Below are 144,179 nucleotides of genomic sequence, written 5' to 3'. Positions count from 1 at the left end.
AAATTAAAATAATTTTGGGTGAACACATGTAAAACGGAGTGATCCCAGATTGATGTCCTTTTTCCAATAAAGTGTAGGTTAAAAATATAAGTGATTACAGGTTATCACCTTTTTGCATTTGAACCACTATTTACCGACTCAAAATTATTGGCGGTTACTAGCCAATTAATTTAATATGTAGTTTAATTTTTGTGAAAATTTAAAAAAAAACGAGTAAGAGAGCTATATTCGGCTGTGTCGAATTCACCAAATTATACTATAAAATAAAATTTTAAATATTTTTAGGTAAACAAAATTTAAATGTTTTTCCAGTTGTTTTTTCGAAATTGTTTTTAAAATTTTAAAAAAATATTTTTTTTTTATTTAAAAAAAAAACATTTTTTTTTTTTTTTAATATTTATATATTTTTTTTAATTTTTTTGGTGAAAAAAAATCGGGTTAAAATTATTTTTTTTCGATTTTGACCCATTGTAGGTCCAACTTACTATGGTCTTATATACGTCATTATACAGGTCTTTGAAATATCTATCATTAGATATCCATATTGTCTATATTAATGATTTAGTAATCCAAATATGGGTCAAAATCGAGGTTGTCCTCGTTTTTCCTTATATTCTCGATTTTAAATAGCAACCGAGCTGGAAGAATTTCGGAGATATTGATGTATGAATCGTGTATGTAAGTTATTTGGGGGCTTCGGAAAGTTGATTTCAACACACAGACGGAAAGACGGACATGGCTATATCGACTTCGCTATCTATAATAATCCAAAATATATATACTTTGTGGGGTCGCTAATGAAAAATGTAGAAACTACAAACGGAATGACAAACTTATATACCCTTGCCACTCATGGGGATATTTGGGATATTTTTATTTTTGGTTGGGGACATAAAATGGACATAAATGCCCTGGCATACATTGCTATATAACTATTTTTGTCAAATTTCTTTTTTTGATTGAACCTATTTTGCCCATTATCAATACTAAATATTTCTAATCAACAGAGAATATTTGGATAACGTAAAATTTCAATCGCTTAGAGCTATTCGTCTTAGAATTTTATAAAGACCCACCCAGAATACCAGAATTTTGTGGGTCTGCCAACAATAATTTGATGTTAATTCGAATTTTTGGTGTTGTTTAACTATGACGACACTTGAGGTTTTGGAGATAGCAACAGGCCATACTGATAGAAAAACACGTAGAAGGAGACTTAATACATATGATACCTGCAGGTATTCTATTGGAGATCAAGCCTGTTTTTTTTTTTTACTTTTCATTTTGTATGTTTAGGTTATTACGTGCTAGTTTTAAATTTTACATGGCCATCATAAATTGTACATCTGTATTAAGGTTAGTTTTATTTTTTTAAACAAACTTTTTTTGAATTCCATGTAAATTGATTCACAGAATGCTATTTCAATTAAAAACAACAAAATTCGTATTCAAAAGTGGAAGTAAACCAATAAATCCTTAAAAAAATAAATAACAACTTAATTTTCTCTTCAAAATCTGCCAACGCATAACAAACTACTCGTACGTACATATTTCACATTTTGATATTCATACATTGTTGTTTATGGAAGATTTTTGAGTGCGAAACGTTTTAGTTTTGACGGATATTGATGAATGGTTGGCTGGCTTGCGGACTAGCTGGATGTGTGGCCAGCTAAGAGTGCTCTAAAAATAAAAAATAAACATACACCCACACCCATACCGCCGCACAGAAATCTATACCACAAATTCAAAAATTCGATTTAGATGTACATGAATTTTAGTTTAATTTGTTTTTTTTTTTTATTTGCAATTCTTCGCTGCAGTATTAGTTAACAACAAACATGATACGAGTAGTTTAGTGGGTCATAAGTGTTGGGCAGTAAAAACTGTCTGTAACAACAAACTTCACAAATTGTTGTACATAGAGAAAAATATGGAAATGGAAATAAAATAAAAAAAATAAAAAAATTATGTATAAAATTGTGTTAAATTCAATGTTGTTAGGAAACATGCTACTAAAATGTTTATTTTAGCTAAATGTGTAAATGTATATGTTTTTGTGTACATATGTATTTATTTGTATGTGTGTGTGGATTTATGTTTGTTTAAGTGCTGTGTTTAGATAACTGTATTTATATACATATTTACAATTGTGTGTTTTTGTATATATTTTAGCATATTTAAATATAAATGTTTATTTGTGTGTGTATGAATTAGTTACTACTACAACTACATCCACTACTATTACTACTCGTAAATAACAAGTGCAAGTAACAACAACTGTTTTCACACTTATTATGTGAAATGTTGCCTAACTTAAGGGACTAAAGGCTTTTTATATGTACGTTTTATTTTGACAATTAGAGTGACCAGTTTAACTGATTTTTCAAAGTGATACACTTCGACCCATCACACTGCTGGGTTCTTAAAAAATTGGTAAAATAACGACAATCTGTGGTCACTCAATCTGTGATCAGTTTACAACCAAAAATCGATTTTTTTTTATATGAAAATTGAGTGCAACATAAACGTAGCTGTAAGTCGGTAAATAGTGGTCCAATTGGAAAAGAACGACAATCTGTGATCACTTATAATTTAAAAACAAAATCGATTTCTCATATGAACATTAATTGGAATTAATTGCGTGGCTATACGTCGGTTAATAATGGTCCGCAAGGAAAGATGACAACAATCAAGCAAAATTCGATTTTTCACATGGAAATTAACTGAAAAATAAAAGAAGCTGTGAGTCGGTTCAAATGCAAAAACCATGATAACCTGTAATCATTTATATTTTTAACCTACAATTTATTTTTCACATGAAAATTAACTGCAAGACAAAAATGGCTTATGTTTTTAAACCAAAATAAAGAGTGAGCCGAAAAAAACTTATACTTGTATTAAGTTAAATAAAACGATCAACCTTCAGATCTTTTTTTGAAAGTCCATATTGAATTTTTTGTAAAGTTTTAAATTTGTTCACGTACTGTGTTTTCGGTGACCATTTTGACTGCAATAACAGTTGAAAATTAATGATTTTAAAAAGATAATATCTTAAATATTTTTAAAATCTAACGTGATTCAAAAAAATTATAATTTGTTGGACCAATGATAAGTTTTGGCTGGAATAGTGGGTAAAAGTTTTTTTGACTCACTCTTTAGATTTGTCATATGAAATTTATCTGAAACATAAAAGTGGCCAAAAGGATGGTACAATTTTAAATATCCTTAAATAATTGGCATTATAATTGTTGCCATTCTTTGTGTTCAAATAACGAAATTCCTAAAACGAGGAAAATGTGTTCCAAAAACTGAGTTTTTTAGTTATAGTAAAAAAACTTTGTATGTGTTTAAATAGCATATAGGGTTATACAAATATGGATCTTTTTCGGGGATAGGTGCTTTGCGTTTTTTGTATTTTTTACGCAAAACCATTTTTTTTTTAAATTACCCAAGTTTGGATAGATATGGGGGTACTATGTCTGCTTAAGTAAGCCAAATTTTACTTACACACTTTCTCATTAAGTTCTTCTTCCGGATCATATACAAATTGTATTTAGTCCCAAAGAAATTTTTTTTTATAAAAGATAAACCTTAGTTCAGGTAATCTTAGACAATTATATTTTAAATTTCAGCTCAATTGGATCATAAATTTAAAAAGAAAGGTGAGACCCGAGATGACCAACTTTGATGTAATCATCATTGGACTATCTTCAGTAGTTTCCGAGACACCGAATTATTTCCAAAAAAAACGTGTCTAAATCACTGTGCTTCGTCTGCCTGTCTTTTAATTTCTCCATTGTAAAAAGCGATTTATGCCTTTAACACCTAAGACCGTCTATAGATGGTATTCAAAAAATGCAATTTATTGTAAAATCGGATTTTTTAAACCATAACAACTAAAGAATTTTTATTCAGTACTAGTTGACATTTTAGCATTTACTAATGTTAGTTCGTCAAGTTTCTACAACCCAGCCTGTTCTTATTTATTTGCAAATAAAATATCTAAATTTGTACTGCATACTTTAGGGGCTTTTTTATTAAAGTTGACTGGACTCAAAAAAACCGGTTTTAGCCGTAATTTTTTAATTTTTTTTCTTTATCGAATAAAAAAAAATCAGCCAAATCGCTCCAGCCGTTCTCACGTGATGACATTACATACATAGACCATTTCATTTGTATATATATAGATAAAAACACCTATCAACCGGTACCAGTTTGAACGGGCTCAATAAATAAGTTTGGCAGAAATAACAGGTTCAATCTGAGTTTTAGTGAAAAGAGTCAAAAAAAAATATTTTTGATTTTTGTGAAAATTCAAATTTAAAAAAATATAGTTTTAATTTCCTCTATTGACTCGGGAATTTTTTTGGTAAATATTTGAAATGTAAACTTTCATATTTGGTTACTAATTTGATTTGTGACTGAACATGTGTCACCAAATTGTGGTTTTTGGAAACACCGTCTGTAGACGGTCTCAGACATTTAGTTAAACAAAATTAACTATTCTGTTTAGTCTTGTTTACTAAGTTAAAAAATGGCCTTAAAAATTAAGTTTTTATCATTGAGTGATTAAGAAACAGATTTGATGTAGTCAATTGAAAATTATGTTGATTTCAAAGATACTAATGAAGATTTCGATGACGATATTGAAGATCCATATTATCAATGTGATGAAAATATGCCAGAATATAGTGTAATTATAGCAGTAGCTAGTAGTTCCAGTTTAAACGAAATAAATGCAAAGCAAGAATCATCCACAAAATCGTGTAAATATTGTATAAAATCTGATATACATACGTTTTGAACTAAGTGTAATATCCACTTATGTTTTTGAAAATCAAAAAATTGCTTTAAAGAATATCATATCAAAGCTTAATATAACATATAGGCTATTAAAATTAAGATTTTTATCCTGTTTTAAGCAATAATTTTAAATAAAATTGATCATTTTTGAAATCAAATATAACAACTTTTTTATACTTTTTGTTACGTTAAACCACTGACACCGTCTATAGACGGTCTTTCTCTTTTTGCTTTCCAGGAACATTTTTTTGGCAAATAGACTTCAAATTCCTGCTTATCAGCCCAAAAATATACTAGAACCAAATTTATTTTAGCATTATTACATGTATTTCAATTTCAGGTATTTAAGGGTTAAGACATTTTAGAATTTCGAAGGCGTATGCTTAATATTTATTATTAATAAGTATTTATCACTCATACGTATTGGTACCAATACCATACCATATCATACAATTTAGCTAGTTAAAGATAACTATTTATAGAACCATAGAGTGAATAAACAATTTGTTTAATTTTTAAATATATATAACAAAAAATTAAGAATTATTTAATTTGAATTAACTAAGGGGAATACATTTTAGGATATACTAAGGACTTTAAAATACCACCACTTTCGACTAGGACAAATAAAAAAAAATAAATAAAAATATGGTGAAGTGACATACACAAATGCCTATGATATATTGTTTATGCTATTGCTGGAATAATTCCCCTTATAATTATTTTAAGAATGGTCACCCCGCTTTCATGTTTCATGTCAAAAACACTAGTCCAATTATTTGTATAACGACAGCAAATATTTAACATTACAACACATTTTTACAAGCTGTACACACAGCTACACATAGACTTACATACAAATATATTTTCAAAAGCGTAAATCAATATTTAAATAGTTAAATTTTAAAAACATTTCATTATAACAATTTATAGGCAGAACTACTTTGCACACATTTTACCACACTCCACCAAACTGTTTATGAAACCAAATTCTAAATTTGTATTAAAACAATTTTAACAATTCAGTAAATTCATTTTTTTTGCATATTTTTGGTTCATGTCATTAGTTTTTTTTTTTGAAAATTATTGCCATGATTTATTTATAAATATTTGATATTTAGATGTACAAATGTACATTTGTTTAACTATTTTATAGTCTAATGGGAAATTGTTTTAGTTGTTGTTCACAAAAAAAGGGGTAAAACATGTGGGGAAAAGAGATGAAAGTGTTGCATGTTATTACAAATATCAAATCAGGCATAAATTATAAAATTCAAATTCATTCAAATTAATTTGACATTGAATCGTTATACATTTTAAAATAAATTCACTACTAAAATACAGACATACACTATAATTTATATATGTATAGATGTATGTAGTTATGTTCAAAAACTCAAACGAGTAATGTACATTATTCTAAATGATAATGTTTAGCAATGACTAACAGTGGGAACGATTAGCATAGATTAGCTAAGGAACGAAACACAAGTGACTGGTTCTAGTTCTTACATTTTATATTTAAAAAGACCTGTCACTTTAACATGGCATTGTCAGAGACATCATACTGAATCAACAACATATAAAATTAACTATTTATCAATAACCACTTATACCAAAGAGCACGAACAAAGCTCGCAGCAGACTCAAAATTTCATTTAAATTCATGAAAGTGTTTCAAATAGTGGTCGGCACTCTGAGCCACTAGAGAGAGAAACTGATCGTTATTTATCTTTAAACAACACGAATATCAAGGAAGTTCATACATATTGTTACGAAATTGCACCATAAATTTGAATTTAAACTATTGCTTGCAACATTAAACATTTCCAGTTCTCGAAACTTCTACTTATCAAAAATGTTGATAATACGCTGTTATTAACATTAAAGCTGCTAAAAGCTCTAGAATTAGAACATTCAAGTTTTGTACGTTAGATAATTCATAAAACTGCTAGAAGATAACGCTATGTGTTAAATAGTAACAGCAAGTTAAAGTAAGGTAGTTAACATAAGTGTGTGTATTAAAAGAGAGTGGCTATTTAAATTGTTGTGTTAATTTAAATAGATAAATAGTTGTTACAATTTTCGCTTTTATTAGAAACTAGTTGACCGCCCCGGCTTCGCCCGGTAGCATTTACTAATGTTAGTTCGTCAAGTTTCTCCAACCCTGCCTGTTCTTATTTATTTGCAAAAAAAATATCGAAATTTGTACTGCATACTTTAGGGGCTTTTTTATTACAGTTGACTGGACTCAAAAAAGCCGGTTTTAGCCGTAATTTTTTAATTTTTTTTTCTTTATAAACCAAAATTTCTAATCGAATAAAAAGAAAGAAATCAGCCAAATCGCTCCAGCCGTTCTCACTTGATGACATTACATACATTGATCATTTCATTTTTATATATATAGATTAAATTAATCCGGTTTATTTAAAGGAAATAAACCACCGTTTTTAAAAGGTAAAAACATAACAAAATTATCATATGTGAAACAAAAATCACAATAAATAGCTGATCAGATTACAACATAGAAACAAAGTGAATAACGTGTTATAATAATCCATGTTCTCTTTATGTCCACCACTGATCTAAAATACCCTTTTCAATATATCATTTATTAAACAGTTACAATAAATAAAGTTGAGCCTGCATAAAACTATATTTTTGCCCACCGTTATTTCATTTAGCTGCCTGGCTGACTGGCTGTTAGTCTTTTCAAATGAGGTTTGCACTATTTTGTGAGTGAGGATAATAACCGAAAAAATCAATTATGTATGTTGATGTGATTTCAATCAAAATCAGCATGGAATTAGTCGTAATAGTGAAACCAGTAAAAATTAATTAAATAAGTATGTTCTTTTGCATTTTAATATACTATGTAGTTAGTGTGCATACATGGAATTGAAATTTCAAAATTTATTGAATTTTTCTTAATCCCAATGGGTGTTTAAAATTTATGTTGTTTTGCATATAAACAAGCTAAAGTGATTTTTCAACCAAAAAAAAAAAAATGTTGCAGATTTCAACATGGGACAATAATTGCAGAAAATAATTAAAAATATAAATAACAAGAGTATTGTTTTCTACTGTGACCTTAGCTGTAAATAATTGAACTTGATGAAAATAAATATTTGTATTCTTTACCTTGAAATATCAATCAGGGAATGATGTCTATATGTCTACATTTAAATTTATTTCGTAAACGAATTTAGTTATTCTAAAGGAGATTGGAAACAAATACTTACCCCCACAGGCATAAACAGTTTTTAAATTTATCAAAGGTTTATAAAACAAATATTATATGAACATTTTGGGGGTTAATTTATATTAAAAATTACATTCGATTTGTACAAACAAAGGGGTTTTCAGCTTTCAGAATTTTTGAGCATAATGAACATCCTGCTCTGTAAAAATCTAAAAAAAAATAATCAAAATGAAAAAATCTAAGCACACAAATTATAACAAAATGAATGTAGAAACAGACTCAGGTGCTAATAGGGTTCGTATTTGGGTTTTAAAGTTGAAACAAAATAACTACCTTTCGACTTTCTTCAATTTTTTGACTTCTACTTCTCCACCATTAGACTTTTATAACTTCTTGACTTTCAACTTTAGCTAATTTATTCGACTTATCCACTTTTATAACTTTATAACTGTTTCAACTTCTGATAATTTATTAAACTTTTTATCCTTTTCTAATGTAAAAATATATGGTTGCAAGATTTATTGATGAGAAAAATTTTTGCATTCTACATTTTGGAATAAAGTCGATTTCTGATACATTTTTTCTGAATAAAGTCGTTTTATAGAACACTAGTTTGTATGAGAATATCCTCCATTAAAATATTCAAAGCTCTGTCCAATATTCTTTAGCTGAAGTTACCTTCACGTTTTCTTAAAATAGCTCCAGCTTTATGCTTACAAAATATATAGGAGACGTCTACAATTTGTATAAAAAAGATTGAATAACAATTCATTTAGGGAAAAACCCTAAAAATGGGGGTAATCCACTTAAAGATAATAAATTAAAAATTAAAAAATAAACGCAAATTGAATTGCGTGAGGGCTTCAGGCAGTTTATTTAGGGTATGTGTTAATTCAATTTTAATTATTGGTTGTAACATAAACATATGGATTCTGAGCCAATAGAACTGCTCACCTTTTGAGGCGAAGAATGAATCAAGCCAATTTTTGATACTCTTTTCTGAAGTGAAGCCTATCTCAGAGAGAGTGTTCAGCATCGATGGAAAGAAATAGTAAACGAACGGGCACGGTCTAGACTATAAACCACTTATTGTAAATAATTTTTAACAGGTATTTCAATATGTGGCCGATCATTGTCATTATGGAATATTACAGTTTCATTTCTGGCCGCTTATTGTGGGCGTTTTCCAGCCAATGATCACTTTAAACGACTCAGTATCGTTCGGTACATGTTCCCAGTAATGGTTTGGTAGGATTTCAGCAGCTCATACTAGATAGGACCATTTTGCTCTCACCAAAAACTAATAATTACCTTAGCGCCATGGATATTTGCCTTTGGTGTAGATTCGACTGGTTGGCCGGGTTTCACATACGCTCTCTTACGCTTGGGGTAATCGTAATGGATGTTTTTGTCATCGCAAGTAATGATTCGGTAGAAAAATTATAATTTATAGCGTTCAAGCAGCAGTTCGGACATGCAAAATTGTCATTCATTATTCATATTTATACCCTACACCACCATAGTGGGGAGGGTATTATGCGTTTGTGCAGATGTTTGTAACGCCCAAAAATATTAGTCTAACACCCAACTTAAAGTATACCGATCGACTTAGAATCACTTTCTGAGTCGATCAAATTTGGTACATATTACTTTTTCGGCCCAAGGACCAAGCCTATTGAAACTGGCTGAAATCGGTCCATTATTTCACTTAGCCCCCATACAAATGTCCCCTTGAAATTGGACTTTATCGGTCATAAATGTTTAATTTATATATGTATCTCCACAAATTCCGCTCCAAATAAGTTTTATATACACAAAATTTATGTCACCAAATTTTGTTACGATCGGTCCATAATTAGTCATAGCTCCCATATAGACCCGCTTCCGAAAATCACTTTAACGTGCATAAATCGCTTAAAAATGTTGGTAAACACAAAAAATTCAACATAGTTAACTTTAATATAGACATAAATCACACGACCTAATTTCATGGTGATCGGTCCATAATTGGTCATAGCCCCCATATAACCCCACTTCCGAAAATCACTCAAAAATATAAATTATTGAAATTTTAAAAGAAAAATTGTTTTTGCTCTTAGTGTAGGGTATTATATGGTCGGGCTTAACCGACCATACTTTCTTACTTGTTTTATATCTTTGTTGTTCTCATCGAGAAGCAAAATTTAGCTTTAGCTTTAAGTAAACAAGTTTTTATACCCTACACCACCATAGTGGGGAGGGTATTAAGCGTTTATGCAGATGTTTGTAACGCCCAAAAATATTGGCCTAACACTCACCTTAAGGTATACCGATCGACTTAGAATCACTTTCTGAGTCGATGTCCGTCCGTCTGTCTGGCTGTCCATGTAAACCTTGTGCGCAGAGTACAGGTCGCAATTTTGGAGATATTTCGATAAAATTCGGTACATATAGCTTTTTTGGCTCAAGGACCATGCCTATTGAAACTGGCTGAAATCGGTCCATTATTTCACCTAGCCCCCATACAAATGTCCTCTCGAAATTGGACTTTATCGGTCATAAATGTTTGATGTATATATGTATGTATCTAAACAAATTTCCCTCCAAATAAGTTTTATATATACAAAATTCATGTCACCAAATTTTGTTACGATCGGTCCATAATTAGTCATAGCTCCCATATAGAGCCGTTTCCGAAAATCACTTTAACGTGCATTTAATCTCTTAAAAATGTCGGTATATACACCAAATTCAACATAAATAACTTTCATACAGACATAAATCACACGACCTAATTTCATGGTGATCGGTCCATAATTGGTCATAGCTCCCATATAAGGTCCTTTTCGAAAATCACTCACGAATATAAATTATTGATATTTTAAAAGAAAAATCTTTTTGCTCATTTACTTGGTGTATGGTATTATATGGTCGGGCTTGACCGACCATACTTTCTTACTTGTTTTTCTTATTCTTGTTGTTTGCCTTAATTATGCGATCAAATGTTTTTGGTGCTATTTTAAATGGAAGATTCGTATAAACGCAGACGTGAAATTTGTTTTTAAAAAAGTTACCAAAAATAAAATATTATCAATTTGGAGAAATTGAACGTAAAATCGATCGTTCGGAAAGTGTGGTGCGAAATTTCTTGAATAAAGGTAAAAATTATCCTACAAAGGGAAATACAAAAGTAACAAGAACACAACTTAATCTAATAAAACAAGAAGCAACCCGCAACAAATAGAATTCCACACAAATAAAGAATAAATTGAATTTTCCAGTGACTTCCAAACAAGTTCCACACATTTTACGAAACGATGAAAACATAAAATGGAAAAAGCCGAAATGTAAACCAATGCTAAAAAAGAAAATTCGCAAGAAAATATATGAAATGGACAGATGAGTGGAAAGAAGTAATTTTCTCTGACGAAAAAAAATTAATTTAGACGATCCTGACTCATACTCATGCTGTTGGCACGATTTGAGATCAAACGATGTTCGGATGTCAAAACGTAATTTCGGTGGTGGCAGTGTTATGGTTTGGGCAGCATTTTCTGCAGTTGGCAAGTCGAAAATATGTTTTGTTCCGACAAAAATGAATAGTGCGATTTATAACGAACTTTTGTGAGATGCTCTTCTCTCATTTATGGATGAAAAAATGGATGAAGATTGCATATTCCAACAAGATAATGCTGCAATCCATATTTCTAAGCAATCGAAATCTTTGTTTAATGAACATAGCATTCCTCTGTTGCACTGGCCGGCTTGTAGTCCAGACTTAAACCCAATTGAGAACTTGTGGGGATACATGGCCCGTAAAGTTTATGCAAATAATGCCCAGAATGAAAGCATAATGACTGTGACAGAGCTGAAACTAAGAATTAAACAAGTCTGGGAGAAAATTGATTCCGATCTGTTTAAAAAATTAGTGGAATCAATGCCAGACCGTATTTTTGAAACAATCCATGACAAAGGATCATCCACACATTATTAATAATGCTACAGTGGCCCATAAATTAAAGTGCGTTTATAGGAAAATACCCTTAAAAATGGCTGTTAATCTCGAAAATTAATTAAAAAAAATAAATAAAGTACAAATGAATGTTTTTTGTAAACAATATTTTAAGTGAACTCTTAACTAATATAATAAACAAATTTGTAGCCCCCTAAATGTTCTTGTTTAATTTTTAAAATTTTTTTAAAAAAAAGTAGTGTGCGTTCTGACGCACTTTGAAACCGATGGAACACATTCACCATATGCCTTGGTGACCAATCGCTTTACTTTTTCTATCACTGCAAAATTTCTATTGGTATCTGTACAAAGTTTTATTTAAATCACCTTCAATTTTATATGAAACATGATATGATATTCATTGTATGCTATACATTTCTTTAAACACAGTCTTAATTTCATAATATACTTAATAGTTTTATAATTAAACTTGATATTAATTACATAGTTATAACAATTAACATTTGTTTCAATTAACTAACCCACTAATAATTACACTAGTATTGATTATAAACTACATTTATAAATGTTTTTCCTACTACCCGAACATTACCATTTCCATTACAAATTAAAATCTAATAAACATTTTTTGTCATTCCATTTTAAGCCATATTAATGATAGCAGGCAGACATTTCCTTTTCCAACATTCCAATTACAATTCATTATTAACACCTTAATTTTAAACAAAAAAATAAATTGTCTATTTAAATAAAGTTTATCACATTTTAAACAATATTATCACCAATGCCATAATCAAACCCACCATCGCCAATGCCACCTTTGCTGGCTGCCTTTATCTGTTCAACATCAACATCACCATCAGCAAGCATCATCGTCAGCCTCATTACCCTAGAGATGTTGTTAGGCCTCTATTTTTTTTATGTCACTGAATAAAACAAGATGTTGTTTTCCTTCATTCTCTGCTGTATTCTATTTTATAAATGAAATAAAAATAAAGGAAAAAATGGGAAAACTTTGTTGCTGTGGCTTTTTATGAGTTTTAATGTCTTTTTGTGCCTGTAACTAACTTGTCTATATCTCCAAGTATACTCGTTCACAGGCACTGGCAAATGTGCATAAATGTGAGCGGAAAAAATGAAAGTCTTATTTAATAGCATATATTTACAACAAAATGACAAGGTCGTTGCTTTAAATAATTACCCTCATTGTCGTAAAAAAAGTATCTACATAAAATTTAACTTTTTACCAACTTAACGCTCAGCACAAGAATTCTGTACCTACTGTTTAAATTTGCTTTTTTTTTTGCCGTTTTTAATTTCTTTTGATACTACATATTTACTAGGAAAAAGTTAACAACTTTTTCTACAGTTAAAGGCCAAAAATATGTCTCTTTGAATCTTTTTTTAGTCGACATTGCTGTTGGTAAATTTGTTTGTGTATTGTTTGACTATTATAAGATTGTCTTTATTTCGGTATTTTCTTAATTTTTCTGTGCGTAAAATAAATATAAATAAACATTACAATAACAATAATCGCCAAAACCAACAAACATAAACCTAAATAAAAAAGAAGTTAACGATTTTGTGTGACCAGCAGTAACGAACAGCTGGACTCCCTTTAGAGAAAATAGTAATTCATAGCACATATCAGTGCAAACTACTGTCTAAAGATCTCTGGCCAATAAAATAATCAGTATCTCAGAATATTATATAACGATAGCTTCAACAAATTATTAGAATATTTCCAAAATAATTGTAAGAACATTTTGTTATGGATTGCTTTAGTAATGTTTAGATTTTATGATCTGACTTATAATAAAAGGAAGTAATCGGTTTGGAAGTATTTTTTATTCTTGACAAATCACATCATTTATTAAATGCACTTTGTTGATGGTAGCGTGCTTAAATGCCAACAAGTTAGTAAAAAGTCATTAAAGTCTGGCAAAATGTTGTTATTACTTTATCAACTTTTCTTGTAATTACAAGTGTTTTATTGAATTCAATAACATTTTATTAAAAAGTTAAAGCAAACACGGACATATTGTCTTTTTCGGGTATAATGCGAGTATAATCATTGATTAGAAGTTTTTTGTTTATCTAGGTATGAAGCTTTTTTGTAATAAAAATTGTGTTATTCTGTGTGTAATTCTGTTCTGTATGTAATGTTTGTAATCCTTGTAGAAGTTTTTTACATTATATATCAAATTTAATCTAGAATAAAGTGTATTTTCACTTTACAGCCAATAAGTAATCAAAAATGTAGTCAGTTTAATTTTTTTTTTATATTTGATCTTTAGGATTATGTTATTAGGGATTTTAGAGTTTTTTATAAGAAAAATCGATTTTTGGTTAGAAATATGAGTAATCACAGATCGAGCTCGTATTATTTCTCGATTATATGCTTATTTTTGGTAAGAAATATGAGTGATCACAGACCGAGCTACTTTTCTCGATTAAACGCGTATTTACAAAGTTAATAGAATTTTTAATTTTTTCATATGAAAAATCGATTTTTGGTTAGAAATATGAGTGATCACAAATCGAGCTCCTTTTTAAACGCGTATTTACAAAGTAAATAATGTTTTTAAATTTTTGATTTTTTCAATATGAAAATTCCATTTTTGATTAGAAATAAGAGTGATCACAGATCGAGTTCTCGAATAAAGGCTTATTTATGAAAAATCGATTTTTGGTTAGAAATATGAGTGATCAAAAATCGAGCTCCTTTTCTCGATTAAACGCGTATTTACAAAGTCAATAAAGATTTAAGATTTATTAGTTTTTTATATGAAAAATCGGTTTTTGATTAGAAATATGAGTGATCACAGATCGAGCTCCTTTTCTCGATTAAACGCGTATTTGCAAAGTTAATAAGGATTTTAGATTTTTGAATTTTTTCATATGAAAAATCGATTTTTGGTTAGAAATATGAGTAATCACAGATCGAGCTCGTTTTCTCGATTAAACGCGTATTTACAAAGTTATTAAAGATTTTAAATTTTTGAGTTTTTTCATATGAAAAATCGATATTTGGTTAGAAATAAAATTAATAAGGTTTTTAGAATTTTTAATTTTTTCATATGAAAAATCAATTTTTGGTTAGATCAAGTTCCTTTTCTCGAATAAAGGCTTATTTACAAAGTTAATAATGATTTTGGAATTTTGAATTTTTTCATATGAAAAATCGATTTTTGGTTAGAAATATGAGTGATTACAGATCAAACTCGTTTTCTCGATTAAACGCGTATTTACAAAGTTATTAAGGATTTTAGATTTTTAAGTTGTTTCATATCAAAAATTGATTTTTTTACCAGGATTATGAGTGATCACAGATCGAGCTCCTTTTCTCGATTAAACGCGTATTTACAAAGTTAATAAGGATTTAAAATTTTTGAGTTTTTTCATATGAAAAATCGGTTTTTGGTTAGAAATATGAGTGATCACAGATCGAGCTCCTTTTCTCGATTAAACATGTATTTAAAAAGTTAATAAGGATTTTAGAATTTTTAATTTTTTCATATGAAAAATCTATTTTTGGTTAGAAATATAAGTGATCACAGCTCCTTTTCTCGATTAAACGCGTATTTATAAAGTTAATAATGTTTTTAAATTTTTGATTTTTTCAATATGAAAAATCGATTTTTGGTTAGAAATGTGAGTGATCACAGATCGAACTCGATTAAACACTTATTTACAAAGTTAATAAGGATTGTAGAATGTTGAATTTTTTCATATGAAAAATCGATTTTTGGTTAGAAATAAGAGTGATCACAGATCGAGTTCCTTTTCTCGAATAAGGGCTTATTTACAAAGTTAATAAGGATTTTAGAATTTTTAATTTTTTCATATAAAAAATCGATTTTTGGTTAGAAATATGAGTGATCACAGATCGAGCTCCTTTTCTCGATTAAACGCGAATTTATAAAGTTAATAATGTTTTTAAATTTTAGATTTTTTCAATATTAAAAATCGATTTTTGGTTAGAAATGTGAGTGATCACATATCGAACTCCTTTTGTCGATTAAACACTTATTTACAAAGTTAATAAGGATTTTAGAATGTTGAATTTTTTCATATGAAAAATCGATTTTTATTTAGAAATATGAGTGATTACAGATCGAGCTCCTTTTTTCTATTAAACGCTTATTGACAAAGTTAAAATAGTGTACAATTTGTATGTAAACATCGATAAACTGGCAGTTACTCTTAGTCATTTCTCTATCAGCATGATGAAGGCTCTAAAGATTAAGGTGTTACCTCAACTACCATGTCAGTTGTAGTAATGATAGTTCTACAATTTCATTCATTGGTCATTAAAACAAAACAGTTAAATTTAACATAGTTTAGGGTTTTATATCCTTTACAAACTGGGTCACAAATTAAATCGATTTTCCACTAAATTTCCTTAATTATTTCTTTAAGTGCTGTCTTCTTAACTTCATATAAAAAACACAACATTACGAAAGAAATTGCCTAATGGACATTTGTTGAGATTTTCCATATTACTTGTCAAATGGAAGAATATAAGATGATTTAACAAATTTTTCAACTTAAAAAAGACATTCACTTAAAGGTTTCTTTTTTGCATAAAACTAACCAAACAACTGGAAACATCAATCCACAAAAACAAGCTTGCCACATTGATTACATTAAGGTTTAAATTAAATTTGTTGAAAAAAAGGTAAATAAAACTCAACACAACACATCAAAACAAAAACAGAACTTCTTGCAACAAACTTCTAATGAAACAAAATTAAAATGAAAAGTTTTCTGTGTGAGCGGGTGTGTGTGTTTTAAGAGCAACATACACATATATTTACACTCACACTAAAACTAACATCTAGACAAATGCTCAAACATGTGTACATTTGAATGGTTACCGAAATATGTACTCATAGTTACTCACATACATACATAGTTGTTGTCCTACATACATATATATGACGAAAACACTTAACTTGGTAATAGATATAAAACTAAAGCTGGAAATGTGAAAATACATTTAGAACGTGTAGAAATGTGTAGCTACACTTCATTCTAAAGTTTACACACAGACACAATCATGGCTTTAAAGGTAAATACGACTAGGAAAGTAAAGAGCCAGAGCCATACAACTTTAAACTGATGATATTTTGACACAATCTGTCTATCACTGTGTGTGTGTGTGTAAGAGAGTGAGTATGTGTTAGCTGGTAATCACATACTCATACAGTTTAAAAATATCAAACTGTACTAAACCGAACTGTTGTCATCACAAGTTTTCAAAGTGATATTTTTCTCTTAAACACATGAACACACACACACCCACAATTATTTGCCTGCATGTAAGTGTAAATCTACAGCTGAGAAGAAGTTCGCAGCAGTTCCTGGCGACTGGCCCGAAATATTTATTTTTATCAACAAACTAGCGAAAAATCACATTTTTAAATTTTTTAAATTCAAATGCATATAACTTTGGAGTCAGCCAGGATTTTTAAACAATTCTGTTGCTAGTCCAATAAAAGAAAAATTGTTGTCTAACTAAAAAGTACGACCTAATTTCAATTTTCAAACTCGGAAATTATTAGAGATAAATATCAAAAATATAAAAATCTTTGAAATCGGGTGGGAAACAAAAAATGCCACAAAAAATGATTTTTCCCGACTGTGCACTGTCTGCTGGTATTATATGTGCCGACCACTGAGCTGCACTCAGTTCACGTTTACACGAAGTGATTCGAATAATATACTAGTTGACCGCCCGGCTTCGCCCGGTAGCATTTACTAATGTTAGTTCTTCAAGTTTCTCCAACCCACATACACCTGCCTGTTCTTATTCATTTGCAAATAAAATATCTAAATTTGTACTGCATACTTTAGGGAGCTTTTTTATTACAGTTGACTGGACTTAAAAAAAATCGGAGTTTTTCCCGGAATTTTTGAATTTTTTTTTTCTTAAAATTTCGAATCGCATAAAAAAAATCAGCAAAATCGCTCCAGCCGTTCTCACGTGATGCCATTATATACATGGACCATTTCATTTTTATATATACAGATTAATATAAAATCTGTATAATATTCAAAAAGTTCAATATCAATTCCTATGCTATTCTAACAACGTTTCCACGGCTGTAAACTCTCAAAAACACGTGCGTCTGTCTGACTGTTTAGTACCATACTTACATACGCAACGACATGATTACAATTCGTTGTGAATGACAAACTTTTTACCTTTAATATTACATGCCAGATTTTTGTTTTGGTTTTTTCTTTCTCTCTCTTTACTTTTTCAAAACTTTTCATTTTATGCCATACTCTGTTGGTCCTAACTCACATTCACCAATATCCAACAAACAATAATCGTGTTAACAATGTTGTTGCTACTTTTACAAGCTAAAAATAGCTGTAGTAGGAGCAAAACAAAAAAAAAAGTGTCAAAAACATGAGTGTCTATGTTTTCATTTTAATATTTACAGTAAATGTATGTGTTTGCATGTGTGTACTTTAGATCCTAAATATACATATACACGCACTTACAAATACATATGTATATCTAGGTACAAAGAGACATTTATACAGTAAACCCCAGCGGCGAAAAGAAGTAGTAAGCAGGCCTTCTGGAAGGCCTTATTTATCAGACACAAGGCCTCATTGCTCCATTCCATACTCATATATTTTTTACACACGATGTCCTAGCCAGCCAAGGCCTTCTTCAACAGGCCTGATAGAAGGCCTTCTTCAACAGGCCTGGCAGCAGGCCTTCTTCACAGGCTTGTTTTCAGGCCTTTTGTAAATAAATTTTGTTAAATAAATTGTATCTTTGATTAAGCCTAAACTATGTTTAAAATTTAATAACTTACCCGGCCTAAGCGATATCTTATTTATTTTAATTTTTTTATAATAAAATCCAATAATGACCAAGTAAAAAATTCTCACAACCGCTTTGTTCAAGAATTAAAGCAAAACTATTTTAAGTTTACTTCTTTTTCTCTCTTCACTTTTTGCATTTTTTTGTATTTGTAGTTTTGTCTTTGGAATGTGAGTTTTTAACGGTATTTTCTGCTTGTACTACGTTTGTAGCAACAAAAAGAAGGGAGCGGGTAGGCCTTCCATAAGGTCTTCCTGAGAAGGCAAGCGAGCATGAGTACTGGATCTAAAAAAAGGTCCAGGAAGGTCTTACAGAAGGCCTTATAGCTGAAGGCCTCAAAAATTTCGCCGCTGGGACAGTGCTGTACTACTAGTGTAGTTGTAGTGTTAATGTAGTTGTTTTAGTTTTGTCACCTATAGAAATACATACTCAGATATATGTGTATACACATACACTTGTAATACTCACACACATGTAGTCATATTACACTTATATATATGTTAGTGTAGTCTACTTTTTGGGGTTAGGTACCTTTTTAGTGTTTATAACCACTCGAATGTACTTATAGCCATTTGCACGTGTTGTCAAGGTTGCACAACTTGTTAGAGACTTTTTTTTGGTACAATTGGAACACGTGACACTTTGACTCTAGAAAATTAAAGAGACTTTCAGTCGGTAAATAGTGGTCCAAATCGAAAAAGGACGATACTATGTAATCACTAATACTTTCCACCAAAAATCGATTTTTCGTATGAACATTAACTGAAATGTAAACGTAGAAAAGGGACAATGATCTGTGATCACTTATATTTTCTATTAAAAATCGATGTATTGTAAACATACGAAAGTGGCTATAAGTTGGCGATGAGAGGTCCAAATGGAAAAAAAGAAAAGGAAGATCTGTAATCACTTATATTTTCAACCAAAATTTGATTTTTCGTATGCAAATTAAATGAATCATAAACGTGGTTATAAGTCGGTAAATGGCTGTCCAATTGGAAAAGGGACAATGATCTGTGATCCCTTATATTGTTAACAAATGGTGGAAATATTCCAAGCAACTGTCAAGCTAAAATTGATTTTCTTTGAAATTTTTTTTAAATTTTTTTTCATAAAAGAGACTTTTGAATCAGTAAGTCTGTAAATATTGGTGCAAATTAAAAAAGGACGACAATCCCTAATCACTTATATTTTCAGCTAAAAATTTCTTTTTCATAAGAAAATTAATTAATAAACTCAAACGTAAATGTGTCTATATGTTGGTAAATAGTGGAAATATTCTGTAATCACTTATATTTTAAAGCAAAAATCAATTTTAAAAAGGAAAATTGAAGTCGGTGGAAAGTGGTCCAAATGGAAAAAGAACGACAATCGGTGCTCACTTAAATTTTCAACCCAAAATCGATTTTTCATATAAAAATTAACTGAAACATGGATGTTTCAATAACTCGGTAAATGGTGGTCCAAATGGAAAATGGACGATAATCTATAATCATTTATATTGTTACATTTTAATGTACTTCCTTAAATAAACCGTATACTTTTGATTGCAAATAAATATAGTTTAGAAGTTTAAAATTGTAACAATTCTTTATTTATTCAAATTTACACAACAATAGCCACTCAGTGTTTTTATACTAATATACTTTTATAATTCACAGAAATACACACACTTTAATTACACACTTTATTATGTACAAAAAAAAAAAAGTAAACACTGACTAAAACCGCAGCCGCTATTTTACATTTACAGCGCCATCTTCCTTCCAGTAGCTTCATTAACGTTCTATTTATACAATGATCAACTCAAAGCTTTTATTTAATGTTGTATGTTCTACAGCTATGTTAATAATATCCACAGATATATCAATAGTGTTAATAACAGTTATGTTAACTGCTGTTAACCGACCAGAAAACAACATTGTCTACAATTAGAAGTCTCCAGAAATATTAATATTGAGAAACATGATGCAACTTGAAACCAGATGTTAGAAACCTTTATATTTACTACAATTTCGTAACAATATTTTCAACCAAAAATCGATTTTTCTTATGAAAATTAAATTATGCATAAAGATGAATATAAATCGGTAAATAGTGGTCCAAATGGAAAAAGTATGACAATCGGTGATCACTTATATTTCCAAACCACGAACGGTTTTTCACATACAAATTTACTGAAACATAAACGTGGCTATAAGTCGGCAAATAGTGGTCAAGATAATAATAATATGATAAATCTATTTTTCTTTTAAAAAATAAGGAGATAACATGCCAATAAATAAGTATTAAAGGTTTATTCCCAATAAGCAGTTTTAGTGGAATTCAAGTTGAAAGCAAGTGTAATTCCAGCCTTGAATTACAGTTCTATTACACTTTATTTCAATAGTATTCTCCAAAACATAAATTCAAGGCATACGTTTTTTGTTTGAAAAATATTTATGTAATGTTTTTCTATAGCGAACGAGTAAATTGAGTGGAAATTTAACATGTGTTTTGTTATTGTAACAAAAACAAAATACATGTAAAATGTCCACTCAAAGCGCTCACTTGCTATATAAATTTTTCAAGTTTAAAACATAATTACATTTGCATTCAAGTCAAATTCTAATAAAATGCTCAAGTTCTTGTATTAGCATTTTAATACACATAGAGAAAAAAAATCGTTGTTTACAATTTAAACATTTTTAAAATTTGTTTAACAATATTATGGTCACTTCAATTATGTATATGATTGCGGTAACCATTCTGATGATTGTAGCAATCATATATATGATAGTAGTAATTATGTGGCAACCATTTTTGTTATGTAATACTTCACCATATTGTGTTGATCTCGGATTATGGTTATCATACACTGAGAACAACATATTATGATATGATAATGATTCACCATGAAAAATATTGCCATAAACATATTACAACAATGATGTGAATGGTAACTTAAACATATTATGGCTGGCGCAATCTTACAAATAATTACAGTGAGCATAATATTGTTGAACAACTTGTAAACATTTTGAAATGGTTATCGTAAACATGTAAAACTTTTTTCTCTGGGAGTAGGTAGTGAATAGACCTGTTGGTACAATGTTGTCATAAAAAGTACCATATTCCAATATCCTCATAACAATTTTCATTTCCCATCCCTGAAGTGTATGATTCAAATCAATGTTTTCACTTGAAAACTAATAAAAAAAGGAGTAGTAGCAATACTAAAAGATGAGGAGGAGGTTGGCAATAAGCCTGTAGATGTTCCTAATTTAATAATTACCGAGTTGTTTAAAGTTTTCATGTGTTTGTTTAAGTTGTTGGCATTTATTTTTCCATTTTTAAGGACATAGTTTAGGACATAAAAACGTGTTTGTTAATTTTTAATTTACCCCAAAAAATATTCAAATTGATATCAAATGTGTTTAGTCCTACATGTTTGGAGAATACACACATATTTTTTTTTGTATAATACGATGTGCTAATTATATGTTGTGTGAAAATAAGTTTTGAGCACGTACTTGTACTTTTGGGGAATACAAAATTAATGTTTACTATTGATTAAATTGAAAATGAAGTAATAATTGGGTTAAGTTATATAAACTGTAAAATATTCTATTAGCATGTTTGGGGGGATTACTTTACAAAGTTTTACCTAATTATTATAATTTAGATTATGATTTGTAGATCAAATCAATACAAAACAAGGAATAACGATAGCAGAGTAGATAGTGTAGAATATATGACCTAATATGTAACGATTTTGCAAATTGCTTTCGGAAAATAATGATGTTGGTAATAAATAATAACTTATTTTTAGGTTTAAAATAAGCATGGAATTTTAAATAATTGATTACTAAAAAAAATAATTGTTAACAATTGCAAACAATTGTTATCCATATAACAATTTTCCATTCTTTACACACGTTTTATAATCTTTTCTTTAAAAAAATATATTTTTCATTCAGCTCACCTGGAGATTATTTGTTGAAATAAACATGGTCATTTTATGCCTAGTGACTCCAAGTTTCATCATATTTCATCAAAAACTTCCAGTTTTTTTGTATGTTTTTCGTTTGCACAACTCCCATGCACAATTCAAAGAACTCAAATAGAAGGAAAATATTTTTTTGAAAACAATTCCTGGAAAAAGTTAAAAACAAAATTTAATGTAGTCATTGTTAAGTTGACAAACTTTTCGGTTTATCTCTATTCTCCCATTAGAGATGAGGATAACAACAATAATTCTTTTATTTTCTCTTTTTCACGGAAAAAAGGACTCTTGTTTCAAACTTGTTTCTTGTGTTGTCTCTAAAAACCATTATATAGTTAAGACGGCACGTAATGAATTATAGAAGGACAGAAGTTTAGAACATTGGATTCTTAAAGTTTAAAAAGTATGTCGGATTTTGACAGTGTATAGAATACCCTGTCATGAGGTTCCACGAACCATCAGGCATTGTGGTCTTAGATGCCAATAATGCGCTCTGGGGAATGTTGTACTATATAAACTGCGTGGATTTTATGGAAAACGAATCGGAGCATGTGGCATTGCCCCTTTATTGGGGTCATCAAAATTGAGGTTTCTTAGAGGATCTCCATTATCCCCAAGAAATGTTTTTAATCTCTCAGCATACAAAGTTTTTAGCATAATTCGTGAACTTAAACTCATATAGTAAAAGGGCTGCTCACAACATTCTGCTCGCAACACTCATCATGTTTATAAACTTTTCCAATGCTCGAAACATCTACTTATCAACAATGTTGATAACACGCTGTTAATAACATTGTTTATACGTATAACAATATGAACTGTTATTGCTGACAACATTAAAGCTACATTAGATAATTCATACTACTACTAGAAGATGGCACTGTGAATATAAATAGTAACAGTTAGAGGAGTCAGTATATCGTACGCTTAATCGTTATATTTAACATCAAATTTATTACCAAGGGTATTCTTGTAAACTGTTTTTTTAAGAGTGTGTATTAAAAGAGAGTGACTATTTAAATTATTGTGTTAATTTAAATAAAGAGTGGTTGCAATTTTTAAACTACTGATCGTTTAATCAAGAATAGGACCTCCATCTGTGATCACTCATATTTCTGACCAAAAATCGATTTTTTATATAAAAACTCAAAATATCTAAATTCGCTAATAACTAGGCCAATAAGCGTTTAATCAAGAAAAGGACCTCCATCTGTGATCACTAATATTTCTGACCAAAAATCGATTTTTTTATATAAAAAATCAAAATATCTAAATTCGGTAATAACTTTGCCAATAACCGTTTAATCAAGAAAAGGACCTCCGTCTGTGATCACTCATATTTCTGACCAAAAATCGATTTTTTTAGATAAAAACTCAAAATATCTAAATTCGATAATAACTTAGCCAATAAGCGTTTAATCAAGAAAAGGACCTCCATCTGTGATCACTCATATTTCTGACCAAAAATCGATTTTTTTTATATAAAAACTCAAGATATCTAAATTCGCTAATAACTTGGCCAATAAGCGTTTAATCAAGAAAAGGAGTTCGATCTGTGATCACTCATATATCTGACCAAAAATCGATTTTTTTAGATAAAAACTCAAAATATCTAAATTCGCTAATAACTAGGCCAATAAGCGTTTAATCAAGAAAAGGACCTTCATCTGTGATTACTCATATTTCTGACCAAAAATCGATTTTCTATATAAAAACTCAAAAATCGTTTTTTTTTATATAAAAACTCAAAATATTTAAATTCACTAATAACTTTGCCAATAAGCGTTTAATCAAGAAAAGGACCTCCATCTGTGATCACTCATATTTCTGACCAAAAACCGATTTTTTTGGATAAAAACTCAAAATATCTAAATTCGCTAATAACTTGGCCAATAAGCGTTTAATGAAGAAAAGGACCTCCATCTGTGATCACTCATATTTCTGACCAAAAATCGATTTTTTTTATATAAAAACTCAAAATATCTAAATTCGATAATAACTTAGCCAATAAGCGTTTAATCAAGAAAAGGACCTCCATCTGTGATCACTCATATTTCTGACCAAAAATCGATTTTTTTAGATAAAAACTCAAAATATCTAAATTCGATAATAACTTAGCGTTTAATCAAGAAAAGGACCTCCATCTGTGATCACTCATATTTCTGACCAAAAATCTATTTTTTTTTATATAAAAACTCAAAATATCTAAATTCGCTAATAACTAGGCCAATAAGCGTTTAATCAAGAAAAGTAGCTCGATCTGTGATCACTCATATTTCTGACCAAAAATCGGTTTTTCTGTATAAAAACTCAAAATATCTAAATTCGCTAATAACTAGGCCAATAAACGTTTAATTGAGAAAAGGACCTCCATTTGTGATCACTCATATTTCTAACCCAAAATCGATTTTTTTATATAAAAACTCAAAATAACTAAATTCGCTAATAACTTGGCCAATAAGCGTTTAATCAAGAAAAGGAGCTTGATCTGTGATCACTCATATTTCTCACCAAAAATCGATTTTTTTATAAAAAAACTCAAAATATCTAAATTCGCTAATAACTTAGCCAATAAGCGTTTAATCAAGAAAAGGACCTTCATCTGTGATCACTCATATTTCTGACCAAAAATCGATTTTCTATATAAAAACTCAAAAATCGTTTTTTTTTATATAAAAACTCAAAATATTTAAATTCACTAATAACTTTGCCAATAAGCGTTTAATCAAGAAAAGGACCTCCATCTGTGATCACTCATATTTCTGACCAAAAACCGATTTTTTTGGATAAAAACTCAAAATATCTAAATTCGCTAATAACTTGGCCAATAAGCGTTTAATCAAGAAAAGGACCTCCATCTGTGATCACTCATATTTCTGACCAAAAATCTATTTTTTTTTATATAAAAACTCAAAATATCTAAATTCGCTAATAACTAGGCCAATAAGCGTTTAATCAAGAAAAGTAGCTCGATCTGTGATCACTCATATTTCTGACCAAAAATCGATTTTTTTGTATAAAAACTCAAAATATCTAAATTCGCTAATAACTTGGCCAATAAGCGTTTAATCAAGAAAAGGACCTCCATCTGTGATCACTCATATTTCTGACCAAAAATCGGTTTTTTATATAAAAACTCAAAATATCTAAATTCGCTAATAACTTAGCCAATAAGCGTTTAATCAAGAAAAGGACCTTCATCTGTGATCACTCATATTTCTGACCAAAAACCGATTTTTTATATAAAAACTCAAAATATCTAAATTCGCTAATAACTTTGCCAATAAGCGTTTAATCGGGAAAAAGGACCTCCATCTGTGATCACTCATATTTCTGACCAAAAATCGGTTTTTTATATAAAAACTCAAAATATCTAAATTCGCTAATAACTTAGCCAATAAGCGTTTAATCAAGAAAAGGACCTTCATCTGTGATCACTCATATTTCTGACCAAAAACCGATTTTTTATATAAAAACTCAAAATATCTAAATTCGCTAATAACTAGGCCAATAAGCGTTTAATCAAGAAAAGGAGTTCGATCTGTGATCACTCATATTTCTGACCAAAAATCGATTTTTTATATAAAAACTCAAAATATCTAAATTCGATAATAACTTAGCCAATAAGCGTTTAATCCAGAAAAGGACCTCCATCTGTGATCACTCATATTTCTGACCAAAACCCGATTTTTTGTATAAAAACTCAAAATATTTAAATTCGCTAATAACTAGGCCAATAAGCGTTTATTCAAGAAAAGGAGTTCGATCTGTGATCACTCATATTTCTGACCAAAAATCGATTTTTTATATAAAAACTCAAAATATCTAAATTCGCTAATAACTTAGCCAATAAGCGTTTAATCAAGAAAAGGACCTTCATCTGTGATCACTCATATTTCTGACCAAAAATCGATTTTTTATATAAAAACTCAAAATATATAAATTCACTAATAACTTTGCCAATAAGCGTTTAATCAAGAAAATGACCTACAATGTCAAAATGAGCTCGATCTGTGATCACTCATTTTCAGACCAAAAATCGATTACTTATATAAAAACTCAAAATATGTACATTGATTTACATGTATTCTGTTGTTGCAAGGCTTAGGTTTTTGACAACAAACGTATGTGCTTTGTCTCTAAGTAGCGCTTCTATGTATATTTTATTCTAAATTATCATTCAACAATAATTTTTTTTTAACTTTTTTTTACCCTTTTCAAAGTATTTTTTATACTTGGACAGAACAGCGTCTGTCGGGTCAGCTAGATCCATATAATTAATAATATGATAATGCAATTTTGCAGTAGAATAAATATTTTACCAAAATATAAAGCAAACTATATTTGAAATGCATTCTTTTACACTTCTGCTTCCAAATATTTTCAAATTAAAAGTACGTTGACACTTTTTATTCTAATATTTGTGGTTTTTCATTGTATGCTCTTTATCTAAAGTCTGTGTGTGAAAAGCAAGCGCTCAATTGTCTCGAAGGCATGATTTTAGTCTTAAGAGAACAAAAATAAAATAGATTTATTTTTGTTATGCAAATATTTGTTTGTGGTTTCATCTTCTTCTTATAATCATTGGGGTTAATAAACAGTTGAAAGAAAAAGATTATTATTTTCTTTTGCCGTGTTAAAAAGGTCGGTCCCAGCTGTTCTACTAAAGGTGTAATAATGAAAGGCTCCAATGAAGGAATATTAAAAAAGCAAGAAATAAAAAGAAGGAAACATCTTGGTGTTTTATATAAAAAAAAGTAAAATTTATTGATAACTTATTTACTAACAAAGTTGACACGGATTTTTGTTCTTGTGGTTGTGGTTAACTTAAAAACTAGTTTATATTTTTTTTTAAAAAGAAATTAAAATTTAAACAAAATTATAAAAAAAAATTCAAACAACAGAAGAATAGGATTGGAAATAAACAAACAAAAATATTTAAAAAAAAATAGTTTAACAAAAAATATAATCCTGGCACATTTGTTTGTGTTGCAGCAAATAAATACGCCTCATTGGATGTAAATCTTATAATTTTTATAGGAAAAGTTTTTTTTAGTGTTTAGTGGGTGTTTAGTTTTCATCTACACTTTCGCCATCGGCTTCCTGTACGGGTCCTGAGAAGATATAACTATCACGTCCTTGTATGCCAGTACCAGCAGCATCACCCAACCAAGGATAAACATTGGGACATTCGCGACATGTCTCCATGTAGCGGGTGTCGGTAACATTTTGTTCGGGAATTTTAAACGACAAAGCACAGGTGTTCCAAATGTTACAGGGTTTGGGAGCTACAGCTACACTTTTGTCACATTTCCATGATTCAATGCTGGGCACATCACGCATTTCTTTGGGATCGGTCATGTATTGCAACATTTGGGTGACGGTCAAGATGTATACGTCGGGACTGTAAAGAGAAAAGAGAAGAATTTCGTAAACAATTTAAATTTATTTAACATTTTGTTTATAAATAAGTATCATGGGTATGTTGTTCAATTTAAGACTGTTTAAGATTTCCAAACTACAAAACTGAAAATAATAAGATTCACCTGGAATGTTTTTCATATTTCTAAGCAGTTTAGTATTAAAAATCTGCATTATTGGTTCAGTAGATCCGAAGTTATTAAACAAAATATAAGACTACCTCAAAAAAATGTTGATCAAAACTTTTTCAACATTGTTACTGTCATGTTATTGTAATGAGTTCATGAGTTGCATGTATATAAATAGGAATGTTGTAGATTTTCTGTTGAGAGGGGTACAATTTGTGTAAATGGAGGATATTTAAGATTCATTATAGCTGAATTCTGAGTTCTAACTTGCATTTAATTCTATTTTTCTTTCCTTGCACTGTCAAGACTTTTTTCCGTTCTAAGTCATTCTTTAGTTTTACTCATTCATTTTGAATTACTCTTCTGTTTTACCGCTATTTGCCTTTAAAGATTTATTTTACATTTTATTTCCTCTACTACAGCTGTCAATAATGTGTTGCCCCGGAACAATGGCAATGCAAAGGCTCTATCTGGCTTTTGTTTTTTTGTCTGCCATCTTGTACGAGTATGTCCAAAAGTTTTCTTTATCATTTTAAACTTTTTTTTTTTGTATATTTTTCTGCACTAATTAAAAATTCCAACGAAAAAATTTAACTTTGCTTTCTATTTCTCCATATATACACTACTTAATGCGCTAATACCAACTTGTACTTCTTCTACTATAACTTTTATTTGCCATTATTTTGTACGACAATTGAAGGACTGATGGCTGCATTTTAGTTATTCAAATTCTTGTTTGTTGTCTTAGAAAAAGGAAGTGTATGCAGCAAGAAAATAAGCCAAAGAAATTACAATCAATACGGTACAAAAAGTAAAGGAGAAAAACAAAAGCTTCAAGGATGTGAAAATGAAAACTTTAAGTAAAGTAAAATAATATAAATTTATTCAAGCATTCAATTATTTTTGGTTTCCACCTAATGGGAATTGTGAAGTAAATGGATGGCTGTTGGCTTTTAATGCGATTGGCACAATAATAATTTAACTAAAAAAAGTATTTTCTATGACTTTGTACTTTATATAAGAAGTTTGGGTGCTAATGAAAATAATTTAGTTTAATGTCTATACTTATAAGGTATAATTGGTTAGTAATAATTTAAGGCCGTATTATTGGCTTAAATTTAGAGAAATATTTAGATTTTGGATCTATAATAGAATAACAATTTTATAAAAAGTCTTCGTTGTAAAAAACTTTTTATATAAAAACTTCGAATGAGAACTTATGATTCTTTTGCTAAAAAATTTAAAAAGCTTTTCTTTTAACAACTTGGGAAGCTTTTTTATAACATAAAGAAGAGGTTTGTATATAAAGAACTTTAGAAGCTTTTTTTATAAAAAGCTTTAAATGATTCTTTACATAAAGTTACTCAAGTATTTTATAAAAAGCTTTATGAAATCTTAAACATTTTTGCTTATGGAATCATAGGCATCATTTTCCTAAAAAAATAAACGAAGATTGTTGATAAATATTAGCTTTTTTAGAAATAGAATTCCCTGTGAAAATGCTTTTTTTTATTAAAACTTGGAAGCATTTTAATGAAATCTTTAGAGTTTTTGCCTTAAAGACTTAAAAATCTTTTTGTTAAAAAGCATAGCAAGCTGTTTGTGTTTCATAATAAAGAGCTTTAAAAGCTTATTTCCAAAAAAGCTTTTAATGTTTTTTTTTAAACAAAATTGGTTTTTGATAGAAAATTTGGCATAGGAATATTGTTGATAAAAAGCCGATGAAGTTTTTTATGAAAAAATGTTGGGTTTTAAAAAGCTTTAATAATCTAAGAAAGCTTTATGAAAAAAGCTTTTTTATTTTAAAAATTAAAAAAATGGAGAAAAAGCTTAAACAGTTTCATGAAAGTCTAGAATGCTTTTTTAAAAGCTCAAAGTGCGTGTGTTGAAAAACTTTAAAGCTTTTTAACGACAGAAATTTGGATAATAAGAAAAAAAATTTTTTTTTAAGCTTTAAATGCTTTTATTTATAAGTTCAAAATGCTTTTTTAAGCTTAAAAAGAAGTTGTTTTTAAAAACAAATTTTTAAGATCTCAAAAAATACTTGAAAATTGAAAAGCTTTATAAATATGAAAATTTTAAAAATAAATAAAAAATATGAAAGATTAAGTGGTTTTTCCCAAGAAAATTAGTTTATAAAATTCTTTATGAAAACAACTTTCAACAAAAAAGCTTTTTTAGAAGCTTTTTGATACAAGTATTTTTTAATAACAATACTAATATGCTTAAATCTTAAATAAAACGTTTCTTTATGGAAAGGCTTTAAATTTTAAGTTTCTTATAAAAAGGATTGAATTAATATTTGCTTAAAATAATTCTACCGATTTAAATAAATTTAAATTAACAACTTTAATTAATGGTTCCACTTTAGTATTTTTGTTTACCAAATAAACATTACAAGCCAAAGTTAACAAATTAAATACTTGTCACCAGTCCAGATAAAAAAATAAATAAAAAGTTACATTTATAATTTCCACAACTCACACAATCTGCACACTATGAAATCCGAAAAAAAGCGACAAAACAAAAATGTGAAAAAAACTTGTTTGAATGTTAAAAATATAATGTATTGTTTTTAATGCATGATTAAAAAATTAGTTTCATTCTAAAGTCATTCTTTTTTGTTCAAACCCCCCCAAAAAACAAAACATCTCTACACAGATTTAATTTGTTTAATCTTTTGACTTTTTTACAATTTATTTTTTTTGTCACTATTTTTTCAATTAGTTTCCAAATACTCTGCTGCTAATAAAAACTCTACATTAAAACGTATTCGGTTTAATTTATTTACTTGCTGTCTCATCATTATTGTCGTCACCCCCATATCCATTTCTTGCCTTTCCTATTTTTAACAGCAAATTATAAAGTTTTACACTATTGTTACTGATATTTTCATTTCATTAAGAATTACACCGGCTAGAGTAGAGTTTTGCAGCATGAAGAAAAAAAAAATCAGAAATTGAAATGAAAACAATTGCAAACAAAAATAAAATGACCGAGACACTGTTAAAGGGTATAAAAAATAATGGTAATTTTCTATATAGTCAAGCTGTCATTTTGAATTTTACGTAAAAACAGAAAAAAGGTAAAAAAAAGTTGAAAGTTTTGCAAAGGGAAAGGCTGCCATGTTTACCAATTTCGATTTTTTCAATGACAGTATGATTTGAAAGCTTTTGTTATTTTTATACCAAGAGCCTCAAAGTTATTTCGTACATCAAACGCATTTAAAAAGTGCATTTTTATAATGGAGCTTTTAAAGGTCTTCACCTACGTTTTGAGAATAAAGCTTTAGAAATGGTTCAAAAACCTTTAAGCGTTTGTTTATATAAGAAATATTAGGCCCTAATTTTGTAAATCACATCACCAAAGTGATATTTATATGGAAAGAAAAACAAAATTTCAAAAATTTTAAAAATTTGTTTTTGTTTTATATACAAATTCTTAACAGAACAAACGCACGAAAATTCAAGCGTTGATTGGCCTTTCATAATTTGAAAATTTTGTATACAAAACAAAACAAAAACAATTTTTTAAAATTTTTGAAATTTTGTTTTTGCTTTCCATATAAATATCACTTTGGTGATGTGATTTACAAAATTAGGGCCTTAAATTTTGGATTGCATTTATAATCTTGTGCTTTTTTTTAATAGTAAAGCTTTATTTGAATGATATTGAAAGATTTAATGGTATTTAGAATAACTTTCACTGTAGCTTCCAAAAACTTCCAAAGCTTTTAAATTGAAAAAATATATCAATAAAAAATAAAGCTAATTGGAAGCTTTTCATAATCATTTAAATAGACTGTTTTAAGCTTTAAGACTTAAATAATTTTAAAAGCTTTATATAAAGAAAGCTTAAAATAAATTTTTAGCTTTAAAAAACTTTTTTTTTAAAACTTAAAAGCTGATTTTTAAAAATATTATAAGCTTTTTTTAGTAAAAGATTTTTGTTGCAATATTTGAAAGCTTTTTTATTAAAAGCTTTAAAAGTAATTTTTATAAATTGCAAAAAAACTAAAAGAGTTTGTATAAAAAGCTTTAAAGCTTTATATAAATCTTGTTAAGTTTTTTAGGTTTTAAAAAGCATTTCTTAAAAAAAACTTTTTGAGAAGCTTTAAGATTATTTAAATTTTTTATTTATTTTTTTAATTAGCTTAAATTATTTTTGTATAGAAATTTTTATTTTCTATTAAAAGAAAAAAAGCTTTAGCAACTTTTGTTTAATTAGTTTGTTAGCCATTTTATTAAAAGCTTCAGCTATTTTTTTAAACTCTCAAGTAAACTTAAAAGCTTTTTGCTTAACAAATTTCCAAACAAAGACTTTAACTAATCTTTCATCAAAAGCGTTACAATTGTTCAATTATGATGTTAGTCAGAAGGTTCATATACCTTTTTTTTAAATAAAACAGTACAAATAAGTTCGAACAAGTAGGTGAAAATAACATTGACATAGTAGAATCTCAACTAACAAAAAAGGATCAAATTTAGAGTTTAGTGGTCTATATCAATATTTGCATTACATGAGGGACGAATATTAATCAGCTTTTTACTCAAACATAACAAAAATCAGAGTTTAGCAGGTTTAATTAATCTTTCATCAAAAGCTTTAAAATTGTTCAAGATTGAAAGCTTTTTTTATTAAATATTTCTAAAACGTGTTACAAATATTTTTTTTAATAAAATAATCAACAAATTTAAAAAAATTTTTAATAAATCCTAAGAGCTTTTATGCGGAAGGCGTTTACGGTTTATATAGATAGGTTTATATAAAGCTTAAGGAGATTTTTAATAAAAGAAATTTAGGTTTTCACGTGAAATTATTTGTTTATAGAAAAACAAGAAAATGCTTAAAATGTGGTTATAAAAAAGTTGAGAAACTTATTAAAGAGGCTTTTAATTTAAAGTTTAGAAGCTTTTAGTAAATATCAAAAGCAAATCCAAAAACTGTAGAGCTTTCCAGACATTATTAAAATAAACAACTTTTTGTATATAAGCTTTTTATGATTAAAAGCTTTTATTATATAAGATTTTATATAGAATTTTTTTATATAAAAAATTGTGGATGATGTTTTTAAATGACATTAAAAACTTTGTGTATGCTTTTTTTAAAAGCTTTAAATAATGTTCACTGTTTTAGTAGAAAAATCTGAAGCGACATTTTGTCTTTGGCATTCATCTCCTTTGATGATTATACAAATGAGTATAAAAAATAGTTAATTTTCTACCATGTCCATAATACAATTGTTTTAAATCTCATATACAAAACATTTTTACAGTTTTTAATTTATTTTTTTTTATTTAAAAAAATAAGATTATTTTTTCAACACTTTTTTCCCCCTAACTGCTCATTCTCATTTCATGTAAAGTTTTTTTTTTGTTTTTGTAAAAACCATTCATTACCTCAACCAATTTTGTTGGTAAGATGAGATGGTGATGAGAATGACGATGATGATGAGGATAATAGAGGAAAAGCAGGAGAACAAAAATACGAGAATCCATGTAGAAAAACTGCGATATTATCTCATAGCATAACTTTATTACGGAAGTTTGCTTGGCAAACACCATTTTAACATGGCGGCTTTTGGTCGCTATATCCGGCATAATCTATATGTATACATAAATGCTCCTCCTTACTTCTTACAGCTTTTATATAGACATCCTTACAATATTTAACTACATGATTTTTTATTTTATTTTTTTACTTTTCTTGCAGGTGGTTTCATTTCATTTTATTTCGTTTTTCATTTGTTGGCGTTGTTTTTTTGTGTGTGAATTGGTAAGTTTTCTTTTATTTTTATTTAAAAAAATTAAACTTTTCTCATTAAAACGTGCGAGTTGGAGTTTACATAGGATGTAGTATATTTTCATCTGTTTTTTTTTGTTGTTTTAAGTAATATTACACTGGCCAGTTATTTACACAATTTAGCTGGGGTTTTTTTTTCTTTTCCCTTTTAGTTTTGTTTACAAAACAAGAGTTTGTGCGAGTTTTATGTTTTTTAATCAAATTGAGAATTAACTGAATATAATTTCTTTTCAGTTTTAGTTTTACGAAGCATTAAAATACTTACAGTTCTAAAGCCCAATCCAAGAATTTGTGTAAACCATTTTCCAATGGCTTAGTTTGGAACCAATTTGTATGGAATGGCATCATGTAGGGAGCCTTGTTCTGTTCATAGTAACGTGAGAAATCTTCTTGCAACCATTCGACTACTTCATTTTCATCCAAGTTGTGCAAGACACACTGATCCATATAGGGGCAGTGACCACCTTCGAAACCTTCTACGTAGTGAGTGTTGAGGGGAACTTCCCAGACACCGGGGAAAGTTTTTGAGGGGCAGGTACCACTCTTGCATTCGTGAGAGATTTTGTAGTCCAAAGTGTAGGGCCAGACGGGCACGGGTACTGGGGGCACGGTAATGGAACTGTCATAAATGTAACCGAAATCTTCCAAAACCTAGAATAAAAGAAAAATATAATTTTAGAAAGCTTTTAAAGTTTTAAGGGGGAAATGCTTTTAATCTTCAAATATATTTAACAAAACCTTATTGTTTTATGAATTTGAAATCTATTTATGTAAATTTATTATGCAAAAAATAAGAAAAGTTTTATTACTTTGGATTAATTAAATGTGAATCTTTAAAAAAATTTAATTTTAAACTTAATTATGGGTATTGAATGAACCTTTCGACTTCAAGTCTGTATGTTTGAGTATGTTTTCATTGCCATAAACAAATACATACATTTGTTTTTGTTTAACCAGCGTCCAAAGTTTGTATTTGCTTCTGATGTTGTTGTTGATTTTAATTTCTTTGTTTATTAACTTAAATGCATACAGACAAGCCCACACTTCTACGTGCAGTGATAGCTGTTCAATGCGGCTCCTTTGCATGAAACTGGTGACAATAATGATGATGTTAATCAGGGAAATATATAACGAAGTGTTCATATACCTTTTTTTAAATAAAACAGGACAAATAAGTTCGAACATGTAGGTGAAAATAACATTAAGACAGTAGAATCTCAACTATCAAAAGAAAAATCCAATGTAGAGTTCGCTGGTCAATATCAAAGTTTGTCTTACAAAGACCTGAGGGGCGAATATTAATCAGGTTTTTACTTAAACATTATACCAACAAAATGTTAAGTTCTCAATCTGTGGTTATCACTCATAGCCACCAGGAGCTGATTGATTATTCGAATGTTTAAAACACGAACTCTGTTTGTGCCGATCACTGAAGTAAACAAACATTGCATTCACTACCAAGATAACTTTAAACAAAGCTGGTTCATGTCGCCATAAAAAAATAGCTAGATTTAATCTAGCCGGAAGATCTAGCCATTTTATTTTGTCCTAGCCTTTTTTTTAATACTTTTCTTGAATATTTTTCGATTTTTTTAAAAATAAAATAGTATTTTTTTTATCAAATGACAAAGAAACAGTATTTTTAAACAAATTCGTCTGTTGATAATTTGATGAGAATATTATTCAGCCTAACTACAAAAGCCTTAAAGTCGACTCTAAGTCCATGAAGTTGACTATTATTTTAAATTTCGTACCATAAAACAAATTTCAAATGTATAAGTTGGAAAAAGTTTTGAAGCTTTTTTCAAATAAAAACAAAAGTTCTATTTTAAAATAAAGTCGACTTTAACAAAAATTAACTTTAAAATTTCTTTCATAGTTAGAGTGATTGGTTTTATGAAAACAGGCTTCGAAATTGTTTCGAAAGCAAACACATCAGGCATATTCAAAAATCAATTTTGCATTTCTTCAATGGATCCGATTTTGATTGTAAGTGGCCAGAAATTTGTTTAATTTATCAAAAAGGAAAAAAAAAATATTGATATTACAATCTTTATCCCCATTTTCTCAATCTCTGGTTACTTTTTGTAGTGACGATATACTGACAGTTCTTATACAAAAAATATATTAATTGGAAGTATATCGTTACGAAAAACGATAACCGGAGATTGAGAAAATGGGGGTTAATCTGCTAAACCCCATTAACTCGAAGTCGGTAAAAGTTATTTTTGAAAACTGTCAGAACGTAACCAGACTTCGTGGTAATGGGGGCAAGAAATGCAGTATTTATGAATTTGTATTCAGTTATTTTTGGGATTTAGCCATTTCTAGCCATTTTTAATTCAAAATCTAGCCATTTTCTGAGCTGAAGAGTTGGCAACCTTGACCAGGAGCGGAATGAGAAGAGACAACACGAATTTGAAAGTAATTTGGCAAAAATTGTTCATCCAAAATACAATCAAATCATTTTACGCAATTTTACCATACATTTATTAATATGGTATACAGTCTTTACGCCGAGCACTAACATCAATCCAGATGAACAATGCTTTTGTGGCTCAAGTCAAAACTATAAACAGTATATTGAAATTGCGTAAGTCCTTTAGGAATTGTTGATTTATTTCGGATTTGAGTTATATATTATTGAAATAGTTAAAGAACGCTTAGCTGTAGGTTAAATGTTTGTTTAAAAAGCTTTTTGCTGCTTACATAATCGTTTCCCAACTGTATTTATTTACAAGAGGCAAATGGTCTCCTCCACATCAAATTATAAATATTTATTCTTATGTACGCACACTATTTTTACATTATTTTATACTCGTTATATTTTTCCTTGTGTCGTATAATGTATTTTTAATTATCGATGAAAGTGTTATCAGCAAAATCGGTCCACAAATGGCTGAGATATGAGGAACAAATTTTGTACCTATTTTTTACCTATATTTGGATTACTAAGTCCTTAATATAGACACTTTTTTACCTATTTTCGACCTATATTTGGATTACTAAGTCCCTAATATAGACAATATGGATATCCAATGATATAAGACCATAGTAAGTTGGACCTTGGTTCAAAATCGGAAAAAATATTTTTTAACCCGATTTTTTTTTTCACCCAAAAAAGTATTAAAAAACCAAAAAAAATTTTAAAATTAAAAAAAAAATTAAATTTTTAAATAATAAATAAAAATTCGAAAAAAAAATTTTCCAAAAAATGAAAAAACAACTTTGGAAAAAAAAATTTTTTCTTTACCTAAAAATATTTAAAATTTGTATTTTGAAGTATAATTTGGTGAAGTATATAAGATTCGGCACAGCCGAATATTGCTCTCTTACTTGTTTATCTATATCTTGATTATAGACAGTATGGATATATAATAATAGATATTTGAAAGACCTTTTTAACGACTTATATAATGCCATAGTAAGCTGGCCCTACAATAGGTCAAAATCGGGAAAAATATTTTTTAACCCAATTTTTTTTTTCAACAAAAAAATTTTTTCGCCGCACAATTTTTTTCACTAATAAATTTAAAAAAACTTTAAAAATTTTAAAAAAAATTTTACCTAAAAAAGGTGATAAAAATGGAGATTCAGCCGAATGTAGCTCTCTTACTTGCTTATTATTATTGTACAGAGATTTCTCTCTCAAAATATATTAATTTAATCAAAGTTTAACATTACTAGAATTGAAAAAGGATCATTAGGACATCATTTGCTTAATTTGTAATACGCCCAAGAAATAATTTCATTACTTATATGTAACTAGATTCATTGAAGAATCAAAAAGTATCAATGAGATCAAGGACATTCTACAGTTGTATTTGCCTGGGTACCAGTATACTAAATTGTCAATGGGAACTGCATTCATTTACTAAATGGAAGCCTCACTTTTGAATGATGATTGGTGGGTGTTCCATTGTCATATGATGGCCCCAGATTGTGCGAAGTAAAAGGGGATTTGAGGTAGCTGATCAACTAGAGAATATGATGGAAGTGATCATCGGTCATTTCATATTCGGTATGAGATTTAATCTCCTGTATAAGTTGTCATAATGATAATTTTTGGTTGACCAGATTGAGGTACACTTATGTAATTATTATTTGAGCTGTATATTTCTCAGATTCCTTAGATAGTTACACTAGTATTGAATAGAAAATGAAAGAATAAACTCCTTGTCTGTTCATTTGCCTAGACACGCCTGTCATTGGTTAAAGTGTTGTTTGCAAAAAAAAAAAAATGAAAAAATATTCTTCATTAAACACATTAATTAAATACAAATGTATTACTCCTATAGAAAATGTTCGAGTATAAAATTGAGCAAGTAGAAAATATATGGCTGGATTTCATTTAAAATCGATTACTGCAGGCAAACACATTAGTTATAAACGAACTTTAAACCCAATTGAGTATGACCAGAATTTTAAGGAAATTAATTTGTAATTATAAAAAAAACAGTAACAGAATTTTGATAATTTTAAAAACTTGGCATCTTTCAAGGTTTTTACAATTTCGGGATAGACAATTAAATCAAAATTAATGATGATAAGCAATTCATGTTTTATGCATTAAAAGAAATTACTCATCACACAGTAATCATAACTGTAAGTTGATTGTAACGTCCGCTCTTGAGGCACAAACCTGCTTTCCACTGGAAAGCAGGTTTGTGCCTGTTTTAATCATAACTTTAATTTTCTCGTTTACAAATGACAATTTATACAGCATCTTTTTGGAAGTGCATTACATTCGTTTTTCCTAAGAACTTAAAAATTAATTTTAAAATCATTGTGACACAATTGTTTTATTTTTCATTTCAAAATATTCCTATCAAAAATTAAACAATCCATAACTATTCGTATTAACATTTTCTTCTCTGAATAAATCTCTTTTACTTTCCTTCCTTATAATTCATCTCATAAATTGCTGTAATGTAAATTCCCAGATAAATCTTGTAATCAAATGCATATTCTTCAACAACCCAATTAAACATTGATAAATAACAATTGTGATGTTTGTTTTATGAAAATAGATTCCTTTTTTTCCTAAAAATAACTTTCCATTCTAAGTGAATTTACTATTGTTGTTATCGTTAGAATTGTTTGCTCAAATTAAGCATTTAAATGCTCATCACTTTTTACATTTACACAAAAACTAATGACAATGTTTGTTAACATTGAATATATGTTTTGGGTTAAACTCAAAAAAAAAAAAAAAATAGAAACGTGGCTGGGTGAGGGCGAGAGGGAAAGGATATGTTGATGTGTTATAGTATCATTATGTATCTAGATATCTACATAAATATCTGTAATGATAATTAAGTTACATTTTTGAATGATACAAGGGCAATATGTAATGTACTCGTAACTGAACATGAAAATTTTGTTATCTATGTAAACACCCCATGTATGCATTTTCTTTTTGTGTACAATGTATCTATTCAAACCCACTCATCATACGTAGATAGATACTTACATTTTCATACAATATGGAATTGTGTTACTGACAAAAACACACGACCATAATAAATGTTGGAGTAAAGTTTGTATGAGAGTTCCTGGGTAGGGAAATCAAAATGTTATTAAAGTGATATTGGGACTACATTGCTTACAGGTTTTACATTAGTAAAACCTGAAGTTTTAAGTTTATCTGTAATATCTTTTAGTATGCATTACTTATAATCTTTACTAGTTACCCTATACATTACCTAGAATTAATGCTCTAACAACTTCAGTTTTATAGCTAGTTATTGGAGGACCAGCATCACCATTTCTCATTTATTAAAAAATAATGAAAGCTTATAAATTTTGTATGTATTTCATGTTTAGAATTTTGGCAGTTTTTATTTGATACCTATTTATTGTAGAACATTTTTTAACAATATTAATTTAATGGTCTGTAATGGCTGTTTGTAACATTCATCATGTTTATAAACATTTATCAACAATGATAGCACGCTGTTATTAACATTGTTTACAAGTATGACAACATTAACTGTGAATAGGGTTTTTATCCCGGGAATTCTCGGTACAAATTTCCCGGGAATTTTGCCAATTTTTCACTACCCGATTCCCGGGAATTTTAGTCGGGAATCCCGGGAATTAAAAACTGACGAAAATACATAGAAAACAAGTTAGAACTCTATTTTTTCACCAAAAAAACAGTAAAAAGTTTTTTACTTATCTATAATATCTTGGCAATAATTTAACAAAAATTTAATCATTCAAGGTTTGAATAAATTCTGTTATTAATTAACTTTAAAATTGATTCTGTTTAAACAAAGGCTTTGGAATGAATCTAAAAAAATTAATATTATGAATGAATTTATGGAATGAAAGGCTGATAGTTTTTAATTACCGATTAAGATTTTAGTGAATTAAGCTCAAATTTTATTAATTAATTCGAAGCACTGATATTTAATAATTATAACACTAAGTTTTTATATGAAATTTGGCTATAATATTCCTAATTTACAGTATTATTTTATATTTTGGGAATAGCCGGGTACCCGGGAATGTAGAAAAAAATTTCCCGATTTACGGGAATCAAACATGGTCGCGAAATTAAAAACTCTAACTGTGAAGCAGCTTTAAAAGCTCTAGGTGATCATTGCTAAAATAGAACATTCGAGTTTTTTCCGTTCATGAGACTTTCATGAGACTTCTAGAAGATAGCGCTATGTATATAAATAGTATCAGCGAGTTAAAACTAACATCAAATTTATTACCAGTGTATTCTTGTAAATTATAAATTCTTGTTAATTAAAAAAAATAAATTTTTTTATACAAAAATTTTTGAACCAAAAATTTTTTTTCACCTAAATTTTTTCACCAAATTTTTTTTAACCCATATTTTTGTTCACCAAAAATTTAAATAATATAATTTTATCTAGAAACATTTGTTTACATTATATAGAATGAGTCCTTTGTGGGTATTCAGGTACGTTGCAATCATAAGTTTGTTCTTCTCCGTAATTTATAATATAATGTCATACGTAATATAGGGTATAAAACAACAATAATTAAACACATAAATTCACACGATTTCCCAGCAAACATTAGGGGTAAATTGAGAACAGTTTTGGTATCTGATTAAGACAAAAGTGAGCCTATTGGTCAGTATTCAACTAAAAGGTTTACATATTTGGCTGATAAATAACTATATAAATAGTATAGAAAAAAACACAAACTAGAGGGCTTATATGTTTTCTTCGTGGATTTGAGTTAATTTTTTAAAAGCATTAGTCTCATGGCTTGTAAAAATACCACATATTACTTCGTTGGCTTAGTGTGCAAACGTGCAAAGTCCATTTTTTATGAAAATTGAGAATTTTATATACAACGCTAGAATAAGTAAAAATACACTGTTTGCAAAAACAAAGTTTAACTATTCTATTTTTTCAGTTGGTATGCAAACGTGCTAAGTCCATTTTATGCCAGAATTGCAAACTTATTATCTCAGTCAGATGGAATTGAGCATAACTATGAAAATAAAGATAAAATGTTATAAGAAAATATGCTAAGTTGATTAAAAATACAAAATAAGTAATAGAAAATGTCCCATGTTGCAAAAAAGTCGCCAATACACGTCTTCTAAACTCTGATTATTTATATAAATCATTTTCAAAATGTAATAAAACTAACATATTGCAAACATATTTAAAACCAAGGATCCTAGAACGTTTTTTATATCTCCTGTAGAATTTGTGAATTTGGGACTTAGCATGTTAGCACACTAAGCTAACACTTAACTTTTCCCTTTGTGCAAAAAAATTTAAAAATGTTCAATAAATTTGATAAAAAACAAGTGGAAGTGCTATATCCAGCTGTGCAGAATCTTATATACCCTTCACCAAATTATATTTCAAAATAAAAATTTAAAATATTTTTAGGTAAAAAATATATTTTTTTTTTTAATTTTAGTTATTTTTGTTAAATTTATTTGTGAAACAATTTTATGCAATAAAAAAATTTTGGTAAAAAAACTCGTGTTAAAAAATAATTTTCCCGATTTTTATCCATTGTATTGTAGGTGGGTCTTACTATGGAATTATATACGTCATTCGATATCCATAAATAGGTAAAAAATCGAGGTTGACGTTGTTTAATTTATTTGGGGGCTACGGAATCTATAACGACAGCGGCCAATATATGTACAGTGGGGAGCTCAAATGAGTACATGTTTCTATTTTGTGCACTTCTTATGGAATAAAAATAAAACTAATAAAGCAAATCCAAAAATTTTTTCTGTCATTTATTTTATGTCTAATATGTAACAAAATTAACTACAATTCAAAACAAAAAACATCCAGTTCTAAATAAAAAAACAGACAAAACTAAAATAACTCGCATGTACTCAATTTTGCACCCCACAATAATTTTAGGGAAGAATTGCATTTTTTAAAAAAAATTTCAAAATCCTTTATTACTTAAATAAAATTTTACACGCATTGGCATATTTTATATAAATTTTTCATTAACTTTTTTTGGAATACTCTCTCTCTCGTGCTCAATCCGCTGTTAAAGCTCGTACAAATTGGTAGGAGTTAATAGGTATTGTTTCAACCGCCAATTCACGATTTACTAAAAATTCTCAACAGGATTGAACTCAAGACATTGAGCTGATAACTGCATTAATAAGAAATTTTTCTAGGAACACCATTCTTTACAATTTTTGACGTGTGCATTGGGTCATCATCCTATTGAAAAATTACTTCTTCTGCAGGATTTCCTCTTTTATATACAAAAACGTGATGATGAGACTACAAAATCGGTATGGTGAGTCTGCAAAATACGCAGATGGTTTTCTTTTCCCATTATTTCATTGATTCTTTGCATTGGTCCAAGGTGGCACCATATAAAGCAACCCCATATCATTACCGTGTTTTACTGTTTCCTTACTGTGTCACCAATTTTGAAAAAATCGGCGAAATAATGAGTTAAGAAGACTATCTGCGTATATTGAAGACTAATCATACCGAATTTATAGACTTGCCATTCCGATTTTGTAGATAAGACCGCCAATCATGTCGAACAAGTTATTTTACAGCAGGACGGCGAATTAAAGCACTCATCAAAAACTTTAAAAAATGGTTTAGTGAGCAAAATTTTTACCGAAATAGTGTCCAGTTCGATATACCGACCTCAATACATAATCATCTTTGTCTTTTTCACATTCGTCTTTTGACTTTGTAGATTATAACGCCTATCCCGCAGAAGAAGTAATTTTTCAATAGGATGGTGACCCAATACACACGTCAAAAATCGTAAAGAATGGTGTTCCTAGAAAAATTTCTTATTAATGCAGTTATCAGCTCAATGTCTTGAGTTCAATCCTATTGAGAATTTTTAGTGAATCGTGAATTGGCGGTTGAAACAATACCGATTAACTCCTACCAATTTGTATGAGCTTTAACAGCGGAGTGAGCACGAGAGAGAGAGAGAATTTCAAAAAAAGTTAATGAAAAATTTATAGAAAATATGCCAATGCGTGTAAAATTTTATTTACGTAATAAAGGATTTTGAAAATTTTTTTAAAAAATGCAATTCTTCCCTAAGGTTATTGTGGGGTGCAAAATTGAGTACATGCGAGTTATTTTAGTTTTGTCTGTTTTTTTTATTTAGAACTGGATGTTTTTTGTTTGAATTGTAATTCATTTTGTTATATATTAAACATAAAATAAATGACAGAAAAAAATTTTGGATTTGCTTTATTAGTTTTATTTTTATTCTATAAGAATTGCACACAATAGAAACATGTACTCATTTGAGCTCCCCACTGTATATGGAAGAACCATAAGATGAAGATGCAAGATGGTATCCCAAGGTCCACCATTTAAAGTGGTAAGATATTAATACAGTTTGGCCTTTTTTTCAAAATAACGTTTGCTGGATTATGGATTACAATTCACATGATGAGTTTGAAAACATATATGAAGCCAAAAAAATACAAATACAAATATTCCTTTCTACATGAAAATGATGGCATAACTACATGCAATTTTTTGTAATTATTTGTTTGATTTATCACACAATGCTGCTGCACAGTATATACTGAACATTCCACTCACCTTGTATTGTGTATTGCGGCCAGGTTTCAAGAATGGTGCACGCATACCGACAACATCATTAACGGAGACATTCGAGAAATGACGTAAAATTTCACGCATACCAATCATTTCACCAACCCATTCCTCATAACCCTTATCCTGAAGACCCTGTTGCTGTGAAATACTTTCGGTGGCAATTTCATGACCGGCATGGGCAAGATGTTGGATCTGTTGGTAGTTGCTGCAAAAAAGATAAAAAGGATATCGTAAAAAAAAATTAATTATAAAAATAAGAATATAATTAAGAAAAGTGTATTAACATACAGATAATTGTTTATAAAGAGAGAAGAAAATGGGAAAGAAAATCATTGAAAACCTTTTAATTGTTGTTTATAGCTTTAAATAAAAGAAATAATGAATTTTCTTTTGAACAATATAAATTATAATACAAGTAATTGTCATGTAAAAAAAGATAACAAATTGTCATTTTATTAATTTTTTTGCTTTATAACAAAGAAAATAAATTAATTGTAATAAAATTGGGAAAACGAATGTGTTATATTGTGATATGTCCTGAAATTAAGTGTTATTTATATAACATTTTATTTTGAAATAAGATTGAAATTCTTTTTAATTTCTTTAAATATAATATTATTTAATTTACGGAATAAAAAATATTTTTTTTTTTAAAAAAATTTAAAAAAAAAAGTTTTATAAAATCTGTAAAATTTATGTAATTTTATCGAAAGTAGCAGAATGAATGAGGAATATTATGGGTAACATATGAGTCAAAGCTCATTGAATTTGGCCAATTATTACAAAAGTTGCCCATATATCCTTTTTTTATATAAATATTTTATTCCAAAACAAAATTGAAAAAGAGATTTCATTCACTAACTGAACGTTTTTAAATCATCATGAAATTGGCAAAATGAACTAGAAATATTATGAGTAATATATGAACCGAAATTTATTGAATTTGGCCAATTACTACAAAAGATACCTGTATAACCTTTCGTCGGAATAAAAAATTTTTGTTTAAAAATTTTGAAAAAAAAGTTTTATAAAATCTGTAAAATCTATGTAATTTTATTGAAATTAGCAAAATGAATCATGTATATTATACATAAAATATAAGTGAAAACTCATGGAATTTAGCCAATTGTTACAAAAGTTGCCCATATATCCTTTTTTTATAAGAATATTTTGTTGCAAAACAAAATCGTTCTATTAGAAAAATAAACACTTGAATCAGATATTAATTTATTTAGTCACAAATTGAAAATTGTTAATTGGTAGAAGAAGGAGGAAGCATGCTCCCCTGGTTCATTTAAGCCACCTTTATTTTTTTCTGAAATTAAGGTAGCTAGTAAATTTTAAAGCAATTGGTAGTTTTTAGTAGTTTTTAAAAAAATAATAGTTATCGATACATTTAATTTTATTACAAAATATTTTTTTTAAAAAATGTTTAAAATAAATTGTTTTATAAAACCTGTAAAAACTGAGCAATTTCATTGAAATTAGCAAAATGAATGGCGAATATTATGAGTAATATGAGACCCTAAATTTATTGCATTTGGACAATTTATACAAAAGTTCTCTATATATCCTTTTTTTCATGAGTAATATATGAACCGAAATTTATTGAATTTGGCCAATTACTACAAAAGATACCTGTATAACCTTTCGTCGGAATAAAAAATTTTTGTTTAAAAATTTTGAAAAAAAAGTTTTATAAAATCTGTAAAATCTATGTAATTTTATTGAAATTAGCAAAATGAATCATGTATATTATACATAAAATATAAGTGAAAACTCATGGAATTTAGCCAATTGTTACAAAAGTTGCCCATATATCCTTTTTTTATAAGAATATTTTGTTGCAAAACAAAATCGTTCTATTAGAAAAATAAACACTTGAATCAGATATTAATTTATTTAGTCACAAATTGAAAATTGTTAATTGGTAGAAGAAGGAGGAAGCATGCTCCCCTGGTTCATTTAAGCCACCTTTATTTTTTTCTGAAATTAAGGTAGCTAGTAAATTTTAAAGCAATTGGTAGTTTTTAGTAGTTTTTAAAAAAATAATAGTTATCGATACATTTAATTTTATTACAAAATATATTTTTTAAAAAATGTTTAAAATAAATTGTTTTATAAAACCTGTAAAAACTGAGCAATTTCATTGAAATTAGCAAAATGAATGGCGAATATTATGAGTAATATGAGACCCTAAATTTATTGCATTTGGACAATTTATACAAAAGTTCTCTATATATCCTTTTTTTCAAGAATATTTCTGTCCGAAACAAAATCGTTCTAATAGAAACATAAACATCTGTAGCATATAAGAATGTAATTTATAATCACTAATAGAAGACGAAGCATGCATTTAAATCAATTTTCTGTATCATTAGTGGAAATAAAAAGTTTTGTTTAAAATTTTTGAAAGAAAAGTTTTATAAAATTTTTAATTTTTATTTAATTTTATTGAAATTGTTAGAATGACTGAGAAACATTCTGATTAATGTATGCTACAAAATTATTTAAATTTGGCCACTTAATAAAATAGTTGTCTATATATCCTTTTTTAAAAGAAATTTTTATTCTAAAATAAATTATTGTATAAAAACATACAGATCATTTAAAATTATTATTTAAATACATTCTATTCTTTAATAGATCAATTGTAGGTTTACCCTACCTATACATACTACAATAAGTTATTCGTTTTTTATATGTTTTATCAAATCCTAAATCCTTAAATGCCATATATTATATCTTATCTTTTCTAAATCCCCATTAAATTGTTATTATCATTATAAATTTAGCTAATTTTTAGCAAATCTCTGGCATGATTTTTTTTCTTAATGTTTTAGTTGATATAATTGGTGTTGATTTGCCCACAAAAAAAACCCACATCACCACTATATATCCTTGTTGTTATAATTTCTATGATTTCATAAGGAATTTCATTTGAAAAAGATGAAATAATTTTTTGGCAAAATGTTGACATGTTAACTGACAATGACAAGTCAAAACGTGAACAAAAATAGAGCAAGAGTAAAGAGATTTTTGGAGTAAGACAGGAAGTAAAACTGAAATGAAATCATAAAGCCAGACAACAAACAATGGCTTAAAAACAATAAATACCCCAAAAAATGCAAAGAAATAAAAAAAAAATAAATGAAGAAAACAAGTGGCCAGGAAGTCATGATGATGGTGATGATGATGATGAAAATGAAAGAAAAAGTAAGAAACGTCAGGAGAGCAAAACAAAAAAGGCAAATAATAGCAACAAGAATTATAGCAACAGAAACACTAACACAAGAAAAAAGCAACTATACAACAATGATGATGACAATGATGAAATGATTATACTGGCTAGGAAATGTGAAAGAAAATATATTTGAACAGGGTGTGTTATTTAATTAAAATTTCTCTATTATAATTTTAATTCATATCAAATTGGTGTTCAATTAACAACTTCACCTCACTTTAACTTTAAAATTTTGTCTAAGTCAGAAAATAAAATTAAATTTATTCAATTAAAACAATTTTAACACTAATAGCTTTTCATTGCAGCAATTCTACAGTAAGACTACTTAATTAATTAATCTAGCACTTTGTATTTTCAGTAACGTCTAATAAATTGGCTGACTCTAAATACAATTTATTAAAAAAATTTTTGAGCTTTGTAATGCAAATATAAGTTAATTACTTTATACATCCCAGATAATTTAGCGTGAAGTCAATTGTAACTATAGTATCTCTAAGTAGTTTATGGTGTAGTCATTTTAAATTTATTTATAATAAGCTGTAGAAAGTAGTTATTTTACGAAGCAGGAGAATCAATTATCACTAAGTGTCCTTCTGTAACTAAACCCTACTGATAGGTACAATTATTAGCCGGAAATGCTGGGTGTTTCAATTAATGTTGTGTATCTAGGAATTTTGAATATTATATCATATTCGGAGACCCTGTAACACATAAAAACAATGGCAATCAACTAGTCTAAAAGCCAGGACATAGAAGAACCTTTCTCTTTTGTATATAAACATGTAAAACAATCATAAGGCTAAACTCCAATACAGACACCCATGCATATGCAGGCACGTTCACATGTAATCATGTAAATATGGCCTGCAGTTTTAAAGGTAACATTTAGCTACTTTGACAGTTTTTCATGTCGATGTTATAAAGCTAAAATTTGTAGAGAGTATGACAATTGGTCCTCTCTACTGGACATTTCACCAACAAAATTTATAATTCGTTATCTACCTTAATTCATCAATATTTCAACATGTTCAGCGTGTACAATGGTAATAGAGACTGCTAGAACAGGCTGGAAACCATTAGAAGATGGCACTGGTGTGTATAAATAGTGACAGCATGTTGCTGAACCAGCCTGTATATCGTATTACCAGTGTGTTTTTAAAGTGCTGTTGTGTAAATTTGAATAAATAAATAAATAGTTGTTACAACATTGAAGCTACTTGATTCTTTTATTCGCAATCAAAGAAGAATCCGGTTTATTGAAAGGAAATAAACCACCATTTTTAAAAGGTAAAAATTATTGAAAAGGGTTCTACTGATATTTTCAAAAGCTGCAGGGTCTCTATGTTTTTCTGGACGTATGTATATGGCTAACTTTATGCCTTAAGTTGCCTGAGTATTTGAAAATGTGTGTTCTGTGCGTGCATGTGTTTACAAAAGAATAAACAAATATTCCCAAATAAAAACACAAGAATTATAGTTTTTTTTCTTTCTGTTGTAATTTTCAGCAAAACTTTATTGTTGGTTGAATGCATCTAAGTTCTTCTCTTCATGATGTTGTCCTTAGGGCCTTTGGACGACTAAAACAAAAACCCACAAAACAACAGCACAGAGAAAAAAACTCTAACTATTTGACATTTAGGAGAATTGTTATATCCAAACAGCAAATATACACAATTACACTTACACTTACTCTCAAACAGATTCCCAGAAAAACTTATGAACCTAGCCATGTGTATATTGGAGCTGGTTGTTGCTGGTTTAGGTCTAAGGCCTTCTACTCATGTTGACTCCCAAACTATGATAATGAAAGGTTAAGTATTTAATGGATCTTTCTGTAGGTTTCAGTTTTATGTTTTTGTTACTTTTCTTTTTTTCAAAAAAAAAAAAAAACATTCATGTGTAAATGATTATAGTTTTTAAAAGCTTTTTTTTTTGTTTAAATCAACAGACAGACATCGTTATGAGTATACAGTATAAAATGCAATTTTCTTGTTAAAACAAATTAAAATCTTAATATTTTTGTTCTCTTACTTGTGAGTTATAAGTAGAACTACACAGAGAAAATAGATTCGTAATAGCAACTTAATTGGTTGCACACATATAATTTTTCGGTTCTATCAACAGAAAGTCAGTTGATAAAGAAAAATTTCGGTTATAGCAACAAAACTTTTCTTACTCCTTCGAAAATTGTGTACCCAAAACTGTAAAATTCACTCACTAAGGTAGAATCATTCGATCATTTCGGTTGCTACTACGAATTTTTTCTCTGTGTCGTATTCTATCTTTTATTTTTGGTTCGTTTATTAAAATACTTATGGATAAAGTAAATTTGAGGAAATGTTTACTAATTTATTTAATGAGTTACTGTTAAAAACTAATGAAGATTTCTCTACTGTTTCAAAAATATATAGTACAGTATTTTAATTTGCAACCGTAAGCTGATTATTTAAAATTATAGTTTTTAATATAATAAAGAAATATTTATACCATTTCATCTTATTATTTGTTTTGTTTCATATTTAATTTAATTTCCTTATGGAAAGAACTGTTAATTTCTTGAATCAAAGTTTTTTAAATCGCCTCGTTCAATCATTATTTTCGTTAAGCTCCCTACGGTTTAAACTTTAGTTAAACTTGTTTTCATTTAACACCCACTTATACACACACAGAACTACACCCAAATGGCAAACTCTATTGTCTGTGTGTTTTGCATAAACCAGTAGTTCTATAGTGACTGCTGAAGAACTCGGTTTAAAATTACTTCACGCTGGACTTATGGATCCAGGATGGTGAAAATTCGAAAAGTTTTAATATAAAAAAGGAAAAAATTAAAAATACATTTTACTTTATTTTCTTTCCCTCAACTGGTTGAACTGGATCCGTGCCTGCGCTAGACTACCTGGGATGTAGTCTAGTACTTTATTTCGTTTCCCTCAAATGGTTGAACTGGATCCGTGCCTGCTCTAGACTACATGGGATGTATAATGTAACCAGTGTCTAATTTTCACTCATGTCTAATAATCTATATATTTTTGGGTAATTTGACATGTGTTCTTTGTAATGCAGAGAAAGAAGTCGAATGGTAACTTTATACACTCCCTGGTAGTCAAGAGTGAAGTCAATCATCATTTTAGTGTCTCTAAGTAATCTAGGGTGTAGTTACTTTCAACTTTTTTGGAACTGTACCTTAGACAGTAGTTATTTTAACCACAAGTAGTCTTTTGGAATCAATTGTCGCTAAGTGTTCTTTTGTAATGCGGTGTTTACTATTTGTTATTTTTGTAGTATCAATTGATTTTCATGTAGGACATGTAGTGGTTTTATTGCTATTATAGGTAAAATCACTAGTTCGGGGCACTTATCAAGAACTGCTGGGAAGAGAATGAATGTTTTGGACACATATATGTTGTTTCTCTGAATCAGGGAAGGAACAGTTAGATCTTCAATTAATACAGGTCTGCACTGAATGTTGTTTTTTTTTTTAATTTTAAAATTGTTGTTGGCTTTACGAGTGTGTTGGTATATTTTTTGGTAGTATTGCTATTTTTTCTCTAAGGAAACATTCTCTAAAATGTATGTGATAATTATAAGAAACTTGATCCTTATGTTTTTGAAAAGGTTATAGATGTACCCAAAATATAATTGAGTCTTAGCCAGCTTGTGACCTTTTTACGTTCCATTGGAGATCCCTGATAAAAGGTGACTATTTTAACAACTTTAGGGCTTCATAGGACGCCTCTATACATCACATTTTGACATATCTTATTTTTCTTCTAGGACGAGCACTCAGGGGATGACCCCTACTCATGCAAAGTATTGTGTTGGGAACTAGGAAAATAGGTTATGGGAGGGAGGAAAGAGAGAGGAGTGTTTGTGGACATTCGATTTGAACTTTCCTACATTGAAAATGACAGGAAACACTTCAGAGCGAATTTTGCCTGTAGTGTGTTGTTCGGTCCAAAGGGATGTGTTCTTGATGAAAAACGTGTATTACTTAAAAATCTGGTAAAAAAATGGGGTCGTGCGAATATTGTCGTTTTTAACGCATGCAAGACACAGTGTTGAATGTCGAACGACAGACCATGCCGACAGACCTATTCGCACGAATAGCAACAAGTTCCCTAATTCCATCATAACACAATCCATTGTAGTACCCATAGTACAGATAAACCCCATCGATCCAATAGAGTTGGATAATCTACTGTCACCAATAATTACCTTCGCCCTCTCCAGTACGCGGTCGAAAAGCTCCATATGGGATTTGTGAGGAGATCAAATGGAGTGAAGAAATTCCTACACCGTTTCGGAAATCCGAGGCACTTGAAAACTGTATTTAGATCAGAGGACAACACATTGTATTCTCATGCGTAGAACATCAAGAGCGTCTGATTTCACAATATTTACACCACCCACACCAAGCGACATGGTCTATCATTCGACATGCAACACTGAGTCTTGCAAGCGTTAAAAACGACCCTATTCGCACGACCCCATTCAGAGATTGTCAGACGGTCCCGAATAAGGGAATCAATCATGTTTAGCATCATTTCTTCAATCTCTGACAGACTTGGTCTGTAACTGAATGAATATGAATTGCAAATGTTGCTGTCGCCTGAGATGAATAGATAGGATTGGAAGTTTGAGGCAGAAGTGAGCGCATTTAGAAAAATAAGAAATAGAGTAGGAGAAAGAACGTAGCCTTGCGGTTCCCCAGAATTTATCTTAAACTCGTTTGATGAGATCTATAACAACTCATACTGTTCGATCTCTGAGAAAGCTCGAAGTTAATACCGACACCAAAAGCAATAAGTTTATAATCTTTAGTTTAAACATTTAAGTTCCCTAAGCCCAGGGTAACAAACTAAACTCAGTTCAGTGAATAGTTGATCTTTATTCTAAAAAGTTTTGACAAATTTAGATTCAATAATGTTAAGTTTTCCAGCTTTGCTCTTAAATAAAAACAGCTTGTTGGTGTGTCTAGTTTTATTTGTTGTTGCAAATGTTTTTTCTATTGTTTAGTCTCAGGACATTTTTGTGTTGTTATTGTTGTTGTGTTTTGCTTTTTACTGCCTGGGTTTTCTGTGGCTTTAAAGAACTTCTAATTGCAGTGTTACTTATGAGATTTGAAAATGACACTTTGTTATTTTGATTTTGTTTGTTTGTCTGTCACTTGTAGTTTGTTGGAATTTTGATGTTGTTTGGGTAAAATATGTTTAAATGTTTAATTAAAACAAAAAAAATAATAAAACTATTCTAAATTATGTAGAGCAAATGTAAATAAAAGTTAAATTGGGTTTTTCTATATTATCAAGTAGATAATATAATATAATATGGAAATAATAATTTTGATTTGAAAAATAAATATTTTCGAGTAATAAACTTCTTTATAGAAAACAAAAGGACCTGAAAATAACCAGAGTTTTTAATCTAAACCTAACAGCTCTCACTGAAATTAAATCGTCTACAATAAACTTTCTTTCCCTTTAAAAGCAACATATTTCAAATTTGGAGTTCTTCACACTTTTCTATTTTTTTCAATTGAAATTTATGCTTTTTTTTAACCACCTTTTCTTAATCTCTCTTAACCACTGCAAAACCCTTCAAAACAACCTGTTTTACATTAATTGAAATGTGTAGTTAGTTTTGTATGTGTGTAGGGTTCTTCCGTTTTCTCTAACTGCAGTTGCTGGTTGCAGTTGCTACCAACCAAACTTAATTTGCTTTGAAAAGTTTTGTTAACACTACTTTGTGTTGGTTTACAACATTGTTGTTCGGCTTTCAATATGAGCATTATGTGGCTTTTGGCTGGCAGCAATAAAACCAACAAGTTTTCAATACTTATTTTTACGAGAGTCTTAACAGCAATCACCAACAGCAGTAGTAGCAGCAGCAGCAGTAGTCTTAATGACATTTTGAAACCTTTTAATCCGGAACATTGTAGAAACATGTTTATTTTTTTTTAGAAGGATTTGAAATTTAAAATATTTGGGGATACGAAGTACACTAGTTTGTTGTAGGCTACATGATCAGTTTTTTAAAAGATTTAAAAGATTTTAAAGGGTAATTTTTAGTTTAAAAACTGGAAATTTAGAGTTCAAAAATTATCATGACAGGGCATTACGATCAAGACCCCAACTCCCATTTAAAGTAAATTTCTAAACATTTATGCAATACAATGTTGTCAAAAGGTGATCCTTTCAATAGCAGCAAAGACCCAAAATGTACTTATTAGGAAATTCAGTTCAAGTACCCTTTGGTAGTCATTTTAAACAAACTTTCAAATCCTTAAACAATACCAAGTTGTCCTTAGTTAACATTTTAATAGTATTTAAGACCCTAAAGAGGACTAAGTGTAAATTGCACTCTTTAATTAGTGAGGGGCTAACTACTCACATGTGTTTCTCATTCTTAACATTAAAACAATACAAAGTTTTCCTTGGCCACCTTTTCCTTCTAAATTAAACTTGTTTTCATTAGAAAAGTTAATTTAAAATGCATTCACTAAGAAAAAGTCGCAATGTAGTAAATAACTCAAAGAAAATCAATATGAACTTCTACTAAGATTTATAACTTTCTTGTGTTGCACTCTAAAGGACAACTTCAGCACTTAGAGAAAAATTTAATATAAATTAAAGTGATCATAAAAACTTTAGGCAACTCATATTATATATAGAAAACTTGAAGCAGGAGCTTTTACTTAAAGCTTAATGTAATCCAAAATAAATGTTTTCACCAAAAAGCTTATTTTGCAAAAAAAGCTTTTTTTACAATGAAGTAACAAAAAAAGTTCACGGAAGAAATTTGTCTTAAAGCTCTCTTTTCCAATTCATATGTTTTTACCAAAAAGCTCTTTTTAACAAAAAAGAGTATTTTTCATAAAAAGCTATTTTTCACAAAATTCCCTATCCTAAAATAATCTTATTCCACAAAAAGCAACTTTTCAGCAAAAAACTATTTTTTGGAAAAAAATCAAATTTTTTCCCAAAAAATAAGTTTTCCTTAAAAATCACAAAAGCTATTTTTCAAGCAGCCCACTTCTATTTATTCGCAAAAAATTTTTTTTTTATATATAAAGCTACTTTTCCACAAAATACTGTTTCATAAAGCTTTTCTATAAAAAAGCTCTTTTTCACAAAAATGTCCACTTATTTGCAAAAAGCTCATGTTGCATAAAACTTATTATTATCTAAACGAACTTAGTTCAAAATAGCTCCTTTGTTAAAAACTACTTGTCCTAGAAAGCTAACATTTCATAAATAGTTAATGTTTTTAATAAAGCTCGTTTTTTACACAAAATGTCCATTTATTAAATTGCAAGCAGATTTATCAGAAAAAGCTCATATTTCTCAAGCCACATATTTTTACCAAAAAATTTATTAAAAAAAGCTTTTTTTTCACAAAAAAAATTTATAAAAAAGCTTTGTTCACAAATTTTATAAAAAAGCTTTTATTCACAAAAACTTTATTAAGAAACTGTTTTTTTCACAAAAAAAATTATTTAAAAAAAGCTTTTTTCACAGAAAATTTTATTTGAAAATAAGCTTTTTTTTATTAATAAAAATTTTTACTTGTTTTTATTAAAAAATTTTATTAAAAAAAAGCTTTTTTTATTAATAAAAAATTTTGTTTAAAAAAGCTTTTTTTCACCAAAAAATTTTATTTAAAAAAAGCATTTTTTTATTAATAAAAAATTTTATTTAAAAAGTTTTTTTTTTACCACAAAAATTTTATTTCAAAAAAGCTTTTTTTCACCAAAAAATTTTATTTAATAAAAAATTTATTAAAATAAACGTTTCTTTATTTGAATCGTTTTATTTTTCTGATTGTATTTGTCCTAAAGTCAACTTGTGCTATCCAAACATGTGTAATTGTAAGAATCACAAGTAGTTAGTTTTACAACTAACAATTTAGTACAACGTACAACTTACACATTAACTTGTTTTATTACAGCAAAATTAAAAAAAGTACAAACAAATAGCCAACTTTTGTGATTAAAACTTTTTTGTATTTTCTTTAATTAGGCTTAAAAACCTTTTTAACATTCCATCTACTTTATTTCTCTCCTCAAAACAACATTTTTCCAAAAGGTTTTTATTATGTTTATCCTTCCCTTTCTACCCCAAAAAGAAAAAAAAAAAAAGATTTAAAAATTTTCAAATCATTTTCACACTTCCGGTATTAAAGTTGGAGTAAAAAAATACAATAATTTTTCAGCAATTTGACAAGGGAGTGATGATAATGATGATTTCTGTGAAAGCTTGGGTTTTATTTTTCCTCATGTTTTTATCATTTTCTATAACAAATTGTTTAACTTTATATTTCCTAGCTTGTTTTCATTGGCTGAGATTTAAATGCAAAAATGAAAATGTAGCACACAGATACTGAAACGTATTGTAACCGGAAGTATGCGTAGCAGTAGATATTTTGGTTGAAAAAAGTTGTATTTTTTACAGAAAAAAAAATGTTTTTACATAGAAACTTATGGTAAAGTGGGTATGTAAATATGAAATGCTAAGTAGTAATATTAACCCTTGAAAAGAGGAAAGAAGGATGAGAATTCTTTAAACTGCTAAAATTTAGATTAAATTTGTAAAAGAACATTGAGAAGAATGAGAGGTTTTTTTAATATTATTTTTTTTTTTGCTGAATATTTCCATGATTTTCTTTTTCTAAATAATTTTAGTAGCTACCAATCTATCCAACTTTTTATACTGTTTCATGATATTTATGATGTTGACATTCAGATTTTTTTTTTGGGATAATTTTTCGCCTGCTTTTAGTTTCTAAGGGTCTTTCTCACACCTGTTATCTTTAAATGATTAAACATATGCAAAGCTTAAAAAACATTTATTTGTACCGGAAAATGTTTAACAAAATCTAAAAACATTTTAAACTTTTGTAATGACCTCTCCTTCTCTATGTAAATATATCTGCTACTAGAAACAGCTGTTGTTTTTGTAAGACTTACAGCCACCCTCTATTCCCCCTTCCCTTAAATTTAACAGTTACCTAAACTTCAACCAAAAAAAAAAAAAGGAAAGGAAACATAAAAAACGAACATTCATCTCATAATGATGTTTGGCCACAACAACATATATCCTTGTACAATAGACTGCTGCAAAACAATGAATTTGAGAATTTTTAAGATAACTCAATAGAGATTAGAAACATACAAGAAATTAAGAAATCACTCAATTTCTTAAACAAACAGCCTAACCACAAAAGCAGAAAAGTCAATTTTAAATCCCTCCAAGTTTAAATTTCGCACAATAAAACGAACTTCAAGCTGGAATTAAAATTTTGTTTTATTATTTTAGAAAAATATCTATTTTAAACTAAAATGGACTTTAACAAAAATGCACTATAGAATTTCTTTTGTAGTTAGGCTGTAAAAAGTGCTGACATTAAAAATTGCAAAAATTCATTTCGGATCAGTCTAGTATTTCTACTCTTTCAACAATATTTTGCTACTCGTATAATGTTGTTATTAATTTAACATAATTTGAAAATTGTTGTTGTTGGAGGTAAACATATTGCGACGTGTTTTTTGCCATTTTAAATTATTCTCTACGAAGAAGGAGAAAAAAAAATAACAACAAACATATAAAGTAAAAACTAAATTTAATTGTTTTTTTTTTGTTTGTTTTGCTACTAATATTTTGATTTCATTTAACATGTTGGTTGTCAGGTTGGTGTTGCAGTTGTTAACAAATTTCCGGCCACTAAGGATACATAGATATATGTAGGTGTATGCGAGCGTTCATGTGTATGCTAAAGCATGTGTATTTGTGGTTCTCTATATTTTAGATTCACTCTCATCAACAAGCCAAACTTTGTCTTTAAACTTTTTAACTTGTTTTAACAGCAACAAAAAAAAAAGAAAACCTAATGGTTTTTATTTGAGGTTGTTGCATTAGTATTTGTCGTTATGTTGCTGATATTGTGGTTGAAATAGATAGAAATAAAACTCTAATTAGATTTTAAAAAGTAAATTATAATCTTTTTTTTCTTTGCTGGCGTTTTTTTTTCTATAATTTTGTTTGTGGGACTTAGTTAAGTGATCATTAGGTGAGCTTGTATCAAATGAAACGTGTGTTTAATCTTTAAAATTGACTGACTGGACTAACTCTGTATGGTGTGTGATGTTTATTATATGAGAAAAAGATTTATTTTAAAGTTAGACAACTAAATTAAGTTTAAAAATAAATTAGATTTTAAATTGTTTGGACATTAAGGTAAAAATAACATTATGAAAAGTTTCTTTAATTATTTAGATGTTTTAAGCTTTAAAATTAGAAATCAGGAATCATTAGATATAAGTAGATGTGAAATATCTCTATCTTTTATGACTTAAAAATGCGGGAATTACGATAGATGAAATATCTTTTGAACGCGGTTTTAGTTTTTAATATCATATATGTCATTTTGAAGGCTACATATCTTTCATATATTCTCATTTAGTTATTGAACATTATAGTGTAATCAACAAAGTTTTTTTCTGCTTCGAAAATGTCAAATTTTGTACCAACAAAGAGTCATATGCGGGAAGTTTGGCTTTACTTCTTTAAAGTCTCACTGAAGCACACATGCGGGAGATGGTTTGTGCAGTTCAGAAGTGGTGATTTTGACACGGAAGACAAAAATCGCCCAGGCCAGTCAAAAAAGTTTGAAGACCCAGAATTGGAGGCATTACTCCATGAATATTGTTGTCAAACTCAACAAGAGCAATTTCAAAACTTTTGCAGGCAGTGCACTATACAAATTAAAGCTGAGAGACCTTGAAAGACGACTGTGTATCAGAGCTGTAAATGAATCATTCTTTTTTGATTTTAATTCATTATGAATTAGCTAAATTTTGAATTAATTCATTGAATTGAAAAAATGAATTGAATGAAATTTGAATCAATTCAAACGAATTAGGCAGAAATGAGTTGCAATTCATTTACAATTCATTTGAATTGAATTGATTTTGAATTAATTCAATAGAATTAGAAAAGGAATTAGCAATTCAAATGAATGAATCAAAAATTAGTTGCAATCAATCAAATTCAAGAGCAAATCTCTAGGGGGAATTAAAAATTTCTCCTACCAAAATGAAAATATCCACTAAAAAAATTTAAAAGCCTTGACCTATATCCGCGCCTGATGCATGAAAACGTGGTATTTGGAGTTTGTTTCTTCAAGAAGAACTGATTTTTATTTTGAAATACGCTGAACGACAAAACACATTTGATATTCAAGAAGCAATTAATAATTTTTGAAATTTTGTGACCCACGACCACCCAACGACAAACTTTTTGCTAATATTTATTTCAAAAAAATAAAACTATCTTCCACAAATAATCAAAAATCAGGAAAACTAACAATGTATGTAATGCTTGCTGTCTTTTACATAAAAAATTAGTTGAATGACAAAACGACAGTGATGCTTACTGTAGATTTACTTACAAAATCAATTCAAATTTCAATCAATGCAAATGAGTTGGAAATGAATTCAATTCAAATGAATTGCTAATTCTTTTTTATAATTCATTTGAATTAATTCAAAATCAATTCAATTCAAATGAATTGAAATTCATTTGAATTGATTCAAATTTCATTCAATTCATTTTTTTGTGTGAATGATTCGCGAATTAATTCAAAAATTAATGATTCATTCACAGCTCTGTTATGTATGTCTGAAATTATGCTTGAACGCTATAAAAGAGAGCAATTTCTGCATGAATTACGATAACACGAAGTGTAAGAGATCGTGAAACCCGACCAAACAGGCGAGTCAACACCAACGCCAAATCTCCATGGTGTTATGGTAATGATCTGTATTTGGTAGGCCAAAAGGGTCCTATCAATAATGAGCTGCTGAAATCTGGCCAGATTGTCACATATAACCTCTACCGATCGTAACTGATTCGTTTGAGGCAAGCATTGGCCGAAAAACGGCCAGACATGAAACCGTAATATTTCATCAAGACAACACCAAGTCCACATGTTGCAATACCTGTTAAAAAGTATTTAGAATGAATTGGTTGGGAAGTTGTGCCTCAGCCGCCTTATAGTCCAGACCTTGCCACGTCCGACTACTATTCGTTCTCTCTGGGATACGCATCACTTAAGAACAGAGTATCCATTATTGGCTTGATTCTTGCCTGTGAGTGTAAAACAGTCTCATGTCCAAAATATAAAATTGAAATTAATGCCATTTTTACAGAATGTTTAGCATTGTGCTAGCTATTATGGTATTGAAAATCAATAAAATCAATTTAAAAGAAAAAAACTTATACAACAAAATGTGAAACAAAATCGAACAAAATTTTTTAGTTTTTAATGAAAACTATTTTCAACATTTTTATGGTCCTTTAATGTGTTGTTGTGATGTGTACGAACAAGCATATTGTTGTAGGTTTTATTGTTGTTGTATTTTTTTACACAGTTTTTACTCAGAGTAAATGAATGGACATTCAGCATATATATTCTAGTCTGTTTGTGTAAAACACTCTCATATCCTAAATATAAAACAAAAATTAAACAAAATTTATCCAGAATATCCATAATTGCCCTAGCTACTAGATATTGTATTGAAAATTAGTAAAATCTGTTCAAAAGAAAATAAGTTATAAACTAAAGTGTGATCTAAACTCACATTTTAGTTTTACAATGTTGAAAAATACTTTCAACAATCTAAAGGTTTCTTAATATGTTTTTGTAATGTGTATTTCCAAGGATGTTGGGTAAATGTTTTGAATATTGTTGTTGCAATTGTTATTGTTGTTGTATTTTTGTTATTGTTTGCACTGAATGTGTGTATATAAGGTCAAGATTGAGTAAAAGAACATCAATGTTGAGACGAGTTTAATTTGTTTATGGTTTTACATGGATTACAATTGTATACAGTCGAATATAGTATTCTTACTGGCTAAATATAAAAAATTGTGTATCTATATTTATTGCTTTTAAAAATGTTCATTAAAAAAATATATTATTTTAATTTTAACCTTCTTGGAAACACATTTAAATTTCAATTAATATTTTCCCAATTCTAATAAAACAAATTAGCCTCAAATATTAAAATATGTACACGCAGAGAAAAAATATAGTTGTGCATTTTAGCCGTAACCATTTCACCATTTTTACCATATTATGGTAACAGAAATTATGTACATATATGATTGCGGTAACCATAATATGTTTAATTACAGCAATCATATACATATATGATTGTAGTAATTATGTATATGTTGGTGGCAACCATATTAATAATGTAATACTTCACTATATTCTGTTGTTCTAGGATTATGGTTATCATACTCTGAGAACAACATACTTATTATGATATGATTGCCATAAACATATATTTATTTACTACAATCATATATATGATTGATACAATGATGTGAATGGTAACTTAAACATATTATGGTTACAGCTATCATATAAATAATTACAGTAACCATAATATGGTTAAAAACACTTGTAAAAAAGTTGAAATATTTATGGTAGCAATGTACAACTACATTTTTTCTCAGGGTGTAGCTTCTAAATATTTGTATGGCATTTCCAGCTAAACAATGCTTTCGAACATAATTTTCCTACATTCACCACAATTTCTATTACTTTGGTTTATAATCAAATTTTAATTAAACTTATCGATTTACATACAATATATTCACAAACATTTACACACCTACACAATAAAACAGTCTTTGCTATGTATAACAAAAGCCCCACAAAGTATGCAAGTATTTGTATAGTTAATTTTACATTTAGATGTTGCGAACGCGATAATAATTGTTTATAAGCTTGTTGTCTATGTATGAATATGTATGTGTGTAACAATACAGCTACAACCACCACCGAATATATTCTTTATGTGTGATCATTGTAATCAAATTACAAAATCTTTTCTATTCAACTGTTTTTATTTATTTTTAAATATACCTCTATTGTAGGAGCCGCTCACCATATACTCAAACAACATGCCAGCCTGCCTTTCATAGAATTTTACACATAAATGCTTCGCTTTTGTTTTATGATTGGATTTCATTTTATTTCTCGTTTTTTTTTTTCCATTTAAATTATCTGTTTAGTATCAGGAAGAGAGTTTGCTAGCTGTATGTAGTATGTATATGAAGTGTTATTTTTATTTGAGTTTAAATGAATGTGAAATGGTTTTGTTCGAAAAACAATAGCATAAAGTTTTACAAAACTGAAATGTTGTTAATTTGGTTTGTATATGTATTTATTAATTTTTTTGAGTTTTTTTTTTAACAAAAAACCACCTCCAACCACCTTTGTAACCACCAACAATAACAACAACAACAACAGCCATGAACTTTACAAGAATATACAGAAAAATATTATTAGAAAAGTTTTTCTATTTTATTTTTCTTTTGGAGTATTACACGCGGTTTTTTACATTTCGTACAGCTTTATTTAAGTTTAATGTAATTGTTGTACCCTCCATTATTATTTAAGGTGAATATAATGTTGTCGTTTGGTTGGTAGCATTTAGTTTTTTAATAAAATCTAAGTTGTTGAAGCCATTTGCTGGGGATTGTGTGTGTAAAACACTCTCGCTTGTAAAATTTAAGCATGCAATTAATTATATTCATGTAGTGTATTTATCATTATCCTAGGAAATTTGCTATTGAAAATTAGCCAAATCGGTTCAATGGAAACAAAGTTATAAGCCAAAATATGAGACAACCTCGAATAAATTTTATGTTTCGAATAAAAACCTATTGTTTCTGTAGCTTAGTTTGTTGTTGTAAAACAAAGAAATAAGAATGTTGTTGTAATTTTCATTGCTGTTAATTTTTTTACACTGTAACATACACTGAATGTGTGTATAATCAAGTGTGTGTAAACAGTCATCAATGTTGTGAAGAGTTTAAATGTAAAGAAAAGGGCATTTAAAATTCGACTTTGCCAAATAATATCATCCAAACAGATTTCATTTATTCCTTCTTTGCAGTTTTGTTGGTGTTTTGATTTTATGCTAAAAATCAGAAAATTTATTTTGAATATAATTTCAAAAATAATGAAATTGCATACATTTTCAAATTGTTTAAACGTCAACCATTGTCTGTAATTTTAGTTATACAATAAACTGAAAGCCAGTCACTTATTGAAAAGTTTTCTACTTAGTAAAAAAGTTGTTTGATTGTAGTTTTTTTTTTAATTTCTTGTTATAGTTCCATGTAAATTTAATAATTTATTTGCTTTCTATTACACTGTGCTGCAAAATAAATAGAAAGCAAATTATACAAAAACAAATGTCTTAGAATGTTTACTTGCCCTGGCCAGTAAAGGAGTTATGTACATAAACTGTATTTTTTTTGTGACTTGACACTAACTACGAAACCTTTTTGACCTGCCTGTAGAAACATCCATTAGAGGGAATTGAACCCAAAACCTTCAGACTGATCCATCATCTAGTTTATGTTGGCATCCTAAGTTGATGCAGTAATTTCTTGATTGATTTTTATTTTTAAAAGGTTATAAAAGAAAAATATGTTTTTCATAATGTTTTGAGGCTTAGTTTCACATATATCTCTATATATATAAAAATGAAATGGTCCATGTATGTAATGCCATCACGTGAGAACGGCTGGAGCAATTTGGCTAATTTTTTTTATTCGATTCGAAATTTTCAGGAGATGGTTTGTAAAGAAAAAAAATTAAAAAATTTGGGGTAAAACTCGGACATTTTTTTTTGAGTTCAGTCAACTGTAATAAAAAACTGTAAAAAAGTTCAGTCAACTGTAATAAAAAAGCCCCCTAAGGTCTGCAGTACAAATTTAGATATTTTATTTGCAAATATGTATATAAGAACAGGCAGGTGTATGTGGGTTGGAGAAACATGACAAACTAACATTAGTAAATGCTACCGGGCGAAGCCGGGGCGGACTAGTATTTATATAAAATACAAAAAATTTTAACATCTAAGTATGTATATATGAGGAGCCGCAGAACAAAAGGTACTTTTTCGAATTTTTTTACCAATTGATTTTTTTGGTATTTTTATAATATTTGGGTTGAAATCTTTTAGAAAAAAACAATTTCCCAAAAATTTTTAAATTCTCAAAAAAGTACCGTTTGTTCTGCGGCTCCTCATATATAAAATACAAAAATGTTTCTACCTATGTTCGTTATAGACTCTGAAACCATCCAACCGATTAGTTTAAAACCAGTTTCATTAGAAAGCTAATTTTGTGAAGATTTTTCTAGACACTAGGCATCAGGTCCACTCGGTACATTCATGAAGCCGATTTTCGAAATTTCCCACAATAATTTTTTTTTCCAAATTTTCAACTTTAGAAAATTTCTATGACATTTGAAATGGAATTTTTGGAAATTGGAATTTTAAGGGAGTAAACATGTGTAAGAATCTTTTTTTTTTCCGGAACTAATAATGTTAGTAACAAAAATCCAACTTAATTTGATTAAGTGTACTTTTATGGGAGTAAAACGGACGAAATTAAATTTAAATGGAATTGTACTGCTTCGAAAAAAATTCAAATGGATTTTGGCACTTTTTTGAAATTTAAAAATATAACGGGTCAAATCCCTCGACTAGAATCAGATTCGGCCAAAGACTTAATGACAGTTATGTCAATCCGGAGTTGATATCCACAAGAAAGAACCCTAGCGTATAGTTGAACTGTAACTACAATAACCCTTACTATTTAAGTCAATGGTGAAGTATTTTTTTTCACTGTAGTCCTGTGTTATTATTGTTTTGCATTTTTTTTAACGCTTTCAGCAAAGTTTTGTATAAGAAAACAAATTATATGTGGTTGTAGCCACAAATAATAAAACTATTGTAGTCAATATACTACAACTTTAGTTCTTTGTCTCAGTCAAAACAAGAGAATAGATTAAGGTTTTCTAAAAGAAATAATTAAAAATGAATTTTGAACATGGATATTTTCAACAAAGAAACATAAATTTGTAAATTTTGGCCGTAACTAGTTGCTAGAATTTTTCGCAAACTCATATTCTTAGAGTAGTATATTTTATAAATACAAAATGGAATATATTTTTCGAGTATAAAAGCTATAAGACCCACAAAATACTTATATCAAATCCTAAATAGATTTAGCTTTATCTGTGTGTGTAAAACAAGCTCATTTCCAATATACTAAACCGATATTAATGAGATTTTCTTCAAATGTTTATAGGGTATTGAAAATCGGACAAATCCGTTTAATGGAAACAAAGTTATAAGCCAAAATGTGACGTAACCTCAAAAATGTATGTTTTAAAAAACTATATTCAACATTGTTACAGTAGCTTAGTTAGTTGTTGTAATAAATAAATATCACTCATAACTCTCCAACAACTACTCGTATCATCTTTATTAAATACTAGTTGATAGCCCCGGCTTCCCCCGCACACCAGCCTGATCTTATTTATTTGCAAATAAAATATCTAAATTTGTACTGCATACTTTAGGGAGCTTTTTTTATTACAGTTGACTGGACTCACAAAAAAAAAAGAATTTCTGAGTTTTACCCGGAATTTTTTATTTTTTTTCTTTACAAACCATCTCCAGAAAATTTCGAATCGAATACAAAAAAAATCAGCCAAATCGCTCCAGCCGTTTTCATGTGATGACATTACATACATGGAACATTTCATTTTTATATATACACAGACAAAACTATTTCTTAAACCGTTTCAATTCAAATATTTGTCACATATTGAACTGGTTTCAATTATTTCATAATTAAATCAAGTATTCATTTGCACAAAAACAAAATTTCTTGATATTTTCTATTGAGTTTTGAAAATTTTTGTATTTGAAATTCAACCAATAACGAAAATTGTATATTGAATTGTCAAAATAATCCAATTCAAAACTCAAAATTCAATAGAAAATATCAAGAAATTTTGTTTTTGAGCAAATGAATACTTGATTTAATTATGAAATAATTGAAACCATTTCAATATGGGATAAATGTTTGAATTGAAATATAATTTTTTCTGTGTATAAATTCAGCTACTTTAAAAACTAAACTGAAAGAAAATTGCATTAAAATAAATCACAAATATTTTGCAAAATATGTATTGCTATATGGGCACTGCTATACGTTCAATATATATTGACCGCGATAAAGTATCGCGATATTTATTGAACGTGTAGCATGCAGTATTGATGGATCCAAATCGCAGAATAACCTAATTTTGCGTGATCCATTACAATGGATCGCGATCCAAATATCACAATATATATTGAACGTGTAGCAGTGCCCTATGATATTGAGTTTTGATTTTTATTTGTTAATATCTAATATAATTTGCAAAAATATAACTAGTTTAGGGACCTTAATTTACACAGTTTTATTAAGGCTTTCAAATATTTTCCAAACAAGATTCTCAATTTTTTTAAATCAAAGTTTTAATTAATTTAAATTTTTTTTTATTATTAATTTCTTTTTATTCCGTTAGCATTTAGAAAATAAATTATAAGATGAATATGAAGGCAATTTGTTTCACTTGAGAATATTTCATAAGAAATCTACAATACAAAATCATTTTTCTTGAATGCACTCAATGGTTTATTTTTTTGTTTAAACACACAAGGGGGAAGTATAGCTCAGAAAACTATTTATAACATAAAAATTATTTTAATTTAAAATTAATGCTCAATAATTGAAAACAAATTAAGTCTTACAGTTTCTTTACCACAAAATCTGGGAAATTATTTTCAAAACTGATTATTGTGAGAGTTATATCCCTTTTATTACTATATTAAAAATGACTAAAAAACAAAAGAGTCATGGTGCAGTAAATCGAAAAAACAAACAGCAAAAAAAATTCATAAAATACCATTAAATCATACATTTGTAGTTGGAATAAAAAGAAATATTAACTACACACAAAGATATAAAAGAAGTTTTCATAAATATTTTGCACTTAAAAATGTATTTAATCATATTTTTTTTTGCCCTCCCTTGTTTTTATTTAAGACTTGTTTCGAATTGCCCAACAAAAGAAACGTTTAAACATTTTAGTTATGGCACAAAGAATCTTAAATAAAGACATAAATATTTGCTTGCTTTTCTATTTGTGTCTTTGGTGTGAGTGTTATCACTAAAACAAAGCAGAAATTATTTATGGCAGTTATACATTTTGTAAAATTTCTAGGAAATTTTGTTTTATTGTAGAACCGTCCACTAGCAATACATATTTTTCCAAAATGTTTGTGATTTGTTTTAGTACAATTTTGTTTCAGTTTAGTTTTTAAAGTAGCTGAATTTATCATATTTAATAAAGATGTTGGAGACGTATGAGTGATATTTATTATTTGAATTCATATATAACGTATGAGTGATATTTATTTATTATTAAAACTTATACGTCTTGTGGCTGGCAACACATGATGAAAACTTGAACAAACAATAATAAAAACGTTTGGTAATTTCTAGAATATTTCTTGTAAGTCTAGAATTATTCTTGATAAAGTAAAAAATCCTGTTTTCTGGATTTCTTGCTAATTTGTTTTCCTTGATTTTCTTCCTTTTTTATACAATCCAATCTTTTTTATTTATTATTCAGCTTACCTGTATTCATGTGACATAAAGAATGTACCGCGTATATTGCAACCATTGGGATTTTTACGTTTTCCATTGAAGATTTTATTGTAATGTTCATAATTGTTCAAGTTGACAGCACCATCAAATGTCAGCATAATTATTTGGGGAACCTAAAAACGAATACAAAGAAGAATCAACAAATTAGTCAAGAATTTTAAGTGGATTTATTTATGATAAATATTTTTGTTGTAAATATTTTCAGTATAATTGTCTATGCTTGTTAAGTGTATCTCTAAGTGTACTTTACATAACTATTGTAATAAAATTTAATTGCTAATAAAATAGATTTTACTACAAATTTACGAAAACTAAAGATTTGGTTTAAAAATACTTGAAAAATATTGCAACGTAGAGTGAAAAACTAAAATCTAAGGATTTTGTTATTTAAATAAAAAAAGTAGTCCACAGTTGTAGAAACAAACAATATGTACCCGGGTTAATAAGATAGCTAATTGCTTAGAATGCAATTGGGTGTATTATTGCATTCTGATCAATTAACAAAACTGTTGCTTTAGTTTTCCCTTATAGTGGAAAGATGGTTAAAGATAAACCAACTTTAACAGCAACTGAAAATTCAATTCAATTCAAATCCATTTGGTTGTTTGTTCGTAATCAGAATTCTTCTTTCTACAATGTTTTAATTCTCCACTAAAATATTTTCATCTTAAAGACTTGAAACTAATTTTTCTTTAGCCAGTTTCAATTTTTCTTGTTCTTGCTTTATATTTCCCTTCATTATTCTTAATGGCAACAATATCAATAATGTTGCTCTTTAAGGAAGCAATAACAAACTCAACAAAAAAATAATAAAAAATAGAATAAAAATGACCCCAATAGCGCAGATTACTCTCATTTTAATTTTATGAATAAAACCACAGCATAAAAAAAGGGAAAGAAAAACAAAAGATTAATGCACTTTTACGGTAACAGGCTTAAATATACTTTTATAAGTATTATTTTTATTTTTTTTTATATAAGAGATTTGTTTGCAAAACAACAAAAAGAAAAAAACCAACAACCCATTCATTCATTCAGCTTTATTATTCATACACTTCAGTTGTTACTACTACGGCTCAATAACAATAATAACAACAACCAAAAACATCAACAACAAATCCATGGAAAGTGTCAAAATATAAAAAAAAAAAAATATTTCTACTTCTTCTCGTTTGAGTAAGTTAAAGTGGAGTGAAAAAAAACTGCTGCAATAAAAAGGCGAAAACATTAAAATCAAAATCATTCAACTGCACTTAAAGGTTATTATAACGAGTACCCAAGAAACGCAAGAGAGAGAGAGAGAGAGAGAGAAAAAACTATATTCTAGCGTAGAAGGCCATCAATATAAAAACCTAAGAGAAATCATGGTAAAGTGAATGAAAAGCTGGTGTACAATAAACGAACTCTAGGGACACTATTTGGAAATGGTCATTCCGTTTTTATATTCACCATATATCCATCACAAAAATTTATGCAGTTTTCTTCAAAACTCTCTATAGACAAGAGTATAGAAAAGACTGAAGACAAGACTAAATACAACACTGAAAACAAGACTAAAGACAAAACTAAAGACAAGACTAAAGAAAAGACTAAAGACAAGACTAAAGACAAGACTAAAGACAAGACTAAAGACAAGACTAAAGACAAGACTAAAGACAAGACTTAAGACAAGACTAAAGACAAGACTAAAGACAAGACTAAAGACAAGACTAAAGACAAGACTAAAGACAAGACTAAAGACAAGACTCAAGACAAGACTCAAGACAAGACTCAAGACAAGACTCAAGACAAGACTCAAGACAAGACTCAAGACAAGACTTAAGAAAAGACTCAAGACAAGACTCAAGACAAGACTCAAAACAAGACTCAAGACAAGACTCAAGACAAGACTCAAGACAAGACTCAAGACAAGACTCAAGACAAGACTCAAGACAAGACTCAAGACAAGACTCAAGACAAGACTCAAGACAAGACTCAAGACAAGACTCAAGACAAGACTCAAGACAAGACTCAAGACAAGACTCAAGACAAGACTCAAGACAAGACTCAAGACAAGACTCAAGACAAGACTCAAGACAAGACTCAAGACAAGACTCAAGACAAGACTCAAGACAAGACTCAAGACAAGACTCAAGACAAGACTCAAGACAAGACTCAAGACAAGTCTCAAGACAAGACTCAAGACAAGACTCAAGACAAGACTCAAGACAAGACTAAATACAAGACTAAAGACAAGACTCAAGACAAGATTCAAGACAAGACTCAAGATAAGACTCAAGACAAGTCTCAAGACAAGTCTCAAGACAAGACTCAAGACAAGACTCAAGATAAGACTAAAGACAAGACTAAAGACAAGACTAAAGACAAGACTAAAGACAAGACTCAAGGCAAGACTCAAGACAAGACTCAAGACAAGACTCAAGACAAGACTCAAGACAAGACTCAAGACAAGACTCAAGACAAGACTCAAGACAAGACTCAAGACAAGACTCAAGACAAGACTCAAGACAAGACTCAAGACAAGACTCAAGACAAGACTCAAGACAAGACTCAAGACAAGACTCAAGACAAGACTCAAGACAAGACTCAAGACAAGACTCAAGACAAGACTCAAGACAAGACTCAAGACAAGACTCAAGACAAGACTCAAGACAAGACTCAAGACAAGACTCAAGACAAGACTCAAGACAAGACTCAAGACAAGACTCAAGACAAGACTCAAGACAAGACTCAAGACAAGACTCAAGGCAAGACTCAAGACAAGACTCAAGACAAGACTCAAGACAAGACTCAAGACAAGACTCAAGACAAGACTCAAGACAAGACTCAAGACAAGACTCAAGACAAGACTCAAGACAAGACTCAAGACAAGACTCAAGACAAGACTCAAGACAAGACTCAAGACAAGACTCAAGACAAGACTCAAAACAAGATTCAAGACAGGACTGAAGACAAGACAAGTCAAGTCAATACTAACGACAAGACTAAAGAAAAGACTAAAGACAAGACTAAAGCCAATACTAAAGACAAGACTAAAGACAAGACTAAAGACAAGACTAAAGACAAGACTAAAGACAAGACTAAAGACAAGACTAAAGACAAGACTAAAGACAAGACTAAAGACAAGACTAAAGACAAGACTAAAGACAAGACTAAAGACAAGACTAAAGACAAGACTAAAGACAAGGCTAAAGACAAGACTAAAGACAAGATTAAAGACAAGACTATAGACAAGACTAGGGTATTCAATTAATCGGGTTTCTGGTTTAATCGGTTAATCGAGCAAATAATTAATCGAGGTTTAGATTTATTCGGTTAATAATCGGTTAATTTAAAATTATTCGATTAACCGAATAATTTCTATTTTCATTTTAAATTGAAAATACAACAACGAATTTTGTGTACAAAAACATAAAAAACAGCGTATTTGAGATAATTTTTGTAAACATATCGCCTATTTGCTGCAACAACGTCATAACTCAAAATCCGTGTTTAATGAACTGAGTAATACAAAATATTCGCTGATCTATAATCTTTCATATAGTTTTCAAAAAAGTCAATTATTTTTTGTGTGAGAGTGTTTTTTTTTTTGTTGTAAACATCAAAATTAAAATTCATGTTTTCTCGTATATTTCATAAGTAAAAATTTGGGTTAAATACAGATTAGAAAGATATTAACATCTACTATTTATATTTCTGAAATCGCATGATTTGTTGAAAATTTATATAAGAAATAGTAAAATGTCATAAAATATTCAAAGATATTTTTTGGAAACGACTTTTTTTAATTGCGATATGTGAGTTTTTTAGGGTTTTAGTGAGATCTTCTGAAATAATCTTTTATAAAAAGAATATAATTTAAAAGATTTTTTTCTTCAGATTTAATAAAGCTTTTCTTTTAAAAAAACTCTCTCGCTGATAGTATATGTTGGAGAAATCAAAAGCATGATAAAGAATATTCCTTTTTGGATTGTTTTAGATTTTGATTAATTTAATAGATTCGTTTAGTTATGATAAAAGACTCAATTCAAAAAAGTACATGTAAATACAAACAAAGTTTCAAAACATGTAAATTAAATATGTCAGTTGTTATACATACTCACTAATCATGTTTATTGGATGTTCAAAAAATATCTAATTTTAATTTGTATTTGAAATGAAACGGAAAAATAAATACCAAAAAAAATGTTTAAGTGCAAAAAAAGGAATTTCTGTTAATCGGTTAATCGACACAAATTAATCGGTTTATTTGTTATTTGAAAATTGTCAATTTAAAATTATTCGAACAGTTAACCGTCCAAAATTAATCGGTTAACCGATTAACGGTTAATCGATTGAATACCCTAGACAAGACTAAAGACAAGACTATTGACAAGACTAACGATAAAACTATAGACAAGACTATATTCAAGATTAAAGAAATTACTATAGATAAGACTAATGACAGGACTATAGACAAGAGTAAAAACAAAATAACTGCTCATCTTTTGAGGCAAAGAACGAATCAAGTCAATTTCGGATACTCTATTCTAAGGCGATGTCATGATGAAATATTACGGTTTAATGTCGGCCGCATATTCTGGGCGTTTTTCGGCAAATGGTCGCTTCAAACGAATCGGTTGTGTTCGGTACAAGTTCCCTGTGATGGTCTGTTCAGATTTCAGCAGCTCATAATAGATAGGACCCTTTTTCTCCCACCAAATACCTTAGCGACATGGATATTTGGCTTTGGTGTCGATTCGGCTGGCTGGCCGAGCTTCACGTATGATGTTTTACAATTCGGGTTATCGTAATTGATTAGTTTTTCATCGCAAGTAATGATTCGGTGCAAAAATTATTTTCTTTTATAGTGTTCGAGCATCACTTCGGATATTCAAATGGTAACCAATTTCCCTGCTTTTGGATGAATCCGTTTTGAAATTGTTGCTTGAGTAGCTCCCAATGATTTTGCAAGCTCTCGCTGAGTTTGACCACAATCCTCATGTAGTAATTCCTCCAATTCGCTGTCTTCAATATGTTTTGTCTGGCAATCTTTGTCTTCCGTGTCAAAATCTACACTTCTGAACCGAACAAACCATCTCTCGCAAATTAAAAGAGTAAAGCAAAGCTTCCCACATATGACGCTTTGTTGGTACAAAATTCGACCACGTTCAAAAGATACGCCAGCTATTGTAAATCCCGCATTTTTAAGTCATACACCCAATATATCTCTTACTATAGGGTAGTGCTCACTAATAGTAGCAGATTATAAAACAAACCATTTTGAACCGCCAAATAGACTTCATTTACTTTAAAAGCAAGAAAAATAAAAAAAGAAAAACAGAACAGAATGCAATGCAATTGCAATTGCTAGTACTTGGAACACTTGCAATAGGAGAAGCTGAGTGTTACTAAACAAAGGAGTGTGTGTATATTTATTCTAGTTCACCGAAATGATGGTGATGAAATGTTATTGAGCAGCCATTGACAGGATCTGTGTTATTTAAGTTGTTTTTTTTTTTGCACTGACACTATTCAACCAGCGTAAATACGCGGCCCAGTTTTATTTTTTAGTTTCTTTTTTTCTAACTGACATTTTAGTATAAGTATTTTTTCTTATTCGCATAATAGAAATGCAAATATTATTTTTATTTTCCCTTCTCTCTTTTTTCGTTTTGCCGCATTCAAATTGTATGCCTGGCTTATTATATTTTTATGCAAACATATTGAAATGCGTTTTTCTTGCTGTTTTTTTTTTTTTTTTTTTTTGGAAATTTACATTTCTTTTCAAATAGATTTTATAAAATTTATTTGTCTGCTTAGTTTTATGGGGATTTCTATGAGGCTTTTTCTTATGCCATTTTCGTTTAGATTCAATGGCACTTTTGTAATGGATCATTTATGTAATGAACGCAAATATTATTATTGGTATTATTGTTAGTTTTTCTTTTTTTTTTTTTGCTAGTTTAATGGATGAAGTGAAGAAAAAATAGAAAAAGAATTGAGATAATTTAAAAAAAGAGGTGAGCTTAAGAATTTTTTTCAATCAAATTACGTTTAAAAATAAAAACAAAAAAATTTCTTATTAAATAAGTAGCTAAAATATAACTACAATTTTGTTTACTTAAAATCCCTTTTTTTTTTCCTTCTTTCCAGCTACATTTCTCGCGTTCTTCGGTAAGTCAATTAATTTTTAATTTTCATTTTGAACTTATCAAATATTTATCCCTTGTTTGCTTTAATTTATATAATAGTTTTTTTTGTAAATAAGTAGTTGCAAATACAGATTGAAATGCATTTGACATGTTATTTAAAACTGAAGTTTTTGTATTTAACATGACATTTGAAATTAATTTTATTAATCAGTTGAACATGTCATATTTTGTAATTGTAAATGTAAATTTTGTGTAATTGTTATTTTGTAAATTTGATAATAGTTTTGATGCAAAACTGATAACATCATTATAATTGAAGTTACAAAAACATAACTACATGAAAACGAACATATTTACTTACATACACAAGTACATATGTATGTAAGTATGTACAATATTTATAAACATGTTTAAGTACTGATTAATCAATTTCTTCGAATTGTATGTAAAATAAGTCAATGAAGCGTAAGTTTCAAATAAATATGTAGGACAAACAATAAAAATTAGGCAACATTTACTTAATGACAACTGACTATTTGTTTGCTTATACATATGTTTGATTGTGTTTTAAATCAAATATTTGTTTAACTCAAACCTAAAGGGTTTGGGGGATTGAGGAAACAATTAGTAAATATTTGTATTAAGTTTTCTTTTTTTCTTGGTTTCATGACAAATTTTAAAATTTGAAAAAGTCCCTTAAGCACTACAAATTCCTCTACAGTACACAGTGGGGCAAAAAAATCTGGCATATTTAAACGACTAGCCCGATCAGGATAAAATATGACATGGGCGATTTGGGGGGCTCAAAGTAGGGTACCTTCGATTGTTTTTAAATTCGTGTAATTTTTTTTGTTTCTCTTTGGATTTCAAAGATTTTTATATCTATGAAGAGCGCTCGGCTAGGTCTTGAAAAGAGATCCTTGCGTGTGCTATTTATATCTTTCTATTTCCAAGTTATAAGAAATTTTGCCATACCTTGGTTCGCTTTTTTAAAAATATAGGGCATACTTTGGACCGAATGTTAGCAAGACAACTAAATTATAAATAATATACAAAAGATTTCAAAGCTATATTAATTATGGATCCAAAATTATAAGATTTTCAATTTAAAAATTCAAAAAATTGTAGATTTTTGCTGTTTTTTGGGCGAAAAGGTGACTAAACTCTTTTTTTTATTAAAAAAAAGGTTTTTTAAGAACATATAACAATTTTATGTTTTTTTGTAAGGAATCACAGAGGAATTTTGGTGTCAAAAAGTCAATTTTTCAAACACTCAATTTCAAAAATCAAATGATGCAGTTTTGTAGAGAAATGTTTAAAAATTAAATGTACACTGATAGTTTTAAGAAACATTTTATTTTATTTTTAAAAACTTGAAGTAAAGTCCATGCAAGGGTGTTAAGCAAAAATTTACTTATATTTTCACGCAATTCAGTGGTTTATATTTACTAATAATACCACTTACCTTTAACATATTTGAAAAATATAACATTTCTCCATAAATAAAAAAAATATGGGGATATCATAAACCGTTAAGAAGATATGGCCAAATCTATAAGTATCTAAAAATTATTTTATTTTTGATTTTCCATGGGAATAAAAAATGTAGCCCCACTTTCCCCCAAGCTGTTTTTTTAATAAAATGAAAGTTGGGAGTGTCTTGTTTCGATTAAAAAAAAATAGTTTTCGGAACAGGATGAAAACTTAAAATTTTTTGTCGAATAGTAAACGAAATATCCAAAAAATGCTTATCTATGTATGGGTTTCGTGGGCGGTGGGAGTGACCGATTTTATTGAAACTCGGCATGCGTTCTTCTTTTCTATATGTACCAAATTTCTAGACATTTACTTGGATAGGAAAAATTTTATGCGAAAAAATCTATTTGGATTGTATGGGCAGTGGGCGTGGTCGATTTTGATAAAATACATTTTTTTTCTTAGTTTAGTCCATATTTCAGTGCCAATTTTCAACGCTCTACGACCACTCCTTATAATTTTAACACAAAAATGTATTGCATTTGGATTGCATGGGCGGTATGCGGTGGGCATGGCCGATTTTATTGAAACTCGATAAATAAATGTACCAAATTTCTAAACTTTTACTTGGATAGGAAAAATTTTATGAGATAAAATCGATTTGGATTGTATGGCCAGTGGGCGTGGTCGATTTTGATAAAATTTTATTTTTTTTCTTAGTTTGGTCCATATAATTCTCGGTGTCAAATTTCAGAATGTATGAAGCCATCCCTCTGTGCGCCCTTTGCAATTTGACCTATTTTTTATCCAAATTTTAAGTTTGGGCCGCATGTTCTAAAATCCCAAAGCTGGGATAAGAAAACGAAAAGCAGCTTTGGAAACCTTGATGTGTTTCCCTATTTATCATCAAAGTATTTTCCCAGCCCCGAAGGAAATGTGGACACTATGAGAAAAATTGTAAAAATATCATTTTTGGGATTTTCCCTCCAATTTTTAGGAATTGCGGGATTTATTTTGATCTTTTTACACATTTTTTTACATTTTGTTATTTAGAATGACAAATTTAAAAAACTTTGAAAATTTCATTGAGTTGTGTTAATGAATAAAGATTTTATTACAAATTACATATTTATTGAGTTTATAAAACTAAAATTTGTTTCAAAATTTTAATAGGATTGCAAATATTAGGAACAATTTGATCCACATTTATTCCGAACTACTTTTTCTTGTTTAGATATCAATATCTCTATTAGATTCAAAAATATTCCACTTTGAAACTCCATCCTTCAAAAATATTGCACTTTTTCATACTAAATTTTTTTTATAAATTTTCTTAATATTTTATTCAACGACAAGTCAATGGTTCTGATTTAGTCACATTAAAATATGAAAAAGTGCAATTCCGATCGGACCAACCATTTAGAAATGCCAGATTCATTTCCAAAACATTTTTATTCTGTCCCACTGTGCAGTATTGAATGGTTTAGTAACTTTTATTTTTAAACTGATGAACGATTGGAGATATCTTAATGAAATCTCACATAGTCAGTGCTGAGCTATTTCTGAGATGATTTTTAATTACATGGGCTCGAAGTTGAAATGGGTGAGTAAACTTGAGGGTCCGCCCATTAGCCGCCGTTCTAACTAAGAGCCTATGTAATTACAAGTCCTCTTTGCAACACCTCAGTACTGACTAAATGAAATTTCAGTACTGACTACTGAAAAATCTTTTTTTTTTTATTATTAAAATAATTTACAAAAATTTTATTTTTGAGCATTATACCCTCAAACATACACAATAATGAAGTATTTTCTATTACTAAGACATTAATTGAAGTAGTTGGTAACTAAATCTAAGCAACATCACTAGTAGCAATTCACTACAACATCAGTAACTTACTTATGAAATTGAACAAGTGTCTTGAATATTATTTTAGGCAGTACTCCACTATTAAATTAAATTGCATTAAGCTGTTCATTATTTTCAAATATTACACATCCTGTTTTCCAAATTTAACTTAAAATTACACCACTTATGTTGATATTTATACCTAAAATTTATACACAGAGTAAACCACTCATTTGTGGTTAATTTAAATACAAAATATTATTATTATACTATTGCATGCAATAAATATGAGTAAATACCTACTCGTTCAAATTGTATGTAAATATGTATGTAAACTAAGTATCTAAAAGGAAAAACTTTTATTTTTACGATTTTAGCAAATTCTACATATATATATTTATAATGAAATTTATGCTGACTGAAAAATCAACAGTTTTGCAAAATAGAAATAATGTTCTCTCTGCCGCACATTTTCTCCTCCAGCTGTTTAACCACATCGTGTACTAATTTTTGAATGCCTGTCATTAGTGTAATTTTAAAACCATAATTTCCCTAAAAACAGCTTAAAACATTAATTTGTGTAATATTTGTTAAAGCGGGGTCGGGGTGTACCAGTAGGCAGCAGGAAGGAGTTGCAACTACGAAAAGTAAATTTGATGCGTGAGTGAACATAAAATATATAGTAATAGTAATTATTATGCGGGGGCTGCAATAAAAGTTTTAAATGTAAATGCATCTTCAAACAATTTTTGGCAAAAAATTGATAATGCCAGATTAGACCACAATCGGTTAATATTATGCTGTTTAGGACAGAGGTTAACGTCCTAATTTTTAGCACAACTGTTATATATGAACTGGTCGAATAATTAACCGATTGACCCAATTAATATTAAACTTTTAACAACACAGGTCAAAGGTCAAATTTTTTAATATTATTTCATGCAATATTAGAAATACTGCTATTGTTTTTCAAAGATTTGACAGTTGAGGGAACTGTTTCCGGCTTAATAGCTTTAACATTAATTAAACCTTTAATGCTTCTAAGGGTAAAAAAGACAACTAGCTCTTAAAAACATCATTCGATTAAAATGTTTGCAATATAAAATCATGACAAAAATAAATATATTATGGAAATTAAAAAATACAATCGTTTAATATTAGCCTATCTAACTTTTTTCACTACACGTGTCAAAGGTCAAAGGTCAAATATAAAATATTATATATTTTTGATAAAAATATTGAGAAATATTTTTTATTGAGTGTATGACTTAAAAATGCGGGATTTTTTCACATGTTTAGTTAGGTCTTATTTTGAAACATTTGTACAATATTAATTTATTCAAAGTATTTTTCCATTGTTAGCTATTATCACCTTTTCCACATCTTTCTGGCATCATATGATTCTGAGCCAAAATAACTACTCATCTTTTGAGGCCAAGACCCAATCTGATACCCTGTTCCAGAGAGAGCGTTCTGCATCGATCGAAACAACTAACAGTCGGACCAGGAACGGTCTGGTCTATAAACTAGACAAATGGTAAGGCGAAACTTCCCAACCTTAGCACCATGAATATTTGGCTTTGTTGTCAATTCGGCTGGTTGGCCGGGCTTCACGTACGCTTCGGGTTGTCGTAATGGATCCATTTTAAATCGCAAGTGATGATTCGGCGCAAAACTGATTTTGTTTTTTGCTTTGAAGTATCATTCGCCTTCAATTCGAATGATACCCAATTTCCCTAATTTTGAAGAAATCCTGCTGCTCGAAAACGTTTACAAATTGCTGCTTGGGTAGCTCCCAATGACTTTACAAGCTCTTGTTGAGTTTTACAACAATCTTCATGGAGTAGTGCCTCCAATTCTTGGTCTTAAAACTTTTTTGGCTGGCCTGGGCGATCTTTGTCTTCTGTATCAAAATTACCACTTCTGATTCGCACAAAAGATCTCTCGTACTTTGAAATCGATGGAACATATTCGCCATAATTTGGTAAGCAATCGGTGGGCTTCATCGGCATGTTTTTTTTAAAGAAGTAAAGCAAAACTTCCCGCATATTACGCTTTATTGGTATAAAATTAAACATTTTCGAAGCAAAAAAATCTTTGTTGTTTACGCCATAATGTTAAATAACTAAGTGAGAATAAATGGCAGATATGTACCCCTAAAAATGACATATAAGATATTAAAAACAAAAACCTCGTTTAAAAGATATGTCATTTATTGTAAATAACGCATTTTTATATCATACATTCAATATTTTAGAAACTAAGGAAAGACGATTTTCGAAAACAAAAGAAATCCTTTTATACACTTGAGGTCAAAATTGTCCAAATTGCATTTAACCCCTTAATGGTTATGGCTCCTTTAGGACAGTTACTTTTCCTTTTTTTCTCTTCAACAAAATTTTAGTTTCATTTAGATTAGTTTTCGACTCGATTGCAATTAATTTTTGTCTTTTACCCTTTGAGGGTTAAATGATAATTTAGATTTTCTCCTTCTAATACAATATCGTTAAATACTGCTAATAAAAACATCACATTTTGTTTTATTTTTTAATAAAAAGTTCAAAATATTAAGACGTTGCATTTTGACACCAAAGTTGAAAGGGTTTAGATAAGTTATATAAGATGTTGATCTCATATTTTTATACTCTACACCACCATAGTGGGGAGGGTATTATGCATTTGTGCAGATGTTTGTAACGCCCAAAAATATTAGTCTAACACCCACCTTAAAGTATACCGATCGACTTAGAATCACTTTCTGAGTCGATTAAACGATGTCCGTCCGTCCGTCTGGTTGGCTGTTCATGTAAACCTTGTACGCAGAGTACAGGTCGCAATTTTGAAGATATTTCGATCAAATTTGCTACATATTATTTTTTCGGCCCAAGGACCAAGCCTATTGAAAATGGCTGAAATCGGTCCATTATTTCACATAGCCCCATACAAATGTCTTTCCGAAATTGGACTTTATCGGTCATAAATGTTTAATTTATAAATGTATCTCCACAAATTGCGCTCCAAATAAGTTTTATATATACAAAATTCATGTCACCAAATTTTCTTACGATCGGTCCATAATTAATCATAGCTCCCATATATACCCGCTTCCGAAAATCACTTTAACGTGCATAAATCGCTTAACAATGTTGGTATACTCACAAAATTCAACATAGTAAACTTTTATAGAGACATAAATCACACGACCTAATTTCATGGTGATCGGTCTATAATTGGTCATAGCCCCCATATAAGGCCCACTTCCGAAAATCACTCAAAAATTATAAATTATTGAAATTTTAAAAGAAAAATGTTTTTGCCCTTGACCGGGCTTGACCGACCATACTTTCTTACTTGTTTTAGGATATTGTTGTCCTCAATATTTGCCAAGGATATAGGAAAGAAAAAATTGGATTGTGGACAATTTTGCAAATCGGAGATATATTGATTGATTCCTTGCATCCATCGAACTACCAATAATGCATCTTGCTTGATTATGCATTTAAAACACTAATGGTGAAGACAATTTGTAATAATTTGAATACTTTCTAAGCTAACTACTTTTATTTTTAATATTTTGTTAGAAAAATAATTCAGCATATTATCATTATATCGTAATATATGCAAAAATAAGTGTCCAATAGTAATTTCACAAAAAGTCATGTAAAAGGAGAATGTAATTTTTTTCAAACTTCAGATCCTCTGAGGCCAAAAATCTTTGTAATTTTTTCCACAACATATTTTTACAAAACTAGACACAACTTAAGTTGAGATATGAACAACATTCACTGATTTAATATTCTGTATTAAAAATTAATTCTAATATATTGTACTTTTTGCCAAATATTTCATTTCTCATTTTAAATAATCCTTTTTTGTACGTTATTTTTTTCTCAGTGTTTTAATATATGGTTATTTATTTTACCAAAATAAATATTTATTACAACGCATATAACATCCACAAACATGAGCATGAACTGATTTTTAATTAATTTTTTAGCTTAAAAAAAAATTTATTTCAGCAGAGAGAGAGAGAAAGATTATTACAAAAATCAGTGAATTGTAAATTTAACTTTTTGTTATTTTTATCAATTATGACTGAGATGCGAGTAAATACAATTTGCTGGTTAGAAAATTATGAATTTAGTTGCTAGTTTTATGTTGAAAAACTAAAGGGAGCAGTAATTAAAATTATTCATAATTTGAAGGTTTATTTAATTAAGATACATATTTTATAAATATTGTAGTTGGTGTAAAAAAAGTAGGTTAATGATGTAATGTTGGCTTTATATAACCTTTAAAAGTATTAGCGTAAAATACTTAATAATATTCCTGTAAGAACCCACATATATTCTTGATCGTTTTAGTTTTGACCTTATTTTTGTGTGTGTAAAACACGTTCACTTCCAAAATACATAACCGAAATTAATGAAATTGATATAAAATATTCATTATTGTTGTAGGTAATTCGGTATTGAATATTAGAAACATGGGGGAAATATAAAAAAATTTATAAACGAAAATATGAGTCAACCTCAAAAAAAAAATATTATTTTTAAAACATGTTTCAACATTGCTGCAGTAGCTTGTTGTTGTAATAGGTATATGAGTTAAATGTGTAGAAGCAAACATGTTGTTGTAGTTTTGCTTGTTGTTTTTACAATAAAAACATAGTCAGCATATAAATATGTTTGCGGTAGTGTGTGAATGAACATCAATGTTGAATTGAGTGTTATTTATATTTCTTCTAATAGCTTTAGTTGAAGTTTAATTTCTATTTAGCATATTTTAAATTTATTTTCTAACTGCATTGGCTACCTTCAAACTAAAACCTAAAAATATACAATATATTTGTTCATTTCCGTTTGAATTTAACAAAAGAACTGCATTTATTCAAAGCACAGCAAAAGAATAATGGCCAAAAAAAATTTTTTAGCATATTTTTCAATTTAGTCTAAAGCAACGTAAAAAATAAGCAAAACTTAATGGTATTTAGTTTGTAATTCTTATAAGATACAATATAAACGAAACAAAAAGGAATATGTATGTAGATAAAAATATATACAACAAGGAAAAACTGTCACTACAAGTATTAACAGGATGTAAAGTGACACAAACATAATGTTTGCAAATATAAAGCCATACCCATAGCTTGCAATGCTATTACAAAATTCGATATTTAAGTATAAAATGAAATTTTAGTAACAATTCCTTGCAGCTAGCAGTATTTGTAAATGTTGTTTTATTTCAGTTATTCAATATAAAATATCCGTTTTCTTTTTGTAGTTTGAACTCTAAGTAAAAATACTATAATAAATAAATTTCCTTTAGCAAAAGATTGTTGCTTAAAACTAACAAATAAATAAAGCGAATCAATAAAATACAAATGGATAAAATTGGATAATAGATAGTAAAGAATAGAATAGAAATGGTACAAAATATTTATATTAGGATGGTGCAAAGTTAGCTGTATAACAGAAATGAAGGCTGGTTTTGTTTAAATTTATATTTTTTAAAATTCATGCTCTTGCACTAGCTGTTGCTATGATGGGTTAAAGTTTTTCATTCCATATTTAAAAGTTAGAAATATGAGTCTAAGACCTCACAAAGTATATATATATATATGAATCATTCTTTTGAAATTTTTATTTTTTTTGCTTTGTCAAAATACAAAACCAAAATTAATGGGATTTATTTAGTGTGTTTATAATTGTCCTAGGCAGTTTGGTATTAACAATCAACAAAATCGGTTTAGTAGACAATAAGTTATAAACCAAACAGGGAGATAACCCCGAACAAATTTTGTGTTTTTAACGAACAAATTTTTTAATATTCATAATGCAGAAATAAAAATTGCATTTTTAATGAAAATTAGGTTTTAGATATTGGGTGTATCACTTAAAAATGCGGGATTTACAACAGATGTCATATCTTTTGAAAGCGTTTTTTGTTTTTAATAATTTATATGTAATTTTTAAGGGTGGTTATCTATCATTTATTCTTACTTAGTTATTGAACATTATAGTTTTTGTTTTACTTCGAAAATGTCGAATTTTGTGTTAACAAAGCGTCATATGCGGGAAGTTTTGCTTTACTTCTTTAATTTGAAATAAAAAGCCGCTGAAGCACAACGATTGCTCACTAAAGCTTATGGTGCATGATTTACATCGGTTTCAACATGCGAGAGCTGGTTTGTTCGGTTCAGAAGTGAAGATTTTGACACGGAAGGCAAAAATTGCCCAGACGAGCGATGAATTGGAGGCATTAATCCATTAATATTATAGTCAAACTCAACAAGAGCTTGCAAAATCAATGGGAGCTACTCAAGCAGCAGTTTTAAAATGTTTGCGAGCAGCAGGATTCATCCAAAAGTAGGGTAATTGGGTACTATTTGAATAGAAGCCGAGAGACCTTGAAAGAAGATTTTGCATGTCCGAAATTATGCTTGAATTGTATAAAAGAAAATCATCTTTGTGCTGGAAAATGGATCCATTACGATAACTCGAAGCGTAACAGATCATATGTGAAACCCGGCCAACTAGCCGAATCGACACCAAAGCCAAATACTCATGGCGCCAAGGCACTGTGGTTCCAAATCATAATCTAGGTGGACACAATTATTTGGCGCTCTTTTTATATAAGTAGAATTGATATCTAAACTTTTTTTCAAGTTACAGTAGGGTCTAGATATACATATACAGTAAAATACTAAAAAAAAATTAACGAAAATATGATTAAAAATTTGTTGAACTTCTGGCGCTTCTGTCGAGAAAACGAAATGTCCAATTGAAAAACCCATTTGTATTGGAGGAGAGCAGATTGTCAGCTTCCGAAAAAACTTAGTTTTTCCAAATTCTGAAGATACCGATTTTCATAATTTTGTCCACCTAGATTTTGATTTGGAACCACAAGGTAATTCTCTGTATTTGGTGGGAGCAAAAGAGTCCTATGAGCTGCCCAGACGATTATGCGGACAGACATGAAATCGTAATAAACTCTCGGCCACATTATGCAATACCTATTGAAAACTATTTAGAATGAAGTGTTCCATCCGACTTCTATTTGTTTCTATCGATGCATAACGTTCTCTCTGGGAGAGGCTTCTTGGCCTCAAAAGATGAGCAGTTCTTTTGGCTGCGAATCCATATGTTGCCATGAAGATGGGAAAAGGTCATAGCTAATAATACTGGCCTATAAAATTTGAAAAAAATACCGCATTTTTAAAATTTGGTTTCTGTGAAATATGTTTTCGGCTATATCTAGGACATTTATGGACAGTTTCAATACATTGGGTTATTATACTGATCCCTAAGTCAGTTAGGGGCTTCGAAATATTGATTTTAACATACAGGCGGTCATTATTTAATTAAATCTTTATCCTATAAGCAAACAGAACACAGAGAAAATAAATTCGTGATTGCAACCGAATTTGTTTACAATCGAATGATTCTGTATTAGTGTCCGAATTTTCCAGTTGTGGATACAGTATTTTGGAAGGGGTAACTAAAGTGGTTGCCTCAACTGAAATTCTTCTTTATCAACTGACTTTCTGTTGTTAGAACTGACAAATTCTATGTTCGGTTGCTATAACGAATCTGTTTTCTCTGTGAAAAATTATTTACAAAAGGAATTCCAAACTCCTTTTGTCATTTGGTTCTTTTTTAATTTTCTTTACTTTAATTTTATTGAGAAATACGACAACTTTGTTATTTGGTGCCATCTTAGTACACATATGGCGACAGTAGTTAGCTGCAGTTGTTAGTACTTATTTAGTTAACATTATGGGTATTGCTAAATCATTAAAGGAATTAAAACATGAAACAGGTACAAAGGTACAAATAAGTGGTTCAAAAATCATCATGAGATATCTTGGGAGTAAAGCCAAATTTAACATTTAGAAATATAAAACTGAACCGAATGTTAAGGTCCTGGATTAAGCAATAAATGGAATGTATTTGATTTAATTTGCATAGTAAATGTTTTATAATAAAGCAAATAATACTAAAAAACGTCTTTTTAAGCCGGCTCATATTTATGTTCATAACTTTTTCTCTACACGCAGAGAAAAAATATAGTTGGGCATGGTTACTGTAACCATTTAAATAGTGTTACAAGATTTTTAACAATATTATTGTGACAGTAACTATTTACATGATTGTGGTAACCATAATATGCTTAATTTATGATTCACATGATTGTATCAACCATATATATGGTTACAGTAAACAAATATATGTTTGTGACAACCATTCATATGATGAAGGACTCTCGGCTTAAAGCTTATCATAATCTGAGAACAACATATTATGATAAAATTAGTCATCATAAATATGGTTACCAGAAACATATATTTGTTTACTGTAACCATATATATGGTTGATACAATCATGTGAATCATAAATTAACCATATAATGGTTACCATAATCATGTAAATAGTTACTGTCACTATAATATTGTTAAAAATCTTGTAACACTATTTAAATGGTTAGAGTAACCATGCCCAATTAAATTTTTTCTCTGCGTGTACTGATACGATTTTGCAGATTTTCGATCCCTTACTACTTATGACAATTTCAAACATTCTGGTGAAAAATGCATTTATTTCATTTAGTCATTCATTTATGTTACATAATCTTCAAATTATGACATTTCATAATATCTCGTATTCAGCCTATTCGACGAAATAAGTTTCCAAAAAGTATTAGATAAACTCACTCCTTTAAATTCCTTCCATTTAATACACATATGTTAACACTAGTTTCTAGCATTCTAACGGTTTAAGATATGTTTTTCTGGCCCCCAAAAATACTACATTTACTATCTCTATTAGCAAAGCATTGGCAAATGCATTACACTAAATCTGGGAATGAATAAATGCATTCGTATCATCATTATCCATATATTAAACTTGTGTGACTAGAGAATTTACTACTTGTACTTGTATTTATTGTATTTTCTTTCTTTGTTAAAAATAAACAGAGAGAATACATTTTGGATTAGTTTTAACACAACTTACCTTATCGGCTTCTAAGCCACCGGGAATTTGTGTGCCATCCTTTGAGCAGTAACAGTATGGCAGTTGACATTCTTCGGTATCGCACTTTTGTGCTTTATCAGCAGGTGCTTCGGTTATTGTAGCTGGTGCTGGAAAGGCAAAAAAAAATACAAGAAAAAATAAATAAATTTTATAAATACAAACAAATAGGAAAAAAAGAGGAAGTAAAGAAGATCGAAAAAATTATAAAGGTATTAGAGTTAAAAAAAAAATATGTTGAAACGGAAATAGTTTTTTTTTACAATAATAAAATATAATTCATTTATTTCATAATAATTTGGTTAAACGTTTAATTATGGCTTTACTATTTTTTAACTAAATTTCAGACCGTTATATATTTTTTGAGGCTATCAGCGCAAAAGTAGGGTAGCTTACCTTTTGGTATTCAAAAGCAGATGGAGCTGAAAAAATCGTTTTTGCACAGAACATAATATAACAAAGTAGTGTAGCAAAAGTGGTGTAAGTTGAATATAACACTTAATAAATAGTTTGGGCTTACACCACTTTTGCACTGATAGAATCATTTATTAGTTGCCTTTCTTTAAAAGTCCTCTCTAATTATTTATATATAACATACAAGTATTAGACGTTCAAGCATTTTGTTTCGAATATGGCTCTAGTGCTTACATCAGTAGTTATTATTTGAAATGTTTGTTGTGCAAATTTAAAAATATCGTTTTTCTACTAAATGAAGGGAAGTTTAGCTTAACTTCTTTAATTTGAAAAAAAGTGCCGCTAAAGCACACCAATAGCTCACCGAAGCTTATGGTGAATGAGTTTCATCAGTTTCAACTTGCGAGAGATCAACAAAATCTTGGAAAATCATTGGTAGTTGCTGAAGCAGCAATTTCAAAAAACATATTTGCAAGCAGCATAATTCATCCAAAAGCAGGGAATTTGGATACCATACGAATTGAAGCTGAGTGAACTGGAAGACGAATTTGAATGTACGTTATGATGCTTGAACGCTATAAAAAAATAATTTTTGCACCGAATCATTACTTGCGATTAAAAGTGGATCCATTACGATTACCCGAAGCGTAAGAGATCTTATGTGAAGCCTGGCCAACCAGCCGAACCGACATCAAATCAAAAATAAAAATATTTATTATGAGCTGCTGAAATCTGGCAAGACCAACACAGGGTACCTGTACCGAATACAACTGATTCGTTTGAAGCGAGCATTGGCCGAAAAACGCCCAAAATATGAGGCCTGACATGAAGCCATAAGATTCCATCATGACATCGCTCGGACACATGTTGCAATACCTGTTAAAAAGTATTAAGAATGAAGTGTTTGGGAAGTCTTGGCTCACCCGCCTTATAGTACAGACCTTGCTCCGTCCGACTGCTATTTGTGTAGATCGATGCAGAACGTTCACTTTAAAACAGAGTATCCGATATTGGCTTGATTCGTTATTGGCCTCAAAAGATGAACAGTTCTTTTGGCTCTGAATCCATATGTTGCCAGAAAGATTGGAAAATGTCAACTTTTCATAAATAATTTTTAAAAAGAAAGAAATTTCGAAAAGTCGATTTTTTAAAAATCAAAAATATCGAAAATTCTACTTTGGTTTAGTACTTCAGAAACTTTTTTATTTACTTATTTAAAGTGCACATATTTGTAAATATACACATATGTATCAGTAAAGGACTCAAACAGGATACTCTTACCCATATCATTACATTAAATTCAAATAAACACATACAGACACAGACACATATACATATTTAAGATAGGGACAGAGGGACAGAATACAAATAGAAAACATAAACAAAGTTGTAACATTTCTAATCGAATGTTTTTGTCTTTTATAAGGATTTACATGACTTTACACTCAAAATGTAAAACCCAGCAAATATATTAAAAAACCTTTGAAAAATAATAGTTATTTCAATAACAAATCAAATGTAATCTCAATTTATTCTACAAAAAAAATTTCAGAATTTTAGATATAACTTTAATTATGCAATAATCAGTTTAATTCCACATCATTATACATTTAGGTTTGCTGGGTTATATGAATGTGTGTGTATAAATGTATTTGAGTGTAAGTGTGTTGGCATTATTGTTGCAAAGTGTATGTGTGCGTGCAAGTGTATCGATATTTTGTGAAAATGTTGACATTTTAAGAAAATCAAAATGCATTTTATACTTCAGTAATTTCAATCAATTGAATCAAATGTTTTTCTTCTTCTCCATCTTCATTTTCAGTTTATTGAGTTTGTTGTTGTTTTTGCTTTTCATACGTCTTGTCTTTTACTGTCATTGTTGTTAAGTGAATAACAACAAAACTGAGAGTAACACACTTTGTTGAATAATGTATGAAATTGTGTCTTACAGTATTTTTTTTTTAAGACTAGGACACGGACACATATGTATGTAAACACACATGCAGATGCATTTTAGTCATATACATATATGAACAAGCAGTGTATTAAATAAGTCATGTTTTCCAAACTAGCAAAATAAGAACTTCCAAGGAAGTGAAATAGATACACCCAGTCATTGCATAGAAAATATAGCTCAAGCCAGAATAAATTTATTCCTAAAATTACAAATTGAAGTTTCAAAATTAAATACCAAATTTTCTGAAATTGGCTAACTACTTTTTTTTTTATTTATTTTTATTATTCTAAGGGCCATAATTACAACTTGCTTTAAGTTCGTAATAGTAATAGTAAACATCAACTTTACCTTTTTCTATTACTTAAAGTTAACTTTTACTTTTACGAACTTAAAGATAAGTTATATTAATGGCCCTAAGCCGTTTAAGGTAGAAAGCTAGAATAGTTATGAAACAAAATCTAAGACAAATTGGAAGCATACTTTTTTAACACACTGTAAAACTAAACATTTATTATCATAGTATGTAGTAACCATACCATGTCGTGACACTCTTTTGTAATGGTGTTAGTAAAAATTGTTACTTTACAAACACACTAACAGCTGATTGTATTTCAATTTTAGATAAATATCATTTACAACTAAAAATTACACTCAAAGTAATTGATCATAAACTTTCCATAACAAAAATATTTTTCAAACATTGCCCTTTTCGCATATTCATTTGAAAGGATACGTAAACAATAAATTCTAAAGTAATGAGAATTCACGTATTAATCACGAAGATTCCACTTAAAGACACTGGTTAGTTACTTATGTCAGAGCCTTATATTTTCGTGAAAGACCTGGGTAAATTGGTTATTGTACTGGCCAAACGATACGGAACCATTATTAATATGTAAATTGTGTTATTAACATTATTTGTAAGTATGCCGACATTGACATTGAAGCTGCTAAAAGCTCTAGAATTCGAACATTCTAGTTCTGTCCGTCAACATCATTCATGAAGCTACTGGAAGATGCCGGTGTGTATAAATAGTGGCAGCGGTTGCAGTCAGTAGTTAGTTGATCATAGAGGCTGTTAGAATTAACAGCAACTGTATTTCCAATGTATTCTTGTACATTATAAACTGTGTAATATAAGTGTGTGTATTAAAACACAAAGTGACTATTTAAACTGGTGTTGTATACATTTGAATAAATAAAGAGTTACAATTTTAAACTATTAAACTGATTTTATTTGCAATCAAAAGTATCCGGTTTATTTAAAGGAAATAAACCACCGTTTTTAAAAGGTAAAAACGTAACAATATTTTTAAGAACTTCGTGTTGTTTGATTGGTTCCTGGTGGCTTGGACTGCCAACTACTGATTTAGTATGACTGAGCGTTCTAAATGAAAAGCCGCAGAACAAAATGGACCTAAGCTAATTTTGGAAAAAAGTTCGATTTTGCAAAAAAAAAAAATCAAAAATTATATATCTTGAGTTACAAAACATTTATTTTGATAGATATTCCACTTGCATCCCACTATGGGACTAAATAGGCCTTCAAGGAAAATATATGAGCTTTCTGTTGAGCAAAAAATTAAAAACAGGGCCCATTTCGAAAAAAAGGTCAACAAAGTTTTTGATTTTGCAAAAAAAAGTAAAAAATTGCATGTTTTGAGTTACAAAACATTTTTATTGATAGATATCGAACTCGCATCCCACTAAGCGACCAAATAGGTACCCAAGGAAAATATCTAAGCTTTATTTTAAGAAAAAGGGCCGATTTTGAAAAAAAGTCAAAAAAGTTTTTGATTTCGGGAAAATACATGGATGTGGAAAATCACATGTTTGGCCAAAATGTCAAATTTTGACCCCCTCTAACTCCGAGAGTTCTTGACCGATCTTGTTGAAAAATTGTGTCTGAATTACTATCTATGAATAGGTCTAACCTTGGTGTAAATTTCCCGATCGGAAGACATCGATTTTAAAAGTTGGTTCACTTGACGTGAAATCCCCCATATATATATGTAAATATTTGTGTTTGATATCAAATGAGAATTAACTTAAAATCAAATGTTTGAGTATGAGAAATACAAATTGAGACCGAAAATAAGTAGATACACTTCTCAGATTATTTACCTTAATGTATTTCATATTAAATTGAGAAACACCCATTTTTCAAACAACAAATTAAGTGCAAGTGTAAAATTCAAACCTCTTTATATGTTTTGAAATTGAGAGTTATGATTGATATAAAATAACAAAATTGTTAAATATTTTGGTTCTTAACTTCAAATCTTAAGTTTAAAACTGATATGTAGTCAACATTTGTTTTCAAATCAACCTCAAACTAAAGTCCAATGTGGAATTAAAATGTGGATGTATATAGGTTTGAGAAACCTTGGAGAATTGCTATTAAATACAAATATTAAACATAATTATGAAATAGTTCTTAAGGATGGATATCAAATATTTCAAACATAATAGGACTATTTTTTGATAAACCTTTTTAGTACTGCTGATTACAAAACAGTAATTTAAGTACTTAAATATATTCATGATCTTTTTAGAGTGTATGTAGGTCACCTACATCTAGACACAGGTATGTTTCAGAAACAAGTATATACTAACATTGTTGTTTTAGTTTCTTTAAGTATCAAAAAGTCATTTGATGTAATGCGTGAATAGCACCTGTATGCTAGCAGTCTTCTCTGTCTTCATCTACAATATAATCGAAATCTGATGGAATTACACTTGTACATTTTTACAAAAAAAGAAAACTAAAATAAACTTTACTATTAAATCAAATTGCTGTAGTAAGTATGAGTATGTAGCCCAGCAGTTAAGCAAGTAGTCAATGTATCCTTCATAAACAGTAATTGTCACTAATGTCTGATCACTTGGCTGACTCCGATTTATATATTTGAGGTCATTTGACACGTAAGTGCACTTTGTAGTGCAATTGGTTACTTTATACATCCCTGGTAATCTAGCGTGAAGTCAATAGTCACTTTAGTGTGTCTAAGTAATCTAGATTGTAGCCACTTTAAACGATTATTTTATACAATTAGTTGTCATCCTAAATGATATGTATTAACACTAATTCGGGACTGACTCCTGGAACTGCTGGGATATATAAGTCAATTGCACTTGTGTTTGTATAACGTACATATGTGTGAAAGAGTGTAAGTGTAAATGAATTTTTATTTCCTGTTTATTTTTATAGGATTATATTCTATATACTGGGTGCTATTGTTTTTTCCTTTCGTATTATTGTATATATTTTTTATTATATTTTATGTGATAAATGATTATTTATGCTAATGTTGCTAATTTACGGTATAATGTATTTGCAATTGTTGATGTTCTTTTCAAGGTATTTATGAACGTGTGTGTTTGTGTTTCTGTAATTTTAACTGTAATTTATTCATTGTTTATTGAAAGACAATAAAATATGTTGTATTCGATTTTATTACATTTTTATATATTTTTACTTTAGCCATAATGTAATAAAAATCCAAATAAATGTCACATTATCGTTTAAGTGAAATTATTTATGAGCCAGAAATTGTTTTATATGTTTTACTTTTTTTATTTATTTAAAAAAAATTATGGGAATTTTGCGGTGCACAAATAAGAAACGTTTAATTTTGTTTCATATTTCCTTATGCAACTGAAAATGTTTGATGATTTTGAAATCCTTTCTAGATTTTCTAAGATTTTTATTGTTTTATTTTAATTGTGATTTAGTTTATTGATTTTATTTCCGTTTGTTATTCTTTGAAATTTATATTATAAGTACATAATACATAGTTTTTTTTTTAAATTTCAAATTTTAAACCAACAGTTTTATTTATTTGTTGTTGTTTTCCATTTTAACTTATTTATTTAACATCTCAATTTGATTGAAAATGTACAAATCCACATAGGATGTACCACAATTTTCATTTGTTTCTGTTTTATTTTTTTTGTTGAATATTTGCAACAATTTCATTTGTTTAAATTAACCCTTTCTTAACAATTTATAAAATTTTCATAATCTCCTGAATTTTCCTCATCATTTCTGCTAAGTATAGCAAATACTTTCTAATACTTCACTATATTCTAGATGACTTAAGGACACTGAAGTGACAATTAATTCTTCACTACATTACCTGGATATGTGTCAAATAAAACAATATAAACTGACTACCTTCTAGATTACTTAGGGGCAATAAAGTGATAATTGATACTTCACTAGATTACATGGGGTGTGTAATGTAGCCAATTGATTTTTTTGGCATTACACAAGTAGGTGTGAAATGTAAAAAAACAGTTTAAACTGTCTACATTCTAGATTACTTAAAGACACTTAAGTGACAATTGGTTCTACTTTAGATTACCTGGGGTATGTAAAGTAGTCAATTGATTTTTTTTTTCATTACAAAAGACCAAAAATATATAAATTAGAATAAGCTAAATGATAAGACATTAGTAAAAGAACTGTCTAAAAAAGCTACATTGTCTTTATCAAAACTTAAGGCCAGTAAAAGTTACATTTGGTAGAAAAAACAGGAATGCTAAAATATAATTTCTGTAGGGGTCCTTCTTCAGAATCATTATGGTAGGAAACTGTTACATTGATAAATAACTTCAAAAATATTTTTTTAATTTCTTAGTAAAAAAGGCATAGAACTAAAACACGACAGATTAAGCTTTCAGAAATCATAATGGGTTAAAAATCCCTCTAACTCACACTCATATATATTTGCCCAGAGCACACATATATAAATTCGTATATACAATTTCCATGTGAGTATTGGTATTTTGGCTTGTTAGTGTTGAGTGGGTGGTTTGTATTTTTTAGTTGTTGTCTGATTTGTGTGAAAAATAAACATTTTCAATTGTATTTTGATTTGTTAGTCTTGGTGTTAAAAACAGTGTATTGTATATTGATGATAATTCTATGCTCTCTATTGATGGAGAGATCACCATCAACAACATCTACTCGACTTTCCCCCTTTTTATTTTATTTTTTATTTTTTTTCAAGAACACAAAATCACAAAATCCTTTTAACATACTTGTATATACAAATTGCAATAGTATACATATTTTATTGTGTGAGAATTTTCTACATGCACTTAATGTTAATTTTGTTGACAATCTCTATTTTGTTTGAGGTAAGATGATGACAATAAAATGGAGTCGCTTTTTATTGTTAATAAGAAAACAACAATATGTAGCAAGAAAAAAAATTGATTTTTTAAGTTAAAATATAATTTGTTTAATAAACATTTTTTTTTAAAAATCTGACTTTAATTTTTATTTGTTTAATCGAAGTCACCGAAATAAGGGTTTGTTGTTTGGAGTTTAATAGCCGAAAATATTATTCTGAGAACCAGTATATTCTCGCCTTTTCTTAACTTCTAACCATATTCGACTTTCTGTTTGTGGAAAATACGTTTACATCGAAAGAACGTCATGGAAATTAACGATTATTCTTCAGAATGTTCCTATATATCATAATAAAATTTTTTTATAAATTTTTTTTCCATACAACATTTGTTTTATATAGCTCCCAATAAGCATTTTTACAGGAATTCAAGTTGAAAGCAAGTATATTTCAAGCCTTGAATTATAGTCAAGCAATTGTATTATAGTTTTTAATACACTTTATTTCAATAGCATTCTCCAGTAAAAAGGAAACATAAATTAAAGCCATATGTTTTTTGTTTGAAAAATATTTAATTTTTCAAGTTTAAAATATAATTACATTCGCATTCAAGTCAAATTCCAACAAAATGTACAAGTGCTTGAATTTTTTGGGATTTGGTGCTTATTGGGGCTTTAATAAAATAAAAATTGTATTATGAATAAGGGGGTTAGTTGTTTTAAGCGGTTTGGTATTGAAAGTTATCTTAATCCAATCAGTAGAAAAAAGTTAGAAACCAAATTGTGAGACAACCTCGAAACCTTAGTCGAAATAACGATATCGAAATGAAAGATGTTTTTTAAAACATTTGTTATTTTTCAAGTTATATTGTATGTTTGTTTGATGCACAAAGCTTCGAAATCATAATTCAGAATTAAAAAATGTAGACAATTCATTCCATGAAACCATTCCCAAAAATTCAATTATTTTGCTGTCATTAAATCATGACGGATTTGATTCGAAACAGAAGTCATTAGTCCCTAGCATGATTCAATTCTTGCACAGAGAAAACAGATTCGTGCTAGCAACCGAATTTGTTGCCAATCGAATGGTTCTATCTTAGTGAACGAATTTTACAGTTGTGGCTACAATATTTTGGAAGGGGTAACTAAAGTTTGGTTGCTTCAACTGAAATTCTTCTTTATCAACTGATTTTCTGTTCTTAGAACTGACATTCTGAATTCTATGTATGCAACCGAATCATTCGATTGGCAACAAATTCGGTTGCTATCACGAATCTGTTTTCTCTGTGTGTTAATTCACATATCTTCTAATTTATTGGGTGTATGACTAAAAAATGCTGAATGTAGAATAGATAGTGTGTCTTTTGAACGCTGTTTATGTTTTTAATCTGTCATTTATTCTCACGTCGTTATTGAACATTATAGTGTAAACAATAGAGTTTTTTTTTTGCCTGGAAAACGTCGATTTTTTTTCCAATAACGCGACATATGCGAAAAGTTTTGCTTTACTTCTTTAATTTGAACAAAAAGTTCCGCTGAAGCATGTTGATTGCTCTCTAAAGCCTATGGTGAATGTGTTCCATCGGTTTCAACGTTCGAGAGATGGTTTGTTCGGTTCAGAAGTGGTGAGTTTTACACGGAAGAAAAATATCGCCCATTCCAACCAACAAAGTTTGAAGACCAATAATTGAGCTTGTAAAATCATTCAGAGCTACTCAAGCAGCAATTTCAAAATGTTTGCAAGTAGCAGCAGTCATCTAAAAAGCAGGGACATTGGGTACCATATGAATTGAAGTCTAGAGACCTTGAAAAGAAAATCATTTTTTCACCGAATCATTACTTGAGATAACCTGACGCATAAGCATAAGCCAAATATACAATAAGGTAATTCTCTGAGTTTGGTGAGGCCAAAAGGGTCCCATCTATTAGCAGCTGCTGAAATCTGACCAGACCATCATAGGGAAGCTGTAGGAAATGTATCCGAGAAAAACGCCCGGAATATGTGGCCAGACATGAAAAATGATATCAGAATTAATTCATTCGAGCCTTTGCTGATAAACTTTCCGTAGCCCCCAAATAACTTACATACATGATTCATACATAAATATATCGGGAATTCTTCCGGCCACAAATAGCTGAGATATAAGGAAAAACCAGACAACCTCGATTTTTAACCCATTATTAAGTCATTATTAGGCAATATGGATATCCAATGATAGATATTTCAAAGACATTTGCAACTGCGTATATAAGGCCAAAGTAAGTCAGACCTGCAATTGGTAAAAATCGGTAAAAATATTTTTTACCCCGAATTTTTTTTCACCAAAAAATATTTTTTTGTTATAAAATTTTGTACACAAATAAAAAAAATTTAAATTTTTGCTGATAAATTAAAAAAAATATTCGGCATAGCTCTCTTACTTGTTTTTGTAAATATGTATCTACATAATTAACAATTATATTTCAGATGTTTCATTGTTTTTTTTAATACGTTTAAACCTATTTTTTAGAAATTTCTAATTTAAAAGAAATCTCCGTTTTTATTTCAGAATATTTCATTTGTATTTCTGAGTTTTTTGTTACAAAATTTCCATATATACAGTGAATTCTGAAATACAATTGAAAAATTTCTAAAATATATGTATGTAATAAGAAATTTCTAGAAATTTGTAAAATATAATTAAAAATTTTTGAAATTCATTTGGAAATGTCTAAAAATTTAATTGAAAATTTCTGAAATACAATTAAAATATTGTGAACTTCAAATTATTAATTTTTGTGTAGTTCATGTTTCATTTATAAAGCAAAAAGAAATGAACAATTGACTACATTACACATCCCATGTAATCTAGCCAGTGTACACTAGTCACATTATAGTCCTTAAACATTTTTCAAAAACGAACTCAATTAAATTTACTTTTAAATTTCATTTTAGATATTTGTTATTTTAATTTTTCCATTAGTTTTCTTAAATTTCATTAATTTCTTATACATACAATATATTAAATCCAATTAGATTTAAATTTTTTATAAGCTTAAAGAAATATTTATTTTCAACTTATAGAATTATAATAACTTTATGAAAAATCTTTTGTAGCTTTTTAAGTAAAAATTTTAATTCATGCCTTAAATTAGATTTATTTAAAAACGAAAATCTTTACAAGAAAATAATGTAAATATATAAGAAAATAACAAAAGATGACCAAGAAATTAATTGGCTTAAGGTTGAAAATGTTTGTATCTAGGTAGTATATAAATATCTTTGTTTCTTTACCTTGTATACATAGTAAACAATATCTTAAATTTATAATAAATATATGTATGTAGTATATAAATAATATAGATGCTATGCATTTTTATGCATTAAATAAAAAATAGGATTAAAATCTAAAAATATTTATTTATATGTAGCTAAGTATGCATGTATATTGTATACACATAGATGTATGATTACTTGTATTTATTTTGTTTTGTTGTTGCATGTCCATGCCTGTTTCGACATGTTTTTGCAGTAAATATTAAATAATTCCTGGAATATTTTAAAACAATTGTTTAGCAACAAAAACAATTCTCCTTTTATTGTTTAACATTTTGCTAGAAAATTAGCAAGACTTTTCAAAGACAATAATCATTGTTTTGCGTAAAGATTTTACATTACAAACTGCAACATTTTACTTTTATGAAATTTTCTTCAAGTATAGCATGTAGAAAATTTACTCAATGGACATTCTTTTGTGAAAGAAAGTATTTTTCATTATCTATATGTTGAGGTTTCTTGAAAAGATAATTAAAATATATGTAGTTTTTTTGTTTGTTTTCATACACAAATCTTAACAATCAACAAATTGTTTAAAATTTAAATGTTGAGAAAGTAAATGTAAGATTATTTGTGTAAAATAAAATAAATTGCTCTTTAAAAATCTTAACATTGTTTAAAGTATTTTAACTTTAAGTGCTGGGGTTAGATTAGTTAAAGATAATTTACAAATGTTTTGCAAAAGTACTCTACATAGGGTATTTTCAAAACAGTTTATTGATTTGGATAATTAAAATAATACATAATTATATAAATTGAAGTCGGTCTAGTAATTAGAACTATTTAAAAAGACTAATTTGAGACTTTAAAAACTTGTCTGATCACTTGATCACAAATTGTCAATTGGAAGTCAATTGGTTACTTTATACATCCCATGTAATCTAGCGTGAAGTCAATTGACACTTATGTGTCTCTAAGTAATCTAGAGTGTAGTCACTTTAAACGTTTTAGTTTTATACAAATTGTGTTGATATAATTCTCAGTTTATTTTAATTCAACTTCAGTATATTACATCCCATGTAACCTAGCGTGAAGTCAATTGTCACTTTAGTGTCTCTAAGTAAACTACAGTGTAGTCACTTTAAAATTGTATTTTGTACTACACTTTAGAAAGTAGTTTATTCACCAGAAGTCACTATTGACTATTTGAGGTCATGTTAAAACAAATAGTTATGTAGCTGTTAAATTATCCATCTTATGCGTTGACTATTTTGGACCATTATGTATTAAAATAATTAGTCACGTAGCTAGTTTTGTAACTAGTTGTCACCCTAAATGAAAGGTAAAGTCACTAGTTCGGGACAGTCTCCTAGAACTCCTGGGTCGTTTCAAGATTATTACCCAATCGCAAACACAAATTCAGGCGTTGAATGTTATAAAAAATATGGCATACTTTTAGGCGTTAAAGTAATTTAAGTAAAATCAAATTAATTAAATATATGTTAACAATTTTAATAGATTTTCCCTTAATTTCAAAGCATTATGATCCTCACTACTAGGAAATTAAAAATAATAATACCTTTTGCAACCACTTTGACCTTCTTTAGCCACCTGTAGCTCATAACATTCCTTAAATCTCCCATTTTTTTATGAAATATATAAAATACCAAACTACTTGTTTATTAAATTCTTTAATATTTTTATAATCTTCATTCTAAGAATTAAAGAAAATTGCACTTTTCTTGTTATTTATTTCTTTATATATTTTTTTATCTTCTAAGAAGAAAAAAACGCACACAAAATTTGTTCATTTTATAGATTTCATATTATGTTTTTTTTTTTGGTTCAAACTTTATGTGGCATCCTTAAGCAAACAGTTCATCATTTTGTAGCTGCAGCTTGTGTGACAGTTGAATGCTATAAACTTGACAAATTATATCGAATTTTATATGAAAAGTTTTTTCCTTCGTTAAAGTTATTAAAGTCTTCTTCTGTGGTTTATTGAGAGTTAAAAGAAGGACTAAGATTTTGTTTTTTTTTCTAGATTTTTCCTTAGTTTGTAACAAATGTTTGCTTAAAAGTTTGTCATTTAAAGTTGAAAGTAAATTTTGTGTTTTTTTTCTGTTAAAGTTTAAATTCAAGTTGTTGGTTTGTTGTTGTGTGCAAAAAAAAGGAATTAAGTGTAGAGATTTAAAGAAGGTTTTTTTGCTAAGGCGTTTTTTATGGCATTGAAACAGGTAATTGATGGGTTGTGCAAAAGTACAAAATGCAATTTATAATTGAAGGTGCTTTAGAGTTTTCAAAAAGGAAATAAAATGGATTGTTTTTTATATGTCTTTACGGAGTTTTTTCTTTAAACAAAAAATAAATAAAACAAAGTTGTAAGACTAAAAGAAGGAAATTGTAAATAAGAAATTTTGTAATAGAAACAAATTTATTATACAAAATGTAAGAGTTCCTTGAAAAAAACTAGATAAGTTACTCTATAGTTTTCATCATTAATAGTTTGCTTATTGTAGTTTTTATAAAAGATCTTATCTTATCGAATTTGGGGCGAGATCCAACAGCATCCAAAAGATCACAAATAATGGAAAAAATGGTTAAATAAATCTGTAACTTTCCGATGTAATTTGGTCCTATTTGAATGAAATTTGACACGCGCAAAGAAGAAGTGTTTTCAGATTTAAGTTTTGAATTTTGGCCGCATGGGCCTACCAGGAGTGAAGCCACAGGGGTCCCCAAAGTAGGACCTCGATTATGTTCAATATTTAAAATGATCCTCTGTGTTCCGATTTCAAAAAAATTACATATATAGAAGCTTATCGTTGAGCACTACAAAAAACCTCGCTATCAATTATCTCGCATTTTAAAATATAATTTTCAAAATTTTTACCCACCCTACTCCAGTTTTTTGATAACAGCGGATCCAAATATTTCCCGATTTTTTTAAAAATAATGACTAAGTCCGAAGTTATATGCATTCGAATTTAAAAAAATTTAAAAATGCGATTTTTCGCTAGTTTTTGGGGAAGAAAGTACTTTTTTTCTTTTTAAGTTATTGCGAAAAATTTCTAAGAGGATGTATACGGAATTTATATATTTTGAAAAGCTAACTTTTCATCAAATATTTTAAATGAAAAAAAATTGAAAATTGTTGACACCGAGGGGATCAGGTCCAGTCAAAAAATGTCTATTTTTTATATAAAATTCAAATTTCTCTCAAATCGTATATTCGATATCAAAATGTAGTAACCGGTTTCAGATGGCCCAATATGTTTTTAATTATTTTGTAAAGGGTTCCGATAATCCCGCCTATCTTCTATATATATAAAAATGGATGTTTGTATGTGTGTATGTATGTATGTATGTTCCGAATGAACTCAAAAACGGCTGGACCGATTTTGATGAAATTTTCAGGGAATCTTCAGAATAGTCTAGCGGGTAACACTGTAAGGTCAGATTTTTGATTTTCGGTCTGTGGGCGGAGGGGCGTGGCATTATCAAATTTTTACATTATACCGCTAATGCCATCTATATATATAAAAAACGGCTCCACCGATTTTGATGAAATTTTCAGGGAATCTTCAGAATATCCCAGCGGGTAACACTGTATAGTCAGATTTTTGATATTCGGTCTGTGGGCGGAGGGGTGTGTAAAAATCTAATTTTTACATTATACCGCTAATGCCCTATTCTTCTATATATATAAAAATGGATGTTTGTATGTGTGTATGTATGTATGTTCCGAATGAACTCAAAAACGGCTGGACCGATTTTGATGAAATTTTCAGGGAATCTTCAGAATAGTCTAGCGGGTAACACTGTAAGGTCAGATTTTTGATTTTCGGTCTGTGGGCGGAGGGGCGTGGCATTATCAAATTTTTACATTATACCGCTAATGCCATCTATATGTAAAAAACGGCTCCACCGATTTTGATGAAATTTTCAGGGAATCTTCAGAATATCCCAGCGGGTAACACTGTATAGTCAGATTTTTGATATTCGGTCTGTGGGCGGAGGGGTGTGTAAAAATCTAATTTTTACATTATACCGCTAATGCCCTATATTTCATAAAAATGGATGTGTGTATATATGTTCCGTATGGACTCAAAAATGGCTGGACCTATTTTGATGATATTTTCACGGTGTCTTCAGAAAAGTCTATTAGGTAACAGTGTAAAGTCAGATTTTAATTTTCTGTCTGTAATAAACAATTTGGTTTGCTTATAGGGTCATGAATAAGATATTTCCATACTGAATTTTTGAATTCATTAGAACCAGCCGAAATGCGACTACATGTATTAACATTGAAGGTTGATTCACCGACACTGTATATTAAAATCGAGATCGATATGCAATATAAAACAGATGTTTTCTAAAGGCCAGCAACGCGGACCGGGTTCAGCTAGTGGTATATATATTATGGCCAAAAAACTAAAAATTCCCATTTTTGGAATTTTTCAAAATTTGTTTGGGAATTGCGGGATTCCTGATTGCAAAATTTGTTTTTAGATTTTCATTTTCAGTAGAAAAATCTATATAACTCTAAAACTTCATTAAAAAATATTCTTGAATAAAAATTGAATTTCAATTTGAAAAAATTGTATCTATGAAAAATCTCAATAAAAAGCCATTTTTTGTCATATTTTTCCAAAAAGTATTCCATGAATTTTTTAATTGTCAAAAGTTATATTTATATTTGCAAAATAGACAAAATTCCCTATGCATTGATATATAATATGTCTACCTTATGTTTTTTACGTGGCAAATTAATTAGGGAAAACTTAACAACTCGCAGAGAAATTCAAATTCAGCCTAATTTATGCGTCAGAGTAAATCGGACAGTTGCACGATGTTATATTCAATAGGTATTTAAAATGAATAAGAAATGTTGATTACTTTGTTTTGTTTAAATTTAAAAATAGGAAGCGCTTAATGAAAGTCCCTTTGTTTGAAAGAGGATAGAATGTAGTTGAGTTGTGTTCGTCCTGGTATTGAACATGTTTGAAGAACACGACATGAGTCGCCAATGCAAGAAATCTTTACGATGCGATGTCAGAACAACATTTACCGTATTTGTCAGCATTTTTTGTGATTACTTTTTATTATTATTGGGAGTAATTTCATTTTACACTTTGGGAGTTATTTAATTTTTTAAGGTTGTGAATATGAACTATGTTATTGGGAGTTAGCTCACAGTACCTTAAAACTATGCTACAATTTAATTCAGCTGTGTTTGACATCAAGCATGTTTTGCGAACACAACATGACTTGCCAATGTTTAGGGGTAACATTTGTTGTATTGTTAAGCTTCGTCATTGCTGTAATTGCCAATGAAGGTGGTCGTCTAAAGGATAAGCGAAATATTTTAAAAACTCTTACAATAATATAAAACTGATATTACCTACCTATTATTTTATTTGATACAATGTACATTTCAGCTTCACCTAATATCTACTTGTACTGTCCACTTTTCATAAATCCTTAAACAAGTTGTAAAACTTTAGTTCCCAAAATTGATTAAACTTTAAGCAATCTTTTTGATTTGACAATTTTCTCTGAAATACTGCATCAAATATATTTTTATAGATAGAAATTTATTTTTTCCAATTTTTGTCTTATTTTTGCTGATTTGTTAGTATTTTTTTCTGCTACGTATTTCATACTAATTTTGAGTTGTATTTTTACTACCTTTAAAACAAAGTAAAAGTAGCAGCAGTTCTCCAGCATACACACAGCTGTTTGAATGTGTGTTTGCTGTATCTCTGTATCTATATCTGTAGTAGTGTATACTTCCGGCTTTTGTCTGTTGGGTTAAAATATGCTCTATTTCCTGTTTTATTTATGCTTGAACACTTTTATTTCTCTAAAACGAAGCGCATATAGACAGTAAGGATTAAATGATGATAAAGATTCTGCTTTAGTTTCTATCATAGAATATGAAAAAAAAAACAAAAAGAATAATATTTTTTCTAACTCATTTTACATACTCTGGTAACGTTAGAATAAATACACAATGTATTGCATGGTTTTAGGAGTAGAGTATGGCTATGTGTGTGTGTATATTTTATATCACTTACTTAGAAAAATATTAAAGATTTTTGTTTGATTTTTTTTCTTCATTTTTTGTTTGGTATCATACTAATGCATGGTTGATGCTGCTGTTGCTTCTTACCAGTTTTTTCTTCATTTATTTGTAGTTTGTTTTTTGTCTTGTTTGTGTCTTTTTGAATCCTTTTTGTGCTTTGTATATTAAGGCATGTCCCATAAATGAATTATGCGACATTTGTTGGAAATTGCTTCCTAATCTCTAACATCCTTTTGCTTTTCATACACATCCATATGTACATTTGAATGAACAAACTTACACAACGTTCATACATATGAGAGTACAATTGTACAATTCTTAAATGTGTGTTGGTAAGTTCTCGTTTAAATGTATGAGTAGAATTTCTTTTTATTTTTCCAAAACGTTATTCATATGAATTTAAAATGTATTTACTTGTGTTTTTAGTCTGTGTTGGAGTTTGTGTATTTGTATTAGTCTATTTGTAAAATGCATTAGTTGGCCTTGCAGTTCAATTTGTCTTTCTTTTAATGCCTTTTATTTCTTAGATTGCACTGTGGGTTTAACATAGAATTAACTCTCCTATATGAAGAGCTAGTAGAAGTAAAAACATGACATTTCTATACGATTTTCTTGAACATTTGACCTATGATCATTAACTTTTAAAATGATGAAAACTAAATTCATCGATCATTAAATAACACAAGGCAACAAAATGGAAAATTTTTTAAAGGCTTTTTAAGCCACTACACAATTTTATTGTATTGTGGTTCCAGTAGTACAAATATGGTCCAAATTTTAAATTATATGGAGAAGTTTTTTTTTTTAAATGTTTAAGTAAAATTAAAAAACTTTTTAGACGTTTCTCCACATAATTAATGATAACTCAAAAAGGTTTAGTCCGATATTATTAAAATGAACTTAGAAAAATTTAGATTCACATAATCTTTAATCCGTTTATATATTACGTTTCAATTGGCTCAGTAGCTTCGGAGTTATGATAACAAATTGAAGCAAAAAATATATTTTTTTAATGAAAATATCAAATTTTTTTGTTTTAAAAAAAATCATGAAAAATGGAAAACGGCAGAAATTGTTTAGATTTATTACATTATCGCAAAGCCTCATTAAATAGCAACAAAATGAGATATCAACTATAAATATCGATTGATTTTTTTCGAATTTATTCACAATTAAGTGAATTCGATCATTTTCTAAAAAATTTTATTTTTGTATGATATACATAAAATTGAGTAGTTAATGTTCTTCTTTCGATTGATTGAGTGTTGAAAACATTTTCCCCATGCTATGTTCAAATTTTCACATATATATTGCGTTACAATCGGCTTAGTAATTTCGGAGTTATAATAAAAAACTGAAGCAAAAAATAAATTTTTTACGTGAAAATCGAAAATTTTTTGGATTTAAAAAAATCATGAAAAATCGAAAACGGACGAAATTGTTCTGATTTATTGCTTTTTCGAAAAAGCCACATGTAATAGGAACAAAATGAGATATCGATCTTAAAAATCTATAGATTTTTTTTCGCATTTATTCGCAATTAAGTGAATTCACTCATTTTTATAAAGTTTTAGTTTTTTGTTTGATATACATAAAATCGGCCGCTGGTTGTGTGAAGACATTGTTACATTATTTTTTTGGGTCAAAATATCAGATAATTTTAAAAAGAGTTTTCTTAGGACTCAGGTTTAAAAAGTTCAGCAAGAAATTGAAATCATCACCTAGGAATTATTCGCAAAATAATCATAAATGTGAAATTTAGTTTTTAACTAGTCATAGTGCAGTAACTCAGGTTTCTTATTTGTTTACAACTATATGAAATCATACAAATATAAGGACATATACTAAAAGATAAATATACATATAAATATATATTTTCTTGTATGTATTTCTGCTTTTTACAGAGTTTTATAAAACTCTAAATATAATAAGAATAGCTCTTCAAATTCTAAAGGCACCAAATAAGGGCATATGGAGACCATGGAAAGGACATAACTAGTAAATATTGTAAATTAATATTGCAAGTAGGGCAACTATAGCTAGATTTGAGAAATTTTCTATTACGAGTATATTACATAAAAATTGTGTCTTGTTAATCATATACCACCCTAATGAATTTCTCCATACACATATTCACCTCAACCTGTATAACATAAAACCTTTACCTTAAAACCAATAGACATTGTATAATATTTACTTATTTATATATGAATATCTTTACATCTTTTTCTCCTCCTTGTCTTTCTAACCAAAGTCTTTTCTAACACACATCTTTTTCATTCATTCGTTTTCAAAATATTGTTGCATTAAGTATTTAATATATAATAAAAATGCATCTATCTATATATAAATACAAAAATTCCTTTTCTATGTATTTGGTTTATGTGGTCTAACCAATAGTTTTTATGTGGCTGGGTTTGTATAAAAGTGCCAGGATTCTCACTACTATCTATAGAAACCTTCAGATTGATACACAACATGTAGTAAAATGCTTGTTTCTTTTAATATTTTAAAAGAGGTTTTTCTAACATTAAATCTAACATGCTTTCAAGTAATATTTAATATTTGTGATATATTTTTATCAAACTTGTAAGAATATGTTTCATTTTAATATTATTTTTTTTTTTATTTGTTGAGTTAGATATTTTCGTTTTAATGGCTTTAAGGACAATTTTATAATTAAATTTATTGTTTATACAAAATATAAAACTTACTTGTTGCTAATGGTCCGCACTTGGCTTCATCTTTGAATGTACAGTATTTTTGTAAATCATCAAAGTAGAGACCAGAGGGACAACGATTTAGATAGGGATAACCATCAACACACTGAAAGAGATAAACATAAAATTATGATTATTATAAATTTAATGGAACTAAAATTTAAATAAATCCTTAGCTTAGAAAATAAATGTGCTTAGTCTACATTGTCTATAGAAAAACTGTTATACACACAAATTTTTACAGTAAAAACTGTTATAAAGAAATTTATCTATAAAAAAACAGTTATAAACTAAATTTTCTACAAAAGTCTGGTATGCACAATTTTTTATAAAAAAAAACTGTTATACGCAAAATTATCTATAGAAAAAACTATTATACATGCAATTTTCCACAGAAAAACTGTTATACACAAAATTGCCTATAGAAAGGCTGTTATACAGACAATTTATTACAGAAAAAAACTGTTATATAGAAAATTTTTTGCAGAAAAAACTGTTATAAATAAAATTGTTGATAGATAAAACTGTTATACTCAAAATTTAAATAGTATTAACAGTTTTACACAAAATGTTCTATAGCAAAATTATAAAATTATTTATATAAAAAAGTGCTATATAAAAGACACAAAACTTTCAATTTAGACAAACTGTTATACACAAAATTTTCCATAGAAAATACTGTTATACATACAATTTTTTATAGAAAAAACTGTTATACATAAAATTGTCTATAGAACTGTTATACATTATCTAAAGAAAAAGCTACTACAAACTAAACTTTCGATAGAAAATAACTGTCATACGAAAATTTTTTATAGAAAGGCAACACTCAAATGAGTTAAGAAGCTTCTTTACAACGAGTATTGAATTTGGATGACATTTCTCTTCAATACAACAAAATTAAATGAAAATGAAAGAAAAAAGTTTAAAAAGACAAGACATGCTTATTTCCAACAGCAAATCATTGTGAGTCTGAAGAAATGTATAAATTTGTAGTTTTAAATGAAATACTAGAAATTGTTTGAAATTATGAAATGAGACAGAACTTATGAATATGAAATAGTATCAAAAGAACTTGGATCGTAAAAACTTTTCAATTTTTGTACTAAATTAAGTCATTACTTTGACGCCACTATAATATTTGGTAACAATTAAGGATTATAACAATTCGGTTACAATTAATAGTTTATTTGCTTACACAACTGCCTTTAAGAAGGGCTTTTTCCAAAGTGGTGAAGGGTATACCTTCGTAAAAAGGGTATATATAACCCATTATGCAAAATGATTCGAAGTTGTATCGAAAATGAATCATTTTTTCGTAAAATTTTATCGATATCGACTTCGATATAATGTCGAGAATGTGCGTGTTTTCCTAAGTAGAGTGCAGAGCGATAAAGAGTCGAAAATCGTTTATTATTCTGATTCTAATTTTTATCGATATACTATACCTTTTTCGGTATTAAAAATGTTCTAAAATGATTCGATTTCGATTAAATATATGAACAATTTCGTATACTTTATACCATCGAGCAATTTCTTCTTGAAATAAGGCATATTCAATACCTTTATTATTATCCAATAATGTTGCGTTAGATGTGTTTTCATTTTCAAATGCAATAAACTCTGCACATATTTCTGATGTTTGCTGATTTTGAAGATTCGAATTGTCAAAAACAACATCAATAATTGGCTGCGCTTTTCTTTTAAGATGTCTTCGATCCATTTTTCGTGTCAAACTATATTTTTATGAATATGTTATTGATAGGATAAGAAATAAAATGTTATTTTCTCACAAAATGACAAAAGAATAATATGTATGTATATGAATTTGTCCATTTGTGAAAAAATAAAATTTGACATTAAAAAAAAAACTCGAACATTATTCGCCATTTCTATAAAATATTAAAATACGATATTCTAAAAAAATGTAGATTGGATAGAGCATCATAATAAATTCATATTTTCGATTTTAATACGAAATAAGTTCGATAAAAAGAACTGACTCGAAATGTTGCATACTGGGAAGTTTTTCATTCCGTTTGTAAATTCCACAATTAAATTTTCCGACCCTATAAAGTATGTATATTCTGGATCCTTATAGATAGGGGAGTCGATTAAAACATGTCCGTCTGTATGTCCGTCCGTCTGTCTGTCTATTGAAATCAACTTTCCGAAGCCCCCAAAGAACTACATACACGATTCATATATCAATATATCCGGAATTCTTCCGGCTCGGTTGCTATTTAAAATCGAAAAAATCAGTCCACAAATGGCTGAGATATAAGGAAAAAACCAGCACATCCTCGATTTTTGACCTGGATCTGGATTACTAAATCATTAATATAGACAATATTAATATCTAATGATAGATATTTCAAAGACCTTTGCAACGACGTATATAAGACCATAGTAAGTTGGACCTACAACAGGTCAAAATCGGAAAAAGTATTTTTTAATCCATTTTTTTTTTCACCAAAATTTTTCTTTCGCTAAATATTCAAATAAATTGAAAAAAAATGTTTAAATTTAAAAAAAAAACAATTCGAAAATTTTTTTTCCAAAGAATGAAAAACCAACTTTGAAAAAAACAGTAAATTTTGTTTACCTAAATGTATTTAAAATTTTTATTTTAAAGTATAATTTGGTGAAGCCGAATATAGCTCTCTTACTTGTTTTTTAAATGCTTTTTTAATGGGTTTGTGCCAATTAAATAAAATTTATATTGATTGATGTTAAAAGTTGAATAATGAATATTTAGATGTCTAATAATCAAAATAAGTAAACATCTATCAGATTGTAAGTCAGTTATTACTAAACTACTTCCTAGTAATGCAGATGGTATGTAGTGAGCATTACAACGTATATTAACTGGTAATATCAAGTCTATTCTAGATTATTGCTTGTCATATAATGGTTGACAATACAATGGAAACTTTCCAAATATTCAATTAATAGATCACAATCTAATTTTTGTTTTAGTCTTCTTTCTTGTAGAACTTTAAGTGAGTAAACACCAGTGATTTTTTTGCTTTTTTAAGATCATAAAAATCTGAATTATTTCAGAATTATTCAGCCAATCTCCAACAAACCGAAACTTATAAATTTTAATCCATGAATAGATTTTAGGATTTTCATCATCTTGGAGTCATTTGGTAAAAGGTTGTGTATTTTAAAAATGAAATTATGGAATATAGTTTTCCAAAAATGTTTTCATTATCTTGTCACTTACTGTATAACAAACTGAATATTAAATAACCTTTAAAATAATAATTTTGTTTTAATCACTTACCTGATAAAAACGACGACAAGTAACGGGATCTGCGTAATTGCCATTGCCAGCTTGTGTAGGACATGTGAAATCCTCCTTTTGAGCTATAAAATTAAATGAAAATAAAAATAAATAAATGTTTTAAAAATATATTTTAAATACATACATGAATAAAGCAAATAAGCAGTAGTAATTAAAAATAAATTGTTTAACATTTTTCCCATACAATTAAGATACTTCAACTTAAATCATTTTATTTAACTACAACTTTCAAACGTTACCAACAAAAGAAAAACTTTTTTCTTAGAATCTGGCTACAAAAAAGTACCTACTTGTGTAAAAAGTAAAAATTAAAAAACAAAAATTTCAAAGTAAAATGTATGTGCTTTTTATATACATATTTTTATTTCCTGCTATGTGTAACAGGGGTAAAGTTTTTACGTTTTTTTTTTTACTGAATGCCTGCGTATTTGTATGTTTTGTAAACCATTATGTATAGAATTAAGTTTTATTTTTTTTTTATTTTTTGTAGCCTTGAGAATAACTATATGAAAAACTAAGTCTGTTTGCTTTTGTTTCCTAAATTACATTCATTCACTCATTCAGACATATGTATGTATATTATACATAGAATGAATGTAATATTAGTTACTTTTTAACTACAAGTTGCATTTTACTGAAAAAGAAACTGCATTTAGTCATTTATGCTACATAAATATAACTGTTACATACAAAATGTTGGCTTTACAAAGTACATGGTTACAGTAAGAGAAATTTTCTTTTTGGAAATACTTACCTGTCATTAATAACAGAAAAATGTCGTGTGTTGTTTTCCACACATACGGAATTTCTACGAATTTTTAACTAATTCATCAATTCATGATTTACCATCATAAGATAATTACTTTTATATAGCAATTACTTATGTGTGAAAAACCACACACTAGGGTAAGTAATGTCACTTTTAATATCTCGTTATAAAAATAATTTTCTTAGCTAAATTTATGTGAGGAAATGTCAATAAATTTCACCAAATATATAAAAAAATTAATATTGTGTGTTTTTCAATACAAGGGTTACATTTTGCAACTTTTTTTATTTCGGAATTTTTTATGAATTTTGAACTAATAATCAATTCGTTATTTACCATCATAAAATAATTATTTTTATATAGAAATAACATATGTGTGGAAAACCACACATTAGAGTAAACTAGCCACTTTTTAAATATCTTGTTATAAAAATAATTTTCTGTGCTAAATTTATGTAACAGGAAATGTTAATAAATTTCAACAAATGTAAAAAGATCAATATCGTGTGGTTTCCCACACAAGGGTAAAATTTTTCAACTTTTTTTTATTTGGAAAAGTAAATAGTTGGCTTGTTTTGGAACCCAATTTTTACACTCCCATTTTAAACCAGTTATCATAAATTTTTTTTAAGTGTATCCCCTCCTAATAACTACTTTCATAAAAAGTTACCTCTGAATGTTACTTAAAACCAAAAAAAAAAAAATGCAACTTTTAGAATTAGAAATAATAAAAACCAGTAGACTACATGTGTTCTGGCTATACAAATAAAAGAAGGAAAAGCTAAAATTATTTTATACATCTATGAAATTTCTGTTAATAAAAACTAAACTTATGTTTTATGACCTCTAGGCTGGTAACGATTACAAAAAAAGAAATGGGGAAACTTTTTTATTCATATTCAGTTTTAAAGAACTTTTTTTGCTTGTCTAACTGTTGAGGGTATTTATTCATATATAATTGTGGGGTAGGGTAATTTAATTATTTAAAATATTTAAATAGAAAACTAAATTGTTTGTTAAAATCCTAAATTAATAATTGTTCGTATTTAGTATTTATGGAAAATTGTTTTTGTTAGTAGTTACCTTAAAAAAATGTTTTTTAGTTATTCATTTTAAACAGATAAGGAATACGAATTAACAAAAAAGCCATAAATATAATATTAATTGAAATTGAAAACAAGGCAAATTAACTATAAAAGGCCAAAGACCATTCTAAATATTCATTTAGATTAAAAGAGAGACCTCGAATCAAATGCCTGCTAATATTGCATTATTTAATATGGCGTTAAGTGTCACAGCAAACATTGTCAGGCTATGCTGTGATCCATAAATAAGCTTGACATGACATACGAAGCCAATGCCGAACACAAACTAAGTAACTTCCCATATGTAATTCAACCAACTTTTCGACTCTTTTCAGAGCTCTGTTTTTCTTTTTTTTAATTAAATACACAAATTTAGAAAATAAAATCAATATATTTCATAATTAATTTTAATAAAATATTATTTGTTTACTTATTAATGTATTAGTTTGTATGTAAATATATAAATATTAATTGCATTATAATATTTAATAATTATTTAATGTTTTTCTACTCGCACCACTTTAATAATGACAATTAATTGATTGTGTTTTTTTAATTTACTTATGTTGCTCTTAACTTTTTTAGTTTGGTATCAAAATCAAATAATTTATTCAGGCATGCGTAAATTATTCTGTGTTTGTTTTGCTTAATTTTTAGCTCGAAAAAAAATCTAGCCAATTAATAAAATGATTGAAACATTTAAATGAGTTGCATTATCATTAATAAACTCTATCATATTTGAAATAAAAAAATATTTACTAGTTTAACTGGTAGTAAGTTAAAATGGGAGTCTAAAAATTGGGTTCCATAACTAGCCAACTATTTACTTTTTTCATATAAACAAATTTTGAAAGTTTTAACCCTTGTGTGGAAAAACACACAATATTGATATTTTTATACATTTCGTGAAATTTATTGACATTTTATGTCACATAAATTTAGCACAGAAAATTATTTAATTGATTCAAAAATATTTTTTATAACGAAATATTTCAAAAGTGACATTGCTTACCCTTGTGTGTGGTTTTCCACACATATGTAATTTTTATGATGGTAAATCAAGATTTTGACTACAAAAAAATGTTTTGGAATGCAATATACGCAGACATTCCATATGTGTGGAAAACAACACACTTTTGAAATATCAAATAATTTATTCTGGCATTCGTAAATTATTCTGTGTTTGTTTCTCTTAATTTTTATTTTTCCTTTTTAACTTCTGAAAATCCAAAATTTTCGACTAAAATTTGTTTATGTTTTAATTCGTTTATATCACTGCCTCAGTATTTGCTGGATTAACACATGCATAATTTGTTGAAATTATATTTGTGTTTACAGATTTTGTAATGTAATTAAATGCAAATATGAAGTGGAACATAATTAAATTAAATATTTACATAATCATTGTTTAATAACTCAATGAATTAGGGTGAATAATTAAAGTCATAAGTATAAATCAGCAAGATTTTGTGTTGAAATTTGAAGTTAGAAAAATTCTGATATATAAAGGCTAAAAATATTGAATTTCTTAATAGTGCTACATGAGTGTAAAACTAAACTGTCATTACGCACTCTTCAAAAATGCTGGGCAAGGCATAAATAATGGCAATGTTGAGTTGATATGCCAACTCAAACACATGGTCATATTGTGACATTCCAACACAATCATTGTTAAGCTATTAAAGTGTGATGAACATTTTTGAAGAACACGTCCCGACTTGTTCAATGTTTGGTGTGAAATTTGTCGCCTTGTAAAATAATTTAATCTTTGCAGGTCATGTTTGAGTCAACACAGCGGAGTAGAGCTTACAATCTTTGAGTATAGCAGACAACAAGCTGCAGTCTGGCATAGGGCTTTGAAGTTGAAGGCAAAGTTGAGTTGCTTTGCAAAGCGGAGTTCAGTATTAAATGCGAATAGTCTTGCAATATTGCAAATGCAAAATTTATGAGCAATCCAAAATACACACGAAATGCTATTAAATTTTTGGATTTGCAAGACTGTTTGCACTTAATACTGAACTCCGCTATTGTCACATTGTGACATTGCAATGCAACCATTGCTAAGTAGTAGCAAACACTAGTAAAATTGTTTCGTTTTTATCTTTTGAAAAATTTGGTTTATTTCTTTTAAATAAACCGTATTCAATCAGTAGTTTAAAAACTGACTACTCTCTCTGTTACTATTTATATACACAGTGTCATCTTCTAGAAGTTTCATGAATTATCTACCGGACAAAACTAGAATGTTCTATTTCTAGAGATTTAGTAGCTTTAATGTTAATGTTATTTTGCTGAAATTTATATTCTTCTGTCCACGTTTGTCAATTGTATTTTAAGCAGCTGTGAAGTCACCTCAATCACAGTTAAATATTTTATCATTTTCAATTTTTGTTCATTATTTTCGCTCATATTTCGCTTAATATAATAAATCTCTTAAATACTGCGAATTCTTTATATGTCCAATTTATGAGAGAAGCTAAATTTTTATGGCTGACACTACATGAAATTGGCAAGCATTTAAAGGTAGAGACATATCTAGAGATACAATGCCAGCAAATAACTATCATTACCAAGTAATGGCTTAAAATGTCAATATAATGAAGTTCAGTTTATCATAACAGATATTTGATATTATAACAAATGTCTTTGAATTATATTAATTTCTTTAAATTTTGGTAATAAAGTGCTCAATGAATTCGGCTCTACTCCATCATTGTTAGTCCTTTGCCGCCATTTCGTTTTAATAAATCCTGTCCATGAGTGTGTTTGGCTTGGTTAAATTGCAGATATGCGTAAAGTTAATGAATGTTTGCACAATTTATTAAACACAAAATAAAAAAAGCAGAAACCTTCACATATTTTAGGCCACGTTTTTTTTTTTTGTCGCCGTGATTCATTCCCTTTTGCGCAATCGACAGCGTGAATAAGTTATTTCGTATTAAGTGTTTTAATGTTGAAGACAAAACCAGAAAAAAATGGCATAAATTACGTTAAATGTTCGTTCGCAAAATAAATACAACAATCTCTGGCATAATTTCACGCATTCTTTGGTGTAAAATAAAAACAGAAGTAAAGATTTTTATGAGCTTTAATCGCCTGCTGGTCTGGCCCAAAACCAAGTAAGTAAGTATTGTTTTTAATTTTGTGACCAACATGCAAACAGTAACGTTTCCTTTTTTTGCACTGCTTTATTTTGGGATTTATTTATTTTGTTTTTTCTTTCACATATTTCGACTGCTTTATGGTTAAACTTTGGACCAGTTTGCCTTTAGTATCAATATTTATTTACCCACTAAAATTATGTGTGCTTTTTACATATCCTGGCGTGTGTCCTTTGGTAAAAAAAATGCGATAAACCAATTACAGTTTTATGCAGTTTTTTTCCTCTGGCATACAAGTATTTATTTTTGATGTAGATGTCGCTGGGTTTTTCCATTTTCTGTTTAAAATTACCAGTAGTTTGTGGAATATTTTGTGCAGTTATTTTTTTTATTTTTTGCAATTCCTTCTTTTGATTTTAATTTTATTGATACTACTTTGGTTGTGCAATTACAATAATGAATTGTAAATCAGAAATTATGTAAGATTTTTTTTTAAGTTGCATTTTTTCATTAATGGATTAAAATTTGCCATCAAATTATGGTTAAATTGTTACAAAGAAGTTTTAATTTGTAAGAGCAAGGTAAAGTGATTTGCAAGGATTTAAAATTGTTAATATTTTAAGTAGTTTTTGGAAAAATAATAGTATAGATATTGTCTCTGTTGTGTCACTACAGGCGACATTAATGTTTTCATGCACATTTGTTTTTGAGGGTTTTTATAAATTCAACTTTCTGAAAGCTTGGGGTCCACTTATATAAATTTAAATTTTCAGTCATATCATTATCACTAGTTACTTCTCTAATCCCAAGTAATACAAATGGTGCTTAATTGGTATTACTTAAGATAAGTAGCTTATTCAATTTATTGAGATTTAAGTCTGCAAATTAAGAATGATTTGAAATCAAACTCTATCTCAAACAAAAAAAGTTTGAGAATGATTTCTTAAATATTTAGGAATAAAATACTTTTTTTTATCGAGATCTTGTTTAAGTCGTATCCTTAAATCTAAAAATCCTGGTTGGTTTTTCTCTACAATTTAATTTAAATTTAATTTTGTTTTTATAAAATTTTAATGGAAAATTCAACTTTAATCAATTTCATACTGCTTTTATAAATTTTTCTATAATTGACAAATTGTTTCCTACTTGCTTGTGTTTTTTTATCCCTACATTTTGTTATTTAGTGGACAAAAAGGTAAAACTATTTATTTAACATTTTTTTAAATATGTTTTTTTTTTATTTAAACAAATTTCTTTAAAAAGTATGTTATTATTTTTTTTTTACAATATAATAAATTTTAATTAGCGTATGTAATTGTATAAAAATTGTTATTGTTAAATGAACAACACCATCTATTAAACTTGTAAAATGTAAGTCAAAACAGTGGCTGCAAGGGAAAATGGATTTGATATATTATCACTTTTCTTAAATATATTTCAGAAGATGTTCTATGTGACTTGATTTATATGATTTACTTCTTTTTGTTTTTGTGAAAATCAGAAAATCGGTTATTTTATCAAAAATCATTTGTTTTTTTTTTATTTGAATAAAATAAATTATTGGAATCGGTTTGGAAAAATCATAATTTTATTCGAATAAAAAACTTATTTGGTTGTAATAAAAAAATTAATTCGAATCCGTTTTTGGTGAATAATTTTTTTTTTGTATTTGTATTATTTCCAATATATTTTTTATGAAAAATAGCCTGTTTTGTGAAAAAAAAAAATTTTTATTCGAGTAAAAAAATTATTCGTAAAATTTGTTGGTAACAGATCTGTTTTCTAATAAAAAAATATTTGTTTGTTTTTTAACAATTCAAAAATTCTTACTTCAAATTGATTTTCTGAAATATTTAAAATATTCTATAAAATATTCAAATTCAAAATTATTTCCAAAATTTTTGGTAGAAAATCAAATTTTGCTAGAAAATTCGATTATTGGCGAAAATTTTATCTATGGAAAATAGACTGTTTGGTGAAAAAAATAAACTTATTTTTAATTGAATAAAAAAATATTCGTAAAATTGATTGTTTTTTTTAACAATTCATAAATTCTAACTGCAATTGATTTTCTGATTGAATATTTGGCGAATTGGATATTTTTTTATTCGAATAAAAAAATTTGATTCGTTATTTTTCTTTTGTTAGGGATTTTGAAACATTGGTTGTTTGGTGAAAACCCAATTTTTTTTATTCGAATAAGAAAATTGTTCGTAATTTTTTTATTAAAAATTCAGTTTTTTAATGGAAAATTATTTTTCATATCTTTTTATCTTTGGTATATCGAATATATTATTCGAATACAAAAATTATTCGATTCGTTTTTTTGGTAGAGAATTTATTTATCGGTATTTGGTTTATCGGTTAAGGCAAAATCAATTTTTTATTCGAATAAAAATTATACATAATTTTTTTTTGGTAAAAATCTAATATTTTTTTATTCGAATAAAAAAAAATAATTTTTTTGGTTGCGCAAAAAAAATTGGTGGACATAAAAAATTGGCTTATTTTTAAAAATTAGATTTTTTGGTGAATCGGTATTTTGCTAGGGTTTTCAATAAAAAAAATATTTTTTGTCTTTTAGCAATCATTAATTTCATTAATTTTTTTTTGTGGAAAAAGGGTATATTTGTTAAAATTAGATTTTTGAAATATTGGTTGTTTGATGAAAATCAAATTTTTTATTCGAATAAATTATAATTAATTATTAAAGATTCGATTTTTTTATGGAAAATTATTTTTTAAAATTTTAAGAATTCAAATCTCTTTATTATAGTTAATTGGCAAATCGAATATCTTATTCTTATACGAATGTTGGATAATGCTGTAAATTTGGTTGTTGGAATATTGGATATTTATTGAAAAATTTATTTTTTTATTCGAATAAAAAAAAATATTCGAAAATTTTTTTAGTAACAAATCGGTTTTCTAATGGAAAAATATTTTTTTTTGCCCTTTAACAGTTCATAAATTCTCACTTCAAATTGCATTTCTGTTTATTGTATTGTTATATTGTTTTTATTCGAATAAAAAAATGTTATTCGCTTTTTTTTTGTAGGATTTTTGAAATTTTTATTCGAATAAGAAAATTTTTTTAGTAACAAATCGGTTTTCTAATGGAAAAATATTTTTTTTTGCCCTTTAACAGTTCATAAATTCTCACTTCAAATTGCATTTCTGTTTATTGTATTGTTATATTGTTTTTATTCGAATAAAAAAATGTTATTCGTTTTTTTTTTTGTAGGATTTTTGAAATATTTATTCGAATAAGAAAATTGTTCGTAGATTTTTGGAATATAAATTCGATTTTTTTATGGAAAATTATATTTATCTTTATCGAATCGAATATATTATTCGAATACAAAAATTATTTGATTCGGATAATATTCTGTGAAATGATGATGAAAAGTCGGTTTGTTGCTGAAGATTTAGTTAAATCGAATTATTCGATGAAAATGATTCTTTTAACTTTCAACAATTCACAAATTCACAGTTCAATTCCATTTTATGAAAAAAAAATATATTTGTCGAATCTAATGTTTTATTATTTGAATAAAACATTTTTTGATTCGGTTTTTTTTTCGTGAGAAACGAGGAAAATTAAATTTTTGGAATGTGGGTTATTAGGTAAAAAATAATTTTTTTATTCGAATAAAATAATTATTCGTTTTTTTTAAAAATTAATTTTTTTTAAATGTTTTAAGCAATTCATAAATCTCTTTTCTATTGAAAATTGGATATAAAGGAATATTTTTTTATTCGAATAAAAAAATTATTCATAAAATTTATTAGTAAAAATTTCGATTTTTAATTTTTAAGTATTTAAAAATGTCCTCATTACATTGTTGTCATATATGTGTTTACTTTTAATAAAGGTTTTAATCCCTTTATTCTAGCTTTTACTGTGTCTGAGTTTAAAAAACGACCTGTATATCACTTTACACTTTACCACAACACATTATTTTCTGTGATTTTTTTTTTTTATTTTAAACATATATTTTTTTTCTTTAATTTATACCAAATGTAGGTTGTATTAATTTTATATTCCTGGTTTTTTTTGTTAAACCATTTTTTCCAAAATTAACTGTGAATGGTAAACAACAACTACATATAACAATAAATAAATAGTATAACAATAATAACAACAAAAACAACAACAACAACACAATCAACATATTGTGGCAAAAAAAGGAAAAACATTTTATTTATACATATTTTGTACGTGTTTAAAAATATGTAAAAAGTATGAACGATATCGTGGACAAAGTGTAAATAAAGTATCAATGTACAAAATTTATTTTGTGTAAAAGTATCGAATTGAGTGGAGAGTATATTAAAATTTGTAAAAAAATAAATGAACATATACACTCGAACACAAAATGCATATATACAAATAAAACGAATTATGTTGTGATTTTTATTTCTCTGGTATGTTTCATAAAAATCAATTTTAATAATAAAAATATTTTGTTTTCTTTGTTTTCGTGTTTTTGTGACTGAGATTTATGAAATTATGAAAATTTGCTGGTTTATACTTTGCTTGAATTATGAATACTGCAGGATATGGAGCCCTTACGCTCAGTATGACCACTTAAGCATAGTGATGTACTTTGCTATGACAACTCAAACACTGTGTCAAGTTATGCAATTGCAATGCATTCAAGTTGTGGTGCATAGAAAGCTGATGAGGGTGTTCTGGAAAGTTCTCAAAGAGAACCTGGCCTGAACTGATGGCCTGTTCAAACGAACGATCTGCCATGCTGCCATCACTAAGTGAAATTCTTACACTTGTTGTTTTTCTTTAAACATATTGCTTTAAAAATACAACACAGGATATTAATATTTGTCCTTAAATGTTGTTTATTTATTATTGTTTTATTATTTTAATTTTGTTTTGAAAATAAACAAAAAAAGATTATTATAAATAACTTTTCCATTATTTATATGTCTACTTGTATTTTTTATTTATCAATTTGTTTAAATAATACTATATTTCACAATATGTTGTTGCAATGGCTATTATTAAACCATTTTTTATATCCATAATAAAACAAATAAACTAAAAAAATTTATAAAAATTTTTTCCAACTCTAGAAAATTAAATATAAAAAGGCCAACTCGTGAGAACAAAAAAAGCAGAATTACATATTCATATTTAATATTTAATCAAAATTTATAATTCATTAATTTAAAATGTTTTATTACGTGTGTATATATATAGATTAGAGTGACAGCCGATTTTTTTTTTTTAGATTTCAAAGAGTGCCGGGTGGAATATTGTGACACTAGGCCTAAATGTTAAGTGCTGAAAATTTCAGCCAAATCGGGCAACGATTTCTGGACGCGCATCGAGGTCAAAGTTCAGATATATGCAAAATTTTACTGTTAATATGGAATAAATAGGTGAAACTCGTTAACTTTCTGCATTGTTTTCTAGAAATGTGTAGATTTATTTATATTAATGAATATTACATTAAAAAAATTTTTTGGAAATTTACCCTGTATCTCCTTTGGTTCAAAATGACCCAAAAACTGTATTATCGCCAAAATTAGAGAAAAATGCAAATTTTTCAGTTTTTGAAAAAATTTTGCTACTAAATAAATACTTTTGCAATTGAATGCAAAAGAATCGAAATATGTACGTAATTATCGTTGTAATGAGATATAAATGACAAAATTTGATTAAAAAATTTTAAAGTTATTACAAATTCGCCAGACCATTAACGTGTTTCAGGCCACTTGAACAAAAAATTTAGGAAAAAAATTAAGATATTTCGAGGAAAATTAAAATAAAAGCTCATTTTTACTTAAAATATGTCCATATTTACTTGTATATGAGTTTTTGTCTTCGTAGGGTACCGTTAACCTATTCGGAGGGATGGCCAAAAAAAATAATTTTTTTTAACGGCTGTTTCAAAACTCTATTTTCAAATTTTTAAAAATTTTGTTAAACAAATTTCAGATTTTTTGGATCATCACATTGGGGTTTATTGAGATCAAAATAGGGAATAAAAATGTGAAAAAATTATGTCAATACCTCTTACAGTTTTTCCGTACCTGCGATTTAAATTTTGCGTTTTTCAAGAAAAACTATTTTTTTGTCTATATTTAGGCGAATGAGTCCAATTTCCTTACTGTTATAAATTTTAAGTAAAACCTATTCATAATATTATAGTCCTTGTAATTTTAAATATCTTCTGAAAGTTTTACTAAAATCGGAAAACGATAACCTTTGAATCGTGAAGGTCAAATTTTTCAATATTTGGAATTTCTAATGAAAATATAGCGAAATGTTATATATTTTTGGGCCGATTTTCATGAAACTTGAGGAAAATATAACATGAAGTTCAGAATTTAAAATCACAGCACAAAAATGGAAATTACCCCTTAGCAGCACTTGGGGTCCAAATTACCCTCAACTTTTAAAATCACGAAAAACACAACAATTTTGACCCCAAGTACTCTTAAAGGTTAAAATCCATTTTTGAACTGTTGTTGCAAATGCTAGACACCATTATATATTTTCCTCAAGTTTCATGAAAATCGGCCCAAAACTATATAACATTTCGCTATATTTTCATTAGAAATTCCAAATATTGAAAAATTTGACCTTTGACCTTCACGATTCAAAGGTTATCGTTTTCCGATTTTAGTAAAACTTTCGGAACATATTTAAAATTACAAGGACTATAATATTATGAATAGGTTTTACTTAAAATTTATAACAGTAAGGAAATTGGACTCATTCGCCTAAATATGGACAAAAAATTAGTTTTTCTTGAAAAACGCAAAATTTAAATCGCATGTACGGAAAAACTGTAAGAGGTATTGACATAATTTTTTCATATTTTTATTCCCTATTTTGATCTCAATAAACCCCAATGTGATGATCGAAAAAATCTGAAATTTGTTTAACAAAATTTTTAAAAATTTGAAAATGGAGTTTTGAAACAGCCGTTAAAAAAAATTATTTTTTTTGGCCATCCCTCCGAATAGGTTAACGGTACCCTACGAAGACAAAAACTCATATACAAGTAAATATGGACATATTTTAAGTAAAAATGAGCTTTTATTTTAATTTTCCTCGAAATATCTTAATTTTTTTCCTAAATTTTTTGTTCAAGTGGCCTGAAACACGTTAATGGTCTGGCGAATTTGTAATAACTTTAAAATTTTTTAATCAAATTTTGTCATTTATATCTCATTACAACGATAATTACGTACATATTTCGATTCTTTTGCATTCAATTGCAAAAGTATTTATTTAGTAGCAAAATTTTTTCAAAAACTGAAAAATTTGCATTTTTCTCTAATTTTGGCGATAATACAGTTTTTGGGTCATTTTGAACCAAAGGAGATACAGGGTTAATTTCCAAAAATTTTTTTTTAATGTAATATTCATTAATATAAATAAATCTACACATTTCTAGAAAACAATGCAGAAAGTTAACGAGTTTCACCTATTTATTCCATATTAACAGTAAAATTTTGCATATATCTGAACTTTGACCTCGATGCGCGTCCAGAAATCGTTGCCCGATTTGGCTCAAATTTTCAGCACTTAACATTTAGGCCTAGTGTCACAATATTCCACCCGGCACTCTTTAAAATTTTAACAAAAATTTTTTTCCATACAACTGATTGTCACTCTAATATAGATGTTATGTTCATTTATTTATAACAATATTGATATTTATTAAAATGAATAGGTTTTACAAATATTAATAATATTGTTTGTTTGATTGCATGTATCATATTCATAGCCATACATACAAAATTAAATTAAATATTTAAAAACACATAATAGTTTTTGCATTGTTATTTAAATACAATTTATTTGTATGGCTGTGAATACAAGCATAAACAATCAATTAAATGTTTTATTGAATTTGTTAATCAATTTGATGTACACAATAAAGGAACAGCTAATTAGACAGTGTAAACGGAAGTTTTAAACTCAAAGTTTAAGAAATTAAAGCTAATGAACAAACAAATCCTACAAATATTTTAGCAAAGTTGGATTTTTTTATGGATATTTTAAGTTATGAAAATAGGCCCTACAAATGCTCCATGAGCGGCGCTATGGTGGCTCAAAGTAGCGTACCTTCGACATGTAAAATTTTATAAAGACTTGACATTTTTATAATAACAAAATTATTCGTAAAATTTTTTGTTAACAAATCTGTTTTCTAATAAAAAATATTTGTTTGTCTTTTAACAATTCATAAATTTTTATTTCAATTCAAATTGCTTTTCTGACGATTTGGCGAATCGGATATTTTTTTATTCAAATAAATTATTGGAATCGGTTTAGAAAAATCATAATTTTATTCGAATAAAAAAATAATTTTAATCGGAATGAATTTGGATTCGAATCCACTTTTTATTGTTTAATATTTATGTATTCAAAATCAAAATTTTTCGTAGAAAATTCGATTATTGTCGAAAATTTTTTTGGTAAAAAATTTTTGATTTTATATTTTTTCAAAAATTTTAATATTTTTGGAAAGCGCGGCTAGGTCTTGAATGATTTATCTCTTATAATAATATTATTTCCGAGTTATACACATTTTAAAATTTAAATTTAAAAATTTTGCCATACCTTGGTCCGCTTTTTTAAAAATATAGAGCGTTCTTTTGGACTGAATGACCTTGAATTTTCTCTGTTAGTTAGACAACTAAATTATTAATAACACTATACAACAAAATCAAATTTTTTCCAAAATTACAAGGTCCGACCAATAAAATAAAATTCTTAATAAATGCGAAATTAACCCTAAGCACTCTTTCGTTGTGTCTTATTTCTGACTTTCTGGTTGAATTTTCCGTTTTGGTGTATTCAGGGACTTATAGTAAAATTTCACGGATGATATTTTTGCGGAACATTTTAACCCCTTAAATCCCTGTTTTAATGGAGTTTGTTGCTCTTTTTTAAAAGAAGGACAATAAAGATCCAAGCTTTGAGGATTTAGAGGGTTAACATATTTTACAAAAATATTCTCCGTAACATTTTACATAACTTTGCTGAACAGATTTTAGAGCAGTATCAATTATGGATCCAAAAATAAATGATTTTCAATTTAAAAATTAAAAAATAGTATAGACTTAATGTTTTTTTATTAAACAAAAACTTTCTTTACACAGAAAAAACTATTTCTTAAACCGTTTCAATTCAAATATTTGTCACATATTGAACTGGTTTCAATTATTTCATAATTAAATCAAGTATTCATTTGCTCAAAAACAAAATTTCTTGATATTTTCTATTGAATTTTGAGTTTTGAATTTGATTATTTTGACAATTGAATATACAATTTTCGTTATTGGTTGAATTTCAAATACAAAAATTATTGAATAGATAATTTTCGTAATTGAAACACAAAAAATAACAAAAATGTGTTTTCAATTAAGAAAATTATCTATTCAATAATTTTTGTATTTGAAATTCAACCAATAACGAAAATTTTATATTCAATTGTCAAAATAATCAAATTCAAAACTAAAAATTCAATAGAAAATATCAAGAAATTTTGTTTTTGAGCAAATGAATACTTGATTTAATTATGAAATAATTGAAATCAGTTTAATATGCGACAAATATTTGAATTGAAACGGTTTAAGAAATAGTTTTTTCTGTGTAAGAACATATAAGAATTTTATGTTTTTGTGTAAGGTATCTTTACGAGCAATATTTTGGTATAAAAACTTGTCCTATTTTTTGAATATGTCGCCCCTACGCCCTTCGGAATTTGACCTATTGTTTTAATCAAAATTTCAAATTTGGGATACATTTTCTAAAATCGCAAAGCTGGAAACAGAAAATAAAAAGCTGCTTTGGAAACCTTGATATGTTCCCTATTTATCCCCAAAATATTTTCCCAGCCTAGAAGGAAATATGAACCCTATGGGCAAAATTGTAAAAATACCATTTTTGGGATTTTCGCTAAAATTTTTAGGAATTGAGGGATTCCCTTTGACATTTTGACGCTTTTTTACACTTTAAAATTTGTATTAAAATTTTAATAGAATTGAAAATATTAGGAACAATTTGATCCACATTTATTTCGTCCTTCAAAAATATTGCACTTTTTCATACAACATTCTTTTTTATAATTTTTTTTTTAATATTTTTATTCAACAACAAGTCAATGGTTCTGACGTAGTCAAATTAAAATATAAAAAAGTGCAATATTTTTAAAGTAATTTTGAAGGGTATATATCTGTCATTTATTCTCACTTACTTATTGAACATTATAGTGTAAACAACAAAGTTTTGTTTGCTTCTAAAATGTCGAATTTTGTATCAACGAATCGTACAAAATTCGACACTTCCCCAACTATTTATAATAAAAACCTCAATTTATTACTTACTTGTAGTACTAAATGTACGAATTATCAATGTCATGAATTATTAATATAAACATTTACAAGTATTTTTTAATTTTTTCAACTCTTTTGTAATATTAAACAGTTTTACATAATCATTTTGATTATAATTAATAATGTATCGTAATAAAGAAATGAAAATAAAAGTGGAATTTTTAAAACCAAAATCATCATCATCGTCAGCATCTATGATAACAGCAGCAAAAGTACTACTACACATGAGCCAAGCCAAAGTAGCAGCAAAATCCCTGACAAAGAAAGTGGTTTTTAAACAACAAACAACTTTAACAAATAATAAAAATAAATAAATGAAAAAAACTATACATTTATTAACCAGTTTTTATATTTGTTTAACAACAAAAAATTACATATAAACACTCACATGAATACTATAGTATGTATAGATCTCTGGTTCCAACCAAAAAAATATCCAGAAAAGAGAGAAACAAATGCAAATGGAAATAAAAGTGCACTCCATATCCACTTACACTTCACATAGTTACAGTAGCTGCTGGAATTTGTTGTTTACTTGACGATTGCATAAATATTTTAAATCCGAGAAAAGTGTAAAAAAAACAATTTTTAAATAATATTTTATATTTAATCCAGGCTGTCAATTTTTTTGGGGGGATTTATTTTTAACCACATGATGTGTTTTTGTCTGTTTATTTTTTGCAAAAATTTCTTTACTTGTCAGTTTCAGACATTGACCATGAAGTTGTGCTTTAAGCTGGATGTCTGGTTTTTTGTTTTGTTTGTTTTATTTTTTTTGTGCTTTTTTAATTTAAAATTTTAATCAACCATTTTTTGGTTGGGTTGCACAAGGCCACTTGAAAGAAGTCTTTATAAAATCATATAAATAATATATTTTTCACTTAAAAACTTTAGTTGAATCAATCATAATGAATTTGTGCATAAAATTAAAGTGATTCGAAAAATCAAGCCAAATTAATGCTAATTTTTTTAAAGTGTTTAAATGTTAAAGTTACAGCAAAAATATGGGGATTTTTTTTTATTATACCTGAATTTTAAACTAATTTGTTAAAAAATTTATAAATTATTTTTAACAAAATTTTGTGATCATATAATTTAAATAGTAGGCTATCAATTTACCCATCCTAAAACATTTTAAAGTGACAGATTTCTTTTATATAAAGTATTGATATCTATCCCCGGGGAACTAATCACGTAACTAGTTCTGTAACAGGCCTCTCCCAATACTGAAGCTACTATACACATGAAATAAACAAAAACAAATATCGGGTTTTCAAAAATATATGGCGTATCTTTTGAACGCGGTTTTGGTTTTTAGTAACGTATATGTCATTTTGAAGGGTACATATCTGTCATTTATTCTCACTTAGTTATTGCACGTTATAGTGTAAAAAAACAAAGTTTTTTTCCCGTCATGAGCGGGAAGTTTTGCTTTTCTTGTTTAATTTGAAAAAAGTGATACTGAAGCACAGCGATTGCTCACCAAAGCTTATGGTGGACATGGCTATATCGACTTCGGAATGACAAACTTATATATACCCTTGCCACTCATGGTGAAGGGTATAAAAAATTATTTTAAGAAAAAGCATTTGTAACATTTTATTATCTTTAGTTTGATACCAAGCATTATTCTCAAAATAATTCACAAACCTTAAGACATGTGGTTCACATGACTGTTAAATATGTATAATCAGTTACTGAATTTTAAAACAATTTTTGTATATACCACATATTGATTGTGGTAAATTGCAATCCGCATTTGAAATACAACTGGAGATAAGGTTTGGAAAACAGGTATTTCTCAAGTGTTTATCAAATCGATCTCAAATGTTTGACATTTAAGAAAAGGTAGGATTTCAAATCATTATGAAATTTAATGATATTAAATCTAAATGTTAGATGGTTTTGGAACGATTTCTAACTATGCCATACAAAACAGAAATAAAGTCAAGTCATGATTGAAAATCAGCAAAAACGAGATCTATTTCGAAAAGATTGGAACTCATTGCAATAATCAAAGCGATTAACTTTCTTATGATAGTTTTTAGTTAAATTGTTTACACCTTGAATCAGCAAAGTGTTTTTAACCCTAGTACTATATTCGTTTTTTGCTGCCCAATATGACCTACATAAAGATTTATTATAAATTCGTCTTTTTAAATGTAAAGACTTATTGTCAAGCCCTCGCATTTGATTTTATTTTTTTCTTAAAATTTGCTTATTTTTATCTTTTAATTATTACAAATTGTTACTGCTTTTTCTTAGTATTGTTTTTAATAAAATTTACATAAATTTTTAAATTATTTTGACAATGAAATGCCTTAAAATTAATTGTCTTGGAGGTCATGCTGTGTTCGATACCCATCAACTGCTGGTCTGTGAAAAGTTGCTTGTAAAATGCTGTTATGCTTTTGCCAATAATGCGAATATTTAATACAAGATTTAGTATGTTGATTAGTTTGTTAATATTTAAACATATTGTTGTATTTTCTTGGGATGGGTTAAAAACGTGTTTGTTTAAATATTTGTTATCACTTATTTATTGGGAAATATAAAGAAATTGCAAGCATTCGTGGACTAGGTCGCATTACTTGTATTTTTATGATTATTTTACAAAAGAAGTGATCAAAAAAACTATAAGTATTTCGGAACTCTATGGTATTCAATATAACAGATTCGCAAGTAAATAGCTTTTAAAGTGCTGGTGGCTATGAGTGCCGACCACTGATCTATGGAAATCTTTCATTTCAAATTTTAGTATCTTTTTCCCAGCTAAATTTTCTGGCCTAGAGAGTAGGGTACATATATAAAACCAGTTTCTTTTAAAGGATTGTTTTGTTGGCGGTAAGACGGGTGTGTCATATTTTCATAATTACAATTTGTCATAATAGTGATGATGCCAATAATGTTGTTTCTGCTAAAATGGTAGTTGCCGCTGTTGCTTTTGTATAAAATTTTTGTAGTTTATTTTTTGTTTCTTGCCAATATCCGCATTTAGTTGGTTTTACTGCCCCTCCAGCTAAATGTTTAGTGACACAATTATTAAAGGTGATGCGAAATGTCTGTGGCAGCAGCTTTTGTTTTTTTTTTTTATTTATCATAAATTTTGTAAATGTTACTTGTAAATGCACTTGTAGTATGTTATTTGTATGTTTTCAATCTCAGTGGTTAATTTAACATATTGCATCACTATGAAAATATTTATTTTTTGGAATTTCAAAGGAAAGTTTATAAATTTTCGGTTTAAGAAACGAGACTCTTAAACCGAAAATATATTTTTAGAAAATCTTAAAAAACTATTCAAGTTTTAGCATAGAAAGGGCGTTTTGAACTCATTTTCTTTCATTTTAATTATTTTTGTATAAAAAGCTCAGAATTTAGAGTTAAGCTATTTAGCATATTCAATATTTTAAAAATTTCAATATTTTTACTAACAGCTTAATTATGCAATGAAAACTCCTTACTCATAAACTGCAAGCAATGAACACTCATATGAAGACATTAAAAAATATTTAATGTCAAAAAAATTCCCGGCAAAATGTCAAAAGATATTAAAATATTATGAATTTACAAAAGTGCAAAAAAAAGAATGAAACACACAACGTAAATGTATAAAATAAAGATGAAAAAAATTTATATATTTCACATAAAACAAATGAGATGCCACTTCATAAACGAGTGCGAATACGAACTTCCACTGACATACTTGACATGTACATTATGAAAACCATAACATGTCAGGGCATGCAAATTGGAAATTACAAAATAAATGTACGAATTAGGTTTATTAAAATAGTACCTTTATTAAAACAAATTGTACCAAAGCAAAGATTTGAAAGTTTTCAAAAATTCATTGAAACAAAATTTTGAAAATTTTATACTTATTTAACCTTCGGGTCAAATTGCAGCCATTTTGAAATTAAATTGAATTTTTTCTAAAAGTTTGTGGTTGATATTTTATGACTTTTATTTAATTTCAAATGTCAAAAAATACATTAGGTTTTTTTTTTAGAAAATTGGCAAAAGAAAATATCTATTTTCTATTTGGGTCAAATTTGATCCGAAGATCGTTAAGGTCAGTAAATTTGAACGTTAATATCAAAGCATTTTTCACATATTTTCTGCAGAGGTATTCCCTAGATATTCTTTTTGAATGGAACAGTCGTTAATATTTTCAAAACGTTTTGAAATTTACATAAATTCTTTAAAAATTTCAGAATCTGGAGATTGAAAACCAAACAGTTCTTTATGAGTTTTCAATCTCCGAATTATCTCTGTGAAAAGAGCTCAATACTATAGTTGTACGTGTTTACTTCAAAATTTCAACAAGTTTTTAACAATATTATAGTCACAGTAATTATTTATATGATTGTGGTAACCATAATATAGTAAAATTATGATTGTAGTAAATAAATATATGTTTATGGCATCATATTAGATGCCATAGATAATATGGTAAATCCTTAATTATTAAATTGGTTGTCACAAACATATACTTATTTATTGCAACCATATATATGATTTCTACAATCATGTTATGGTTACCGCAATCATATATATATAATTAAAGTGACCATAACATTGTAAATATTTTGAAATGGTTACAGTAGACATATGCAACTTTATTTTATATTGTTAAAAATTAAAATACAAATTGATCAAGTTTATTATGACTAAATGTGAGACCTCCTGTCCAAATGATGCCAATTGAGCACCTCCCTTTCAATGAAAATGCCATGGTAAAGTGACAGATCCCTTTCATATAATTTGAAGTTGTTATCAGTAAAAATTCATGGTTGTATCAGTTATTTACTACTGACGAAACGATTGCGGAAGAGGGGTTTGTCCGGATTCATATAGTTAGAGCGAAGTAAAGAGTAGGATATGGAGTTTCTTGACTAAAGACATAATAATATTCCATAATTGGCCTTTATGCTTGAATAGTACCAAAAAAAAAATGTACCAAACTTTTCATTCCTGAACCATATTCATATTCATATCCATACTCATTCTCATACATACTCTTCAAACATAAACTGAGAATACATTTACGAATATAATCTGCATGGTGAAACAGACAAAAAAAAAAAACAAATAGTTAGACTGACAAATCCAAAAAGCAAAAAAACCAAAAAATGTTTAAATAAAATAGAAACTGATACACTAATGATAAGAGCAAAAGTCAATAAAAAAAGAGTATAATCACAATCACACACTGACATACCCACAGATACACTCACTCACATACATAAATATTAATGTGTGAATGCATTATTACTCAATGCATGACAGACATAAAGGCACGATTCGTTTGTTCACTTTTTTTTCCAGCCTTAAGTTTTGAAGCATTAATAAATACAACCAACTAACTGACTATAGCTGGTGCTGCTTGCTGCTGCAGTTGTGCCTCTGTTAGAGGTGGTATTTGGTATTTGGAGTGGCAAGAAAAATATGTACATACATACATACATGTACTGCAAATAATATAGGATGCAAATTATTTATTTATTTATATATGCCGTCAGTTGTTAGCTCGCTCTTTTGCCATAGAGAAGAAAGAAATTAGAAACAGACACAGAAAAACTAGTCATACCAGACCACAACTCAACACTCTACTACTTTTTTTTCGTTATTTATTATTTTGTTTGTAAATTATTTGTAGTATTTGTAAGTTTTTAATTTTGTATTATGATTTGCAACCAAAATAACAACCTAAAATTACAGGTGTGGTGCTATAAATAGCAAATATGGTTTTAATAAAAACAACTTACCCAAAAAGCCAACATAAAGTCAAGCCTGTGTTGACTTTTTTGTTTTGTTTAAAATTAAACTGTTAGATTTGTTTGATATTTTTGAGGAATTTTATACATTAGAAAAAAATTATGCATAAAATTACGATAATTTATTAATTTAGAACAAATATTAAAAAATGCAATTCATACTTTTTATAAAAATTTGTTTAACCTGCACCAGTTAAAGTGGAGACATAGATGAAAATGTCCAATTCGATATTTTGATCTAAGTTCCCACAAACTTATAAATTTATATTTATGAAATTCTAAGTCGTTTTAGCTGTATTCGTTGGTCTGTATGTGTAAAACTTGCTCATGTCCAAATTACAAAACCTAAATTAATGAAATTCTGTTATAGTATTTTTCAAGACCCTAGGCATTTTGGTATTAAAAATGAGCAAAATCGACTTGTTAGAAAAGTAGTGAGACAATATAAAATAAAATTGGGTTCTTTCATAGTATTTAATAACACCTTTTTCATAATCTGTTTCATCTGAACCCCCATAACACGATTTTTAAAATAACAAATGTTAAAGCTATACAAAATATATCTTCTTAAAATAATCAATACATTTTTTAAACTAATTGATGTTTTTGGTTTCATGGGAAAATTGACACAGATGGCAAATTAGCGCCCGCAGACAATTTGTGATAATTAAGAAAAACTGTAAGAATTTTTGGTTTGGGAGATGATCGAGGCTTGGAAATAAAAGAAAATGGTAAATGTGTCAGAAAACGGTCTAAGTGGTAACTGACATTTTTATAAATGCATGATCATGACACGGATTTTATACAAAATATATTTCTCTTAATTAGTTATGTTAAGAATATCTAACAGAATATAGAATAATAATAATAGACAAGAATAAGATTTTATTCTTACACTGAGAAAACAGTTTCGTGATAGCAACCGAATGACTCTACCTTAGTGACCGAATTTTACAGTTGTGGGTACAAAATTTTGGAAGGGGTAACAAAAGTTTGGTTGCTTTAACCGAAATTCTTCTTTATCAACTAACTTTCTGTTGATAGAAACGAAAAATTCAATGTGTGCAACCGAATCATTCGATTGGGAACAAATTTCTGTCATTTATTCTCACTTGGTTTTTGAACTAGCTTTTGAACACTTTTGTAAACAACAAAGCTTATTTTTGCTTCAAAAATGTCGAATTTTTTAATGCTTTACTTTTTTAATTTGAAAAAAAATGCCGCTGAAGCACACCTATTGCTCATCGAAGCTTATGGTGAATGTGTTCCATCGGTTTCAACGTACGACAGATGGTTTGTGCGGTTCAGAAATGGCAATTTTGACACGGAAGACAAATATCGCCCAGGCCAGCCAAACAAATTTGAAGACCAAGAATTGGAGGCATTACTCCATGAAAATTGTGGTCAAACTCAACAAGAGCTTGCAAACTTATTGGGAGCTATTCAAGCAGCAATTTCAAAACGTTTTCAAGCAGCAGGATTCATTCAAAAGCAGCACCTTACGAATTGAAGTTGAGGGATCTTGAGAGACTAAAGAAAGAAATAAAAGAAAATCATTTTTCCACCGAATCATTACTTGCGATGAAAAATGGATCCATTATGATAACCCGAAGCGTAAGAGATCGTTCCAAAGCCAAATATCTATGGCGCTAAGGTAATGTTCTGTAGTTGGTGGGAGCAAAAGGATCCGATCCATTATGATCTGCTAAAATATGGCCAGACCATCACAGGGAACTTGTACCGAACGCAACATATTCGTTTGAAGCGAATATGTTGGCCGAAATATGCGGCCAGATATGAAACCGTATTATTATTAGTGAGGCTTTACGCACTGCGACTCATTGGATCTTTTGTGAAGCCTTAAATTTTGAATCCCAACAGATTTATGCTACGTATAGAGCGAACTATTCTATTTGGTGAAAGTTCAATTACATTTATACGGGACCATAAAGGTTCTTTCGAGCTATTTAGTTGTGCACATTGCCAGTATTGGGCAGTCGCATAGACCAGAGGTTTCAGAAGTTTCGGCATGAAGTTCACAAAACCTGCACTGGTCATTCGCGTCATTCCCTAAAATAAATTGGTGATACTTTAAACCACAGTGTATGGTGAATAATCCAGTAAGTATTCTCAAGTCACTCTTTACAAGCGAAAGCAACGACTGCGATCTACGTATGGTTAGGGTAATGAATCGCTTGGACTGTCTTAGTCCTGGTAAATTACCCCAAAATCGGGCAAATTCCAATTCAACCCAAGAACGAATACGTTCCATAGTGTAACCACTTCAGAAGCCAAATAACATTTCAGGACCTATAAACGAGTGTCGGGCGCCGTAATAATCCATCATGAAAACTCTAAGTCACATGTTTCAATGCCTGTTATAAACTATTTAGAAAGATATAGCCTAGTCCAGACCTTGCCCTGTCCTCACTGCTTCACTTAAGAACAGAGTATCCGAAATTTGCCTGATTCGTTCTTGGCCTCAAAAGATGAGTTCTTTTAGCTCGGAATCCATGTGTTGCCAGATAAATGGGAAAAGTCATAGCTAACAGTGGCCAATCATTTGAATAAATTTATATTGCACAGATGTTTCAAAATTAAAGCTAAAACTTTTAAAAAATCTCGAATTTTTAAGTCATTTGAATATTTTATTATAAGACATGTATCACTCGTTTCTTGTTCTTTTATAAATAGGTAGTTCAAAAGTCAAAAAGAGCCATTGATCTAGAAGAGCTACCTAGTTCATTTTTGTACTATGAAGCACAAGTCTAATTTTCATAGCCAAGAAATTTGACCAATTTGATTTGCAGAAACAACATCTGAGCATAAATCGCACTCATAGTTCAAGATTTTTATTTTTATTACCATTTTTTTGGATAGGCCCCACTGTGCAAACCAAACTAATTCTTGGCCAATCCATTACAAAAGGTATTTATAAACCTATTACACAGTCTTAAAAACAATCTACATGTTTTTAATTAATTAATAATTTTATTCTAATTGCTGCTTCTAGGTTTTCGCTCATTATTGTTCACATACTGCAGCAACAATAAATGTAATATAAAATAAAAGCAATAAAACAAAATAATAAATAATAGGAAAGAAATATTGAAAAATAAAACGAAATACAAATTACAAAATATTTTCAAACTTATTGCAACGTGTACACAATGCAAACACTACAGTTTTAAAGTTTTTAAACAAATTCAATTAATAGGAAATAGTTGTTAAACAATTTATTTTCAAATTTTCATTTAAATGTTGAAATTTTCTTTACAAACAATAAAATTGTGGAAATTTATCTAAACTTACCCGTTGCTATCGACCCCACCAATAAAATGATGGTAAATAATTTTATTCTAATTGACATAATGACTATTTATATTTTCTTTTGGTTATTGAGTTTCCTTTGTTTTTATTTGATTTTTTTGTTGATTTTTTTCAATTTCTTTTCGAAATAATGAAAAATCCAACAATTTTTCTTTGCTGCAGAAAAAAAGTTGAATTTCCTTATTGAATCCGCCGAACACTCTTAAAATATAAATCAGTCTTTGTGTTTTTTTTTGTTAAGCGCAAACCACGTCTTGCACGTCGTAATAAAAACCGTCAACTGTTTGTGGTTCCACTTGAAGAAATTGCAAGAAGGTGAAAATCATGAAATAATAAAAAAAACAACGCAACACAAATAAAATAAAATTGTTTTATAAAAATATACATACTTGAATTAAATCAAAACTACCTTGAGTTTCCAGTAGTGAGTTTTTGAGTTTAAACTTTAAAGTTTTGAAACTTGGTTTGGTTTCTCACTCTCCTTTTGTTAGTTTTTCTCTGTGAGTTTTATACTCTTTGAAATATTTGAAATTCACTTTCAATTTGAGTTGCTGTTTTAAGTTTGTGAAATAAATAAAAAAGAAAAAAAAAAATAAACTCAAAAAGTTTATTTTAAGCCGGTTGTTAATTTTTGATCATTTGTTTGTTTGGCTGTTGTTGTGGCGTTTTTTTTATTATTTTTTTTTTATTGTTCACATTAAAGCGCATGTGTGGCTTACTTGCCTTTAGCACTTGCTTTAAAACGGGCACGTCTTTTTTTATAGTTTGTATGTCGTTGCTCAATGTTGCCATTTATTTGAGAACTATGTGTAAATAATTGGAAAAAGCTATTAGATAGCTGGGGATTAGCTATGACATTAGATGGCATTAGAATTTTAAATTTTAATGCTGTAGGAATTTTGGCTCCTATTGACATTTCTAGCTAGGTATTTGTGTATATGGGCATTTCCACAAAAGTGTCACGGAGACCGAAAATGAGATATACAACACCTTAGCTTCGCCATGCATTTACCTTTACAAAATAGTAATCGCCCAATACCTTAATTTTTGATTTTTTGTTGCTTGACTGGTTTTTGAAATAAACGATTCAATTGATATATCAATTATGTATTTGGGGGCTTTGGAGAGTTGATTTAAACTTGAGTAGCAAATGAATTGTATAAAAGATGTCTAAATTTTAATAATGAAGGGTCTTCAACTTTGACAGTTGATTGCCATATTGTTGAAGATACGTCTGTCGGATTGGCTGTCATTTATTCAGTTTGTTTTAATAAATCACCATGTTATGCTGAGACAACGGTCCTCTCGCTTAACATAAAAAAAATCATCTTCAATGATGAGATGCATTTCTTGTTGAATAGGGTATGCCGTCAAACAAAATTGTCGAATTTGGGATGATACCAATCCACATGAGATCCAAAAGCGTGCAATGCATTACGAAAAAGTCAATGTTTAATGTGGATTTTGTTTGGCGACGTCATCGGTTGATATTTCTTTGAGAACGATGTTGGGCAGGCCATCGTCCTCAATGGCGAGTGCTATAGGTCGATGAATGCCAACTTCTTTTGGCCTGATTTGGATGATATGGGCACCAACGATATGTGATTTCATGCACTATATGACATCCTGTACGAGCGATTTGAGGGTATGTTCATCTCACGTAGAGACGATGTTAACTGGCCATCGAGATCGTGCGATTTTACCCCGTTAGACTGTTTCTTGTGGGGTTTTCTTAAGTCACAGGTCTATGAAAATAAGCCACAAACCACAGCGGCTCATAAAGCCAACATAATCCATGACATGGGTCAAAAGAAGCCTCAGAGTCATGGAAAATTGGACATATCAGATACGCGCCACCCAGCGAAGCCACGCCGGATATTTGGACGATATACTAAATGACATCGATAGACCCTTCGTTTTATTTAAATTTAAAGATTGGAAGCGCTTGGCGATGGACCTACCTCATGCACTGAATAGTATACTATGGAAAAATGGAAATAAGAAAACAAGTTGTTAAGATTTCTTGTTTTTTCGTTACTGCAAAGGCGTACGAATGTCGCGTTCTGGACTCTGAAATGCCCATATACATATATTTCTCAAGAAATTGAAAAGCTAAATTTTATCGCCCGGCCCAAATGCTTAAAACTAGAGACATGAAGTTTGGACTATAGATTCACTAAAAAGATATTTTTGAAAATTCGAATGTTTGGGGGTAAAAAAAGGTAAATTTAAAACCATATACATATTTTCAAAACTAATAAAGATACAGAAATGTTTTTTAATACATCTTCATCCATTTAAAACAAAAAACAGACAGGAGTTTGTTATTTTTTTAAAATTCGAATCTTTTAGGGGTAAAAACCGATTTTTGGTACTTTTTTGACACCCTATCAAAATAATAAATTATTAAATTATAAATCTTATTCTTAACGCATAAAAATGTACTAAATAAAAATTTGGTACTTTTTGGAAATTCTAAATTTGTATCTTCTCAAACAGAAAAAATTATTCAAAATCATTAAGAAAATGTTAATTAAATTCGAAATATTGAAAATACATAAATAAAAATACAAATATTTATAAAAAAAAGTGACCTCAAGCTCAACTAAATATAAAGAAAATTAATAATAAAAAGGTCGAAAAATTAGACTATAATATTGGTTATAATTAACACGGCGTTATTTTAATCTCTTTACGAATAAACAGTTCTGAGTTAATAATAATCCAAGCGGGAGTCTCTATGGGCCAAATATGGGTAAATAGTTTGGTACTTTTTTAAAAAAATATTTTTTTCCTTGAGCAAAAGAACACACATTTGAATCGTTTGAAATCATAGGCGGTGCAGCAAAATTTTGAAAAACGGAGTAATTTTAAATTTCATGCATTAAGGTAGGATCACACGATTGCCACAATGCACCAATTATTGGTATATTTTGTACGTCAATCGTGTGATTTCACAACTTATTGGCTCATATGTAAAACCACAACAATATTGTGCTTATTTGGCCCAATAAAATGCAACCCTGGTGCGGCAATCATGTGAATGCTTGATATGCATCATGCACCAATAAAAATGTTAAAAATACACCAATATTTATTGTGTTCTATTACGGCAATCAAAGACGACAATTAGCGCCAATATTAATTTTTGTAAATGAAATATGCTTTTTGTGAGCCACTCTTTGACCCACATACATCTTTTAACATTTCTTTATTAATTTTTTATACGATAATTAAGGCCGACGCAATTTCCTTTTTTTATTTAACAAATAATTTTTTCACAAATAGATTTTTTTTTACATTTATGTAAACAAAACTAAATTTAACATCTAGCACAACCGCTGTTTCTCTGAGTTGCCGTAAACTAGAACAATCGTGTGACTGGAATGCGAGAATTATTTCGACTAAATCGCTTTGAGCCAATTTACGACAATCAAATTTATATAATATGAGGCAATCATGTGACTGCAGAGAATTTGATTGGGACAATTTCTTTATTGGGCCCCAATTCAGTACAATAAAAATTGTATTAAATTGGTGCATTGCGGCAACCGTGTGATCCTACCTTTACGGGAGTTCAATTGGTACTTTTCATCTAATGGTATATTTTAAATATTTTAAATTATTTGACTTATCGACTTAAAGTAAGCCTTGATCAAGGCTTATAAAATTGTTACCCCTTAAATTTTGTAACTTCCAAAACGTATAAATACTACTGGCACTTTTCATTTCCCCAATGGGTTTAGAAAAACGATATCTTTAGCATCACCAAAGAAACTAAATCGGTGAGATAATAATGTACATACTTATTTGTTGTTATAGTATGCTAATTGGGAGTGATTTGTCTACAACTAACTAGTTTCTCATCACACGGAATCCGTTTAAATGTTGTCCAACAAACAAACAAAAAAGAGAGAATAAAAATAAGTACCTACAATCTATATATAAAGAGTGAGTACCACCAGATCGTGTATATGGAGTCCATGCGAGTAGTCTCTACTTACCGTTTTTGTTTTTGTCAACTTCATGTGAGTATAGTGGTCAATGTTAATTATATTTATTTTAAAAAAGCGGTATTTAACGTTCATTCTTTTTCCGTAATTTTGTTGTTGATTTGGCGTCTTGCGTTGTGTATTATATAATTCCAAACATGTTTCTTGGGTTAGGTGATCACGACAACAATAGCAACAACAAAAACCTATATATATATATAGTTGTGGTTTATAAAATCTAAGGAAATTATAAATTCTATGCACATGTGCATGTGAAGGTGTGTTTAATAAATAATTTTCAAAATTATTACATACTCTTTGGTGTATAAGAATTTCTTTAGTACATTGACATTTTTCTTATTATTTCTTTGTTTATTAAAGATTTTTATATTTGTTTATTGAGAATGTATTTTTATCATAATAGTATTTGTTTTTTTTTTTTTTTAAATAAAAATGTTAATTTGATATTTTTATTTAATTATGAATTCATTTGTTAATCTCGTGTTTTATTTAAAAGTTATTTTAAAGTTCTGAGAATGTTCTTTGTGTGCGTATTTATACTTTTTGGAAGCGTCTTTAAACATCATATTTTAAGTTCATTTTTGTTAAAATTTAAACCTGTTTTTTAATTTAATTAAATTTTAATATATGCCATAAATAAATGCTAATAAAAATAAGAATAGTTAAAAATTCTTCAGAATTTTTAAAATTTTCGAGAAAATGTTAAAATAATTTTATTTTTAACAAAAAAATAAAGAGGATCACTAAAGTTAATCAAAAATATTGTTTTTATTATTTTTAAAATTTTTTATTGATATCCAAAACCAAACTATATTGGAGTCAGAAGTAGATTTTTCGAAGCTAAAAATTTGTAAGAATCATGAAACCTAAGCCAAGATACAGAACTTAGCTTTGCGATGAATTGTCTCTATTATTGCAAAACATATGTTTTGAAAAATATTTGGCAAAACTTTAAATATTTTTTGAGAAATGTACTTCTTTGAAACTTTGAAGTCCTTTAAAAAGGACAGAGGATCACGAAATGAAAAACTGATAACGCAGTTTATCTTCATTTCATTTATTGTTTCATACGTATATCATGCGGTTCGTGTCTAACGATTTTTTTCTGTTTTTGTAGTACAGTGTAAAATAAATATTAAGAATATAATTGAAAAATCTTGAAGTTATTACAATTTCCTCCAGCTATATGTGTTTCAAAGATCAAATTTGAAATATTTTTTAATGAAATGTTTGCTTATGTCTTCATTTGGGGTAAAAATATTGTAAATATAAATTTCGATTTTCTTTAATTCCAAAATAAAATTTAAATCTTACGAATTATCGGGGGTACCAAAAAAAAAATGCTTAGCTTTTATTTTGAAACATTTGTACAATATAAATTTTTTCAAAGTATTGGCCACATGACCTTTTCCCATCATTCTGTAAACAAGCCAAAAGAACTGGTCATGTTTTGAGGCCAAGAAGGAATCAAACCAATATCGGATACTCTGTTCCAAAGTGAAGCGTATCCCAGAGAGAGCATTCTGCATCGATCGAAATAAATAGTAGTCGGACTTTAAAGCGGTTGAGGCAAAACTTCCCAATCACTTTTTTCTAAATAGTTTTTAACAGGTATTGCAACATGTGTCTGAGTGATGTCATGATGGAATACTACAGTTTCATGTCTGACCAATGCTCGCTTCAAACGTTGTGTTCAGTACAGGTTCCCTTTGATGGTCTGGCCAAAATACAGAGCATTACCATAGCGCCATGTATATTTGGCTTTGGAGTCTATTCGGGCTTCATATACGATATCATACTCTTCGTTTTATCGAAATGGATTCATTTTTTGCCGCAGGTAATGATTCGGAGCAGAAATGATTTTCTTTTATAGCGTTGAAGCATAATTTCAGACATACAAAATCGTCTTTCAAGGTATATTAACTTCAATTCGTATGGTACCTAGTTTCCCTGCTTTGGATGAATCCTGCTGCTGGAAAACGTTTTGAAATTGCTGATTGAGTAGCTCCCAATGGTTTTGCAAGCTCTTGTTGAGTTTGACAATAATTTTCATGGAGTAATGCCTACAATTTTTGGTCTTCAAACTTTTTTGGCTGACCTAGACGATATTTTCCTTCTTACGCCATATATTGTCAATCCCGTATTTTTGGGTCATACATCCAATACATTTCTAAAGTTTATCAAATCCTCAATTAAATTAAAATTATTTTAAACAAGAATTAAAGTGACCTTTGGCTACTGAAATGGTTAAAATTATGTGATTGAAGAAAAAACACTGTATTAAAGAAATATATTCAAAATCAACATAAGAACTTATTATGAACATTTGAAAGGAATAACTTAAAACAAAATAATTAATTTTATGTATCATCAAACTAATTTTTCAGGTTAATTTAAATTTTAATATAAAATGTCAACTTTATGAAATACTTCTCTAAAGTTCCATAAAATTATGCCACTAAATACAGAATATCTGAAAGAAAAATCCTAAATTTTAAAAATGTGACCTTTGTCCTAGTGCTGAAAAGGTCAACGTTGTAAAATAGCCCAACACATATTCGTATGGGTTTTAATTATTAATTTATTTATTGGTTTATTAAAACAACAGTAAAACATGTTGGCAGTCATTGCAAAATTTGGGAAGGAATCAATTTCTGGATTATATTCAGACGTATTTCCTTTATTGCAAACTACAAATGTAGAACTGTTTAACATGGTGACAAGTGTCAAACCAAACATTGTCAAGTCATGCCATGCTCTTGTAAAAAAAACCATGACATTTTTTTTTTTTTACTTTCCAGATTTCCACCTTAATGCAGTTTTGATCAAATCCCTCATTAATTTCTAATAAAAGAACATAGTAAATACAATACCAAATTTGAACAGGTCATCTGTTTGGCATTGCAATGACATAACATAACAATGTCTTTAAGTTAACATAGCAATGCACAACAATATTTTTGAGGCATCAAAACCTAACAGTGCACGAAATAATTGAGTATACAATTTCACATTTTGATATACAAGTTAGTCGATCTTATAAATTATTTATTTGCTAAAGAAACCTTTATAAATTAGAGGATGTTTTCTCTGGATATCCATGACTGCATGTGTGAGAAACAACACACATCTTTTAATTGTTTTAATTTAATTTATTCATTTATATCATATACATTTCCAACTACCACCACTTGTAACCTGTTAAATAATTGTATTTTACTCTCAATATCAATTAAAAGTTCTTTTCCTGCATTATTTTATTTTCTTAAAAGTTTTTTTTTTCATTTCTGTATTTCTTTCATTGCTTGTTTTATTGTTTCTATTTTATACGCCTGGGATTCACCCAATTATCGAGAGTATGTTTCCACACACATCAACTCCTCACAAACAATTTAATAAAGTTTTTAATAAAATTTATATAAAAGTTAGCTAAAGTTTATGTTGAAAACAAAAGCAGTAAAGCTGAATAAAAAAATATGTGGAAAAACTTTCATTCTTAAATTCAAATCTATAAACAAAGAAAAACGAATAAACTGCAGCCGCAAACCAGAATACAGCAGCCCAAAATGTTGACAAAATTATATGGAAGAAATAATTTGTCATACTTTTTAAATGTTTTTTATTTTAATTTTTTTCATTTTACATAAAAGAAACATATTCTCGTTTTTGTCAAATAAAATATGCAAGTATGCATTCATGTTTGCCTTAATTGTATAGAAGTCATCTTGAATGTTATTCATCCATCCAACCATCTATCTAAACAACCAGCCAGCCAACTAACCAACCATCCATATAGTCATCTATCAAACGAGAGGATGTTGTCATAGGAAGCAGGTATGAAAAGGAATGCTTGTATTTTCAGGAGTTTTACATTAGCTATTTTATCCACCAGTAAGTATTGGGGAGTCAATTATCTCGAAGTGTCCTTTTGTAATCCGAAGTTCAGTATTTGTAATCTATATAAGGTCAATACTTATTCATTAAATTTTAAGAAAGTCATTACTAAACTACTTCTCTGTAATGTAAACGGTTTTCAGTATTCATTAAAAATTATGTTAAACAGTAATGGTATGTAATTACCAAGTTTTTGATGCTCATATTTTCAAGTAAGTTGCAAGTTATATAAGTTCTTGCCAAAAACTTATTAATTATTTATGAATTCATTCTTTTAAAATCTGTTCTAAAACTATATATATATTCTGTTTAAAATAAATGGTGGAACATGTCATATACATACATATGTATGTAGTACGTTAGCTGTTATATTTACAACTAAAAGACAAATTAAAAACATTTGTCCTCTTGTTATCCTTTAGTAAAATTAGAAGAAGCACCAACAAAAACAAAATATGTAGTTTAAAAGTTATGTTTCCCCTCTTGTATGTAGAAAATTCTTTGTTAAAACCAGAAAAGAATTTATACTTGTGTTCTAGTTTAACTACTACTGCTACTACTATGTATTTAGTTTAGATAGTAAGAGTACTAGTTTTAAACTAAAAAAAAATTGTAGTGTTCTTTTTAGACAAATTTCTTGTAGTTGAGTCCCAATTTGTTTTACATTAATACCCCAAACAAAATTCTTAAGCACTTAGAACTTTTATAAATAATAGTGTAGCAAAATTGACTATATAACCTTGCATATGGTAAAAGAGGGGAAGGCATTTAAGAAGGAGTCATATATTGTATGATTTTATAAAGAAATCTAGGTAGCTTTAAATCAGCCAAAGATCTAGCTGTAGTAGCAAGTTTCATTTAGAAAATGTGTTTTAATTTTTTAAATTGTTATTCGTACTGTTTATTGAAATTGATTCATAATTATTCCAGCTTCATAGTTGAGTTTCCTAAATGTAGAACTTTCCTTTTAACTAATTGCTGGACTCTTCTAAATCGATTAATAATTCCATTGGTTATTGAGTTGCAGTCTTTAGCCATTATTGTTAGTACTCATATTTCTGGTCAAAAATATTTTTTTTTATACAAAAACTCAAAATATCTAAATTCGCTAATAACTTGGCCAATAAGCGTTTAATGAAGAAAAGGAGCTCGATCTATGATCACTCATATTCTGTACAAAAATCGATTTTTTATACAAAAACTCACAATATCTAAATTCGCTAATAACTTGGCCAATATTTAATCAAGCAAAGCAGCTCGATCTGTGATCACTTATATTTCTGTACAAAAGTCGATTTTTTATATAAAAACTCAAAATATTTAAAATCGTTATTAACTTGGCCAATAAGCTTTTAATCAAAAAAAGGAGCTCGATTTGTGATCACTCAAATTTCTGGCCAAAAATCGATTTTTTATATAAAAACTCACAATAGCTAAATTCGCTAATAACTTGGCCAATAAACAATTAATCAAGAAAAGCAGCTCGATCTGTGATCACACATATTTCTGTACAAAAATCGATTTTTTATATAAAAACTTAAAATATCTAAATTCGCTAATAACTTGGCCAATAAACATTTAATCAAGAAAAGGAGCTCGATCTGTGATCACTCATATTTCTTGCCAAAAATCAATTTTTTATATAAAAACTAAATGTTTCTAAATTCGCTAATAACTTGGCCAAAATATCTAAAAACGTTAGTAACTCGGCTATTAAGCGTTTAATCAAGAAAAGGAGCTCGATCTGTGATCACACATATTTCTTGCTAAAAATCGTTTTTTTATATAAAAACTCAAAATATCTAAATTCGCTAATAACTTGGCCAATAAACATTTAATCAAGAAAAGCAGCTAGATCTGTGATCACGTATATTTTTGGCCAAAAATAATTTTTTTTATATAAAAACTCAAAGTATCTAAATTCGCTAATAACTTGGCCAATAAGCGTTTAATCAATCTGACCAAAAATCGATTTTTTATATAAAAACTCAAAATATCTAAATTCGCTAATAACTTGGCCAATATGCGTTTAATCAAGTAAAGGAGCTCGATCTGTGATCACTCATATTTCTGACCAAAAATCGATTTTTTATATAAAAACTCAAAATATCTAAAAACGTTAGTAACTCGGCCACTAAGCGTTTAATCAAGAAAAGGAGCTCGATCTGTGATAACACATATTTCTTGCTAAAAATCGATTTTTTATATAAAAACTCAAAATATCTAAATTCGCTAATAACTTGGCCAATAAGCGTTTAATGAAGAAAAGGAGCTCGATCTGTGATCAGTCATATTTCTGTACAAAAATCGATTTTTTATATAAAAACTCACAATATCTAAATTCGCTAATAACTTGGCCAATAAACATTTAATCAAGAAAAGCAGCTCGATCTGTGATCACTTATATTTCTGACCAAAAATCGATTTTTTCTGTAAAAACTCAAAATATCTAAAACCGTTAGTAACTCGGCCATTAAGCGTTTAATAAAGAAAACGAGCTCGATCTGTGATCACTCATATTTCTGACCAAAAATCGATTTTTTATATAAAAACTCAAAATATCTAAAAATCGTTGTCCAATAAGCGTTTAATCAAGAAAAGGAGCTCGATCTGTGATCACTCATATTTCTGACCAAAAATCGATTTTTTATATAAAAACTCAAAATATCTACAATACGTTAGTAACTCGGCCATTAAGCGTTTAATCAAGAAAAGGAGCTCGATCTGTGATCACTCATATTTCTGACCAAAAATCGATTTTTTATATAAAAACTCAAAATATCTAAATTCGCTAATAACTTGGCCAATAAGCGTTTAATCAAGTAATGGAGCTCGATCTGTGATCAATCGATTTTTTATATAAAAACTCAAAATATCTAAAATCGTTAGTAACTTGGCCAATAAGCGTTTAATCAAGAAAAGGAGCTCGATCTGTGATCACTCATATTTCTGACCAAAAATCGATTTTTTATATAAAAACTCAAAATATCTACAAAACGTTAGTAAAGCGGCCATTAAGCGTTTAATCAAGAAAAGGAGCTCGACCTGTGATCACTCATATTTCTGACCAAAAATCGATTTTTTATATAAAAACTCAAAATATCTAAAAACGTTAGTAACTCGGCCATTAAGCGTTTAATCAAGAAAAGGAGCTCGATCTGTGATCACGTATATTTCTGTACAAAAATCGATTTTTTATATAAAAACTCACTATATCTAAATTCGCTAATAACTTGGCCAATAAGCGTTTAATCAAGAAAAGGAGCTCGATCTGTGATCACTCATATTTCTGATCAAAAATCGATGTTTTATATAAAAACTCATAATATCTAAAATCGTTAGTAAGTTTATCAAGTATGCCAAAAATCGATTTTTTTATATAAAAAC

General features: G+C 28.5%; 1 protein-coding gene across 1 annotated transcript; it reads right to left on the bottom strand.

Moving 5' to 3' along the window:
* Positions 1–27,527: 27,527 nt before the first annotated feature.
* Positions 27,528–133,023, bottom strand: Cda4 (chitin deacetylase Cda4). Its single transcript, XM_065508213.1, has 8 exons — positions 132,868–133,023; positions 108,420–108,502; positions 105,125–105,236; positions 85,538–85,665; positions 67,035–67,177; positions 44,211–44,430; positions 34,409–34,794; positions 27,528–28,196 (listed from the first exon to the last, which is right to left on the bottom strand). Exons 1-8 carry the CDS (start codon positions 132,923–132,925, stop codon positions 27,863–27,865), a joined length of 1,464 nt encoding a protein of 487 aa, XP_065364285.1. The 5' UTR covers positions 132,926–133,023; the 3' UTR covers positions 27,528–27,862.
* Between the last annotated feature and the right edge of the window lie 11,156 nt (positions 133,024–144,179).

Source organism: Calliphora vicina, chromosome 4, assembly GCF_958450345.1.
Source record: "Calliphora vicina chromosome 4, idCalVici1.1, whole genome shotgun sequence".
Lineage (NCBI taxonomy): Eukaryota > Metazoa > Arthropoda > Insecta > Diptera > Calliphoridae > Calliphora > Calliphora vicina.
The sequence above is the reverse complement of the archived record's forward strand: the minus strand, read 5'-3'. Positions and strand labels throughout refer to the sequence as shown.

Bases quoted from the DNA above. Each gene is read 5' to 3' on its own strand.
- Cda4 (XM_065508213.1), bottom strand. From the start codon at position 132,925: ATGTCAATTAGAATAAAATTATTTACCATCATTTTATTGGTGGGGTCG. The intron at 67,178-85,537 runs GTAAGTTGTGTT...ATTCGTTTTTAG, and splicing joins GTGGCTTAGAAGCCGATAAG to GTTCCCCAAATAATTATGCT. The intron at 44,431-67,034 runs GTAAGCTGAATA...TCTTTTTTGCAG, and splicing joins TTTATGTCACATGAATACAG to CAACTACCAACAGATCCAAC.